This window comes from Oncorhynchus gorbuscha, linkage group LG06, assembly GCF_021184085.1.
Source record: "Oncorhynchus gorbuscha isolate QuinsamMale2020 ecotype Even-year linkage group LG06, OgorEven_v1.0, whole genome shotgun sequence".
NCBI lineage: Eukaryota > Metazoa > Chordata > Actinopteri > Salmoniformes > Salmonidae > Oncorhynchus > Oncorhynchus gorbuscha.
The window spans coordinates 49110124-49228703 of NC_060178.1; the positions used below are offsets into that span (position 1 = coordinate 49110124).

The window sequence follows — 118580 nt, forward strand, 5'->3', positions numbered from 1 at the left end:
AATGATTGATTAGGGAATAGGAACAGCTGGGAGCAGGAACGGAACGATAGAGAGAAGAGAGAGCGAGAGAGTGAGAGAGGGAGGGGGAGAGAGAGGGATAGAAAGAGGGAACGAACCTAATAAGACCAGCAGGGGGAAACGAACAGAAGGGAAAGCATAATGACAAGACAATATATGACAAAACATGACAGTACCCCCCCACTCACAGAGGAGGAACACTGGCGGCAACGGAGGAAATCATAGATCAAACGGTCCAGCACGTCCCGAGAAAGAACCCAACTCCTCTCCTCAGGACCGTAACGAAAAAACGAAAAAAAAGGGAAACTAGGGTACTACTCAAAAAAAAAAAAAGAGACACGGGTAGAGAACTGAAAACTTTAGAGCAAACAGGACCAAACAGGCCAGGAGAGTAACAACTAGGGACAGACTGAGACACAGCAAGGGCAGGAACAAGAACAGGAGAGATGCGATGGCAGGGAACAGACTGAGACCCAGCAAGACCAGGAGCAGAAGCAGAAAAATACGCACAAGGGTGGACCCCATCGTCAGTATCGGAGCGCTGGGACAGAATGGCTCCCACGCCCACCCCCGACGCGTCAACCTCAACAAAAAACTGTTTAGTGACGTCAGGTGCAACAAGGATAGGAGCGGATGCAAAACGCTTCTTAAAGAGATCAGAACAACAATCATACGACCGGTGAGGAGGAAGGAGTTGGTTCTGGACCGACTGAAGACCGTGCGCAGACCATGATATTCCTCCGGCACTCCTGTCAAATCACCAGGTTCCTCCTGAGAAGAGGGGACAGAACAAACAGGAGAAATAGCAGACATTAAACACTTCACATGACAAGAAACGCTCCAGGAAAGGACAGAACCACTAGACCAATCAAAAGAAGGATTATGACACACTAGCCAGGGATGACCCAAAACAACAGGTGTAAAAGGTGAACAAAAATCAAAAAAGAAATGGTCTCACTATGGTTACCAGATACAGTGAGGGTTAAAGGTAGTGTTTCATATAATATACTGGGGAGAGGACTACCATCCAAGGCAAACATGACCGTGGGCTCCCTAACTGTCTGAGAGGAATGTCATGTTCCCGCGCCCAGGCTTCGTCCATAAAACAGCCCTCTGCCCCAGAGTCTATTAATGCACTGCAGGATGCTGCCGATCCGGTCCAGCGTAGATGGACCGGTAAAGTAGTACATGTACTTGACGGAGAGGACCGTCTAGTAGCGCTTATCAGTCGCCCTCCGCTTACTGATGAGCTCTGGCCTTTAACTGGACATGAAATGACAAAATGACCAGCGGAACCGCAATAGAGACAGAGGCGGTTGGTGATTCTCCGTTCCCTCTCCTTAGTCGAGATGCGAATACCCCCAGCTGCATGGGCTCAACACCTGAGTCAGTGGGGAAAGACGGTAGTGTCGGAGAGAGGGGAGACACAGTTAACGCGAGCTCTCTTCTATGAGCTCGGTGACGAAAATCTACCCGTCGTTCAATGCGAATAGCGAGTTCAATCAAAGAATCCACGCTGGATGGAACCTCCCGAGAGAGAATCTCATCCTTAACCTTAGCGTGGAGTCCCTCCAGAAAACGAGCGAGCAACGCCTGCTCGTTCCAGTTACTGGAGGCAGCAAGAGTGCGAAACTCTATTGAGTAATCCGTTATGGATCGATTACCTTGACATAGGGAAGACAGGGACCAGGAAGCTTCTTTCCCAAAAACTGAGCGATCAAAAACCCTTATCATCTCCTCTTTAAAGTTCAGATAATTGTTAGTACACTCAGCGCTTGCCTCCCAGATAGCTGTGCCCCACTGCCGAGCCCGACCAGTAAGGAGTGATATGACGTAGGCAATCCGAGCTCTCTCTCTTGAGTATGTGTTGGGTTGGAGAGAGAACACGATATCACACTGGGTGAGAAAGGAGCGGCACTCAGTGGGCTGCCCAGAATAACAAGGTGGGTTATTAACCCTAGGTTCCGGAGGCTCGGAAGAACCGGAAGTAGCTGGTGACACGAGACGAAGACTCTGATACTGTCTTGAGAGGTCGGAGACCTGAGCGGCCAGGGTCTCAACGGCATGCCGAGCAGCAGACAATTCCTGCTCGTGTCTGCCGAGCATCGCTCCCTGGAACTCGAGAGTAGAGTAGAGAGAATCCATAGTCGCTGGGTCCATTCTTGGTCGGATCCTTCTGTTATGCAGGTGAATGAGGACCCAAAAGCGACTTGGCGAAAACAGAGTCTTTAATCCAGTAAAGTAAAATACAATCAAAAAACACAACTTCCACTCGTAATGACGAGAACCGACTGGAGACTCGATCTTGAACAGCAGGTAGCCTCGGGAAGGCACTTGAACCTAGCAGACTCAGACACCTGCTCACCACGCAGCATCTGAGGGAAACACGACACGACTGGGCGATACACAAACACAGCACGGTGACCAATACATACAAGGATCCGACAGGACAGGAACGGAAAACAAAGGAAGAAATAGGGACTCTAATCAGGGGAAAGGATCGGGAACAGGTGTGGGAAGACTAAATGATTGATTAGGGGAATAGGAACAGCTGGGAGCAGGAACGGAACGATAGAGAGAAGAGAGAGCGAGAGAGTGAGAGAGGGAAGGGGAGAGAGAGGGATAGAAAGAGGGAACGAACCTAATAAGACCAGCAGGGGGAAACGAACAGAAGGGAAAGCATAATGACAAGACAATATATGACAAAACATGACAGATGAGGCTAAATTAAATGTTTGTGATGTTGTCCTATATTAAATGTACTTATTAGACTGTTAAAATGTAGGGGAAAAGGCAGACGTTGTATATACAGTTAACATTGGATTTCTCTGGTCTGAATTGCATAATAATTTTTGTTTTCAGATGTTTTCCGTTGGTAGACCTACTCATGTGTCTCTCCTCACTTTGAAATCCTGCTCATCAATGTCAAATCAAATCAAACTTGATTTGCCACATGAGCCGAATACAACAAGTGTGGACTTTACCGTGAAATACTTACTTACAAGCCCTTAACCAACAGTGCAGTTCAAGAAGAAGATATTTACCAAGTAGGCAACAAAAAAAATTTATATTAAAAAGTAACACAAGAATAACATTAACAAGGCTATATACAGGGGGCACTGGTACTTAGTCAGTGTGCAGGGGTACAGGCTAGTTGAGGTCATCTGTACATGTAGGTGGGGCTGAAGTGACTATGCCTTAGTCACTCAACAAACAAACATTGAGTAGCAGCAGCGTACAAGAGGGGGGGTCAATGTAAATTGTAGGATGCCAATTTTTATGAATTGTTCAGCAGCTTGGGGGTAGAAGCTGTTGATGAGCCTTTTGATCCTAGACTTGACGCTCTGGTACCGCTTGAGAAAACAGTCTATAAGTTGGGTGACAGGAGTCACTGACAATTTTATGGGCTTTCCTCTGACACCTATTATATAGGTCCTGGAATGCAGGAAGCTTGACCCCAGTGATGTACTGGGCCATTCGCACTACCCTCTGTAGAGCCTTGCGGTCAGATGCCGAGCAGTTGCCATACCAGGCGGTGATGCAACCGGTCAGGATGCTCTCGATGGTGCAGCTGTAGAACCTTTTGAGGATCTGGAGACCCATGCCAAATCTTTTCAGTCTTCTGATGGGGAAAATGTTTTGTTGTGCCCTCTTCATGATGGTCTTGGTATGTTTTGACCGTGATAGTTTCTTGGTGATGTGGACACCAAGGAACATGAAAATCTCAACCTGCCCCACTACATCCCCGTCAATGTTAATGGGGGCCTGTTCGGCCCTCCTTTTCCTGTAGTCCACGATTAGCTCCTTTGTCTTGCTCACATTGAGGGAGAGGTTGTTGTCCTGGCACCACACCGCCAGTTCTCTGATCTCCTCCCTATAGGCCGTCTCATTGTTGTCGGTGATCAGGCCTACCACTGTTGTGTCGTCAGCAAACTTATTGATGGTGTTGGAGTCATGTTTGGCCACAAAGTCGTGGGTGAACAGGAAATACAGGAAGGGACTAAGTACACACCCTTGAGGGGCCCCAGTGTTAAGGATGAGTGTGGCAGGCGTGTGGTTGCCTACTCTTACCACCTGGGGGCGGCCCGTCAGGAAGTCCAGGATCCAGTTGCAGAGGAAGGTGTTTAGTCCCAGAGTCCTTAGCTTTGTGATGAGTTTCGTGGGCACTATGTTGTTGAACGCTGAGCTGTAGTCAATGAACAGCATTCTCACATAGGTGTTCCTTTTGTCCAGGTGTGAAAGGGCACTGTGAAAGCTGATAACTGTGACTTGATTGAATTTGAATTATTTGAATAATAATAATGATGATGATGGTGAGAGCCCTAAACCCTTTAATCATAGGCTATTGTTTCTTTTTGTCTCTAAAGTCACATTGTTTTCGTTGCTTTAATCATGTGACAAATAGTCTGTTTTAACTGAAACGTCGAAATTTCGGCCATTTATAGGATGTTTTATTTTTCACATGAAATGTTTATTTTCATAACTGATCAAAATTCGGTATGCTATAGCCTACAGATAATTTTCTGCCAATATGTACAAATACATTTTAGGCCATATAACGAACAGCTATGCATGATTTAATGAAAAGCAGCAAACAGACACAACATTGTTTCACATTATTTAATAAAAGACTCATTAACAGAAACAGGCCATGTGATATATAGCTGTCTTCACAGTTTCCCGTCAAATAGGCTTACAAGGGAACTCTGTATCTCCACGAAGTTGATTGCGTGGCTGTGCTCATCAAAAAGACATGTAAGCTCAAACTGTGTGGGACTGTGTGGACACCAAGGAACTTGAAGCTCTCGACCTGCTCCACTACAGGTCCATCAAGGCAGATGGGGCGTGCTTGCCCCTCCGTTTCCTGTAGTCCATGATCAGGTCCTTGGTTTTGCTAAAGTTGAGTTGAGATCAACTTTAGCAAGTGTCCTGATCTTGGTGATGAGCTTGGAAGGGACTATGGTATTGATTGCTACACTGTAGTCAATGAGCATAGTTATTCCTTTTGTCCATGTGGGTGAGGGCAGTGTGGAATGCAATAGAGATTGCATCATCTGTGGATCTGTTGGGGCGGTATGCAAATTGGAGTGGGTCCAGGGTGTCTGGAATGATGGTGTTGATGTGTTTAATGGCTATAGATGTGAGTGCTATGGGACGATAGTCATTTAAGCAGGTTACCTTGGCGTTCTTGGGCATGGGGACTATGGTGGTCTGCTTGAAGCAAGTTTGTATTACAGACCGGGTCAGGAATAGGTTAGAAATGTCAGTGAAGACACTTGCAAACTGGTCAACGCATGCTCTGAGTACGCGTCCTGGTATTCCGTCTGGCCCTGCGAATGTTAACCTGTTTAAAGGTCTTACTCACATCAGCTACAGAGAGCGAGATCACACAGCTGGTGCTCTCATGCATGATTCAGTGTTGCTTGCATAGATGGCATTTAGCTCCTCTGGTAGGTTTGCATCGCTGGGCAGCTCACGGCTGGGTTTCCCTTTGTAATCCGTGATAGTTTTCAAATCCTGCCACATCTGTCAAGCATCAGAGCCAGCGTAGTAGGATTCGATATTAGTCCTGTATTTAGACTTTGCCTGTTTGATGGCTTGTCGGAGGTATTTGAGGTATTTTTTATAAGCATCCAGATTAGTTTATGCGCTCCGTGAAAGCGGCAGCGTTTACCTCAGTGTGGATGTTGCCTGTAATCCATGGCTTCTGGTTGGGGTATGTATTTACGGTCACTGTGGGGACGATGTCGTCGATGCAAAAAAAGTATTTAGTCAGCCACCAATTGTGCAGGTTCTCCCACTTAAAAAGATGAGAGAGGCCTGTAATTTTCATCATAGGTACACTTCAACTATGACAGACAAAATGAGAAGGAAACAATCCAGAAAATCACATTGTAGGATTTTTAATGAATTTATTTGCAAATTATGGTGGAAAATAAGTATTTGATTGAGTGCGGTTGAAAACTCGTTGAAGTGCGGTTGAAAACTCGTTGAGTGCGGTTGAAAACTCGTTGAGTGCGGTTGAAAACTCGTTGAGTGTGGTTGAAAACTCGTTGAGTGCGGTTGAAAACTCGTTGAGTGCGGTTGAAAACTCATTGAGTACGGTTGAAAACTCGTTGAGTGCGGTCTTAGTGCCAGTGGTTTGTTGTGGTAAATAGACAGCTACGAATAGATGAAGATGTAGATGTAGATGAAAACTCTCTTGGTAAATAGTATGGTCTGCAGCTTATCATGAGGTATTCTAACTCAAGTGAGCAAAAACTCGAGACATCCTTAACATTAGAGATCGGGCACCATTTGTTGTTAACCAAGAGACACAAACCATAGGAAACTTCACTGTTAAAAATGTCTTATGATACACTACCAGCTACTGGTTGCCGTGAAAATATGATAAATATACAATAAATGATGGTGTTTTTTTCTGCTAAATTAAGGTGTTTTTGCTGTATGCTAATTAATTGGGATTTGAACTTATTAACTACTTGAATTTCCTGCTGTGCCAACAGGTCAGTGAGAATCCAATATAAAAATAATATTCAAATACTCTTTGAAGAGGTAATGTTTCAGATGTTTTCAAAAGATGGAAAGGGACTCTGCTGTCATTGCTTCAGGAGGAAGCTGCTAATCTTGCTGCTCCATAGGCATGTACCATTGTCTTGTAGTGGATTCAGTGGATTGTGCGGAGGAACAAGATGACATTAGAGACCTTGGTAAGCTTGAGCCCCAGGAGGACGACAGCATACTGGATAAATTGCAGGGGTTTTATGGCACAAGCGAGGAGCCTAGTCTGCAGCAAGTTGCAGTAGTCCAGACGGGAGAGGACAAGTGCCTGGATTAGGACCTGCGCCACTCGTCAGTGAACTTCAGGTCGGAAGGTCGAAGCTCTAGAAAGATGCCCGACATGGAATTCTGAGTTGGATGACTGATTAAAACGGATTTTTCCCAGTCGGAGCTCGTTTTTCCCCTAAATTCCCAGTTGTCTTGAACGTACTAACATCAGAAGTTCCGAGATCCCAGTTGTTTTGAACGCAAGATTATTTTGAGGAAGACAGGTGACAGGAGTTAAACCAGTATTTCAGTTATATTTTCTACAGTTAACTTATGCAGCAGCATACAAAACATGTTTGGACTCACCTTGCTGTGCTCACTTGAACAGGAAGGTGTCACGACGGTCCTCCGTGGGCCAATTTTGTCATCAAAGTCTGGCATTCTCTGTGCTTTCAAGACGACTGGGAACTGGTAAAAAAAACGAGGTTGAATCATGATGACGTCATTAATCTTCAGGTCTGTAGCTCTAGAAAGAGGCCCGAGTTCCTGACTTCGGAGAATTCGGAGTTGGATGACCGTTCGACACGTATTTCCCAGTCGGAGCTCGTTTTTTTCCAGAATTCCCAGTTGTCTTGAACTTACTGAAGTCAGGTTTTCAGCCGTTCCGAGTTAAGAGTTGTTTTGAGTATGGCACAAATCATGCTTCATTGACATCATGGCCATTGTTTAATGTTTATCATTTTAAACTTGGAAAAGAGACACTTAATCCCAGATTTGGGATTGCTTTACAATGCTTGCAGTCAGCTACTGCCAATGATTGTTTCCAAACCACTCATTGTTGAATTTGCGAATTCCAACTGGTTGTGTAATGTTTATGTCCAATGAGCACCGATACATTTGGTCTATAATTTCTCTTCATATGACATGGATTGAAAAGGATTTGCCAGTAGATTGTCGACTTGATTCATGATGATGACTGCTTGCTAAGATTTTGAAAGTATGATGTTGACATGATCAGTCCAATCAAAGCTACTCTAGATGTAACGTGATTTGACATCATTTTATCTGTGGCCAATGATCTTGAGCCTTCTTGGATGGGCACTACTAATTTAACTCTATGGCAGCACACGCAAGGGGCTTGAATTTTCAAATACTATCGTTAGACTTGACAGTGACATACTCTCCCCATGATTGACAGAACACTGAGCCAATCATGGCGCAACTGCAGCTTTATTAATTGCAAACTCATATGTGACATGTATAAATAACATGCAAAACTGTTTTAGTTTGTTTAGGTTTTTTTTTAGCAAAGAAAGTGGGGCTCAATACAGGTGGGGCTCTGCCCTGAATGAGGGTTCGCCACTGATCGTAATAATGTAGCTAACCAGATCGTATAACAGGCAAAAATGCTAACAAATCTTTGTGGCTATCTGGCTAGCTAACAGTAGTAGCTAGCCAGTTAGCTCTATTTACTTACTATGGGATTGCGACAGGGTAGCCTAGTGGTTAGAGCGTTGGACTAGGAACTGGAAGGTTGCAAGTTCAAACCCCTGAGCTGACAAGGTATCGTTCTACCCCCGAACAGGCAGATAACCCACTGTTCCTAGGCCGTCATTGTAAATAAGAATTTGTTCTTAACTGACTTGCCTAGTTAAATAAAGGTAAAATAAATAAAAAACCTACGCTGACTACAGTGGGTATAGTAGGCAGGTAACCATGTCAAAATGAACACAGCATGCATTTATTAACATATCAAGATACAATACTGTAGTCAGGCAATACATGAGATGTGAATAGTGTAAGACACAGAATTAAGCTACTATTGCAGTATCTTGTAAAATGTCATACTTGTTTGAACCAGACAGCATCAGATAGATGGCCTACACGTGGAGGAGATAGAGGGGTGCTGTTTTAGTCGCTCGGATGCTTTCTCCTTCTGAGATACATTCAGCCTCTTGTGAATTGAAGGACAATTCTGCGACACATTTTTCAGGGAAGCTTCCTTTGACATCCATGAATACATGCCACTGCTTTCACTGCTGCAGTCTTGTTTTGATGTACATATTTAAGAGGTGTTGTATAATATTATTGCATTATTGACTTTAAGTCGCATGAAATGTTTAGGACATACGTAAATGTTTGTGCATTCTTACCAATGTATGGCCACTCTCTCGCCTAAGATGAACATGCCAATAGAAGTTGGTAAGACAGCACAAACAGATCTGGCACAAGGCCCTCTATTCCTCATCCCAAAGAAACAGCATCTCACCAGAAACCTGGTCCCATTTTGCTGCTATAACAGCCTCCTCTCTTCTGGGAACTTTTTCCACTAGATGTTGAAACATTGTTTCGGGGACTTGCTTCCATAGCTGCAGGGACATTCAGCCACAAGAACATTAGTGAGGTTGGGCACTGATGTTGGGCCATTAAGCCTGGTTCCAATTCATTCCAAAGGTTTTCGATGGGCTTGAGGTCAGGGCTCTGTACAGGCCAGTCAAGCTTTTCCACACCAATCTCGACAAACCATTTCTGTATGGACCTTGCTTTGTGCACGGGGGCATTGTCATGCTGAAACAGGAAATGCCTTCCACAAACTTTTTCCACAATGTTGGAAGCACAGAATTGTCTAGAATTTGTTGTATACTGTAGAGTTAAGGTGCTTAGCCATCAAACTTTACAGTTGGCACTATGCATTTGGGCAGACCACGTTCTCCTGGCATCCCAGCTTTGTCCTTTGCACTGCCAGATGGTAAAGCGTGATTCATTCACTCCAGAGAACCCGTTTCCACTGCTCCAGAGTCCAATGGCGGTGAGCTCTACACCACTCCAGCCAACAGTTCTTATGATAGCGTCACGGTCGTTTGTTTTGTTTGTTCAAGGTTTCTCTGTTCATTAAATTCACGATGAGCACATACCACGCTGCATTTTGGTCCACCGATCCTTCCAACTACTCCTCCTCAGACGAGGACGATCGTGACACTCCCGACAAACAGTTGTTGTGCTGATGTTACTTCCAGAGGTAGTTTGGAACTCGGGAGTGAGTTTTGCAACCGAGGACAGACGATTTTCACGCATTAGGCGTTTCAGCACTCACCGGTCCCGTTCTGTTAGCTTGAGGGCCGACCAATTCGCGGCTGAGCCGTTGTTGCTTCTAGACATTTCCACTTCACAATAACAGCACTTACAGTTGATCAGGGCAGCTCTAGCAGGGCAGAAATTTGACGAATTGACTTGGAAAGGTGGAAGGTGGCATCCTATGACGGTGCCATGTTGAAAGCCACTGAGCTCTTCAGTTAGGCCATTCTACTGCTAATGTTTGTTTATGGAGATTGCATGGCTGTGTGATCAATTTTATACACCTGTCAGCTAAGGGTGTGGCTGAAATAGCCAAATGCATTAATTTGAAAGCGTGTCCACATACTTTTGTATATATATTTAAATGACAAATTTAAATATGACTCTACAGTGCTCCCTTGTGAGGAAATGCAATTATTGACAGCAAGAAATAAATGTTAATCGTTAAACGTTAATCCAAAGAACTGTACATTTTCCCAACTACACAATACAAATATCTGAAAACATACGCATACTGTACAGTTTTAACGTATAGTCAAATAAATATGTTCATACAATAACCATTCTCTAAAATGTATTGATAACACACAAAGTATGTTTGCAATTGTTTAAATATAAAATGTATATATTTCTATTTCAAGTATGTCATATTTGATTTGATTAACCTACTCATTTAATTATATAAACCCATTACCTACAGTTACATATATGATACAAAAGTATTTGATTGATCATAATGAAATCATTAAGATGTGTTGTCTAGGTATATACAGAGCCATGAAAAAGTATTTGCCCCTTTCAAACTTTCTCTACTTTTACATATACTGAATGTTATCAGAACTTCAACCAAACCTAATATTAGATAAAGGGAACCTGAGTGGAACAATAACACGACAATGACATATTTATTTCATAAACAAAGTTATCCAACACTCAACGAGTAATTGTGAAAAAGTAGTTGCCCCCTAACACTCAATAGCTGTTTGTGTCACCTTATCTGCACTTCCTGTAGTTGTTGATCTCAAGTTGCCCCCTAACACTCAATAGCTGTTTGTGTCACCTTATCTGCACTTCCTGTAGTTGTTGCTGTGGAGGAATTTTGGCCCACTGTTCCATGCAGAACTGCTGTAACTCGCCGACATTTGTGAGCATGAACTGCTCGTTTCAAGTCCTGCCACAACATCGGGGGATTAGGTCTGGATTTTGACTAGGCCATTCCAAAACTTTAAACGTGTTGCTTTTTAGGCACTTTCATGTTGACTCCGTATAGGAGTTGCAGCGATGAGACAAGACTGTAACTACCAATTGGATACCACAGAAAAGGGGTAAAACTTTTAAAAATGATAACAAGTATACAATTTTCAGTATTAAAACAAAATCAAACATTTAGAAAGGGGGCAAATACTTTTTCATGGCACAGTATTGTATAGATTGCTTAAATATGATATTTTATATCAATAAGTTGAAATGGGTATTTCTAAAATCTGGTTCTGTATCTCTAAATTATAATGCAATGTAACCCAAGAAAACAGGAGTGCACAGTATCAAAAACACAACCCATACTAGACTATATAATTCATTCATTCATGTCGATTTACACATCTATTGTTAATCACAAAAAACAAGAGGGTCTAAAATAAATAATTGTACAGTGTCGTGCTCCAGATGTGCTACTGCACTGTGCAACATGTTGCAATTACAATCCATAAGGTAGAAGTGGCAGTGGCGTAATGTACTTAAGTAAATATACTTGAAAGTACTACTTAAGTAAATATACTTGAAAGTACTACTTAAGTAAATATAGTTGAAAGTACTACTTAAGTAAATATAGTTGAAAGTACTACTTAAGTAAATATACTTGAAAGTACTACTTAAGTAAATATACTTGAAAGTACTACTTAAGTAAATATACTTGAAAGTACTACTTAAGTAAATATAGTTGAAAGTACTACTTAAGTAAATATAGTTGAAAGTACTACTTAAGTAAATATAGTTGAAAGTACTACTTAAGTAAATATACTTGAAAGTACTACTTAAGTAAATATACTTGAAAGTACTACTTAAGTAAATATACTTGAAAGTACTACTTAAGTAAATATACTTGAAAGTACTACTTAATTTGTTTTTTGGGGCATCTGTACTTTACTATTTATATTTTTCACGTCTTTTACTTTTACTTCACTGCATTCCTACAGAAAAGTATGTACTTTTTACTCCATGCATTTTCCCTGACACCCAAAAGTACTCGTTACATCTTTTAATGTTTAGCAGGACAGGAAAATGGTCTAATTCACACACTTATCAAGAGAACATCCCTGGTCATCCCTACTGCCTCTGATCTGGCGGACTCACTAAACAGAGAACATCCCTGGTCATCCCTACTGCCTCTGATCTGGCAGACTCACTAAACAGAGAACATCCCTGGTCATCCCTACTGCCTCTGATCTGGCGGACTCACTAAACAGAGAACATCCCTGGTCATCCCTACTGCATCTGATCTGGAGGACTCACTAAACAGAGAACATCCCTGGTCGTCCCTACTGCCTCTGATCTGGCGGACTCACTAAACAGAGAACATCCCTGGTCATCCCTACTGCCTCTGATCTGGCGGACTCACTAAACAGAGAACATCCCTGGTCATCCCTACTGCATCTGATCTGGAGGACTCACTAAACAGAGAACATCCCTGGTCATCTCTACTGCCTCTGATCTGGGAAGACTCACTAAACAGAGAACATCCCTGCTCATCCCTACTGCATCTGATCTGGAGGACTCACTAAACAGAGAACATCCCTGGTCATCCCTACTGCATCTGATCTGGAGGACTCACTAAACAGAGAACATCCCTGGTCATCTCTACTGCCTCTGATCTGGAGGACTCACTAAACAGAGAACATCCCTGGTCATCTCTACTGCCTCTGATCGGGAAGACTCACTAAACAGAGAACATGCCTGGTCCTCCCTACTGCCTCTGATCGGGAAGACTCACTAAACAGAGAACATCCCTGGTCATCCCTACTGCATCTGATCTGGAGGACTCACTAAACAGAGAACATCCCTGGTCATCTCTACTGCCTCTGATCGGGAAGACTCACTAAACAGAGAACATCCCTGCTCATCCCTACTGCATCTGATCTGGAGGACTCACTAAACAGAGAACATCCCTGGTCATCCCTACTGCATCTGATCTGGAGGACTCACTAAACAGAGAACATCCCTGGTCATCTCTACTGCCTCTGATCTGGAGGACTCACTAAACAGAGAACATCCCTGGTCATCTCTACTGCCTCTGATCGGGAAGACTCACTAAACAGAGAACATGCCTGGTCCTCCCTACTGCCTCTGATCGGGAAGACTCACTAAACAGAGAACATCCCTGGTCATCCCTACTGCATCTGATCTGGAGGACTCACTAAACAGAGAACATCCCTGGTCATCTCTAATGCCTCTGATCGGGAAGACTCACTAAACAGAGAACATCCCTGGTCATCCCTACTGCATCTGATCTGGAGGACTCACTAAACACATGCTTCGTTTGTAAATGATGTCTGAGTGTTGGAGCATGCCCCTGACTATCAGTAAATTAAAATTAAAAAATGATGCTGTCTTGTTTGCTTTATATAAGGAATTTGAAGTCATTTATACTTTTACATTTGATACTTAAGTATATTTAAAACCAAATACTTTTAGACTTTTACTCAAGTATTATTTTACTGGGTGACTTTCACTTTTACTTTAGTAGTTTTCTATTAAGGTATCGTTTACTTTTACTCAAGTATGAAAATTGGGTACTTTTTCCACCACTGATAAGGGTTCTTCTCTGTACACTTCAGGTTGATGAGGGTCAGTTGAACATGGACAATATAGGGAATCATTTGCCATTTCAGATGCAGGCACTGTTTGATTTCTTACTACTCTGGACATAAGCACAGTCCACTAGAGTCTACTGTAGTGACTAGAGCACACAGCCAGCAGAGCCCACGTCTTACTACTCTGGACACAAGCACAGTCCACTAGAGTCTACTGTAGTGACTAGAGCACACAGCCAGCAGAGCCCATGTCTTACTACTCTGGACACAAGCACAGTCCACTAGAGTCTACTGTAGTGACTAGAGCACACAGCCAGCAGAGCCCATGTCTTACTACTCTGGACACAAGCACAGTCCACTAGAGTCTACTGTAGTGACTAGAGCACACAGCCAGCAGAGCCCATGTCGGGCAAAAATACCAGCAAACAACCCAACCACAGCACAGTTCGAAATGCTCTGACACACAAGGCTGTGTATATCATTGTACTATGAAATATACTGTATATTGTAGATACTATAAGGGTTGCTTCAGTTGGGAATCTGGTCAAACTGTGGCAATTGTGATATAGGGACTCAAGGATTTTCCTGTAGAGTTATTCGTCAGTCTATGGAACCTCCCAGCCAAGCCAATCAGTCAACACAACAGATACCACAATCTATAGAACAACATTCAAAGAGAGACCTCTCTAGACAGTTCTATCTGATATTTGGGGATTGCAGGAGAAGGAGAAGGAAAAGAGAGACATTTAATTTTTGTTCACTCAGACAGTGTGTGTGTCAGTGCAGGTGGAATCAGAGTTGTTCGTTAGGGTGTGTGTGTCGTCACAGATTGAGACAGAGCTGTGTGTGTGTGTGTGTGTGTGTGTCGGTGTGTGTGAGTCACTGATGCAGGGCAGTTCCTTGGGGGAGGACTTCTCCAGCACAGAGATCTGTGTGACGGTGGAGCTCTCTGTGAATAGGGTGCGTCTTCTCCTACTGTAGCTCATATAGCCCTGGGTCTGCCACTTCCACAGACGCTTCTTCAACTCCGCCTGCACCTAGACGCACGCACGCACGCACGCACGCACGCACGCACGCACGCACGCACGCACGCACGCACGCACGCACACACACACACACACACACACACACACACACACACACACACACACACACACACACACACACACACACACACACACACACACACACACACACACACACACACACACACACACACACACACACACACACACACACACACACACACACACACACACACACACACACAGTCAGAGAGAGTGATATAGTAGTTGGGAGGAGAGAGAATTGATGGGGGGAGAGAGAGCGAGGGAGAGAGAAAAGCTCTAATTTAAAAGCACATTGAGAGGTCTGTAAATGAGGTACAGTACTTAAGATAATCTGGACATTAGAGACTTGAGAAAGCAGTCTATAAGAATTTTGGATTTTCATCTTCGTCTCCTCAGTAAGAACACTGAGTGTTATTCAATCAAAGTTCTAATTCTGTCATTCTAATTATGTTGGTAACCCCCCTGCTTACTTCTCCATTCAGGAAACAGTAGAGCAGAGCCACAACAAAGCCCTAAGAAGAAGGAATAGAAAGTGAGTTTTATTGTACATCTGGCCATTTTGACTAGCTACGTTATTACAAGATCATATACAGCTGAAGTCGGAAGTTTACATACACCTTAGCCAAATACATTTAAACTCAGATTTTCACAATTCCTGACATTTAATCCAAGTAAAAATTCCCTGTCTTAGGTCAGTTAGGATCACCACTTTATTTTAAGAATGTGAAATGTCAGAATAATAGTAGAGAGACTTTTATTTCTTTCATCACATTCCCAGTGGGTCAGAAGTTTACATACACACAATTAGTATTTGGGTAGCATTGACTTTCAATTGTTTAACTTGGGTCAAACGTTTCAGGTAGCCTTCCACAAGCTTCCCACAATAAGTTGGGTGAATTTTGGCCCATTCCTCCTGACAGAGCTGGTGTAACTGAGTCAGGTTTGTAGGCCTCCTTGCTCACACACGCTTTTTCAGTTCTGCGCACAAATGTTCTATAGGATTGAGATCAGGGCTTTGTGATGGCCACTCCAATACCTTTACTTTGTTGTCCTTAAGCCATTTTGCCACAACTTTGGAAGTATGCTTGGGGTCGTTGTCCATTTGGAAGACCCATTTGCGACCAAGCTTTAACTTCCTGACTGATGTCTTGAGATGTTGCTTTAATATATCCACATAATGTTCCGTCCTCATGATGCCATCTATTTTGTGACGTGCACCAGTCCCTCCTGCAGCAAAGCAGCCCCACAACATGATGCTGCCACCCCCATGCTTCACGGTTGGGATGGTGTTCTTCGGCTTGCAAGCCTTCCCCCTTTTTCCTCCAAACATAACATTTACATTTACATTTAAGTCATTTAGCAGACGCTCTTATCCAGAGCGACTTACAAATTGGTGCATTCACCTTATGACATCCAGTGGAACAGCCAACAATAGTGATGAGAAGGATTACATCCTATCCTAGGTATTCCTTAAAAGGTGGGGTTTCAGGTGTCTCGGAAGGTGGTGATTTTCCGCTGTTTCGTGAGGGAGTTTGTTCCACCATTGGGGAGCCAGAGCGAACAGTTTTGACTGGGCTGAGCATTTCTCAGTGGTAGGGAGGCGAGCAGGCCAGAGGTGGATGAACGCAGTGCCCTTATTTGGGTGTAGGGCCTGATCAGAGCCACTGAGGTGCCGTTCCCCTCACAGCTCCGTAGGCAAGCACCATGGTCTTGTAGCGGATGCGAGCTTCAACTGGAAGCCAGTGGAGAGAGTGGAGGAGCGGGGTGACGTGAGAGAACTTGGGAAGGTTGAACACCAGACGGGCTGCGGCGTTCTGGATAACGATGGTCATTATGGCCAAACAGTTCTATTTTTGTTTCATCAGACCAGAGGACATTTCTCCAAAAAGAACAATCTTTGTCCCCATGTGCCATTGCAAACCGTAGTCTGGCTTTTTTATGGTGGTTTTGGAGCAGTGGCTTCTTCCTTGCTGAGCGGCCTTTCAGGTTATGTCGATAAAGGACTCACTTTACTGTGGATATAGATACTTTTGTACCTGTTTCCTCCAGCATCTTCACAAGGTCCTTTGCTGTTGTTCTGGGATTGATTTGCACTTTTTGCACCAAAGTACATTCATCTCTAAGAGACAGAACACGTCTCCTTCCTGAGCGGTATGATGGCCCCATGGTGTTTATACTTGGGCATTTGCCAAATTGCTCCCATTGATGAAAAACGAGCTTTAATGACTCCAACCTAAGTTTATGTAAACTTCCGACTTCAACTGTATTACGTCAAAATACACTTATTCAGACAGCGTCGTCCCCAACACATGTTGCACGTCACATTCTGTACGTTGCATAAACACACACACACGTGAGCAGGCGATACACACTCACGCACACACACACGTGAGCAGGCACGCGATACGGGCACTCGCGCACACACACATCTACCTGGAAGGATCCCAGGCCCAGCTCTATGAAGATGCGTGCCTCCTCTCCTGTGTTCTCTGGTAGGAAGGCAAACACCATGTAATGCATCCCAAACAGAGGGATCAGGAACAGAGTGGACTTAGCCAGCCTCCTGCGACACACACACACACGCGCACACACAAACAGCAATTAACACTCTAGGCCAATGCGGAGGCATTTGTTGAGGGAGCCATTACAACTGTTCTGGTCTGAGATTTACTCATCACGCAAGCGTGGTCACTGAACCATCGTTGTTGTGTGTGTGTGTGTGTGTGTGTGTGTGTGTGTGTGTGTGTGTGTGTGTGTGTGTGTGTGTGTGTGTGTGTGTGTGTGTGTGTGTGTGTGTGTGTGTGTGTGTGTGTGTGTGTGTGTGTGTGTGTGTGTGTGTGTGTGTGTGTGTGTGTGAGGAGGAGGGGGGGCTCACATGAAGTGGCCTGTGTTGTGTCCCCCGACACCGGGAGATTTTAGCTTCTGGACCAGAATACGGATCACATTAATGAAGATGATGAAGTTGACCTTAAACAGTGGAGAAAGAGGATGAGTTAGGGCGGAATACTTTACAACACAGGGTGGGTTAGGGTTGGAGTTGAGGCTAAGGGTAGGTTTAGGGTGGAGACCACGGTCAGGGTTAGATTTGAGGTTAGGGTTAGGTAAGTTTAGGTGAGTGTTAGGCTATTCACCAGCAGTGATGCAGTGATAGGCCCTTTGATAATCCACCAAATGAAGGCCACATCGGTGTCGTCCCAGCAACTACATTGGGACAGAACAAGATGATATCAGACAGCACCGTATTATAACCAATCTCCAATGGTATTACATTAGGATTCATGTTTGAATTTTTAGGCTACATGACAATATCAATTCAGAGTAAATTCAAAGCAAATGCTAGTTTCCATACTTACCCTCTGTTATCATAGAAGTTTCGTGTCAGAACCCACACCAACAATATTGTGGTTGGGAGACCTAACAGACACAGAGACAAACATCAGGAAGATGTTGTAACAAAGCCATGCCTCTTTGAGTTGTTGAGGAGAGAGGGAGAAGGGAAGAGAGAAGAGAGAAAAAGAGAGAGAATGAGTGTGAAAAGAGAGATAGGTGTGTGTGTGTGAAAGACAGAAAGAGGGAGAGCGATAGAAAGAACGAGGACAGATTGAGAAAGGTCACCTACCCCAGCCGATGAGTGTGTACCACCAGAAGTACTTATTGTGCGAGACGAAGGTGAGGGCAAGGAGGGTCTGGAGGTACATGCCCTCCACCAGCAACCAGAAGTAGTTAGCCAGGATGCTGAACTGGAAGAACGCCACCGCTGATTTACACGCCGTCTGCAGGGGAACACAATACACACACACACACACTGGCTGACCCAGTTGCTGGGTTACAGGCACTGGGTCACTTAGTTGTTGACTTGTTTTCTTTAAAAAGGCAAATGTTGGGTTGTTGATGCTGGGATATTTAGATATGACCCAGTGAGTCAGATCAGAAGACTGGAGGTGTGGCTTAAGTAGGGGCGTGGCTGCCACATAGTTATTTTTGGCCAGCCGTGAGAGTAAATGTCATTCCGGTTCATCTGTTCCGGTTCACTGACACTTTTATAGTTTTAATGAGGCTTACACAAGTGTATGAGTTCCACAAAAACCCATGCATTTGCCCAATTTCTGCACACTGCCACCTCCACCCCTCCCCTTCACCCTCGGGTTCCCCATCCACCATGCCAATGACTCCCTGAGACACAATCACACTTTCACACCTTTCTATAGTTGACTCTATTGCCTCGATCTCCTCTCTGTGCTGTGGATTTACTTTCTAAGTATAGAATTCCCCATCACCTTGTCTGTGCACACAGCCCTTTTCTCTCAACTGGTCGACTCGCTCTGTTTAGAAGCATGTATCAGCATAAAATATACTGAGGAGAAAGTCTCGACTCGCTCTCTCACAGACTCGTTTCAATAACTTAAAATGTGTTCCAGTGAGATTGTGTTCACCATCTCACACTGTTCCCATACAACAAGATGAGTCATACACTCTGAAGGCAATGACATTCAATGGAGGAAAGTGCTAGGATGAAGACTTACAAAGTTTCAGGAACTTAGTATAGATGGATGGGATACTCTATGAACTTACATGAAGTTAATGTAGATACGGTATAGAATATCTAAATTCTGTATATGGTGGTGTAAGAGGTATGAGTCACAGGGAGTTAGAGACAGTTTTGGGACATTAAATCCTGTGTAGTAAGTGTCCTTTGTTGATGACATCATGGCACTCACAGTGGACATGAAGCAGTGGTCGAAGTTCTCATCAGCAAAGAGAACTCCATCCTTGATGAAGACGGCACTGGCTCTCAGGATGAACGAGGAGAAGAGGTTGATGTGGATGTAGTTCCTAGTACAGTGGAACTTCCTGTACGGGTGAGTTAACTTCTTATTAAACTGACCTAATTTCCTGTCAGGCGAGTTTAGAGGGTCCATGTTTGCAAATATATTCCCATACAATATATAATGTACCATTATAAACTATAATACCTATGTGAATGCAGTCCATTCTTACAGTTATCTATTGATCATGTATCTGTGTATCTCTTAGGAACTAATATTGGACTGAGTATGTCCTAGTGTTACCTGAACACAGCGAAGACAAAAATGGCTGATATGAGGGAGATGAGGGAAGTGGCATATCCAGCAGTGTACACCTGACTGATGGTCAAAAAGTACGTTGTCTGGAAATCAACAGGAGAAAAGGTAAAAAAGAAACATGAAGTACTGGTTTTAGTATTTGGGGGGAAGGTTCATTCATTTGCACCAAAGAAAACTAGTGAAAGACAAAACAGTACAGATAGAAAAATGGTGTGAAGTTGGAAACCAAAAAGGGTGGTGTATTCGGAAAGTATTCAGACCCCTTGACTTTATCCACATTTTGTTAAGTTATTCTAAAATGGATTAACATCTTATGGGCAGGACAGTAGCGTCCCACCTGGCCAACATCCGGTGAAATTGCAGAGCGCGAAATTCAAACTACAGAATTATAAATATTTAACTTTCATAAAATCACAAGTGTAATACATCAAAATAAAGCTTAACTTCTTGTTAATCCAGACGCTGTGTCAGATTTCAAAAAGGCTTTACGGCGAAAGCACACCCTGCGATTATCTGAGGACGGCGCCAATCCCTCATCAATCTATACACAATGCGCCATAATGACAAATAAAAAACAGGTTTAAGAAATATCATATTTACATAAGTATTCAGAATCTTTACTCAATACATCATTGAAGCACCTTTTACAGCGATGACAGTCTTGAGTCTTCTTGGGTATGACGCTACAAACTTGGCACACCTGTATTTGGGGAGTTTCTCCCATTCTTCTCTACAGATCCTCTAAAGCTCTGTCAGGTTGGATGGGGAGCGTCGCTGCACAGCCATTTTCAGGTCTCTCCAGAGATGTTAAATCGGGTTCAAGTCCGTGCTCTGGCTGGGCCACTCAAGGACATTTAGAGACTTGTCTCGAAGCTACTCCTGTGTTGTCTTGGCTGTATGCTTAGGGTCGTTGTCCTGTTGGAAGGTGAACCTTAGCCCCAGTCTGAGGTCCTGATCGCTTTGGTGCAGGTTTTCATCAAGTATCTCTCTGTAAATTGCTCCGTTCATCTTTCCCTCGATCCTGACTAGTCTCCCAGTCCATGCCGCTGAAAAACATCCCCACAGCTTCCACCACCATGCTTCACCGTAGGGATGGTGCTAGGTTTCCTCCAGATGTGACACTTTGCATTCAGGCGATTGTGGTTTCATCAGACCAGAAAATCTTTTTTTTTCATTGTCTGAGAGTCCTTTAGGTGCTTTTTGGCAAACTCCAAACGGGTTGTCATGTGCCTTTTACTGAGGAGTGGCTTCCGTCTGGCCACTTTACCATACAGGCCTGATTGGTAGAGTGCTGCAAGGAAGGTTGTCCTTCTGGAAGTTTCCCCCATCTCCACAGAGGAACTCTGGAGCTCTGTCAGAGTGACCATCGGGATCTTGGTCCCCTCCCTGACCAAGGCTCTTCTCCCCCAATTGCTCAGTTTGGCTGGGTGGCCAGCTCTCGGAAGAGTCTGGTTGTTCCAAGCTTCTTCCGTTTAAGAATGATGGCGTCTACTGTGTTCTTGGGGATCATCAAGCCTGCATAAATATTTTGGTACCCATCCCCAGATCTGTGCCTCAACACAATCCTGTCTCGGAGCTCTAGGACAATTTCTTCGACCTCGTGGCTTGGTTTTTGCTCTAACATGCACTGTCAACTGTGGGACCTTATATAGACAGGTGTGTGCCTTTCCAAAACATGTCCAATCAATTGAATTTACCACTGGTGGACTCCAATCAAGATGGAGAAACATCTCAAGGATGATCAATGTAAACAGGGTCCACCTGAACTCAATTTCAAGTCTCATAGCAAAGGGTCTGAATACTTATGTAAATAAGGTTTTTCTGTTTGAAGTTTTTTACAGTTGCAAAAAATGTAAAAACTTCAAATACCATCAATACCTTGTCTGCATATACTCAATCATATATTTATATAATTATCATATACTGACAAGTAGATAAAACAACGTCAGCTTAGCAAACTAACTTATCCAGACAGGAAAGGTATTGTTGGGTTTCTGTCTGGGGAGTAGCCTCAGGAGCACTCTCTATCGTAACACAATGGAGTAGCCGGAAGACAGCTATTTTCCATCTGTGGGTACATTGACTTCAATACAAAACCTAGGAAGATCATGGATCTCACCGCTACCAATTCATTACATCGTAATTATGGAAGTTCGTAATTATGAGAGTTCTTACAGCATGAACTACCATGTCCAGAGAGAGAGAGAGAGAGAGAGAGAGAGAGAGAGAGAGAGAGAGAGAGAGAGAGAGAGAGAGAGAGAGAGAGAGAGAGAGAGAGAGAGAGAGAGAGAGAGAGAGAGAGAGAGATCAAACAGAGAGTAATGCTATTATGGATTGGATTGTGTGTTTACTAACACTTTAGTTCTCGTAGCTAGATCTGAGCTGTGTAGCGGTTAGCAGTTATGGTATGAAGGTTTGGCTTGGAGAGTTTTTTTGCCTGGTCACAGACAGCTGTTGTTTCACAGAAGTCCACAATCGAAAGGAAAACGTTCTAATTTTGTTGTGTTACAGCCTGAATTTAAAATAGATTAAATTGAGATTTTGTGTCACTGATCAAACACCCCATAACGTCAAAGTGGAAATATGTTTTAGAAAACAGTACATTTGTTCAAATTCATGCAAAAATGAAAAGCCTAAATGAGACAATACATATTCAACTCTTTTGTTATGGCCTAAACAAGTTCAGGAGTAAAAATGCTGTGAAAAATATTCGGACCCCTTGAAATGCAAACATTTCTAAAAACCTGTTTTCACTTTGTCATCATGGGGTATTGTGTGTAGGTTGACAAGGGGAAAAAACGAATTAATCTATTTTAGAATAACGTAACAAAATGTGGAAAAAGTAAAGGCGTCTGTATACTTTCCAAATGCACTGTAATAAGTTGCATGGACTCACTCTGAGTGCAATAATAGTGTTTAACAATTTAAATGACTACCCCATCTCTGTACTCCACACATACAACTAACTATCTGTAAGGTCCCTGCGTCGAGCAGTGAATTTCAAGCAAAGATTCAACCACAAAGATGAGGGAACTTTCCTATGGATCGCAAAGAAGGGCACCTATTGGTAGATGGGTAAATAAAGCAGGCATTGTATATCCTTTTGAACATAATGCAGTTATTCATCTTACACTACAAAGATAGAGGAGCCCTTCCTAAATAAGTTGCCGGAGAGGAAGGAAACCACTCAGCGATTTCACCAACAGTTACACAGTTTAATGTTTGTGATAGGGGATAACTGAGGATGGATCAACAACATTGCAGTTACTCCACAATACTAACATAAATGAATGCTGCAAAGTAAACCTTTTGTCCTGAATACAAAGCGTTAGGTTTGCACACAACATTGTTCCAACACAACATTTTCAAGAATGATGGTGGTTGCATCATGGTATGGGTATGCTTGTCATCGGCAAGGGATTTTTTTAGGATAAAAAGAAAAGGAATAGAGCTAATCACAGGGAAAAACTGATTCCTTTCTAGGGAGTTTTTCCTAGCCACCGTGCTTTTACACCTGCATTGTTTGCTGTTTGGGGTTTTAGGCTGGGTTTCTGTACAGCACTTTTGAGATATCAGCTGATGTACGAAGGGCTATATAAATAAAATTTGATTTGATTTGATTTGATTCAGTCATATCAATATATATTTGTTTTATTTTCCATTAATTAAAACAATAAATATAATTGTTTCTCCATTTTTAAAATACAGAGTATTTTGTGTAGATAGATCATTGACAAAAAAATGTATCAATTTTATCCCACTTTATAACAACAACATGTGGAAAAAGTCAAGGGGTGTTAATACTTTCAAAAGGCACTAGCTATACACTGATCTCTGGACCTGGAAAAACTTTGCAGAGAATGAACGATGACTGAGGACAACACACAACACTGATTGCTATAGCTTGCTCAACAAGTATATTATTCTTCTGGCTTTATCTAGCACTTTTTGTAATACTTAACCTTGCCTCACTGGCTTGTTAGCGTCCTAGGTGGGTTGTCCCACGAAAAGCCATCCGTTAAAGTTTTAAGTAGAACTTGTGCACCGATATTTAATTTAAAATCCTGTTATATTAAATTAATTGTGCTTTAATATAGACCACAGAGATTTCAATATTTTTTTTTTATATGAATAAAGGATTGCTTGCTAGGGCTGTTTACTGCCCCTACTGGAGGAATTTGGTGCCCTTATTAAACAGGATAAATTTTTGTCAAAAGTTGCTAATATATGCATATAAAAAAACATTATCGAATAGAAAACACTCTAAAGCTTCTAAAACCGTTTAAATGTTGTCTCTATGTAAAGCAGAACTCTCAGGGCATGCATTCTCCCAAACTATCTCTTGCCATGAGAAAAGTTGGCCCAACTTTGACGTCATCGCACACACCCTTCCCAACCAGTTACAGCTCTGGGAACAGTTCCTACGTGTTCAGCGCGATCCCTGCTTTCAATTGGGCTTCTCATTGTGAGAATCGCACGCTCACGAGAGTTTGAGCGTGCCGAAAGCTCTCGGTCACGTGAAAAAAAAGGTTACTCTTATGCGGGCTCTGGTCGGATGATGTCTTTTCCTCAGGATCGATTAAACGATGACTGTGTTTCTGTTCGTCCTCACGATTTCTGTGCACCTTTATAACATGTTAACGCTTAATTATGAACATAGTTTGACAAGTTTACTCGACATATAATATGTAAGTTCAACGTTTTGGTGCGCATCCACTTGACTTTTGGCTACATTTCGACTGAAATGTGTCGTTTTTGAGAACCGAAAGACGCAGACTTGAAAACTAAACGCTGTTTTGATAAGTATAATCCCTTCCAGGTCTTCTGATGGATGAACAGCCAAGGTAAGGGAATATTTATGTGGTAAATTTGGGTTTCTGTGGACTCCAAGATAGAGGAGCCAGAATGCTACTTTTGGAGCGCCGACTCCTAGTATAGCCTAGTGAACGCAACCTGTAACGTTAAAAATAAATGTAACACAGCGATTGCATTTAGAAGAAGTGTATCTTCCTATTCATATGTAGAACATGCATATTTAGTCAAAATTTATGATGTGTATTCCTTGTTAGCTGACGTTATCTGCCGGAGCTATCGTCATTTCTCCTGACATTTTAGTAGCATTTTTTGAACGATGCGTCATTGTAAACAGAGATTTATGGATATATATTGCAGATTATTGAAAGAAAAATGAATGTACTGTGTAACATGTTATATTACTGTCATCTGATGAAGATTTCAAAAGGTTAGTGAAATGATTTTTCTTTTAATCCTGCGTTTGTTGATTGCATATTTTTTCCTACTTGGCTATGCAAATGAGCTATGTCTGCGGTGGTGGTTTGACATAAATATGTGCTATGTTTTCGCCGTAAAACATTTTAGAAATCTGACTTGCTGGGTAGAAAAACAACTTGTTTATCTTTCATTTGAGCTATTGGACTTGTTAATGTGTGGAGGTTAAATATTTTTAGGAATATCTCTTGCGTTCCATGCGCCACATTCCAGCTGAGGGTGTGTGTGGGGGGGTTCCTAGTTGGGAACGTGTGTCCCCAACAAGTTAAAGTGCCAAAATACATTATTTTATTTTCCTCCGTCCTCCCTGTGTCACTTCGAGGAAGATTTGAACCCACATAATCCCAACATTTATCCACGTTTAACCATCATTGTAAAGGCTAAGTTGTTTTGTTAGTTGACAGTCATTTCTTTGGTTAGTGATTCATGTATGTCTGTCCCTCATTTTAAGGTCAAGAACTGAACTCTCGTTACGGTGAAACGATTCCCATTTTTCATTTTAAAGTCAAGAACTGAACTCTCGTTACGGTGAAACGATTCCCATTTTTCATTTTAATGTCAAGAACTGAACTCTCGTTACGGTGAAACGATTCCCATTTTTCATTTTAAGGTCAAGAACTGAACTCTCGTTACGGTGAAACGATTCCCATTTTTCATTTTAAGGTCAAGAACTGAACTCTCGTTACGGTGAAACGATTCCCATTTTTCAAAGGAAAATAAACATTGTACATCTAAAAGTCAAATCATAGAGTAAAAGCAGGTGAGCTGGTTCTACTATTTTAGGAAATGTTCTGGTGTTTTGTGGTGGAAACCTGAGCAGGTCGAGCATAGCACGTCAACCCCGTTACCCATAGATAGACAGGCTAGAACTGTTTTCATTTAATTTATTTTGTGAATTAGCATTCAGTTTCCACACCCTGTTGCACACAATCTTTCATTCCCCTTGTCACAAGAGGATGTATGGCTCATTTAAGAAAGAAATCATCAACCCTGTTACTTTCTTTTGGCACGTAATAGGCACTTACTAATAGTAATATTTTTTCCCCCTCTTTTTATTTATTTTATTTTACCTTTATTTAACCAGGCAAGTTAGTTAAGAACACATTGTTATTTTCAATGACGCCCTGGGAACAGTGGGTTAACTGCCTGTTCAGGGGCAGAACAACAGATTTGTACCATGTCAGCTCGGGGGTTTGAACTCGCAACCTTCCAGTTACTAGTCCAACGCTCTAACCACTAGGCTACGCTGCCGCCCTATGTTGTTTAACATTTTATTTATTTATATTTCTCACTTCTTTTACTTTTACTTCTTTTTCTTTTCTCTAAAGGCACCGAATCGGTGGAACGACCCAGGTAATCAAGGACATCTGCAATTGTTGTAGACGACATCCATTGGATTACGTGTTTGCTTTACTTGCACGAGCTGCATCTGAAGTCGGACTTGATCGCATTTACTTATATGTAAACAGACCGGTTTCTGATTCTGAACTGCAAGCGTAACTTTTCATGATGCGCCTGGGAAATGGGTCTGTTGGAATGAGAGTACAGTACAGCCCAGATAATTCAAACAAGCACATGACTGAATAGTTCATTAGAGGTTTCCTCGTTCAATTTGTTTCTAATGGCAGAATCAGTCCTTCTGTCCTCAACCAATCACATTCCTTCCCCCACAGAACAAAATTGAAAGTGGAACATTTCAATGAGTGACTGAATAACAGAGTGATTAAAAGAGAATGTACAGTATGTGAGTGATGTGATATCTCTAACCTCTGATCCTGTCTCTGTCTCCTCTGCGAACTCACAGGCCTCCTCATATGTAGGGTACAGCTCTGTCCAGCCATCCTTCGTACAGTTCCTGAAGATGTAACCTGAGAAACAGATCAACCAATCATAGGCCAGTCCTGAGGGTGTGAAGGAGGAGCCACCAGAGCTGGTAGCCTGCAGGTATTGTCTCAACTAGATTTGCTCACCTCCTGCGTCCTCTCTCTCCTCCGTCATCTCTCGCCTCCTTTTGAAAAGGATCAAAGGTAATCGAGGAGAGGGAACGTGGACGGAAATGCACTTGTTTGAAATGAGACGATCCTTCTCCACACGCACTCTGTCAGGCAAATTACATTTACAGGGGTGCAATCCCAAAATAACTGTGTACAGTGATAAAAACAAATTAAGAACATTTTATAGATGAAACCATATGTAGCATATTGCTCTCTGACAATACAACAGCTGATTCAAAGAGGGTGTGGGAGATATCAAAACTCTTCCGCAGTATGATACACTGGTGCTTCCAAGCCAAAAGGAGGCTATCGAGGAGGGGAGGACCGTATTCTGTTTGCCTACTAATGATATGACAGTCCTCGACCACTCAACCACTTATCGGTTTTCCGGGTCATGGAGGAGAGAGGAGATACTTTTACCCAAATTCCTTATCCCAGGCAGAACACAGGAAATTCTCCCCCCATACAGAATAATCAGACAGTCCATTGCAAAATTTTTTCATTTTGAACATAAAAAATGTCCTGTTTTTTATTTTTTGTTTGTTTTTTCTCTGTAATACCACGAGCCACTTAGCAATTTCCTGAAGTTGGCTTAGCTGGCCCAGATTGGTTCGCAATCTCCTAACCTCATAACTAGCTACCAAGGAGCCATTTCAGGCTATCAATCAAGTTAGAGTAGCTAGCTTGTCTAACTATTTTAGCTGACATTCCTGCTGGCCAGGTTGGTAGACTTTAGAAAAGCAAGTAATAACTAAATGTACTGAATAAGACTCACATTCCTTTCAATATGTTTACCCAGATTTGAGCAGAGATGCAGAGAATAATATTTAGTTTCTTTATGTAACAGTATAATTTTAAACCGTCCCCTCGCCCATACCCGGGCGCAAACCAGGGACCTTCTGCACACATCGACAACAGTCACCCTCGAAGCGTCGTTACCCATCGCTCCACAAAAGCCACAGCCCTTGCAGAGCAAGGGGAAACACTACTTCAAGGTCTCAGAGCAAGTGACGTAACTGATTGAAACGCTATTTAGCGCGCACCGCTAACTAAGCTAGCCGTTTCACATCCGTTACATTTAAAAATAACCCCCAGTCAGGAGGATAGACAGCTCAAGAGGTATGCTTCAGATATGCAGAAAAAAAAGTACAAATATTTTTTTACAAAGATTTAAGCATTATAATTATGGCTCTAGAACGCAGGGAAAATCTGTTTCAAGTGTTTGAAATTTGCAAAATTCTCCAACTTACGGCACAAGCACCCTCCAGAACACCCCCCAGCCATCCTCACGTACTTTGTGCCCGTTCATATTTTTGGGTTGCATGATGCCCCTGATACAGTGCGTTGCAATAGTTATTAAAGAACAAAGACACAATGAAAGTTTACAGTAAAACAGTGTTCAATACATTATCATACTAGACAGTGAAATACTGTAGTTCAGAATGCAGCAGGCTAATTCATTGCCAAGGGACCTGTCTTCTCTCTGGTCTGTTTATTTCTTTATGATCATACTCATGTAAATGATTGCATGTGTTGTGTGTGTGCATATGTGCGTGCACATGTGTGTGTGTGTGTGCGTGCGTGTGTGCGTGTGTGCGTGTGTGCGTGTGTGTGTGTGTGTGTGTGTGTGTGTGTGTGTGTGTGTGTGTGTGTGTGTGTGTGTGTGTGTGTGTGTGTGTGTGTGTGTGTGTGTGTGTGTGTGTGTGTGTGTGGTTTTTTGTCATGTTGTTATGGGCTAAGGGATCAGAGGGCTGTGTGTTATTTCTACAGACTGATTAGATAGAGGATTAGATGCACGACAGAGGGCAATGACAGAAGAGGAGAGAGAGAGAGATAAGGGCCATAGTGGCAGGAAATAATGAACACAATGAAACACACACCAAACACATAGAGACTAGGGTTCAACTCCTGGCCAGGGCTACCCACAGAACTCCCAACAATATACTTGCATGGTTGGTTTCATTGACTCTTCCCTTTAAATTGACCCATTTTTTTGACTACAACCTCTTGGAGATGATCAGCTTGAGGTGTAGAATCATTGATCTATCAAGGGACTCCCGAGTGTCACAGTGGTCTAAGGCACTGCATTTCAGTGTGAGAGGTGTCACTAGAGACCCTGGTTCGATTCCAGGCTGTTTTACAGCCAGCTGTAATTGGGAGCCCCATATTGCGGCACACAATTGGCCCAGTGCCGGTAGCTTTCAGCCAGGGAAGGAGGTAAATAAGATTTTTTTCTTAACTGATTTGACTCGTTAAATAAAGGTTAAAAAATAAAAATAAATCTACAAATACGATTCCTTGCCAAATAATAGGTTTTGTGTGATTAAGATTCGCAGAGCTACACCTCCCCTGGCACAGGTGATCCCCCTGGCAAACACACACGCACAACCAAACATTGATTGATTGGAGACAGCTTATGTCAATTACGGAACATTTACCATTGATTTTCTACCTGTAGCTACAGTAGTGGATAATGTTGGAAATACTGGTAAAAGCCCAGTGCCTCCCAGGGCAGACGAGGATGCATACAAAGTCAATTTTTTATTGATATGTTTCGCAGATCACATTTACCAACCTCCTCCCTGACCTCTTCAATGAATATCCCATAGGCCTCTACATTATGGTGAAGGTATGAAAATTCACTACAAAAACCAAGGTACGAATTCTGTCGTGTGCGTGTTTCGTTAATCATCACTTCACACTCCCTACACCTCTGATGAACATAACAGGAAACTTGTTCGATCACCATGCACTGCTAAATCATTGTGGCTGTGGATACGGAGAACATCAACACATTAACGTCGACACGCCAGAGGATTGTGGCTGTGGATACGGAGAACATCAACACATTAACGTCAACACGCCAGAGGAACTGGACTTGGGGCTCTGCAGATTAGGATTAGTTTTATTCTACGTTGCCACTAAAATCACAATAAACTGAGAAATAAAAGATTGTGTTATTGCTATGCATATTATGATCATTAATAATAATAATATCGTATAGTATAGTTTTTTTTTTATTACCCCAAAAAGTAATTCAAAAGGTTCTTTGAGGATCCATTAAAAGAGGTTATTTGAAGAACTTATAGGGGTTCCCCCACCGTTTCCATTTGAAGAACCCCTAAAGGGTTGGAGAACCCACTCCAGGAACCTTTTCTTTATGGAGTGTGGACTTCCTGGGCCCCAGGGACACACACGGAATTGTTCAGCCCCACTGTGACATGTGCAAAAAGGGAGAAAAAGTTCCCAAACTGTCATTCTGATTCCCATGTATCATGGGATGAGCATGAGGGAGGCTGGGCAACAGGTTCAACCAAATCTGAGCCACTATACTGGTGCAGTTATCATCCGGATATTTAGAAATGAGAACCGGTATGTAACTGTAAGGGCTGTAGTCTTACTGGTAAAGTAATATGGACTGTATTTTCAGAACGAGAAGGCTAAATCACTAAAACCATTCAAATGTTTTTACAGAACTGCAATAAAACCAGTGTCTGGTGGAAGAGTGTTTACCCCAGAGTAGGATACCCACATTGTAAATATGGTCATTGTAATTAACTGCATCAGACTCAGAACTGCAGGACCACATAATGGCAGATAACACCATATTCCAAAACGTCAACAGAGTGAGTCTCTGCACTGTCTCGTCTACTGAAACAGAGTGAGTCTCTGCACTGTCTCGTCTACTGAAACAGAGTGAGTCTCTGCACTGTCTCGTCTACTGAAACAGAGTGAGTCTCTGCACTGTCTCGTCTACTGAAACAGAGTGAGTCTCTGCACTGTCTCGTCTACTGAAACAGAGTGAGTCTCTGCACTGTCTCGTCTACTGAAACAGAGTGAGTCTCTGCACTGTCTCGTCTACTGAAACAGAGTGAGTCTCTGCACTGTCTCGTCTACTGAAACAGAGTGAGTCTCTACTGAAACAGAGTGAGTCTCTCTGTCTGCACTGTCTGCACTGTCTACTGAAACAGAGTGAGTCTCTGCACTGTCTCGTCTACTGAAACAGAGTGAGTCTCTGCACTGTCTCGTCTACTGAAACAGAGTGAGTCTCTGCACTGTCTCGTCTACTGAAACAGAGTGAGTCTCTGCACTGTCTCGTCTACTGAAACAGAGTGAGTCTCTGCACTGTCTCGTCTACTGAAACGCAACAGAATTAGGATGAAGCAGCTGTACAGAGTCCATTTCGAAGGAAACTCAGACCGTGTAAAACAACAGAGATATGAATATGTGCAGGTAAGCGATACTATCCTATCATTGGTACTGGTTCTGGAAGTGTATGGTGCTACATCATATTGACTGATCTCTGTCTTTTAGTACTGTGCTACATTGTTTTGTCTTGTCTCTTTCACAGAGTCATGGAGCTAGAAGTGCATCATGAGCTAATATGAGTGGCAAGGCAGGTTTCAATCTTGCAAAAACAAGGGCCCGCGGCAGAAATATCATCGGACACCGTGCCATCATCAACGTCCCGGGACAACGTGGTGGCAACATAACGTGTCCGGCTATTAGTCAAAACAGCGTCCTTCACCATCATGCAATCTTAGGCCCATACAACACTGCACATATTATCACATTTCTGGACACCCTCCACAACAGACTAATCCCTAATGACCAGGGGCCAGAGCATCCCAGGTACGTTATCATCTGAGACAATGTTAGTTTCCACCGGGCTGCTGTGGTCCGCAATTGGTTCACAGGTCACCCACTTTTCATTGCACTCAATCTCCCCCCCCCCACCCCATACTCTCCGTTCTTGAATCCTATTGAATAATTCTTCTCTGCATGGCGTTGGAAGGTGGATGATCGCCAGCCCCACCAACACATACCCTTTCTACAGGCAATGGAGGAGGCTTGTGGAGACATCGGTCAGGGGTCATGCCAGGCCTGGATAAGGCACTCCAGGCGATACTTTCCACGCTGCCTAGCTCAAGACAACATCGCATGTGATGTGGATTGTCTTTTTTTCACAAATGTTTTAGTTTTTTTCTACTGCTTTTTGTTTGTTTGAGAACATTTGAGAATAAAAAACAACAACTTTTCCCTCTTATTTGTTGTAACGATCTGGGTGTAGTGGAGTCAGGCGCAGGAAGCAGAGAGTTCAGGGTAGTGCTATTTAATGCACAAACGGCAAACATAAGCCACCCCACGAAAACACAGGGCGCACACAAAACCAAATGCCCCAAACACAGGGACTAAAAACAGTCCAGCAAAAAACCCACGAACAGGAAAACACGTTAACCTCTAACGTGCACACTAGTCACACAAACAATCCCGCACAAAGAACAGGCGGGCCGACTGGCTAATAAAGCCCAACTAATCACCAAATAAACAACAGGTGTAACCGATAAACAGACAAGGGGGGGGGGGGATCAGTGGCAGCTAGTAGGCTGGCGACGACGACCGCAGAGCGCCACCTGAACAGGAAGGGGAGCCACCTTCAGTAGGAGTCGTGACATTTGTATTGATAGTGTGTTATGTTCGGAAAACACATCCATACTTTACACATTTGGATACCTATGTGTGTTTGTATGACTATACTCTATTGCAAACTGCTATACCCTGCACACAGTTAAGTATTTTTCATTTAAACTATCAGTGAGCAGGTGGTGCTTCGTGTGCTTATTCAAATGGTTTGTGTGTACTGTATTGATGCAAAAAAACATCATTTTTAAAAGAGTTAAGAGTTTTGCAATAATTGTTTGCTTTTGTCAGAGACTGTTTTGCTGGTTTGGTGTAAGGTTTTGTGGTTAGTGTGTAGAGTTGTGCAAAAAATAGCCTATAGTTTCAAAGATAGTGCCGACGCAATCAGAAAAAACTGTTATTCAATTTCTGTGCATTTTGTTATTCTCATGTTTTATGTATTAGTTATATTATGTGTTTATGCTGCAACTCTTATTTGGGTGTGAATACTCGTACATTCAGATGTTAGCTGATATTCTTTGCTTCGTTTTCTACACACAGTAAACACATGGCATGGCTGCCAATATTGCATTCTCCTCTGCCAATGCTGCGGGCTATCCCCTGAGATATACGCAGCCATTCATTTTACATTGCCGCTGCTTCAGCGGCTTCTCTCTCTGGCCCTGCATCCACACTGAAGATCATAGACGAGATACTGGGTTTTCAGCTTCTCTCTCTGGCCCTGCATCCACACTGAAGATCATAGACGAGATACTGGGTTTTCGGCTTCTCTCTCTGTGCCCTGCATCCACACTGAAGATCATAGACGAGATACTGGGTTTTCAGCTTCTCTCTCTGGCCCTGCATCCACACTGAAGATCATAGACGAGATACTGGGTTTTCAGCTTCTCTCTCTGTGCCCTGCATCCACACTGAAGATCATAGACGAGATACTGGGTTTTCGGCTTCTCTCTCTGGCCCTGCATCCACACTGAAGATCATAGATGAGATACTGGGTTTTTCGGCTTCTCTCTCTGTGCCCTGCATCCACACTGAAGATCATAGACGAGATACTGGGTTTTCGGCTTCTCTCTCTGGCCCTGCATCCACACTGAAGATCATAGACGAGATACTGGGTTTTCGGCTTCTCTCTCTGTCCCTGCATCCACACTGAAGATCATAGACGAGATACTGGGTTTTCGGCTTCTCTCTCTGGCCCTGCATCCACACTGAAGATCATAGACGAGATACTGGGTTTTCGGCTTCTCTCTCTGGCCCTGCATCCACACTGAAGATCATAGACGAGATACTGGGTTTTCGGCTTCTCTCTCTGTCCCTGCATCCACACTGAAGATCATAGACGAGATACTGGGTTTTCACCTTCTCTCTCTGGCCCTGCATCCACACTGAAGATCATAGACGAGATACTGGGTTTTCGGCTTCTCTCTCTGGCCCTGCATCCACACTGAAGATCATAGACGAGATACTGGGTTTTCGGCTTCTCTCTCTGGCCCTGCATCCACACTGAAGATCATAGACGAGATACTGGGTTTTCGGCTTCTCTCTCTGGCCCTGCATCCACACTGAAGATCATAGATGAGATACTGGGTTTTCGGCTTCTCTCTCTGGCCCTGCATCCACACTGAAGATCATAGACGAGATACTGGGTTTTCGGCTTCTCTCTCTGGCCCTGCATCCACACTGAAAATCATAGACGAGATACTGGGTTTTCGGCTTCTCTCTCTGTCCCTGCATCCACTCTGAAGATCATAGGGCGTGGTCTTCTTCTTCCTACGAACTCTATATTAGATTAAAAGCCAAGGAGATTTTGGATAGCAAAAGTGTTGAGTTCATTTGCGAGATCCCGTGATTTATATAGTTCACTATGTCGGCGTTCAGCCCACAGTCAATAGCTTCGCTTCGGTTGTCATCGTAATGAAGTTCAGTGCATATCAGTACAGGTGGTCGGCTGGGTGCTTATTACTTAGGTTGCTTATAGTCATCTGTGCAGACCACAGATGAGTAGGCTTCTCATTTGGTTCTGTGATAGCACCCGGTGGTGCTTCTTTAGGGTGGCTGGGTTCACACTGCTACTTAGCAGATAGGCAGTTGTGCCAACATTAAGCTCATCTTGACTCAAGCGAGGACCCAGCTGTACATAAGACAGATAGGCAGTTGTGCCAACATTAAGCTCATCTTGACTCAAGCGAGGACCCAGCTGTACATAAGACAGATAGGCAGTTGTGCCAACATTAAGCTCATCTTGACTTAAGCGAGGACCCAGCTGTACATAAGACAGATAGGCAGTTGTGCCAACATTAAGCTCATCTTGACTCAAGCGAGGACCCAGCTGTACATAAGACAGATAGGCAGTTGTGCCAACATTAAGCTCATCTTGACTCAAGCGAGGACCCAGCTGTACATAAGACTGTGACGTAGAAGTCCGTCACTGGCCGCGGGCAGCATTTGGTTCTTTAACGCACACATATTCTTCACTCCTCCCTGCGCCATTATAAGATAAGTTAACAATGTGGGTCGACACACAAATTAACTTCTGTCTTGGTGCATGCATTTCACACCTGTCAGTGTTCATATTTGAGAGATACAATAATTATTATACTTATCAATGTTGTGGATGAGCGCATTGTTTGTTTGTTCTGTTCCTCTCTCTCCATCTCTGTAGCTTCCGGGTATGCTGGAAAAGGACCCGAGCTAAGGGAATTGGGTTGGCTTTATAGTGCCTGTCCCAAATGGCTCAGTAATGCATATGGGCATATTGAAAGATATTGTCAGTAGTGAGGTAATGTTGTAAATGGTATGTTGTGATATTGTTTAAAACCGTGTTGCAATGTATATCCTTTAGTATGTTTAGTTCATGGAAAATGTAGGTTTGTATGGTTAATTGATTAATTAATTAGAGTTAATTGTTCTGAGGGGAGGGGCTAGCCCTACAAAAGGAGCCTCTCTTTCAGTCATGGGGAGGTTTTTGTTTTGGATTGAGCTGTGGATGGGGCAGCATTGTTTTTAAGCTGTCCCATAAGGTAGACGTTGATGGCAGTACTGTTGTTTTTTTGTTCCGGAATCACTTGTAAATAAACACCTTTGCACAGAAGAACTTTTGCGGTTCCGCCATCTTTTTATTTTGATAGAGGTTAGGTTATCCAGTTTAGCCTTCTGGCCTACTCTACGTGACAAAGACAGATAGGCAGTTGTGCCAACATTAAGCTCATCTTGACTCAAGCGAGGACCCAGCTGTACATAAGACAGATAGGCAGTTGTGCCAACATTAAGCTCATCTTGACTCAAGCGAGGACCCAGCTGTACATAAGACAGATAGGCAGTTGTGCCAACATTAAGCTCATCTTGACTCAAGCGAGGACCCAGCTGTACATAAGACAGATAGGCAGTTGTGCCAACATTAAGCTCATCTTGACTCAAGCGAGGACCCAGCTGTACATAAGACAGATGGGAGTTATACGTCGCTCAGCACAAATGGTTAACATTATTTTGTTTGTTTATTTTTTAAATACTTTTTACCCCTTTTTCTCCACAATTTCATGATATCCAATGGGTATTTACAGTCTTGTCCATCGCTGCAACTTCCATACAGACTTGGGAGAGGCGAAGGTTGAGAGAGCCGCACTTCTTGACACACTGCTCGCTTAACCCGTAAGCCAGCCGCACCATTGTGTTGGAGGAAACACAGTACAACTGGCGACCGGATTCAGCGTGTGTTGGAGGAAACACAGTACAACTGGCGACCGGAGTCAGCGTGTGTTGGAGGAAACACAGTACAACTGGCGAACGGAGTCAGCGTGTGTTGGAGGAAACACAGTACAACTGGCGACCGGAGTCAGCGTGTGTTGGAGGAAACACAGTACAACTGGCGACCGGAGTCAGCGTGTGTTGGAGGAAACACAGTACAACTGGCGAACGGAGTCAGCGTGTGTTGGAGGAAACACAGTACAACTGGCGACCGGAGTCAGCGTGTGTTGGAGGAAACACAGTACAACTGGCGACCGGAGTCAGCGTGTGTTGGAGGGAACACAGTACAACTGGCGACCGGAGTCAGCGTGTGTTGGAGGGAACACAGTACAACTGGCGACCGGAGTCAGCGTGTGTTGGAGGAAACACAGTATAACTGGCGACCGGAGTCAGCGTGTGTTGGAGGAAACACAGTATAACTGGCGACCGGAGTCAGCGTGTGTTGGAGGGAACACAGTACAACTGGCGACCGGAGTCAGCGTGTGTTGGAGGGAACACAGTACAACTGGGCACCGGAGTCAGCGTGTGTTGGAGGAAACACAGTACAACTGGCGACCGGAGTCAGCGTGAATGCCACAGGAGTTGCTAGAGCCGTTTGCTGCTGCTACTACCTAACTACAGTACCGCTCAAACGTTTGGACACATCTACTCATTCAAGGGTTTTTATTTATTTTTACTGTAATTGTTGTCCAAAGTTTTGACTGGTACTGTAATTTCGGGCTTTTTAGTACTTTTGTGTTTCAGTTCATTTTATTAGAAGATGTATTATTTCAATAATTATCCCTTCTAATATATATATATTTTTTAATCTATTTCTAAATACTATGAATAGAAAGTATAATACTAATTATTTTACAACATTCATTTTCTTGAATGGTAAGGTATATGTGCAGATGATTTCTTTATGAATTAATGTATTTTATTATTTTCCTGTTGTGTTTAATTACAATCCCTACCATGGATAGTATTGGGTGTTCAGTTATTAGACACATCGATGGGAACATTGTATTATTTAGAATAGCCATGGAGTGGTCTTGGTGTCTCAGAACCGTTGGTTATTTAGGTGATAATGCCAGAGAAGCTGGAGTTTGGTGGATATATTGGCACGGGTGTTGTTAGGCCAGAGACAATGTCAAGAGGCGGAAAACCATGCCAATGTATCCTGCAAACACCGGTGTCGAGGGCATTGTCACTTTATACGATGGGTTAACAACACATTCAAATAATCATTGACATATTTTCATTTAATTAATTCATTCATTCACACTATTTCATCCTTCCACAATATATAGTCCCGACACAAATCTAGGGTTGCTACCCAAGCCGGCTGCATTTTCTTTCTATCTGTCCGGTTGCACGACCCAGTTGTCCAGTCATTTTGTTCTGTATTTGTTCTGTTCCCAGTTGTTTGTTGTAAATGTTGCATTGCCATACTGGCTGGCAACATTCTTATCCCTTGCTTGCAAGCTAGCCAACTATGGCTAACTTATAGTCACGTCAAACAGTGCAGCCGGAATAACAACAAAGTAGCTGAGTTTCAAGTTCCTTGGTGTCCACATCACCAACGATCTACCAAACACACCAAGACAGTCGTGAAGAGGGCACGACAAAACCTTTTACATTTACATTTACATTTAAGTCATTTAGCAGACGCTCTTATCCAGAGCGACTTACAAATTGGTGCATTCACCTTATGACATCCAGTGGGACTTTTCCCCCTCAGAAGACTGAAAAGATTTGGCATGGGTCCCCAGATCCTCAAAACGTTCTACAGCTGCACCATCGAGAGCATCCTGACCGGTTGCGTCACCGCCTGGTATGGCAACTGCTCGGCATCTAACCGTAAGGCGCTACAGAGGGTAGTGGGAACGGCCCAGTACATTACTGGGGCCAAGCTTCCTGCAATCCAGGACCTATATAATAGGCAGTGTTAGAGGAAAGCCCATAAAACTGTCAGAGACTCCAGTCACCCAAGTCAAAGACTGTTTTCTCTGCTACCGCACAGCAAGCAATATTGGAGTGCCAAGTCTAGGACCAAAAGATTCCTGAACAGCTTCTACCCCCAAGCCATTAGACTGCTGAACAGCTTCTACCCCCAAGCCATTAGACTGCTAAACAGCTTCTACCCCCAAGCCATTAGACTGCTGAACAGCTTCTACCCCCAAGCCATTAGACTGCTGAACAGCTTCTACCCCCAAACCATTAGACTGCTGAACAGCTTCTACCCCCAAACCATTAGACTGCTGAACAGCTTCTGAACAGCTTCCCCCAAACCATTAGACTGCTGAACAGCTTCTACCCCCAAGCCATTAGACTGCTGAACAGCTTCTACCCCCAAACCATTAGACTGCTGAACAGCTTCTACCCCCAAACCATTAGACTGCTGAACAGCTTCTACCCCCAAACCATTAGACTGCTGAACAGCTTCTACCCCCAAACCATTAGACTGCTGAACAGCTTCTACCCCCAAACCATTAGACTGCTGAACAGCTTCTACCCCCAAACCATTAGACTGCTGAACAGCTTCTACCCCCAAACCATTAGACTGCTGAACAGCTTCTACCCCCAAACCATTAGACTGCTGAACAGCTTCTACCCCCAAACCATTAGACTGCTGAACAGCTTCTACCCCCAAACCCCAAACCATTAGACTGCTGAACAGCTTCTACCCCCAAACCATTAGACTGCTGAACAGCTTCTACCCCCAAACCATTAGACTGCTGAACAGCTTCTACCCCCAAACCATTAGACTGCTGAACAGCTTCTACCCCCAAACCATTAGACTGCTGAACAGCTTCTACCCCCAAACCATTAGACTGCTGAATAATTAATCAAATGGCCACAGGACTATTACATTTGTATTGTACACTGCTGCTACTCACTGTTTATTATCTATGCATAGTCACTTCACCCCTAAATACATGTACAAATGACCTCTAACCTGTATTCCTACACACTCGGTACTGGTATCCTCTGTATATAGCGTCGTTATTGTTATGTTATTGTGTTACTATTTATTGTTTTTTTTTTACTTTAGTTTTTTTGGCAAATATTTTCTTAATTCTTCTTGAACTGCACTGTTTGTTTAAGGGCTTGTAAGTCAGCATTTCACGGTAAGGTCTACACTTGTATTCGGTGCATGTGACAAATACAGTTTGATTTGATTAGCATTTGTTTAAGCTGTTTTCTAGTGACATTTATTTGGATGCATCCAGAACAATGAGCTAATGAGGCGTGATTTCACCTGGCATAGAACATGTGCTCTCTCTTTAGGATACTGTTGTTCAGTGGAGCCAATAACAAAGCTAACACAATCACTTCAAACTGAAGCTGGAAAGACTGCAAACTAGCTACACTTCGTTTTGTTTGACCTTTTTTCAATGTACATTTCTTTGAATGTATCCATAAAAATTATGCCAGCTGATTCATGATTTCGACTGGCTGAGAAATGCTGCCTGTCTGTCTGCCTCGTCCCGACTCCTGATACATTCATTACTATGGGACAGCCAGAGATCGACTGGCTGAGAAATGCTGCCTGTCTGTCTGCCTCGTCCCGACTCCTGATACATTCATTACTATGGGACAGCCGGAGATCGAATTTTAATATTGAAACAATGTTGCAAATATCAGAGAGACAGGCAGCGAGGTTTATACAAATCTCCGCTGTTAAAAACTAAATGGGTGTCACGATCGTCGTAAGAAGCGGACCAAAGAGCAGCGTGGTGTGAATGCATCATTTTAATGGATGACGAAAACACGAACTGTAAACAGTAAACAGTAACAGTAAACTGTACAAAACAATAAAATGAACAACGACCGTGAAGCTATATACCAAATGTGCTGACACAAGCATCTAACATAGACAATCACCCACAATCCCCAATGACAAAACAGGCTACATAAATATGGTTCCCAATCAGAGAACCATTTCAGGCCAAACACAGAGACAAACTAGACATACAACATAGAATGCCCACTTAGATCACACCCTGACCAAACAAAACACAGAAACAGACAAACTAGACATGCAACATAGAATGCCCACTTAGATCACACCCTGACCAAACAAAACATAGAAATAGACAAACTAGACATACAACATAGAATGCCCACTTAGATCACACCCTGACCAAACAAAACATAGAAACATACAAAGCAAACTATGGTCAGGGCACGACAATGTTAGTCTAAAAGAAACGTGAGTTAATGTCTCGATGCTTTTTATAGTGGAGATCAAGTTTATAAATTGTCTGGCAGGGCTGATGAAAAAGGTGGATTGCGCAATCAGATGGAACAGAGTAAATAGGCATTTTAACGTTTTAGATTTAGCCGGTGGTAACTTGTAGAATAGACACCGGCTGGAATGTGGTTTTAACCAATCAGCATTCAGGATTATCACCACCCATTGTATAACACTGAACTACGAGAGCTACACGTTGATTTGGGTAGTTTTGTATTCGTTCATATCCCCAGAAATCTGACCAGAGTTGAATGCCTTGGTCCACACTCCCAGTTTTGAGTTGATGTTGCTATTTACCCACGCATGAGATTTGATTATGGCTTTGAGAATAGGTGTTGTGCTTATTTTGTAGACTAAGCATCTTCCACTATGCCATCTCCTTGCCTCCTCTCTCCTTCCTCTGGCGTCCCACTGTAGAAGTAGTAAATTACTATCCACTAATGACAACTTCGTAACAGCTTCATAACAGCTGTGGTCCTTCTGTAGCTCAGTTGGTAGAGCATGGCGCTTGTAACGCCACAGTAGTGGGTTCGATCCCCGGGACCACCCATACGTAGAATGTATGCACACATGACTGTAAGTCGCTTTGGATAAAAGCGTCTGCTAAATGGCATATATTATTATTATTATTATTGTTAGCTCAGTAGCCCTGTGTCAACACAGCAGCTTACTGAGAAAAGGAGGTTAAAGAGGGTTTAACACAATGGGACCGTGAAGCTGTCTATTGGCTGTTATGGATAATAAATTATAACTGCACCCATCCAGTACCTTGCTCCACAGTGAGACGGTGAGCGGTAGGAGAATGAATGTGGGGTATTGAACAGTATAGTGAAGAGTGGGCGGCTTGACTGATAAGATGCCAGTGAGATTTTAGATTCTGTATTAGCATTAGCATACAGTGGCTAGTGGCCATAGCATGGAGGCCTGTAGCCCTGCAGCCATGGTAAGACAGGGTTGGTGGGTGAGTGGATGGCTCAGCAGTACTATCGGTAGCATAGCATAACTGAGGGCTAAGGCTAAAACGCCAGGGACAGTAGAGACTGAACAACTGTGTCTAACAAGCTTCAATAATGCTCATCCTCACACTCCTCCTTACTCTCACAGTTGAACCCTTTGATATTTGATTATTTATTTATTTTTCCCTCTCCGTGGCTCTAAGTGCCTCTGGTGTACTTATCGTTGACTGAGTCTGCGGGGGAGGGATCCAGGGAGTGCTCTGTAGGCTAGCTCCCACTCTTAATTGAGTTATGAGGTCATCGTTCACATTGACAACCCCCGCCCTTTACTCCCACTCACTCTTAAAGTTTAAGTCCAAGCTCAAGTTTCACTGAGATAATGCTTCAAGGGGTTTTTCCCTCTCTCTTGTTCTTTACATGTTTCTTCTGTATATTTATCTCCCTCTCTCACACACACACACACACACACACACACACACTCTCCGTGTTTTGTTTATTTATCTCCCTCTCTCTCTCACACACACACACACACACACACACACACACACACACACACACACACACACACACACACACACACACACACACACACACACACACACACACACACACACACACACACACACACACACACACACACACACACACACACACACACACACACACACACACACTCTCCGTCTTTTATATATTTATCTCCCTCTCACACACACACACACACACACACACACACACACACACACACACACACACACACACACACACACACACACACACACACACACACACACACACACACACACACACACACACACACACACACACACACACACACACACACACACACTCTCGGTCTTTTGCTCTTCCTGTCATTGAGAAGTACAAGCCATATACGCAAACCTCCACACCAAAAACACAGAATATTTCCCTAAACTTACCCATTAATGTTGGTTAACACATATCAAACCAATACAGACTACATTTTCCCCTGCATTCCCACATTAATTTTGGTCAACACACACATACTTCCACAGAGTGTGTTTCTGACTCCATGGAGACGTTCTTAGTGTCGTCGTTTTAAGAACATACAACACACACACAGTGATGAATGTATCATGTTTAAACACCTTATCCAATGTCAACCATTTTACGAGCCATGAGAGGCCATAACAGTGTTTGTTTTCTTTGGTGTACACTCCTAGAATTAGTGGTCACTCAAGGAACCCTGGAGAATCCTCAAGGAACCCTGGAGAATCCTCAAGGAACCCTGGAGAATCCTCAAGGAACCATGGAGAATCCTCAAGGAACCCTGGAGATCCTCAAGGAACCCTGGAGAATCCTCAAGGAACCCTGGAGATCCTCAAGGAACCCTGGAGAATCCTCAAGGAACCCTGGAGAATCCTCAAGGAACCATGGAGAATCCTCAAGGAACCCTGGAGATCCTCAAGGAACCATGGAGAATCCTCAAGGAACCCTGGAGATCCTCAAGGAACCTTGGAGATCCTCAAGGAACCCTGGAGATCCTCAAGGAACCCTGGAGAATCCTGAAGGAACCCTGGAGAATCCTGAAGGAACCCTGGAGATTCCTGAAGGAACCCTGGAGAATCCTGAAGGAACCCTGGAGAATCCTGAAGGAACCCTGGAGAATCCTGAAGGAACCCTGGAGAATCCTGAAGGAACCCTGGAGAATCCTGAAGGAACCCTGGAGAATCCTCAAGGAACCCTGGAGAATCCTGAAGGAACCCTGGAGAATCCTGAAGGAACCCTGGAGAATCCTCAAGGAACCCTGGAGAATCCTGAAGGAACCCTGGAGAATCCTCAAGGAACCCTGGAGATCCTGAAGGAACCCTGGAGAATCCTCAAGGAACCCTGGAGATCCTGAAGGAACCCTGGAGAATCCTCAAGGAACCCCTGCAGTCAATGGATTCATATTGACATCTTTGGTTAGTTGTGGCATTCTTTGAGAAACCTTTAACATTTCGATGTATCAAAAGGTTCTCAGAGGAACCCTGGACTGGAGGCGTGTCTTAGTAAGGGTGTGGTGTTCAGCTAGATCCTTTTACCCGACCTGTGGGAGTAAATGTCATTCCTGGTCATATGTTCGGTTGCATTTTCATCCCACTGTATGATTGAATGCTATCAGTTTTGTCGTTTTGGTGAGGCTTACAGTGGTGTATGAGTTCCTCAAGTCCCTTTATTACTATATATAATCAGCAATTGTAAAATGCTTGAATATTTAAGGTAAATTTACATTTTGCCGTTGACACGGTGAGATTTAATCTAACGGGTGGCCAGAAAAAAAAAGCCTGGCCTCCAATAAGCCACACCTTCAATAATATGATAGGCTTCCACCTCTACAGTATAATATTGAAGGTCCTGAACAGTCATTCTGAAAATATTTTGTTCTCTCATTGCTAACTACCAGATGTTACAGGAAAGCCAAAAAGATCATCACGGACAACAACCACCTGAGCCACTGCCCGTTCACCCCGCTACCATCCAGAAGGCAAGTTCAGTACAGGTGAATCAAAGCTGGGACCGAGAGACTGAAAAACAGCTTCTATCTCAAGGCCATTCAGACTGTTAAACAGCCGCCACTAACACAGAGAGGCTGCTGCCGACATACAGACTTGAAATCATTGGCCACTTTAATAAATGGATCTCTAATCACTTTAATAATGCCATTTTCACAATGCTTACATATCTCGCATTACTCATCTCATATGCACACATATATACTGTATTCTTTTTATATATATAATTGTATTTATTTAAATTTCACCCCGTTTTCTCCACAATTGTTTAGTAGCTACTATCTTGTCTCATCGCTACAACTCCCGTACGGGCTCGGGAGAGACGAAGGTTGAAAGCCATGCTTCCTCCGATACACAACCCAACCAAGCCGCACTGCTTCTTAACACAGCGCGCATCCAACCGCACCAATGTGTCGGAGGAAACACAGAGTCTCTGGTGCACCTGGCAAACTTGGTTAGCGCGCACTGCGCCCGGCCCGGGATTTGTGTGTATTAGGTAGTTGTTGTGGAATTGTTAGATTACTTGTTAGATATTGCTGCACTGTCAGAACTAGAAGCACAAGCATTTTGCAACACCCACAATAACATCTGCTAACCTAATGTGTGTGTAAACAATCAAATGTGATTTGATTTGAAAATTTTCCATTGAATTTAACAGCAAAAGTTTTTTTTTAATGTGCAATGTGTTATCGCACACAGTCTTTCAACCGCAAGAAGTGAGCTTGATGGAAACACCTCTGCTGGTAAAATGCGCATTTTGTTTTATACAGATTTTTGAATATTGAAATAAAAATATGTCACAAATTGGATGTATACCTAGCTACAAGTATCAACGATTTATTTTTAAACAGCTCCCATTTGGCATGTCTTTTGTGACGCAGTTCACAGCAGCACTGACAGATGTGTTGATTTGACAGCTGCGTTGGTGTTTTTAACGACATTTCCCCTCCTTTGGGTCCATACAGCCTGAAGACCGAGCCCCCCAGGACCCTAACTAGCTAATATAAGACACAGATGAAAGGGGAAATATACAAGTATCTTTGCCATAGATTAATAGGGTAAACTTTTAATTGTATTTGCTGACACCCTACAGTCAAATTTTGGCACCAGTAGAGTAGCTATCCAGCTATTTAAACCACGCCCGTGCAAACACGCCTTCTCCAAGGCGGTACTTATTTTAAATTAGGTAATAGAATATCATGTTACCATTGGTGTATTAAAATTAGAGTTAAGGTGATGTCACCTTGTCCCCTTCAAGGGGAATTTCACCCTGGGGAAATCTAGGTTTGTTTTCATAATGTCCGAGGCATTTCTAGGTCAGTGAGATGTGTTTCACACATAATTGACCAGGAGGAAGGCAGGTCTAGGGGAGGTACGAGATCTAAAAAACAATGTTGCCCTGCTTTGTGGCATTTCACAAAGGCTCTGTGTTATACTGATGGCACTATTTGTTTTGTGCGTGTAGATATGGTTGGACTTGTTCAATATATTAATTGGACATCTTTCAGTGATGTTCCTATAGGCGGATGCATTGCTTAATATACAAGCTGAACCTTTTTTTTGTTGCAGTCTCTGAAAGACGACAACTCGTGTGGGGCGGGTGCTTTGTGTTCTGGCCCCTCCCACAAGGCGGGCTATTTTGAAAGGGAGGCCTTACACTAACAACACAATCCTTTGGGCAAAACCGAAAGAACTGACCAGACCGCATTGGCTTCAAGTGATTCCTCTCATCAACACGAAATTGACAATGGAGCATTTTTGTATGTTCAGGCGGTTAACCTATACGAGTTTGGGTATGCGCCCGTCGAACTGAAGCCTTTATTCGCCAACTGATTCATGTCTTTAGTGTTTGCATGCGCTATTAATGACCCAACTAATAGCAACAGTAGAAGCTCTGATCTTTCAGTGGATGTATACACTGACATCCTTCCTTACACCTCTTCAGAAGCTACATTGGTTCTGCTTATATAAACTTCTCCCCACTGTGATGTGTGGGTTAAGGCCAGGTTTAAAGGTCAATCAATCCATCTATGAAAAGTATTGATGAAGTTATTTTTTACATCAGCAGTTGTCATGCATATGCCATTACCCAGCCTATAGACTCTAAAGCATGCAATGCATATGCCATTACCCAGCCTATAGACCCTAAAGGGTAAGCAGAAGCAGAGGCATATTGTCTCGGAAAAACTGCTCAGGGACAAATCGCTCAAAGGTCAAAGGATAGTGCCAAAGTTAAAGGTGAAAGGAGGTTGGACATCATTACCTTTGTTGGCGAAGAGCTGGGAGATGTCTGAGCAAGACACATTGACAATCTGGCCCACATCAGCCCGGTACCAGCACCTGACCTCATCCCACTCCGTACGACACCCTGAGAGACGCACACAGAGGCATGCACACACACACACACCCACACAGAAAGAATGGATGTTAGCACCTCACTTCATCCCACTCAATACGACACCCTGAGAGACACACACAGAGGCATGCACACACACACGCACCCACACAGAAAGAATGGATGTCAGCGCCTCACTTCATCCCACTCAATACGACACCCTGAGAGACACACACAGAGGCATGCACACACACACGCACCCACACAGAAAGAATGGATGTCAGCGCCTCACTTCATCCCACTCAATACGACACCCTGAGAGACACACACAGAGGCATGCACACACACACACACACAGAAAGAATGGATGTCAGCGCCTCACTTCATCCCACTCAATACGACACCCTGAGAAACACACACAGAGGCATGCACACACACACGCACCCACACAGAAAGAATGGATGTCAGCACCTGACCTCATCCCACTCAATACGACACCCTGAGAGACGCACACAGAGGCATGCACACACACACGCACCCACACAGAAAGAATGGATGTCAGCACCTCACTTCATCCCACTCAATACGACACCCTGAGAGACACACATACACACATGCACGCACGCATAACACACACACAGGAGGAAGGAGGAAAGAAATGACTTAAATGTAATGTAAATGATATGAACACAGTTTGTCACTTCCTGTCAGCAAGCTGTAGACGGACAGCGGATTTGTGCCACGTTTGATGGGTCCACTGTAAACTCTAACAATCAACTCAAATCAAACGTTTTATCACATACGCCGAATACAACAGGTGTAGTAGACCTTACAGTGAAATGCTGAATACTACAGGTGTAGTAGACCTTACAGTGAAATGCTGAATACAACAGGTGTAGTAGACCTCACAGTGAAATGCTGAATACAACAGGTGTAGTAGACCTTACAGTGAAATGCTGAATAGAACAGGTGTTGTAGACCTTACAGTGAAATGCTGAATACAACAGGTGTAGTAGACCTTACAGTGAAATGCTGAATACAACAGGTGTAGTAGACCTTACAGTGAAATGCTGAATACAACAGGTGTAGTAGACCTTACAGTGAAATGCTGAATACAACAGGTGTTGTAGACCTTACAGTGAAATGCTGAATACAACAGGTGTTGTAGACCTTACAGTGAAATGCTGAATACAACAGGTGTTGTAGACCTTACAGTGAAATGCTGAATACAACAGGTGTAGTAGACCTTACAGTGAAATGCTGAATACAACAGGTGTAGTAGACCTTACAGTGAAATGCTGAATACAACAGGTGTAGTAGACCTTACAGTGAAATGCTGAATACAACAGGTGTAGTAGACCTTACAGTGAAATGCTGAATACAACAGGTGTTGTAGACCTTACAGTGAAATGCTGAATACAACAGGTGTAGTAGACCTTACAGTGAAATGCTGAATACAACAGGTGTTGTAGACCTTACAGTGAAATGCTGAATACAACAGGTGTAGTAGACCTTACAGTGAAATGCTTCCTTACAAGCCCTTAACCAACAATGCTTTATGAAGTTAAGAAGAAAAATGTGTTAAGTAAAAAATAAGCAAAAAAACATTTAAAATAACAAAGCAGTAAAATAACAATAGCAATAGGGAGGCTATATACAGGGGGTACCAGTACAGAGTCAATGTGGAGGCTATATACAGGGGGTACCAGTACAGAGTCAATATGGAGGCTATATACAGGGGGTACCAGTACAGAGTCAATGTGGAGGCTATATACAGGGGGTACCAGTACAGAGTCAATATGGAGGCTATATACAGGGGGTACCAGTACAGAGTCAATGTGGAGGCTATATACAGGGGGTACCAGTACAGAGTCAATATGGAGGCTATATACAGGGGGTACCAGTACAGAGTCAATGTGGAGGCTATATACAGGGGTATCGGTACAGAGTCAATGTGGAGGCTATATACAGGGGGTACCAGTACAGAGTCAATATGGAGGCTATATACAGGGGGTACCAGTACAGAGTCAATGTGGAGGCTATATACAGGGGGTACCAGTACAGAGTCAATATGGAGGCTATATACAGGGGGTACCAGTACAGAGTCAATGTGGAGGCTATATACAGGGGGTACCAGTACAGAGTCAATATGCGGGGGCACCGGTTAGTCGAGGTAATTCAGATAATAAGCACATGCAGGCAGAGTTAAAGTGACCATGGATAGGTAATAAACAGAGAGTAGCAGCAGTGTAAAAGAGGGGTCTGGGTAGCCCTTTGATTAGCTGTTCAGGAGTCTTATGGCTTGGGAGTAGAAGCTGTTAATAAGAAGCCTTTTGGACCTAGACTTGGTGCTCTGGTACCACTTGCCGTAGCATAGAGTGGTTGGAATTGGACAATTTATTGTCATGTTTTGTCTTAGATTGTCTTGTCATTTTGCTTTTCCTCTGTTCATTTTCCCCCTGCTGGTCTTTTTAGGTTCGTTCCCCTTTTTCTCTCTCCCTTCCTCTCTCTCTTCTCTCTATTGTTCCGTTCCTGCTCCCAGCTGTTCCTATTCCCCTAATCAATCATTTAGTCTTCCCACACCTGTTCCTTATCTTTTCCCCTGATTAGAGTCCCTATTTCTTCCCTTGTTTTCCGTTCCTGTCCTGTCGGATCCTTGTCTATTGTTCACCGTGCTGTGTCTGTGTATCGCCCTGTCGTGTCGTGTTTCCCTCAGATGCTGCGTGGAGAGCAGGTGTCTGAGTCTGCTAGGTTCAAGTGCCTTCCCGAGGCAACCTGCAGTTCTTGATCGAGTCTCCAGTCTGTTCTCGTCATTACGAGTGGAATTATGTCTTATGTTTGTAGAATTACTTTTCTGGATTAAAGACTCTGTTTTCGCCAAGTCGCTTTTGGGTCCTCATTCACCTGCATGACAGAAGGATCCGACCAAAGAATGGACCCAGCGACTACAGATGTTCGTAATACTGCCGTCGAGATCCAAGGAGCCATGCTCGGCAGACACGAGCAGGAATTGTCTGCTGCTCGCCATGCCGTGGAGAACCTGTCCGCTCAGGTTTCCGACCTCTCTGGACAGTTCCAGAGTCTTCGTCTCGTGCCACCTGTTACTTCCTGGCCTGCCGAGCCTCCGGAACCTAGGGTTAATAACCCACCTTGCTACTCCGGGCAGCCCACGGAGTGCCGCTCCTTTCTCACCCAGTGTGATATTGTGTTCTCTCTCCAACCCAACACATACTCTAGCGAGAGAGCTCGGGTTGCTTACGTCATTTCACTCCTTACTGGCCGGGCTCGAGAGTGGGGCACAGCTATCTGGGAGGCAAGGGCTGATTGTTCAAACAATTACCAGAACTTTAAGGAGGAGATGATTCGGGTTTTTGACCGTTCAGTTTTTGGTAGGGAGGCTTCTAGGGCCCTGGCTTCCCTATGCCAAGGTGATCGATCCATAACGGATTACTCTATAGAGTTTCGCACTCTTGCTGCCTCTAGTGACTGGAACGAGCCGGCGCTGCTCGCTCGTTTTCTGGAGGGACTCCACGCAGTGGTCAAAGATGAGATTCTCTCTCGGGAGGTTCCCGCCAGTGTGGACTCTTTGATTGCTCTCGCCATCCGCATAGAACGATGGGTAGATCTTCGTCACCAAGCTTGTGGAAGAGAGCTCGCGTCAACGGTGTTTCCCTGCTCCGCATCGCAACCATCTCCCTCCTCTGGCTCAGAGACTGAGCCCATGCAGCTGGGAGGTATTCGCATCTCGACTAAGGAGAGGGAACGGAGGATCACCAACCGCCTGTGCCTCTATTGCGGATTTGATGGACATTTTGTCAATTCATGTCCAGTAAAAGGCCAGAGCTCATCAGTAAGCGGAGGGCTACTGGTGAGCGCTACTACTCAGGTCTCTTCATCTAGATCCTGTACTACTATGTCGGTCCATCTACGCTGGACCGGTTCGGGTGCTACATGCAGTGCCTTGATTGACTCGGGGCTGAGGGTTGTTTCATGGACGAAGCATGGGCTCGGAAACATGACATTCCTTTCAGACAGTTAGACAAGCCTACGCCCATGTTTGCCTTAGATGGTAGTCATCTTCCCAGTATCAGATTTGAGACACTACCTTTAACTCTCACAGTATCTGGTAACCACAGTGAGACTATTTCTTTTTTGATTTTTCGTTCACCTTTTACACCTGTTGTTTTGGGTCATCCCTGGCTAGTATGTCATAATCCTTCTATTAATTGGTCTAGTAATTCTATCCTATCCTGGAACGTTTCTTGTCATGTGAAGTGTTTCTTCTGTCCCCACTTCTCAGGAGGAACCTGGCGATTTGACAGGAGTGCCGGAGGAATATCATGATCTGCGCACGGTCTTCAGTCGGTCCCGAGCCAACTCCCTTCCTCCTCACCGGTCGTATGATTGTAGTATTGATCTCCTTCCGGGGACCACTCCCCCTCGGGGTAGACTATACTCTCTGTCGGCTCCCGAACGTAAGGCTCTCGAGGATTATTTATCTGTGTCTCTTGACGCCGGTACCATAGTGCCTTCTTCCTCTCCGGCCGGGGCGGGGTTCTTTTTTGTTAAGAAAAAGGACGGTACTCTGCGCCCCTGCGTGGATTATCGAGGGCTGAATGACATAACGGTTAAGAATCGTTATCCGCTTCCCCTTATGTCATCAGCCTTCGAGATTCTGCAGGGAGCCAGGTGCTTTACTAAGTTGGACCTTCGTAACGCTTACCATCTCGTGCGCATCAGAGAGGGGGACGAGTGGAAAACGGCGTTTAACACTCCGTTAGGGCATTTTGAGTACCGGGTTCTGCCGTTTGGTCTCGCCAATGCGCCAGCTGTTTTTCAGGCATTAGTTAATGATGTTCTGAGAGACATGCTGAACATCTTTGTTTTTGTCTATCTTGACGATATCCTGATTTTTTCACCGTCACTCGAGATTCATGTTCAGCACGTTCGACGTGTTCTACAGCGCCTTTTAGAGAATTGTCTCTACGTGAAGGCTGAGAAGTGCTCTTTTCATGTCTCCTCCGTTACTTTTCTCGGTTCCGTTATTTCCGCTGAAGGCATTCAGATGGATTCCGCTAAGGTCCAAGCTGTCAGTGATTGGCCCGTTCCAAGGTCACGTGTCGAATTGCAGCGCTTTTTAGGTTTCGCTAATTTCTATCGGCGTTTCATTCGTAATTTCGGTCAAGTTGCTGCCCCTCTCACAGCTCTTACTTCTGTCAAGACGTGTTTTAAGTGGTCCGGTTCCGCCCAGGGAGCTTTTGATCTTCTAAAAGAACGTTTTACGTCCGCTCCTATCCTCGTTACTCCTGACGTCACTAGACAATTCATTGTCGAGGTTGACGCTTCAGAGGTAGGCGTGGGAGCCATTCTATCCCAGCGCTTCCAGTCTGACGATAAGGTTCATCCTTGCGCTTATTTTTCTCATCGCCTGTCGCCATCTGAACGCAACTATGATGTGGGTAACCGCGAACTGCTCGCCATCCGCTTAGCCCTAGGCGAATGGCGACAGTGGTTGGAGGGGGCGACCGTTCCTTTTGTCGTTTGGACAGACCATAAGAACCTTGAGTACATCCGTTCTGCCAAACGACTTAATGCCCGTCAAGCTCGTTGGGCGTTGTTTTTCGCTCGTTTCGAGTTTGTGATTTCTTACCGTCCGGGTAGCAAAAACACCAAGCCTGATGCCTTATCCCGTCTGTTTAGTTCTTCTGTGGCTTCTACTGATCCCGAGGGGATTCTTCCTTATGGGCGTGTTGTCGGGTTGACAGTCTGGGGAATTGAAAGACAGGTTAAGCAAGCACTCACGCACACTGCGTCGCCGCGCGCTTGTCCTAGTAACCTCCTTTTCGTTCCTGTTTCCACTCGTCTGGCTGTTCTTCAGTGGGCTCACTCTGCCAAGTTAGCTGGTCATCCCGGTGTTCGAGGCACTCTTGCGTCTATTCGCCAGCGCTTTTGGTGGCCGACTCAGGAGCGTGACACGCGCCGTTTCGTGGCTGCTTGTTCGGACTGCGCGCAGACTAAGTCGGGTAACTCTCCTCCTGCCGGTCGTCTCAGACCGCTCCCCATTCCTTCTCGACCATGGTCTCACATCGCCCTAGACTTCATTACCGGTCTGCCTTTGTCTGCGGGGAAGACTGTGATTCTTACGGTTGTCGATAGGTTCTCTAAGGCGGCACATTTCATTCCCCTCGCTAAACTTCCTTCCGCTAAGGAGACGGCACAAATCATCATCGAGAATGTGTTCAGAATTCATGGCCTCCCGTTAGACGCCGTTTCAGACAGAGGCCCGCAATTCACGTCACAGTTTTGGAGGGAGTTCTGTCGTTTGATTGGTGCGTCCGTCAGTCTCTCTTCCGGGTTTCATCCCCAGTCTAACGGTCAAGCAGAGAGGGCCAATCAGACGATTGGTCGCATACTACGCAGCCTTTCTTTCAGAAACCCTGCGTCTTGGGCAGAACAGCTCCCCTGGGCAGAATACGCTCACAACTCGCTTCCTTCGTCTGCTACCGGGTTATCTCCGTTTCAGAGTAGTCTGGGTTACCAGCCTCCTCTGTTCTCATCCCAGCTTGCCGAGTCCAGCGTTCCCTCCGCTCAAGCGTTTGTCCAACGTTGTGAGCGCACCTGGAGGAGGGTGAGGTCTGCACTTTGCCGTTACAGGGCACAGACTGTGAGAGCCGCCAATAAACGCAGGATTAAGAGTCCTAGGTATTGTTGCGGCCAGAGAGTGTGGCTTTCCACTCGCAACCTTCCTCTTACGACAGCTTCTCGTAAGTTGACTCCGCGGTTCATTGGTCCGTTCCGTGTCTCCCAGGTCGTCAATCCTGTCGCTGTGCGACTGCTTCTTCCGCGACATCTTCGTCGCGTCCATCCTGTCTTCCATGTCTCCTGTGTCAAGCCCTTTCTTCGCACCCCCGTTCGTCTTCCCTCCCCCCTCCCGTCCTTGTCGAGAGCGCACCTATTTACAAGGTACGTAGGATCATGGACATGCGTTCTCGGGGACGGGGTCACCAATACTTAGTGGATTGGGAGGGTTACGGTCCTGAGGAGAGGAGTTGGGTTCCGTCTCGGGACGTGCTGGACCGTTCACTCATTGATGATTTCCTCCGTTGCCGCCAGGATTCCTCCTCGAGTGCGCCAGGAGGCGCTCGGTGAGTGGGGGGGTACTGTCATGTTTTGTCTTAGATTGTCTTGTCATTTTGCTTTTCCTCTGTTCATTTTCCCCCTGCTGGTCTTTTTAGGTTCGTTCCCCTTTTTCTCTCTCCCTTCCTCTCTCTCTTCTCTCTATCGTTCCGTTCCTGCTCCCAGCTGTTCCTATTCCCCTAATCAATCATTTAGTCTTCCCACACCTGTTCCTTATCTTTTCCCCTGATTAGAGTCCCTATTTCTTCCCTTGTTTTCCGTTCCTGTCCTGTCGGATCCTTGTCTATTGTTCACCGTGCTGTGTCTGTGTATCGCCCTGTCGTGTCGTGTTTCCCTCAGATGCTGCGTGGAGAGCAGGTGTCTGAGTCTGCTAGGTTCAAGTGCCTTCCCGAGGCAACCTGCAGTTCTTGATCGAGTCTCCAGTCTGTTCTCGTCATTACGAGTGGAATTATGTCTTATGTTTGTAGAATTACTTTTCTGGATTAAAGACTCTGTTTTCGCCAAGTCGCTTTTGGGTCCTCATTCACCTGCATGACATTTATAGGGCCTTCCTCTGACACCGCCTGGTATAGAGGTCCTGGATGGCAGGAAGCTTGTCCCCAGAAACTTACTGGGCCATATGCACTACGCTCTATAGTGCCTTGCGGTCTGAGGCCGAGCAGTTTCCATACCAGGTGGTGATGCAACCAGTCAGGATGCTCTCGGTGGTGCAGCTGTAAAACCTTTTTAGTCAGGATGTAGATCAGAATGTAGATCACAGTGGGAGGAACAGGGAAAGTAAGGACTGTGTGTAATCATAACTAACTCCTGACCATGAGACACAAAGTCCCTTTTAATAACAGAACACTAATATCATATGTGCATATGGGTCTTTCTATACATAAATGGGGCCAATGTGTGACATTGGGATAAACATTTCAAAATGTTTTGAAACAAAATTAAATATATATATATATTTTTTAATGCAGTTCTTCATGTGTACTTAAAGAAATAAAAGTGAATATATGCAAATTAGCCCATAGCTCCACCTGTACAACAACATAGACCTAGGATTATACATCCTTTAAGCAGGGTTCATACAGACATTGGCAAGTCAAGTTCAAGGACTTTCAGGGACTTTTCAAGCACTTAATTGTAATTTTCAAGGACCTCAATGTAATACAATTGTATAATTTATATAATTGTACATATAGGGCCTAATATACCGTAGAGCCCACCTCCCCAAAAAGCATGCATGAAGTGTACCACTTCACCACTTTAAGAATAATGAATTTTTTAAGCCTTGATGTTGAAATTATTTTTACATTCAAAAATATGTGCAAATAATGTGGATATTGCCTGACTAAATACATAGATTGGATGCATGCATGGAGATATTTCTGTAATCTACAGTATTTGGCCAACACAGGCACACATAATAAAGACATGAATAGCTGTATCATTAATCTCACCATCTAGTTGTGGATTGTGAGGGAATGAGCATGCCATTAAACTGACCCATTAAACTGGCCCAATAAACTGGCCCATAAAACTGACCCATTAAACTGACCCATTAAACTGGCCCAATAAACTGGCCCAATAAACTGGCCCATTAAACTGACCCATTAAACTGACCCATTAAACTGACCCATTAAACTGGCCTTGGGTGAGTGTCTAGAGACAACCCTTATTCTACAACCAACACCACCACCCAACCCAGGGGGAAGTTGCTCCTAAAAGTTGATCTGGGGTTAGTGTAGCATTTTCCCCACTAAGGGACAGGGGGAGCTGATCCTTGATCTGTACCTTGGGGAAACTTCACCTCTGAGAACATCTTAATAATAATAATAATATGCCATTTAGCAGATCTTCACCCGAGAGCACACTTTGGACCCCAGGAAGAGTAGCTGCTGCTTTTGCAACAGCCAATGGGGATCATAATAAAATATTAAGTTATTTTGGGTTGGGTTAGGTTGGGTTGGGTTATTTAAGGTTAGTTAAGGTTGGTATTTACAAGGAGTACCAGTACTGAGTCAATGTGGAGGCTATTTACAAGGAGTACCAGTACTGGGTCAATGTGGAGGCTGTTTACAAGGAGTACCAGTACTGAGTCAAAGTGGAGGCTATTTACAAGGAGTACCAGTACTGAGTCAATGTGGAGGCTATTTACAAGGAGTACCAGTACTGGGTCAATGTGGAGGCTGTTTACAAGGAGTACCAGTACTGAGTCAAAGTGGAGGCTATTTACAAGGAGTACCAGTACTGAGTCAATGTGGAGGCTATTTACAAGGAGTACCAGTACTGGGTCAATGTGGAGGCTGTTTACAAGGAGTACCAGTACTGAGTCAATGTGGAGGCTATTTACAAGGAGTACCAGTACTGGGTCAATGTGGAGGCTATTTACAAGGAGTACCAGTACTGAGTCAATGTGCAGGGGTACAAGGTACAGTACAGTAGTTGAGGTAATGAAGGTAATACATTTCGCATATGTGGGTAGGCTGTGTGAGGCGTCAATATGCGATGCGAATGCGTGCCCATGGAACATTTGCCTCGGAACTTGATGAAGGCCCCAGGAACTGACACAACTCAAATCTGAACCACCTACAGGGTCACAGTGACTCTATAGGTTTGAGTAATGAGTACAAAATCACTTTAAGTAACTGTACTTTAAGTAACTGTACTATATATTAAGTGAACATCTGGCCAATAGGGAAGAAAGAAATTAAGAGGGGACAAGATACTGTATATACAGTGCCTTGCGAAAGTATTCGGCCCCCTTGAACATTGCGTCCTTTTGCCATATTTCAGGCTTCAAACATAAAGATATAAAACTGTATTTTTTTGTGAAGAATCAACAACAAGTGGGACACAATCATGAAGTGGAACGATGTATGGCCCTGAACATTGTGCTTTCCATTTATTAACAGTACTGACTGCTCAATAGATTTTGACTGGTTGCAGGTTCATATCAACAAAGAACAACAATTACAGTATCACAGAGACAAAGGACAAGTTTGTGAGATGCAGGGTACAGTACTGTAAAAATAGGGGTACAAGGAGGAGGAAGTACAAAAAACTAAATTGCAAAGAGCAAAGCAGAGTAGTCATTTCTGATCAATTTTGAGCTACTATGATAGAACATGTTTTCGTTCATCAAAAGACAATGACGGAAAAATATGAATATTTTTTTAGATTAAAAATGTACTTGTCCCTGAGAATTGTATGTTTTGAACAATGTGTTTTCTATTTTTTGTTTACTGACTGCTTGAGAGTGTATATCATTTTGATCACTTTGTTTGTGATTTGAGAGCCGTGTTTGATTTTGAACACAGGTAAAACTGTTTTGAGGCGAATGTTTCATTTTGCAAGAGGAGTCAGAGGTTATGTAAATAGTGCTTGAAGATGAGGTTTGTGTTTAATGTTTTCAGGAAATGGAGCAAGGTTTCAGAAATTGTGTTTTAGCAATTGAGAAAAACGGTAAATTATCTGGAAACAGCTCTGGTGGACATTCCTACAGTCAGCATGCTAATTGAACACTCCCTCAACTTGAGACATCTGTGGCATTGTGTAACAAAACTGCATATTTTAGTGGCCTTTTATTGTTCCCAGCACAAGGTGCACCTGTGTAATATTTATGCTGTTTAATCAGCTTCTTGATATGACACACCTGTCAGGTGAATGGATTATCTTGTCAAAGAAGAAATGCTCACTAAACAGATTTAAACATTTTACCATTAAGAAAGTTTACGCTGACGCCAACAATAGGTAAAAGCTTGCTACGTAGATAATTCCAATTTGTGCCACCATTTTTGGAAATATTATTTGTCTGAACATCATCGTTTAGGAGGTCAGATGTAATCAAGGTCAAACTTGAAAGACGTATTTGTAAATCTATCACCACAAGGCCTGTTCACCTAAAACCTCTGGTAAATTTAATCTGAATCAAAAATAGTCTCACAAAATCAAGACTGAATATGCATGTTAAGGGAACCCACAAAGTGTTCACATCGATTATGTTTACAGAACTTAATACAATAAATGAATAGTACTGTTTGGGTTTACAGTACCTGTCCTGGCAGAACGGTTGCGACCCTCCTGTCTGCGTGTGTGGATACAGCTCTGCTGGGCCTTCATGTGTTGGGACACCAAGGCACAGTCTGGATGGATGGCCTCCACCTGGAGGGGGGAGGGAGGGAAGGAGTATGAGAGAGAGGGAGGGAAGGAAGGGGAGATTTTTTTTATCTATGAAAAAGCACAGAACTTGTGTAATGTGAAAACACATTCCTGCATCTTTACCGAGACGACAAGTGACACCATACAACATTGTCCCTTTACGCACACTGTATCATTAAATTATTCAACACATACTGTAGAGAGTTACACACTCATTATCACCCTGTCTTCCAACCATCTCTCCCCTCCTGTCCCATCTGTAGGGCAGTGAAAAAAAGTCCCACCAAAACGACTTGTTTACTTCATTATAGAGACCATCTGCTACTGATGCTGTTTGGGTTAGGGCTCTGTTTATATACACACACCCACGGGAGAGGGTGACAGTTCTCCACAGACAGTGACAGTATCTATAACTACAGTAGAAAGGGAAGTTTCGGTAGAAACTTTGTGTGCTTGCTCAACTGGATGAAAGTATTATTAATGACAGTGGAAGAAGTGTACATAGTGAGAGAGGTCTATAACTTTGAGATATATTACAGTAAAGCCAACGTCTTTAAAGGGAAATTCCACCACTTTTCAACCTCATATTCGTCAACTCCAGCAAAAAAAGACAGTGAATAGTGAATGGAGGAAGCTCTTCCTGTGGATATGTTTTAATTTGCCAGATAGGCAACACTGGTTGTCTAGATTCATGTGCTTCATTTTAAGAGTTGAGCAACACATGTCGCAGTCCAAGAAAGCTGGGATCCTCTTTTTTCAATAGTGGCCAGTCAAAACTCTGTTTTCACACGTGATTGCGCGATGACTTTATGAGAACACGTGAACAGGCTAGAGGTGGAGGCTGCACTGTAAAACCCAATGTGCTGTCATTACTCAAAACTTTTAAGGAAACTGGAACATATGAGTACAGTTACATAAAGTGATTTTGTTGTCTTTCCTCAAACTGATAGAGTCACTGCGACCCTGTAGGGATACAAATTTGAGTGGTATATCATCTTGAACATTGCCCCCACCAAGCCACGCCTCCAATATCATTTCCCAGATCGCCTTGCCTTTTCAAGTGAATTGCAGAGCTATTACCCATGACTGTATTTGTTAGTGACAGAGACAATGTTGCTGAATTCGTTCATTTTTAGTCCTGTTGCTTTCACCAAGTGAATTTCTACATAAATGTTATACATGTGGGAGACAGGAAACATCAGGATCTACCAGCAACAAACGGTGGAATGAACGACTGAGGAGGAGGGTGGCAAGATGGAAGTTCAAAATCTTCACTGCCCCCCAAGCTGCCTAGACCAAGACAAAGCTCAGACCTGGCTTTTATCCTTCAGCCTGGCTGCCGCGTCACTTTGCTACCTACCTCCCACTACCACACTCACGGAACCAACCCGGAACCCTCCACCACCAAAAGAGGATGGAGGGGAAACCAAACATCACACCTTGACCCAGAGCAAGCGGACCCCAGGGGAGGGCCATCCCTGACCATTGGGTCTAGGGCTCCCTTGTGTGTCTGCTCCCACTACCACACTCACGGAACCAACCCGGAACCCACACCTTGACTCGGAGCAAGCGGACCCCAGGGGAGGGCCATCCCCGACCCCTGGGTCTAGGGCTCCCTTGTGTGTCTGCTTGCTCTTCAAGTTGTCTTTCCTCCTGGTTCCCGGTTCCTGTTGCTTCCAGGCCCACAGTCGCAGCACCAACCCCTGGTTTTCCAGCCCTGGTAGCAGCAGATATATGGCTGCTCATGGTTGCCTCCACATAGACAGCACAAGGTACGTACAGAGATCTGCCCCCATGGAGTCACTCACAATGAACACACATACTGTTGGTGAGTGCACCAAAGCCAGGCGGGTCTGAGTCCTGTTTGTTCACTCTATCCTCCAGCACCAGCCCGATAGACATACCCTCCACTACTCCCACCCCCCTTCTCCCTCTCCATCGCTCTTCCCCCTCCCCCCACTACACCTATCACTCTCACAGAACTAGACCAGAAACCATTCATCACCACATCAGAAGAGGTGTGACGGAAGGACCAAAGATTTAGACCTGCGCTCGGAACGAGTAGACCACATGAGAGTACCATCACTGACTTCCGGGTTGTTTCTGGCTCAAAATGTCCAGAAACAAAGCACTTTCTTCTGAAACTCGTCAGTCTATTCTTGTTCTGAGGAATTAAGGCTATTCAATGAGAGAAATTGCCAAGAATCTGAAGATCTCATACAACGCTTTATACTACTCCCTTCACAAGACAGCGCAAACTGTATCTAACCAGAATAGAAAGAAGAGTGGGAGGCCTCAGTGCACAACTAAGCAAGAGGACAAGTACATTAAAGTGTCTAGTTTGAGAAACAGACACCTCACAAGTCCTCATCTGGCAGCTTCATTAAATAGTACCAGCAAAACACCAGTCTCAATATCAACAGTGAAGATGCTGGGATGTTGGCCTTCTAATTGCAAAATGGTTTTCTAATGATCAATTAGCCTTTTAAACGATAAACTTAGATTAGCTAACACAATGTGCCACTGGAATACAGGAATGATGATTGCCGATAATGGGCCTCTGTGTCAAGGCTGTGGGCAACTGGTGAAAGGACTCAGGCGCAGGAGAGCTGAGATGCGTGGACAAGGTATGTAATAAAAGATACACCAATATAAACACAATACTACGGTGCGGGAAAATACCGGTACCACGAAATAAACGGGCGTAATAACAAAACCCGGCAACAAAATACCAGCCGTCAGAAACAGCCTGAACAATAAACAAACACACACACAAACATGGAGGAAACCAGAGGGTTAAATAATGAACATGTATGTAAAGGGGGAATTGAAACCAGGTGTGTAGAAAACAAACATGGAGGAAACCAGAGGGTTAAATAATGAACATGTATGTAAAGGGGGAATTGAAACCAGGTGTGTAGAGAACAAACATAGAGGAAACCAGAGGGTTAAATAATGAACATGTATGTAAAGGGGGAATTGAAACCAGGTGTGTAGAAAACAAACATGGAGGAAACCAGAGGGTTAAATAATGAACATGTATGTAAAGGGGGAATTGAAACCAGGTGTGTAGAAAACAAAGACAAAACAAATGGAAAATGAAAAGTGGATCGGCGATGGCTAGAAGGCCGGTGACGTCGACCGCCGAACGCCACTCGAACAAGGAGAGGGACCGACTCCGGCGGAAGTCGTGACACTCTGTACGCCTACGTAGATATTCCATTAAAAAGCAGCCGTTTCCAGCAAAAATAATCATTTACAAAATTAACAATGTCTACACTTTATTTCTGATCAATTTTACGTCATTTTAATGGTCAAAAAATGACTTTCTTCTAAAAACAAGAACATTTCTACGTGACCCCAAACTTTTGAACAGTAGTGAATATTTTCACATATTGTTCCCCTATAGGAAAAAACTCACAACCCAGGCATTGCAAGTGCCATGCTCTACCAACTGAGCCACACTGGACCAGTTGAAGGATTTCCTGAACCAACCACAAATTCTGTAAAACCCGGGAAATTTACCAGGATTTTGCAACCCCACCTGCAAGTTATCCAGCGAGAGTTAGAATATCCAACTGTTGACATTTTGTCTTCACCTGCATCCTGCATTCATAATGACTGTCAGAGTTGGAAACAGTCTGAGGATACTACCTCAGCCACTTAGACTGGAACAAGCCTTTCAGTAACAGGTGCAAAAATCGAACTAAATGATTGGATTCGTTTAGAAAATGTATGTTATTTATTTTTGTGTAGTATAAGATCAATCGTTCTATCAATCGTTCTTGCTATGACTGTGGTATATTCTTGTACTTGCTATGACTGTGGTATATTCTTGTACTTGCTATGACTGTGGTATATTCTTGTACTTGCTATGACTGTGGTATATTCTTGTACTTGCTATGACTGTGGTATATTCTTGTACTTGCTATGACTGTGGTATATTCTTGTACTTGCTATGACTGTGGTATATTCTTGTACTTGCTATGACTGTGGTATATTCTTGTACTTGCTATGATGACTGTGGTATATTCTTGTACTTGCTATGACTGTGGTATATTCTTGTACTTGCTATGACTGTGGTATATTCTTGTACTTGCTATGACTGTGGTATATTCGTGTACTTGCTATGACTGTGGTATATTCTTGTACTTGCTATGACTGTGGTATATTCTTGTACTTGCTATGACTGTGGTATATTCTTGTACTTGCTATGACTGTGGTATATTCTTGTACTTGCTATGACTGTGGTATATTCTTGTACTTGCTATGACTGTGGTATATTATTGTACTTGCTATGACTGTGGTATATTCTTGTACTTGCTATGACTGTGGTATATTCTTGTACTTGTTATGACTGTGGTATATTCTTGTACTTGCTATGACTGTGGTATATTCTTGTACTTGCTATGACTGTGGTATATTCTTGATTACCTTAGTTTAATACACTGACGACAATTCACTCTGGATAATAGTGCATGATAAATGAACAAAACGTAAATGCAAAAGCACACTGTATCATTTAATGAACTCCAACGCCAAATGTGATGAAAATACAAATCCTTTTGAGTGCGGAGCTCATTAGAATAATACCCAACAGTGTGCTTTGCAAAATCTTATTTTTAACCTTCTTTTTTTTTTTAAACATAACATTCATTTGTCATAACCAGATGCTCTTGTCCAGATTAACTTAGTCACTGCATTCATCTAAGGTTGATTAAAAAATCTAATCAAATAATTAATAATATATATATTAAGAGTTATAGCAAGGACAATGTTTCTGTAACCGTTACTAGGAATGTTGTTGTAGTTTAGAATACATTGGTCTTCAAACTATAATGTAATTGTAATAGGATATCTTTCTTTCTGTAAGTTACTTTCAAATGCAGCCCAGTGTCACGCTACAATACTGTGAAATGATCCCAATATACTGTAATTAAGTCAATTCTACTGTAATCATGTTAGTATTTCCCTAATTACTTGGGATTAGTTCAAGCAAGTTGGCTGCTAGGTATTTGTATACTGCAGCATCTTTATGAGAATTTGGTGTTTCATATCAGTTGCACTTCTAGAACCCTAAACAAAGGCTTCCAAACTGGCTTTGATTACAAGGCAGAGCAGAACAAAAAGACACAGCTTAACCTCTATTCAACCACTACAGATTTAAGACACTGTCACTCTGACCTGTCTCCTGAATATATCAAGTTGTTAAGACACTACTACCACATATCACTTCAATTGGTACAGCACTCACTAACGGGTGCAACAAAGTTCGCCTCTTACATGGGGCACGTCTAAAAATACGTTCTCTCTAATTTACAGAATGCTGCGGTAAATATACGGCAAGATAGTGTTCAATTGTATTGTAAAATAATTACAACAATTGCTAACAGTTCATCCAACTTTTAGGTGCATACACTGCCACCTACTGTACTGGAGTGTGAGGCCAGTCAAGGCCTACCTACATAACATTCCGGTAATACAAAATTGAGAAAAAGGAAAATTACCCTGCCAACTATTAGCCCTCACAACAAAACAAAAAGCACCACCCCATTCCACTATTTAACCCCATCTAATCCTCCTCAACACCCCCTGCAACTCTTCTGCAGTAAAACCTCTCATTCCCAAGTACATCTTTGCAAATGCCACCACAACCTTTATTTTCTGTGATTGGCTATGAATGCTACCATGGCTATGAATACTACCATGGCTATGAATGCTACCATGGCTATGAATGCTACCATGGCTATGAATGCTACCATGGCTATGAATGCTACTAAACCCACCTTACTGAAGCACATATTATTCCCAACACTCTATTGCTCTCTGCCTACTCACAGGAATCTTCTCAGGATCCCTCATCCTTTACCATCTTCTACCACTCTTCACAGCTTCATCATTCAACACTTTCTGTACTACTCTGACCCTGGCAACCTCAACCTGCCTTTCTCATGCCAGACACCTTCGATCTCCAGCCCTGCGGGGGCACACACACACACACACACACACACACACACACACACACACACACACACACACACACACACACACACACACACACACACACACACACACACACACACACACACACACACACACACACACACACACACACACACACACACACACACACACACACACACACACACACACACACACACACACACCTTCGTCTCATGCCCTCCTGGACACTTCTCAGTGTTAGGGAACTACTACCACATGCCACTTAAATTGGTACAGCAATCTCACTAACGGGTGCAACAAGTATAGGAAGCCCTCAAATGTATGAACCTTTTCATACGTGAGTTCCAAATATCTCTAACGGTCGCCCCCAGTGAGAGTTGATTTATGCATGTGATGTCAGAATGCACTCACTTTTCCAAAATGTGATTATTACGCAACAGGACATATAATACGCGCTGCAGCTAATTATCTATAGGCTATGTTGCGGACAATTTATGTTTGAGGCTTTACTGAGCCGGAGAAACGTATCTCTTCATGGGGTTCTCTCTTCAAGGAGAGCCTATACACTTCACCAATGTTTGTGCAGATCAAGTATGCAGACATTTGTGCAGTCTTGGAAAATGTTTTGGCTGGCGCTCGCATTGCAGTCCCTGTCGTTTTCCTTACAAATAATAACTTTAGACATGGGTGCATTCCTATAAAAGTAAGTTCCTTATTTTATGTAGATTGTATTGTTGTTTCTACTGTAGGTGCATACAGTATATACAGTGCCTTGCGAAAGTATTTAGTAAAAAATAAATTCAGTCTCTTCGATGTGCAAAACTGATAGAAACATACCCCAAGCGACTTACAGCTGTAATCGCAGCAAAAGGTGGCGCTACAAAGTATTAACTTAAGGGGGCTGAATAATTTTGCATGCCCAATTTTTCAGCTTTTGATTTGTTAAAAAAGTTTGAAATATCCAATAAATGTCGTCCCACTTCATGATTGTGTCCCACTTGTTGTTGATTCTTCACAAAAAAAATACAGTTTTATATCTTTATGTTTGAAGCCTGAAATGTGGCAAAAGGTCGCAAAGTTCAAGGGGGCTGAATACTTTCGCAAGGCACTGTATGTATGGAGCATAATGTATTTACTGTTTTATTCACATGTTTTCAAGTACTGGTGTCAAATAATGCATTCCGATTATTGCATAGATTGTAATGGACACCTATGATGTGTGTAAAACCATTTTTTGAAGGTTGTACTGATTATAATGAGCTAATGCTAAGCTATTTGCCAGCTATGTGTGGCACCATGTTTGTTGACACTATACAATGCATTCTGGGTGTCACGTAAAACATCTGTCAGACCAAAGATGTTATAATGAGGTAAAGAAATGGGTCACTCATCTTTCGGGTAAACTTCCGGGAGGGAATGAAGGGAAGTGAATGACCGTAGATGACACACCCCCTTCAACATGCACACTGCAAACAGACCAAACTCATCTAGTCTCCTCTTATTATCTTTGGTTGATGAAACAAACAAAAAACAGACAGCTCGCAAAAACTACCCATCATTGGATTCCTTTTGATTTCTAGAAACTGTTTTACTCAATTATTTCGATCAATGGTGAGTTCACCCATGATGTGATTAATTATATATAGTAATTGCTATTAGATCATTCATTTTGTAGTTTCTGTCAGCTGAGAGTTATAAAAATATGATCGCTAGTGTTACCTCAATATTTCCTCAGTTAGCTCTTGGACAAATGTAGCCTACATTTTCCGGTTTGGATGATGGTGTTATGCTGTGCTACTTCTGTGAATGTCTTAACATTGCATCCCAAAATAAACTGGTCACATTCTGGACATAACTTTGTAAAGGACTGTGTTTATGCAAAATGTTTGTAAAAAAAACAGTGTCCAGCTCAAATGCTGATTGTTGTGTCAATCGAAACTGGACGTTCTAAATAAGTGTTCTAATCACACCGGTTTGAGCGTACACTGCAGGGACCACTGTAGAAGGTGTGAAAAGGTTAATGAGCCACAACACCATGCACTCACAAAAACTTTTTGCAACTCAAAAATTACAGTATAGTACTGATATACTGCAAATTTCTAGCAGCACAGCAGATTTACAGAAAAAGGTTTTTAGAGTCCCCAAAAAATGGTATGGTACTGTATTCTGTGGGATATAGCGTTCTCACTAATGGGTGCAACAAATCTAGCCTCTTACAAGGCATGCATCAAAATATGTTAATGAGCCGGAGATTATTTAGCAACCAAGAGCATTTTCCCACAATGCACCATAATTCACAGTATGCTGCTGTAAATATATAGCAAAACAGGTCATACATTACTTTACTGTACAATTGTGTTGTAATTTTCGAAGCGTAGCTAAATTTACAGCAATTTGTTAGTTATTTTGCAGTACTGTAATATGGAATTACAGTAGCTAACTGTTAGTGTTGCTGTAAATTTACAGCAATTTGTTAGTTATATTAACATTTTCCCAATCATCTAAAAGTAACTTCTTTGATGTACACAATCCATGTGGAGACACTTCAAGAGGATTTGGACAGGAAGGGTGAAAGGGTCCTCTTAGTGAGAATGTCCAATGTCAAAATGCTCCCGATATTTGATTAATTTAATGAAAATAAGATACATAGACTTTAGCTTTTAAGAGTCAATTACTCAAATTCAAAATAAAAAGGTATATAATTGATTTGAACACAATCCTAAAGGGGCAAGTTTTTATTTTTTATTGAAAAAACAACAACCAAAATTCTGCCCAATTATTTCCCTTCAAAATGTGTTCTGGGGATCGCCAATATGCACATATTTAAATTTGACCAAATATTTCCCTTAAGGGGGGCGTTTCCCCCCAAGTTACCCTAGTTGTGGGTCTTTCCCCTATTGAAAGATAACATTAATATGTTTACACTTTCTTTTTGCTTGACTTTGAACACTACAGGGAGATGCCAAGGACATGTGTCCTAATAGAGACACGGGAGACACTCAAGTCTCTTTCACAGTCAGCACCGGAGAACGGGACTCTTGCTGCTCATTTACGCCTTCAGAAAAATGATACTGTACGAGGACCGCACGGAGTACTGTTAGACACAGTCGCTGTGTCCCGGTCTCCGTGGTTGGCACCGGAGCACACCAGACTCAGCACGATCCTTTCTCAAAGGAAATTAACTTAACAATAACCAGCCGGATCCTGGGACTATGATGACAATTGGAAGGACAATGATCTGTAAGACTGGATGAAAGATTCAGTATTGCAGCCTAATAATCAGGGAAATTAAGTCCCAAACTTTTTAGAATTCTTTCTCATTTATCCTATAGAAATAATGTATAGTTTGGATAGTGTGTTATAGAGCATTGTATAAAATATGCTATATTGATGATTAAATTGATTCGCAATTAAAAGAGGTCGAAATAATGTTTTGAATGTTATAAAAGCATATACTTACCTTTCCCCATACAATCTGATGCAGCCAAATAGCAGATAACGTGCGTATCCATTTCAACGACGAAGTTTTAGTGAGTAACATTGTCCTTTATAATTAATTGCCCCTTTTCTTAGTATAACAGATGGTTCAAAGAATAGTACAATGCATTGAAATCACTCTAAATAAGTATCTTAATTATTTAATGAAACACTGGTTAGTTGTTTCTCTACCTCATGAACGAAAACTAGTATTGTTTGATTCTCTTTCAGTCTATTATCCACAGATTTGGCATTTGCCTGTATGTAGCCCTTCTTGTCGCCGTTATTCAGAAGTTATGCGGGGTTTCTCCAGCGCAGTTATGCTGGGCTTAGTTCCTCGCAAGACTTCGTCATACTCGCACAAGAGACAGGACTCGACTGAGTGAATGAGGTACGCGCCTCCTACTCAAAAGCCAGCTACAGTACAGTACAGTACAGCGCAGCGCACACGCACACTCAGAGTAGTAGACGTGCTTGTCCTCCTTGGAGATAAAGAACGACCGTAGTTTGTCCACTGTCTTCTTATGTTATAAAAGTGTTTTATATCCACTGTTAATGTTAAATACTAAAACATTAGGGAAACCATGGTAAGCATAATTGCAGTAGACCTAAGCATACATGCATTTTATTGTCCCGTGAGGCTTGTGCATTCTGCTGGTACAGTGCTGGAGACCGGAAAGATACTTCTGTAGGTGTCAGAAAATGACCTTGAGGTCTATTTAACAGACAACCCCCCACCTCAAACAGGCTTACAGGTCAAATACATTTAAAAAAAATATTTTAAAAATATGTGCGTATACACTACATACTTCATCAAGTATATAGGCTACAAACGATATGAGGCCCCCATAGCTCCAATTTGGCAACTCAACATGATCTGTATCTTCAACATATGATTGTTAGTTACTGATTTTCCATTCGCGTTAATTCATTGTTTTTCCATAGAGTCCAAACACAGGCAGTCCTGAACCATAGACATTTAATGAACTGGATTACCTTTAGGCTTAGTCGCCATGCCAGGACATTAGCATGGGGAGTATATAGGGACCTACACTATAAAAATAACAACTCTTTGGATCAACTTAAAAATAAAAAATAATTCAAGTGATTACACATAAGAGTTAGGTTTTCTCAATGGAAAAATACTATACTTGTTGAAACCAAATATATGATTCAATGCCAACTGTGTTATTTGATTATATAAAAAAAAACTATATTTCAAGTTGGAGGTTAAAATCAAATAAATAACGTAAATGCAAACTAGTATTTCATGTAAGTACACCCACTTTTTAAAATTCTAGTAGATTTTTAACTTTTACTCAAGAAATCACTCTGGTTCAATAACGTGAAATAGTGACTCCAAACTGATCTTTACATAAAATGTTCTAATTTATTGGCCACGATATTGTAACCAAAATGTGACTTCTTAAAAGGTCCCGAACAGTCCTTCTGATTCTAATCAAAAGATTACCCATGATATTATTTCCAGATAAAACTGCTCAAAATGTTTCTCTCATGTCAAACTACCAGGAAGTCTAAAAAAAAACAGACTGAGTGGACAGGGAGCTAGTTGGCTGAGTGGGCCCGGACCAAAGGAATGCTTATGTGAGGATGCTGTGACAACCCTCCCACTCTGTCTGACAAATTCTTTCTTTTTGCTCTTGTTTGACTTATTACGACGTCGGTGGGTAGAAAGTTGTCAGCAAAATGGTACACCTGGGTTCGGGTGTGTCCTAGGGATAAATACACCTTCACCCCCCCATTCATTGAAGAGACTCTCCATGCAGACACACTGTTGGAGTTTGGTTGTGGCAGCTTGCTTTGGCACTCTTCACAACCCTTCATTATCACATATGTGCACGCAACCTCTTACACTACTGTTACTTTAGTTAATAAATATATTTTGTGTTATTTCTTGATCTCCGCATTGTCTCCCTTCTTGTTACGGGCTACGAGCCGGTGCGTGACAAGTGGGAGCTCATCTGGGAATATAAGGTTGGTTCCTAGACATTTTGGCGTATAGTATTATGATGGGTTGATGCTATTTTGGGATGTGCTTTGGTTTGTATTCACTGCATAGTCTTGTGTGTTCAGTATAGAGCCTTAGAGATGTATCAGTGTTTTTGGTTGTCCGGTGATGTCATCAAATTACGCGTTGCATGGAATTAGAAGGGCCAGTAGGCCTAACTGTCATGTTTTGTCTTATATTGTCTTGTCATTTTGCTTTTCCTTCTGTTCGTTTTCCCCCTGCTGGTCTTTTTAGGTTCGTTCCCCTTTTTCTCTCTCCCTCCCTCTCTCTCTTCTCTCTGTCGTTCCGTTCCTGCTCCCAGCTGTTCCTATTCCCCTAATCAATCATTTAGTCTTCCCACACCTGTTCCCTATCTTTTCCCCTGATTAGAGTCCCTATTTCTCCCCTTGTTTTCCGTTTCTGCCCTGTCGGATCCTTGTATATTGTTCACCGTGCTGTGTCTTTGTATCGCCCTGTCGTGTCGTGTTTCCCTCAGATGCTGCGTGGTGAGCAGGTGTCTGAGTCTGCTACGGTCAAGTGCCTTCCCGAGGCAACCTGCAGTTTATTATCGAGTCTCCAGTCAGTTCTCGTGATTACGAGTGAAATTGTTTTTATGCTTTATTTACCGCTCCGATTTGTCTAGGAGTATTGCTATTTCCTTAAACTGGATTAAAGACTCTGTTTTCGCCAAGTCGCTTTTGGGTCCTCATTCACCTGCATAACACTAACAGTAGTAATGTTGTTGAGCTAACTGGTATGAGTCTTGGAATTAGAAGGTCCAGTAGGCCTAACAGTAGTGTTGTTGAGCTAACTGGTAGCCTAGTGGTTAGAGCGTTGGACTAGTAACCACCTGGAGCCGAAAGGTTGCAAGTACGAATCCCCGAGCTGACAAGGTACAAATCTGTCATTCTGCCCCTGAACAGGCAGTTAACCCACTGTTCCTAGGCCGTCATTGAAAATAAGAATTTGTTCTTAACCTACTTGCCTAGTACAATAAAGGTAAAACAAAAAAAAAAAATTAGTCATGGAATTAGAAGGGCCAGTAGGCCTAACAGTAGTGTTGTTGAGCTAACTGGTATGAGTCATTGAATTAGAAGGACCAGTAGGCCTAACAGTAGTGTTGTTGAGCTAACTGGTATGAGTCATTGAATTAGAAGGGCCAGTAGGCCTAACAGTAGTGTTGTTGAGCTAACTGGTATGAGTCTTGGAATTAGAAGGGCCAGTAGGCCTAACAGTAGTGTTGTTGAGCTAACTGGTGTGAGTCATTGAATTAGAAGGGCCAGTAGGCCTAACAGTAGTGTTGTTGAGCTAACTGGTATGAGTCATTGAATTAAAGGGCCAGTAGGCCTAACAGTAGTGTTGTTGAGCTAACTGGTATGAGTCATGGAATTAGAAGGGCCAGTAGGCCTAACAGTAGTGTTGTTGAGCTAACTGGTATGAGTCATTGAATTAGAAGGGCCAGTAGGCCTAACAGTAGTGTTGTTGAGCTAACTGGTATGAGTCATTTGTTTGGGAGAAAACATGGAGTTAGTGTTTGAAAACTCTGTCGGTGCTTGTTTGCATCTTCTGTGCTGTTTGGTAGGCCAGTGTTGGGTGCCTTTGTTGGTTTGTTTTTTGGTAGACGTAGGCAGCACAGGAGCGTCATGGCAAAAACTGGAAGACTGGCCAATAGTTTCTACTCTAAGACCATCAGGCTGCTGAATAGCCACTACTAGTCAACTAACCGCTTCCCCATGGACAAAGTAATGAAACACAGTACAATACTGTAAAAGTGACAAAGTATAGCAAAGTTTCTACAGTATTTTACTGTAATTAAAAGTGATTTGAGTAAGCAGGTGATTTGAGTAAGCAGGTAAGCATTTCTATATTATTGCATATTAATTAATGACTACTATGTGTTTTAAATAATTTGCACTTCTAGATGTCTAGAAGGCTTCCAAAAGGCTTCCAAACGGGCTGTAATAACAGGGCGAAACAGATCAAATGGACATGGTTAAATATTAAATCATTTTTAAAGTTAATTATTTTTTATTTTGTTTTCCAAAATTCTTTACAGGTAAACCTTTTTGTGGGTGTAGTTGGCCAGGAAGGGGGTGCTGGTGGAGGCACCAGCACGAGTGAGGATAGTTCCTGGGGTATCTTTGGTGGGGGACGTTTCTGGGACATCTTGGGTGGTGGCATGTCTTCCGGATTCATGGATTTCCGGTGGACATGGTCTCTGATCACGGTCCTCAGTTCTGTTCCCGGTACTGGAATGCGTTCTGCACCCTCATTGGGTTGTCGGCCAGCCCGTCCTCCAGTTTTCACCCCCAGTCTAACAGCTCGTCGGAGAGAGCCAATCAGGACATGGAGATGGCTCTTTGTTTGCCTCGTCGCCTCCAACCCCACCATCTGAAGCCAGCAACTCGTGTCAGTGGAATACGCTCGCAACACCCTTCCCTGCTCGGCCACTGGTCTCCCGCCCTTCGAGTGTTCCTTGGGATATCAGCCCCCGCTCTTCCCTGAGCAAGAAGAGATCAGCATACCCTCGACCCAGATGTTCGTCTGCCACTGTCGCCGTACCTGAAAGAAATCCCTGTCCTCTCTTCTCAAGAATACCTCCATGTATTGGCCACCGGACTCCTGCTCCCCGCTACCGTCTCGGGCAGAGGTTATGGCTGTCCCATAAACTTTCCCCTTGTTTTAATCGGCCCATTCCACATTGCTAAGAATCTTAGCCCCTCTGCTGTTCGTCTTCTGTTGCCCCCACCCTCCGTATACGTCACACTTGTCCAGGATAAACCTCTGTCTCACAGCCCTTTGTCTCCTTACCAGCGTGTTTTCCAGTATCTCCAGTTTCTGTTTTCTAGTCTTCCCGGTTCTGACCATTCTGCCTGCACTGAGCCTGCCTTCCATTCGGTCCCTGCTTGACTCTGCCTCGGATTACTGACTTCTGCCTGCCCTTGACCTGCCTTTTTGCAATAAACATCTGAAATCCGAACTTATCCTGAGTCGTGTCAGTTGGATCAATATCGCCATTCTAATCATTGGCCAGTACGGAGAATTAAGTAAAGCCACAAGTCCAAAACCCTATCTCCTTCCGTGGCTAATTTAGGAAATATAAGCATCTGAAAGCAAAAGTAGTCTCATGATAATCAAGCATGGTTTAAAGGCCGTCAATCATTACGTAGGCTATACCTGTACCTGGATTATCGAGCACGCAGATTGACAAAGCAATGAGCAGACAAGTCAGAACCATGGAGAAATAATTAAGCTACACCTTATTCTTTAGAATAGTCGGACAAAATAAACAAAGAAAGAAAGAAACAAAATAATAATCATGCAAGATCTGGAAGACCGCAGTCTATAACATACACTGTACATTGTCAAAATATGATTCATTTAAGATTGACTTTTGACTTTTGAGTGTCCCATGTGTAGAATTTCCACGACAATATAATTGCCATGCCCACTGAGAATGATGAATTACATTTCACCCCATGACAAAACACATGTGTTTGGTGAGTAGGCTTACTGTAGTGTTCTTTCCTGTAACTTGTTTGTAAATGGCATCTGAAAGCAAAAGTAGTCTATTCTATATAAGATTATCGTTTGAACTATAACCAAACAGGCACATGGGATTCAGTTGCTTGTTGTGCCCGACTACAGAAAGCAATATGGAAATGAAGTGGATGTGTTTTCTGTTTACAGTGTATGTTATAGACTGCGGTCTTCCAGATCTTGCATGATTATTATTTTGTTTACTGTCCGACTATTCTAAAGAATAAGGTGTAGCCATGGCTCAATTATTTCACCATGGTTCTGACTTGTCTGCTCATTGCTTTGTCAATCTGCGTGCTCGATAATCCAGGTACAGGTATAGCCTATGTAATGATTGACGGCCTTTAAACATGCATGGATTTTTTTATACTAGGTTGACGCTCATATTTTCCATTGACTGCAATGTATTGACATGAGCATCATGTTGTGACCCGAGGCTGATAATGGGCTGTTTTCTACATACTTTATCCCTGGTTTTAGTTGTTAAAAAAATATATATATTTCACCTTTATTTAACCAGGTAAGCTCGTTGAGAACAATTTCTCATTCACAACTGCGACCTGGCCAAGAATAAGCAAAGCAGTGCGACACAAACAACAACACAGAGTTACACATGGAATAAACAAGCATACAGTCAATAACTCAATAGAAAAAAAAGAAAGTCTTTATATAGCGTTTGCAAATGGCGTGAGGAGGCAAAGCAATAAATAGGCCATAGTAGCGAAGTAATTACAGTTTAGCAAATTAACACTGCAGTGATAGATGAGCAGGTGACGATGTGGAAGTAGAAATACTGGTGTGCAAAAGAGCAGAGAAGTAAATAAAAACAACATGGAGATGAAGTAGTAAGGGTGGGATATTTACAGATGGGCTATGAACAGGTGCAGCGATTGGTTAGCTGCTCAGATATCTGATGTTTAAAGTTAGTGAGGGAAATATAAGTCTCCAGCTTCAGCAATTTTTGCAATTCGTTCCAGTCATTGGCAGCAGAGAACTGGAAGCAAAGGCGGCCAAAGGAGGTGTTGGCTTTGGGGATGACCAGTGAGATATACCTGCTGGAGCGCATGCTACGGGTGGGTGTTGTTATTGTGACCAGTGAGCTGAGATAAGGCGGAGCCTGGAGCCAGTGGGTCTGGCGAGGAATATGTAGCGAGGGCCAGCCGACTAGAGCATACAGGTCGCGGTGGTGGGTGGTATATGGGGCTTTGGTGACAAAATGGATGGCACTGTGATAGACTGCATCCAGTTTGCTGAGTAGAGTATTGGAAGCTATTTTGTATCGGCTGTTGGAGGTCACAGAAGGAGTTGTTATATGGCATTGAAGCTCTTTGGAGGTTAGTTAACAAAGTGTCCAAAGAAGGGCCAGATGTATACAGAATGGTGTCGTCTGCGTAGAGGTGGATCAGGGAATCACCCGCAGCAAGAGCTACATCGCTGATATATACAGAGAAAAGAGTCGGCCCGAGAATTTAACCCTGTGGTACGCCCATAGAGACTGCCAGACGTCCGGACAACAGGCCCTCCGATTTGACACATTGAACTCTATCTGGGAAGCAGTTGGTGAACCAGGCGAGGCAGTCATTTGAGAAACCAAGGCTGTTGAGTCTACCGATAAGAATGTGGTGATTGACAGAGTCAAAAGCCTTGGCCAGGTCGATGAAGACGGCTGCACAGTACTGTCTTTTATCAATGGCGGTTATGATATTGTTTAGTACCTTGAGCGTGGCTGAGGTGCACCTGTGACCAGCTCGGAAACCGGATTGCATAGTGGTGAAGGTATGGTGGGATACTAAATGGTCAGGGATCTGTTTATTAACTTGGCTTTCATAGACTTTAGAAAGGCAGGGCAGGATGGATATAGGTCTGTAACAGTTTGGGTCTAGAGTGTCACCTCCTTTGAAGAGGGGGATGACTGCGGCAGCTTTCCAATCTTTAGGGATCTCAGACGATACCAAAGAGATTTTGAACAGACTGGTAATAGGGGTTGCAACAATGGTCAAAACCAGGACACTGGGAGCAAGGGGAAACCACTGGTAGATTTGACAAACAAAACAAACTGGCAACAGAACACAGGTATAAATACACAGGTGATAATGAGGGAAGATGGGAGACACCTGGTGGGGGGTGGAGACAAGTACAAAGACCGGTGAAAGAGATAATTTATTTGCAATATCTACTAATAGAGATATACACAATTTTAGTACAGAAACAAACTGCAACCAAGTTTCTATGTTCATAAGGCTAATAAGAAAATATGTCAAATGACTTAAATATCAGAAGGGTGTACCAATCTAAAGGTTGCTGTAAACATGGTGGAAAATCATCAGATAATTGTGTGTGTAGAAAAAAAGATCTGCATTGTTTTCAGTTGCGATTATTGCCACAGTCCCTTCAAGTGTAACTTGCAGAGTTGGGGGGGGGGGGGGGGAATAGATAAAACGGATGTGTTCCTGAGTGTTTTAGCTTTCAGGAAATGTGTCGTAATAGCAAATATACCCAACCGTTTAAAAGGTAAATAAAAAGGTGGAGGAAGCAAACAGAAAATCAAGCTGCAAGTTGGTTCAGACAGGAAACCTGAGTGTTGCATCACCTGATAGCATAAGCTGATGTTGCACCAATTAGATCATCACTCTATGGCGGTCGACTTAGTCCAGCAGGTTCTGGAAACACTTCTCTGATGGCTGCTGGGTGCCAAGCTACAGTATGTGTCGGTGACTTTGGTGACATGCTATTGCTGTAATGTCGTTACTCGCGTGCATATGTGTTTCCTTCCTGCAGGGGGGTTGGTGTAGCATACCTTCCTCTGCCTGTAATTATTATTATCTTAACATCATGCTCTGGCAGTGATCCCCCCGAAGGGGCAGAGCATAACGTATTGAACGAGTTTCCTGTCTGTCCGCTCCATTTACCTGAGCTGGTCACAACCTCTAAACACGCGCATATCAGAGAAGGGCCTAGAGAGGAAGAGGAAGCTAACATAATATAACAGATAACAGATAAATTATGTATTATTAAAGGAAAGTATGCCAGCTTCACGAGGCCCCTGATGATGTGAGGCCCCGGGAAATTCCCTTAGTTCCTTATTGCCATGTCAGCCACTGGTTGACAACCTCAACACAACAAGCATTGCAACAATTACACCAGCCAGCGTCAGAGTTTACATAGTAGATAAGTGTCCTAGGCTTACCTCTATTCATCATGCATCAAGTCGTATTTCTGAGAAAAAAGGGGCATTGTGGTCCGTTGATTTGTTCTCTCACCTTGTGTACGCTGATAATGTCTCTCCTCAGTAACACAAGAATTTGGCACTTGGATCCAGCTGTGTTGTAGCGGTCGCTTTCACACTCGTTATGACAGACAGACATAAACTCACAGACAGACATGTCTCTCTCTCTCTCCTCTAATCTCTCTCTCCTCTCTCTCCCACCCTCCTCTCTCCCTGTCTTTAACTGCCTCTGTCTCTTGTCTCTACCTCCTCTTTATGCCCCCAATTCTCTTCCCTCTCACTCCTCCTTCTTTCACCCCACCACCCTCTCCCTCCCTCCTTCTCTCTCGCACTCTCTTTCTCATCTGTCTCTCTCCCTCCCTCCACACTATCCCTTCTCTCCCCCTCCATTCTCTCTCCCTTCTTTCCCTCACTCCCACCTCTCAAATCTGTCTCCCTTCTCTCTCCCTCCTTTGTCTGTCTGTTGACTTGCTCTTGCTTCCCTCCTCTCTCTCCCCTCTCCCACCTTCACCCTCTCCCCTTTATCCCCCTCCCTCACTCTCCCCCTACTCGCACTCCCTCCTCCCTCCATTATCTCTCCTTCCTTCTCCACCTCCTCTCATCTCTCTCTCTCTCTCCCTCCCCCTCCTCTCTCTGCAAGACTGTTGTGTCCAATGGAGGTCAAAAATGCTTTTTGGACTAATGATTACAAATGTCATATTCTGGGTCATGTCTGTCACAAATATGTATAATTATACAAATATTCCAAAACATGGATCCTGTTTACAATAAGGCACTAAAGCATTATGTCCTGAATACAAAGTGTTATGGTGGGGGCAACTTCAACACACTACTGAGTACCTCTCTTAGTATTTTCAAGCATGGTGGTTGCTGCATCATGTTATGGGTACACTCTTAGCACCTTTTCGTCTAAGTAGAACCATACAGGGGGAGCCCTTTTTGGTGCTGGGTTCAATGTAAGGTACTTCAAATAACTCCCTGTATATGGTTCTACCTAGAACGATCTATGAAGGGTTCTACCAGCATTAAAAATGTAATTATTTACGACTGTACATTGTATATATCACCAGGCCTTTTTTTGAGGTCCTAATTATAGCCTAACACAGTGATGTTAGGAAGCTCCTAGGTTATAGGCCAGATGCAAAGAGATTTGTATTTCCTATTGGTATGCAGCCAAAGTTAGGATTTCCAACAACTGACATTGTTAATCACTTGCCTCTTTCCTACTGCCAGGAAAGGGAATATTGATTATGGAGACTACCTCAATAATCTAAACTGGAACAACCATCTCAGTAATGGTTGCAATAAATCCAGTTACTAACAGATTGGTTAGTTTAGACGATAGTATGTTACTTATCTTTGAGTAGCATAGAATATATCAACCAAGCAATGTACAGATATTACAGTAAAACAAACCATTCTTAAAAAAATATCCCTGCAATAGAGCATGCTGGGAAATATAGTTCAATGTAGAACCCTTCTTGCCTTCCAAAGAACCCTTTCTTTAAAAAGCGGTTCTTAGGATGTTAAATGTTCTATGTAGAACCCTTACCCTTAAAAATAACCCTTGTCTTCCAAAAAGGGTTCTTCTGATCAAAACAGTTATTGGTAGAAGTAGAACCCTATCCCTCCGCAAATCACTTTTGTGGAACGTGTATGCTTGTCATCGTTAAGGATCAGGGAATTTTTGGGGATAAAAAGACATGGAATAGAGCAAAGCACAGGCAACATCCTAGAGGAGAACCTGGTTCAGTCTGCTTTCCAACAGATATCACCAGCAACAATGTCACCTATGGGCACACACCCACCGTCGCTGGACCAGACAGGACTGGCAAAAAGTGCTCTTCACTGACGAGTTGCGGTTTTGTCTCACCAGGGATGATAGTCGGATTCGCCGTTTTCGTCAAAGGAATGAGCGTTACACTGAGGCCTGTACTCTGGAGCGGGATCGATTTGGAAGTGGAGGGTCCGTCATGGTCTGGGGCGATGTGTCACAGCATCATCGGACTGAGCTTGTTGTCATTGCAGGCAACCTCAATCCCGTGCATTACAGGGAAGACATCCCCCTCCCTCATGTGGTACCCTTCCTGCAGTCTCATCCTGACATGACCCTCCAGCATGACAATGCCACCAGCCATACTGCTCATTCTGTGCGTGATTTCCTACAAGACAGGAATGTCAGTGTTCTGCCATGGCCAGCGAAGAGCCGGATCTCAATCCCATTGAGCACGCCTGGGACCTGTTGGATCGGAGAGTGAGGGCTAGAAATATCCGGTAACTTGCAGGTGCCTTGGTGGAAGAGTGGGGTAACATCTCACAGCAAGAACTGGCAGATCTGGTGCAGTCCATGAAGTGGAGATGCACTGCAGTACTTAATGCAGCTGGTGGCCACACCAGATACTGACTGTTACTTTTGATTTTGACCCCCTCTTGTTCAGGGACACATTATTCCATTTATGGTAGTCACATGTCTGTGGAACTTGTTCAGTTTATGTCTCAGTTGTTGAATCTTGTTATGTTAATACAAATATTTACACATGTTAATTTTGCTGAAAATAAACACAGTTGACAGTGAGAGGACATTTCTTTTTTTGCTGAGTTTATCTGGTTTAGTTGGCATGCACCAATCTGGAAATTCTGGACCTGTATCTATACCTACTCTTCCGTCCAAAAGTTTGGTGTCACATAGAAATGTCCTTGTTTTTGAAAGAAAAGAAAAGTTTTTGTCCATTAAAATAACATAACATTTATCGGAAATACAGTGTAGACATTGTTAATGTTGTAAATGAGTATTGTAGCTGGAAACGGCTGATATCTACATAGATGTACAGAGGCCAATTATCAGCAACCATCACTCCTGTGTTCCATTGGCACGTTGTCTGGATAAGAGCATCTGCTAAATGACTTAAATGTAAATGTAAATGTTGTGTTAGCTAATCCAAGTTCATAATTTTAAAAGGCTAATCGATCATTAGAAAAGCCTTTTGCAATTATGTTAGCACAACTAAAAAGTGTTGTGCTGATTAAATAAGCAATAAAACTGGCCTTCTTTAGACTAGTTGAATATCTGGAAAATCAGCATTTGTGGGTTCGATTACAGGCTCAAAATGGCCAGAAACAAAGACATTTCTTCTGAAACTCATCAGTCTATTCTTGTTCTGAGAAATGAAGGCTGTTCCATGCGAGAAATTGCCAAGAACTGAAGATTTCGTACAACGCTGTGTACTATTCCCTTCTCAGAACAGTGCAAACTGGCTCTGACCAGAATAGAAAGCGGAGTGGGAGGCCCCGGTGCACAACTGAGCAAGAGGATAAGTACATTAGAGTGTCTAGTTTGAGAAACAAACGCCTCACAAGTCCTCAACTGGCATCTTCATTAAATAGTACCCACAAAACACCAGTCTCAACATCAACAGTGGAGAGGCAACTCTGGGATGCTGGCCTTCGATAGAAAAGGGTCTGAATACTTACGTAAATAAGGTATTTCTGTTTATTTTTAATACATTTGCAAAAATGTCTAAAAACCTGTTTTTGCTTTGTCATTTTGGGGTATTGTGGGTAGTCTAAGTCACTGCAGTGCTAGCTGTGCCACTAGAGATGCTGTGTCGAGTCCAGGCTCTGTCACAGCTGGCCGCGACCGGAAGACCCATGGGGCGGCGCACAACTGTCCCAGTGCTGTCCGAGTTAGGGGAGGGTTTGGCCGGCAGGGCAGGTATATCCTTGTCCCATCGCGCACTAGCGCCTCCTGTGGTCGGCCGGGTGCAGTGCACAGTGACACGGTCGCCAGGTGTACAGTGTTTCCGTACTCAATCAAAAGATTGAGGATTTTTGTATTTATTTAATCCATTTGAGAATGAGACTGTAACGTAACAGTGTGGCAAAAGTCAAGGGGTCTGAATACTTTCAGAATTAGGTATGCCTGATATCGGAATCGGACGATATTAGCTAAAAATGCCAACATGGGCATCGGCCTGATGTCTAGTTTTACGGCGATGTGCAAATCCGATGTCAAAGCTGACATGCCTATGTAACGTAGGTAGATGACGTAATGACTCATTGAAAAATATAGCACTACACGTGCAACACAGTATTCCTAACCTAGCCCACAATGTCTGCTGTGTGGATCGAGCAGACAACAAGTTGAGCAGGCATTTGATAGAGTAAAACAATTTCAGTGAGACCACTCAAAGGCGAAATCCATTAAGGCAGAGACAATGTAATTCTTAGCCCTTTGACAAGCAACCGTTCTCTGTCGTGGATGATGTTGGCTTTTGCCGACTGGCCAAGCACAGATACACACTACCAAGTATTGTGCTATTTTTCAGATGTTGCCCTACCGGAGTTTCACAGTATTGTTGAAACTCACATCGGTTAAAGACGTACTCTTCTAGACGCTGTGAACAAGTGATTCGGTGGCATTCTCTCGGAGCCTCTACTGTGTCGCCACCATGCTCGATGCTAGGTACAAGGACTGTTACTTCGATGCAGACAAGAAAAAGGGTTTAGGTGAAATGTTACAGACACAGCTGGACAAGATGGAAATGGACACAGTGACAGTGCGCACCGAGGAAGAGAGGCCACGGACAGACAGAGATGAAACTTCACTGCTTGACATGTACGATGCAATCCTGGTTGAGACTGAACAAATGAACAATGAAACAGCACAGCAAGTAAGTGAAAGAAATAGGATTTGATGATGTTTTACTGGTAATGGGGACATACGTAAATGACAACAAAATAACTGTTTGGTCAGTGTGTGTGTGTGTTTCAACTATTTAACTGTCCTAGAATGCTTAAAAGGCCGCAAGTATTTATTATATCGGTTATCGGTATCGTTTTTTGGGGGATCCCTACACTGCATACATAACAAAAGTATGTGGACACCCCTTTCAAATGAGTGGATTTGGATATTTCAGCCACACCTGTTGCTGACAGGTGTATCAAATGAAGCACACAGCCATGCAATCTCCATAGACAAACATTGGCAGTAGAATGACCTAACTGAAGAGCTCAATGACTTTCACCGTACCACCGTCATAAGATGCCAACTTCCAACAAATCAGTTTATCACATTTTTTGCCCTGCTAGAGCTGCCTGTCAACTGAAAGTGCAGTGAAGCGGAAATGTCTAGGAGCAACAACGGCTCAGCCACGAAGTGGTAGGCCACACAAGAACAGCTCAGCTACGAAGTGGTAGGCCACAAAAGCTTACAAAACAGGACTGCCATCAGCACAAGAACTGTTCGTCAGGAGCTTCATGAAATGGGTTTCCATGGCAGAGATGCCACACACAAGCCTGAGATCACCATACGCAATGCCAAGCATTGGCTAGAGGTGTAAAGCTCACCGCCATCGGATTGTTGAGCAGTGGAAATGCATTCTCTGGAATGATTAATCACGCTTCTCCATCTGGCAGTCCAAAGGATGAATCTGGGTTTGGTGGATGCCAAGAGAACGCTACCTGCACCAATGCATTGTACCAACTGTAAAGTTTGGTGGAGGAGGAATAATGGTCTGGAGCTGTTTTTCATGGTTTGGAATAGGCCCCTTAGTTCCAGTGAAGGGAAATCTTAATGCTACAGCATACAATGATATTGTAGGCAATTCTGTGCTTCCAACTTTATGGCAACAGTTAGGGGAAGACCCTTTTCTGTTTCAGAATGACAATGCCCCTGTGCACAAAGCGAGGTCCATACAGGAATGGTTTGTCGAGATCGGTGTGGAAGAACTTGAGCAGCCTGCACAGAGCCCTGACCTCAACCTTATCGAACACATTTGGGATGAATTGGAATGCCGACTCCGAGCCAGGCCTAATCACCCAACATCAGTGCCCAACCTCACTAATGCTCTTGTGGCCGAAGGGGAGTCCCCACAGCAATGTTCTAGCATCTAGTGGAAAGCCTTCCCAGAACAGTGGAGGCTGTTATAGCAGCAAAGGGGGGACCAACTCAATATTAATGCCCATTATTTTGGAATTTGATTTTTTTGTGTGACGAGCAAATATGTATTGGAAGTGGCATATATTCTCTAGAATATCAAAAATGTGTCCTGTGAAGACATCTCCTAAAATGGACCCTTTTTGCCACGTGTACAGTAGAGAGTCGAATGAGCTCGGCTATCTGACCAAAGCTCTCTACTAATCTATGGGGCTTTAGCAATCTGCTGTCCTCCCATACGGAATAAAAATACATTTCAATATATTTAACGTCATGTAAAAAGTATTTCAGACAATGCAAATTGTCTGGGTACCGATTTGATTAGGATTCTTATGGTTTGGGGGTAGAAGCTCTTTAGAAGCCTCTTGGACCTAGACTTAGTGCTCCGGTACCGCTTACCAGTCTCTGACTAGGGTGGCTGGAGTCGTTGACCATTTTTAGGGCCTTCCTCTGACACCGCCTGTTATAGAGGCCCTGGATGGCAGGAAGTTTTGCCCGAGTGTTGCCCCGGGCCATTCGCTCTACCCTCTGTAGTGCCTTGCAGTCGGAGGCTGAGCAATTTCCATACCAGGCAGTGATGCAACCAGTCAGGATGCTCTCGATGGTGCAGCTGTAGAACCTTTTGAAGATCTGAGGACCCATGCCAAATCTTTTCAGTCTTCTAAGGGGGAATAGGTTTTGTTGTGCCCTCTTCCCGACTGTCTTGGTGTGCTTGGACCATGTTAGTTTGTTGGTGATGTGGACACCAAGGAACTTGAAGCTCTCAACCTTCTCCACTGCAGCCCCATCGATGAGAATGGGGGTGTGCTCGGTCCTCTTTTTCCTGTCGTCCACAATCAGCTCCTTTGTCTTGATCACGTTGAGGGAGAGATTGTTGTCCTGGCACCACATGGCCAGGTCTCTGACCTCCTCCCTATACGCTGTCTCGTCGTTGTCGGTGATCCGGCCTACCACTGGTTTGTCCTCTGCAAACTTAATAATCAGTCGTGGGTGAGCAGGGAGTACAGGAGGGGACTGAGCACGCACGGCTGAGGGGCCTCAGTGTTGAGGAGCAGCACGGTGGATGTGTTGTTACCTACCCTTACCACCTGGGGGGCGGCCCGTCAGGAAGTCCAGGATCCAGTTGCAGAGGGAGGTGTTTAGTCCCAGTGTTCTTAGCTTAGTGATGAGCTTTGAGGGCACTATAGTGTTGAACGCAGAGCTGTAGTCAATGAACAGCATTCTCACATAGGTGTTCCTTTTGTCCAGGTGGGAAAGGGCAGTGTGGAGTGCAATAGAGATTGCATCATCTGTGGATCTGTTGGGGCAGTATTCAAATTGAAGTGGGAGTCAGTACTGGAGTCAGAGCAGATCCCTACCAGCTGCAACTCGTTCCATAATCAAGATCCTGTTACTCTGCTGTGCCTGTTTCCCTGCCTGACACTGTTTATCCTCTCATTACAGTTACCACTCTGTCTTTGGCTCCTGTCTCCTGTTCCACATCTCACCACCCAACTACCTTGCTCTGGATTTTTACTCACCACCACTACATTGGATTCCCACAGGACCTGTTTTACCCTGTTTTACTCAGCTAACTCCAACCTCAGTTTCCACATCTGGTTTTTCTGCAACTCATCCGAGCTTCCCCCGGATCTCCATATCTCCCTGCGTAACAATACATATTTTAGTGCATTCATCCCTTTTTCCTCATCTGAGTCTGCTCGTGGGTTTCCCTGTGTCGCTCCGCTTAACACTGTGGCCTTGTGAATGTTGACCTGTTTAAAGGTCTTACACACACCGGCTGCGGAGAGAGTGATCACAGACTTCCGGAACAGCTGGTGCTCTCATGCATATTTCAGTGTTATTTGCCTCGAAGCGAGCGTATAAGTAGTTTGGCTTATCTGGTAGGCTCGTGTCACTGGGAAGCTCTCGGTTGTGCTTCCCTTTGTAGTCTGTAATGCTTTGCAAGCTCTGCCACATCCGACAAGCGTCAGATCCGGGGTAGTATGATTCCAACTTAGTCCTATACTGATGCTTTGCCTGTTTGATGGTTCGTCGGAAGGGATAGCGGGATTTCTTATAATTTTCCGGGTTAGAGTCCCGCTCCTTGAAAGCGGCAGCTCTAGCCTTTAGCTCAGTATGGATGTTTCCTGTATTCCATGGCTTCTGTTTGGGGAATGTGGTCACTGTGTGGACAATGTCATTGATGCACTTATTGATGAAGCCAATAACTGATGTGGTGTACTCCTCAATGCCATCGGAGGAATCCCGGAACATATTCCAGTCTGTGCTAGCAAAACAGACCTGTAGCTTATCATCTGCTTCATCTGACCACTTTTTTTGATCTTGTCACTTGTGCTTCCTGCTTTCATTTTTGCTTGTAAGTAGGAATCAGGAGGATATATTTATGGTCAGATTTGACAAATGGAGGGTGAGGGAAAGCTTTGTATGCATCTCTGTGTGTAGAGTAAAGGTGGTCCAGAGTTATTTTTCCTCTGGTTGCACATTTAACATGCTGATAGAAATTTCGTCAAACAGATTTCATTTTCCCTGCATTAAAGTCCCCGGCTACTAGGAGCGCGGCTTCTGGGTGAGCGTTTTCTTCTTTGCTTATGGCGGAATACAGCTCATTCAATACTGTCTTAGTGCCAGCCTCTGTGGTGGTATGTAAACAGCTATGAAAAATACAGATGAAAGCTCTCTAGGTAGATAGTGTGGTCTACAGCTTATCATGAAATACTCTACCTCAGGTGAGCAATAGCTCCTTATATATCGTTCCCCATCTGTTATTTACAAATCTGCATAGTCCTCCGCTCCTTGTCTTACCAGACGACGCTGTTCTATCCTGCCTGTACAGCGTATAACCAGCCAGCTGTATGTTGATAGTGTCGTCGTTCAGCCACGAGTCGGTGAAAATCTTCCACTTAGGTCATCTATTTAATTGCCCAAAGATTGCACGTTTGCTAGCAGAATGTAAGGCAGTGGGGGTTTATTTGATCGCCTACGAATTCTCAGAAGGCAGCACGCCTTCCGGACCCTTTTTCTCCACCTCCTCTTCACCAAATTAGAAAGAAGTATATCGTTCTCGTCGGCCTCGCCAAACTCGTTAAAGGAAAAAAAGGATTCTGCCAATCCGTGGTGATTAATCGCAGTCCGGATATCCAGAAGTTTTTTTCGGTCATAAGAGACAGTAGTGGCAAATGTATGTACAAAATAGGTTAAAAAAAAACATTTGCCCATTATTCTTTTAAAAATTCTTTAAGCTATGTCGTTCCACTGGATGTCATAAGGTGAATGCACCAATTTGTAAGTCGCTCTGGATAAGAGCGTCTGCTAAATGACTTAAATGTACATGTAATGTCAAATTTGTTGTTTGTCATTGCTAGACAACTATTTCCAGGTCTCGCCATAGATTTTCAAATAGATTTATGTCAAAACTGTAACTCAGCCACTCAGGAACATTCACTCTCTTCTTGGTAAGCAACTCCATTGTACATTTGGACATGTGTTTTAGCTTATTGTCCTGATGACAGGTGTCTGGTTGAAAGCAAACTAAACCAGGTTTTATTTTAGGATTTTGCCTGTACTTATTTTTATCCTGAAAAACTCCCCAGTCCTTCATGACTACAAGCATACCCATAACATGATGGCACTACTATGCTTGAACATATGGAGAGTGGTACTCAGTAATGTGTTGCGTTGGATTTGCCCCTGACATAACACTTTGTATTCAAAACAAAAGTTTTTAAAAATAGCATTTTTACTTTAGCACAACAAGCAAACAGGATGTTTTGGAATATTTTTTATTCTTTACAAGCTTCCTTCTTTTCACTCTGTCAAATAGATCAGTATTGTGGAGTAGCTACAATGTTGTTGATCCATCCTCAGTTTTCTTCTATCACAGTCATTAGACTCTGTTTAAAAGTCTGTTTTAAAGTCACCATTGGCCTCATGGTGAAAGTCGTGACCGGTTTCCTTCCTCTCCGGCAACTGAGTTAGGAAGGACATCCTGTAACTTTGTAATGACTGGGTGTATTGATACACCATCCAAAGTGTAATTAATAACTTCCCCATGCTCAAAGGGATATTCAAGGTCTGCTTGCTTTATTTTTACCCATCTGCCAACAGGTGCCCTTCTTTGCAAGGCATTGGAAAACCTTCCTGTTCTTTGCGGTTGAATCTGTGTTTGAAATGCACTGCTCAACTGAGGGACCTATGTAATGGATGCGTGTCGGTGGCGAACTTGGTATAAACGGAGCTGTTTAATAAGTGCTCATACAACTCCAAAAAAACAAAACTAAAATGAAAAATGGATCAATAGTCTCCATAATCTGTTTCTTTCAATTTAAACCCTTCTCCTCTTTCCAGTAAAAAAAAACATTCTCAATCTCTAGTCCTAATACCCACGGATTGCTCTCAAACAATGTTCTGCTTTCCCCCCTATTGCGAGGTTTAAAACAAAACAAACATGTTAACTTTATTTTTTTGGAAGGAATTGTTATCATTTTAGTATCCCTTCAAAAAGTTACTCTATATATTAATACCAATCTCTGTTGGATATATTCTTTGCTTCAATAATTCAATGTAAATATTTATTCAATGTCTTAATTTAACATTCAAATGGAATGCTTTGGAGGAATCAATATGTATTAACTGGCTTGGCACGGTCTCAGACCTCAATAGATGTCATGGTCTGTCCATAATAAGTCTCTACCGAACACTTTAAATGATTGAGAAGGTGAATACAGAAAATCATTGGTTCTATTTAACCTCTCTGGTACCAGTGGGACGCTAGCATCCTACCTCGACAACAGTCAGTGAAATTGCAGGGCGCCAAATTCAAAACAACAGAAATCCCATAATTACAATTCCTCAAACATAGAGGTATTTTACACAATTTTACAGATAAACTTGTTGTTAATCCCACCACAGTGTCCGATTTCAAAAAGGCTTTATGATAAAAGCACACCAAACAATTATGTCACAAAAAACACAGCCATTTTTTCCAGCGAAAGAGAAGAGTCACAAAAAGCAGAAATAAAATCGAAATCTAAAATCGAAATTAATCACTAACCTTTGATGATCTTCATCAGATGACACTCATAGGACTTCATGTTACACAATACATGTATGTTTTGTTCAATAAAGTTAATATTTATATCCAAAAATCTCAGTTTACCTTGGCGCATTTTGGTCAGAAATGCATTGTCTCAAACAAACATCTGGTGAAAGTGCAGAGAGCCACATCAAATGACAGAAATATTCATCATAAACATTGATAAACTATACAAGTGTTAATGCAACTGCTGTGTCAGATTTAAAAAATGTTTTATGGTGAATGCACACTTTGCGATTATGTTAGGTCTGCACCTAGCCACAGAAACGCATAGAGACATTTTCCAGCCAAGGAGAGTGTCACAAAAGTCAGAAATAGCATTATAAATATTCAAATGAATCACTTACCTTTGATGATCTTCATCTGGTGGCACTCCCAGGTCTCCATGTTAGACAATAAATGTTTGTTTTGTTTGATAATGTCCCTCTTTATGAGTAAAAACCTCCTTTTGTTTGTGCGTTTTGTTCAGTAATCCAAATGCAGAAGGCACATGCACTAATCTTTGTATGGTGGATAAGCTTTCAATGGAAAAACAGCCTTTCAAAATAATAGTACTTCCTGGTTGGATTTTCCTCTGATTTTCAACCTGCCATATCAGTTCTGTTATACTCGCGGACATTATTTTAACAGTTTTCGAAACTTTAGAGTGTTTTCTATCCAAATCTACTGATTATATGTATATCCTATCTTCTGGGACTGAGTAGCAGGCAGTTTATTTTTGGCATGCTTTTCATCCACAATTCCGAATGCTGCCCCCTACCCTAGTGAAGTTAATTAACCTCATCTTCATCAAATTATCCATAAAGGGATAATGAATAATAATAAAGGGATAATGAACATTTTTCAGTCAGCCACCTGCATGAACACTGAAAATGGTTTATAGAAGAGCACATAAATAGAACACAGAAATTAGTTATAAGAAAAGCACAACATTTCAATTCCATTACACAGCCATAGTAAATATTCATGATAGTGAATATGAATTCTGGGTGTAAAGAAAACTCATATGGTTGTGTTCCCTATGCCTCAAGAAACTATGTGTAAAATGTTAATTTACGATAAATCCAACCAGATCTGATAGCTGAAGTGAATGATATTATATATCAAGGTGGGATGAAGGCTAACTACAGCTGCGAATCTTAGAGATGTAATTTATCAAGCTCTTTTTTCCTAAGTGTAAACATGGAGCAAAAACATTACGCAAATGCTAAATGCTACCACAAACTCTGTGATGAAAATTATACGCTGTAGCCTGAGATTAGAGCCACCAGCACCGGAGCGGGTGGAGGCAGTTTAGGTGGTTGCAGCAGTGAGGTAGGGAGCAGAGGAAGAAGGAACAGCCTGGTTGGAGACGCCTTGGGTCTTGGAATTTTTCCCTTCGCTGGGGAATCCAATTTCTGGAGCCTTTTCTTCCCTCTGGGGAAAAACAACCTCTTCTCCCAAGAAAGGGGTGCCGTTGTCTGGGAGTTGCAGAGATGAGCCGAAAAATGTTGTAGTCATGGAGGAATCACCTGCAATCACCTGGGAGTGGGTGTAGATCGATCTCTGTAACACGTATTCTCTCCCTCAAGGGAGATTTCGGCATCTGACATGACTTAAGCAACTTGGAAAGCAGAGACCGTAGATGAAAAACTGTTTGCTGAAAAACAAAAATACATCCAAAGATTTACGTGGATTGGTTGAGAGAAAAGTGATAATTGCAAAAGTGAGCCCATAGGTTAAACAGCAAGTGTGAGGAATGTACATCATTGTGCTGTGCTTATAGGTTATAAGGTAAATGAGGTGAAGGACATCCCACACATGGCTAATAGGAAGAGGAGAAGAAACAAGATGCTAAGCTGATGATACATTTGTATTCATTCCCACTATGTCCATAGAATAGGAAACAAAGGTGAATTATGTCATACTTAAATGAGCATTCAGACCAGCCTTCCTGATTGGGACCAGGGTGTGTAATATATATCATATTACTAGACTTTATAATACATGTTTATTATAATCTCTTCTCCAGGTCAGCTGGGGATAAGGACCAGGGTGTGATTGTGGTCCAGGAAGATCTGATAATAGTAACTCACCTGGTCCTTATCCCCAGATGACCTGGAGAAGAGATTATAATAAACATGTATTATAAAGTCTAGTAATATGATATGTATTACACACCCTGGTCCTTATCCCCAGCTGACCTGGAGAAGAGATTATAATAAACATGTATTATAAAGTCTAGTAATATGATATGTATTACATTGAAAACATTAAGAATAAAGTAAACGTACAATTTGAGGAGAAGCTCCAGACAGAGAATATAGGATCTGATGAGGGTGAGAAACTCCTCTGGATCTGAATCTGAAAGAGAATACAATCATATTCACACTCAGTCCTATCAAAGATATTACATTACTTCATTAGAGTTACAGCTGTGAAATGTTAGTAAAGGCTAATTACAAGAGTAATTACAAAGCAGACATTTACCTTTCTCCAATGTAGTGAATGTGTTGCTGTAGCCAAGCTCCTGCAGCTGCCTTCCACAAAGTCCTTCTAACCCACCCCCCTTACTATGTTAATTATCTACACTACTGGTCAAAAGTTTTAGAATACCTACTCATTCTAGGGTTTTTCTTTATTTTAATTATTGTCTACATTGTAGAATAATAGTGAAGATATCAAAACTATGAAATAACACATTTGGAATCATGTGGTAACCAAAAAAGTGTTAAACTCTCTTGGGTAGGGGGCAGTATTTTCACGTCCTGATGAAAAGCGTGCCCAATGTAAACTGCCTGTTACTCAGGCCCAGAATTTAGGATATGCATATAATTGGATAGAAAACACTCAAAAATGTCTAAAACTGTTAAAATAATGTATGTGAGTATAACAGAACTGATATGGCAGGAGAAACCCCGAGGACAAACCATCACCCCCCCCAAACAAAATTTAGCCTACCACTGATTTCAATGGCTATCAAGGCAAAATCCTCCCAGATTGCAGTTCCTATGGCTTCCACCTGATCAGTCTTTATAAAGAGTTTCAGGCTGGTTTCTGGAAAAATGAGCCAGAAATTGTAGTTTTTCTAGGTGGCTCCCATTTTGGCTGTAGTGTTTCCAAGCACGTGGAAGAGAGTGCGTTCTTTGGTATTTTTCTCCGGTAAAGACAATAACGATTCTCCGTCTTAAATTGTATTGTTTATTTACGTATTAGGGTACCTAAGGTTTGATTATAAACGTAGTTTGACTTGTGTGGAAAAGTTTATTAGTAATGTTTGAGATTAATGTTGTATGCATTTTGATGGAGGGAAACTGGGTGGATTATTGACTGAAGCGCGCCAGCTAAAGTGAGTCTTTATGGATATAAAGAAGGACATTATCGAACAAAAGGACAATTACTGATGTATCTGGGACCTTTTGGAGTGCCAACAGAAGAAGATCATCAAAGGTAAGGCATTTATTATCTGGGACCTTTTTTATATGGCTATTTCTGACTTTCATGGCGCCCCTGCCTGGTTGAAATATGTTTTTCACAATCGCATGGTTTGCTTTCGCCGTAAAGCCTTTTTGAAATCTGACATAGCGGCTGGATTAACAAGGAGTTAAGCTTTATTTTGATGTATTACACTTGTGATTTTATGAAAGTTAAATATTTATAATTCTGTAGTTTGAATTCGCACTCTGCAACTTCACCAGATGTTGGCCAGGTGGGACGCTACCATCCCACCTGCCCATAAGAAGTTAAACAAATCAAAATATATTTTATATTTGAGATTCTTCAAATAGCCACCCTTTGCCTTGATGACAGCTTTGCACACTTTGGCATTCTCTCAACCAGCTTCACCTGGAATGCTTTTCCAACAGTCTTGAAGGAGGTCCCACATATGCAGAGCACTTGTTGGCTGCTTTTCCTTCACTTTGTGGTCCGACTCATCCCAAACCATCTCAATTTGGTTGAGGTCAGGGGATTGTGGAGGCCAGGTCATCTGATGCAGCACCATCACTCTCCTTCCTGGTAAAATAGCCCATTCATAACCTGGAGGTGTATTGGGTCATTGTCCTATTGAAAAACAAATGATAGTCCCACTAAACCCAAACCAGTTGGGATAGATGGGATATCGCTGCAAAATGTTGTGGTAGCCATGCTGCTTAAGTGTGCCTTGAATTCTAAATACATCACAGACAGTGTTACCAGTAAAGCATCCCCACACCATAACACCTCCTCCTCCATGCTTCACGGTGGGAACCACATATGTGGAGATCATCCGTTCACCCACACCGCGCCTCTCAAAGACACGGTGGTTAGAACCAAAAATCTCACATTTTGACTTCAGACCAAAGGACATATTTCCACCAGTCTAATGTCCATTGCTCATGTTTCGTGGCCCAAACAAGGCTCTTCTTCCTATTGGTGTCCTTTATTAGTGGTTTCTTTGCAGCAATTCGACCATGAAGGCCTGATTCACACAGTCTCCTCTGAACAGTTGATGTTGAGATGTGTCTGTTACTTCAACTCTGTGAAGCATTTATTTGTGCTGCAATTTCTGAGGCTGGTAACTCTTATGAACTTATCCTCTGCAGAAGAGGTAACTCTGGGTCTTCCATTCCTGTGGCGGTCTTCATGAGAGCCAGTTTCATCATAGCACTTGATGGTTTTTGTGACTACACTTGAAGAAATTGTCAAAGTTCTTACATTTTTCCAGATTGATGTCTTAAAGTAATGATGTACTGTTGTTTCTCTTTGCTTATTTGAGCTGTTCTTGCCATAATGTGGACTTGGTCTTTTATCAAATAGGGATATCTTCTGTATACCACCCCTACCTTTTCACAACACAACTGATTGGCTCAAACACATTAATTAAAGAAATTCCACAAATTAACTTTTAAGAAGGCACACCTGTTAATTGAAATTCCAGGTGAATACCTCCTGAAGCTGGTTGAGAGAATCCCAAGAGTGTGCAAAGCTGTCATCAAGGCAAAGGGTGTCTGTTTGAAGAATCTCAAATTTAAAATATACTTTGATTTGTGTAACACTTTTTTGGTTACTACATGATTATATATGTGTTATTTCATAATTTTAACGTCTTCAGTATTATTCTACAGTGTAGAAAATAGTACAAATAAAGAAAACCCCTTGAATGAGTAGGTGTTCTAAAACTTTTGACCGGTAGTGTATATCACTTGCTTTGGCCATGGAACATGTGTTTCCCATGCCAGTAAAGCCCTTCAATTGAAATTGAGAGAGAGAGAGAGAGAGAGAGAGAGAGAGAGAGAGAGAGAGAGAGAGAGAGAGAGAGAGAGAGAGAGAGAGAAAGAGAGAGAGAGAGAGAGAGAGAGAGAGAGAGAGAGAGAGAGAGAGAGAGAGAGAGAGAGAGAGAGAGAGAGAGAGATTGATCACAAGAAAGTCACAGTGCCGTAGTATTTTATGCAAGCTTTGTCAGTACGTGTTTCTCTTAATTTCCTCTTTATAGGCATCATCATCACCACCGTCATCACCAACACCATATCACTGACCTGAAGAGGGCGGAGTTCATGTAGCCGGAGTTAGTGTTTAAGCATTCAGTAAAAACTAACAGTGATTCTTGAAGCACTATCTCTGAAACCATTAACACTTGAAGCCAATGCATTTACCAAGTGTGCCAAACTGAATGCACAACTCACTGCTTTACACTCAGTTTGCAATTTAATAACACACTTCTAGCAAAAATGTAAACATTGGTCTCTACATTGCTACACTGTTTCGCCAATTGCCAAGGAGCACAATAACTGATGAAATCAGAGCGACTGTGGTTGACCATATTGTCAACCATGGGATGAGCATGAGGGAGGCTGGGCAACAGGTTCAACCAAATCTGAGCCACTATACTGGTGCAGGTATCATCCGGATATTTAGAAATGAGAACCGGTAAGTAACTGTAAGGGCTGTAGTCTTACTGGTACAGTAATATGGACTGTACTTTCAGAATGAGAAGGCTAAATCACTAAAACCATTCAAATGTTTTTACAGAACTGCAAGAAACTCAGTATCTGGTGGAAGAGGTCGACTCAGAGCAGGAGACCCACATTGTAAATATGGTCATTGTAATTAACTGCATCAGACTCAGAACTGCAGGACCACATAATGGCAGATAACACCATATTCCAAAACGTCAACAGAGTGAGTCTCTGCACTGTCTCGTCTACTGAAACAGAGTGAGTCTCTGCACTGTCTCGTCTACTGAAACAGAGTGAGTCTCTGCACTGTCTCGTCTACTGAAACAGAGTGAGTCTCTGCACTGTCTCGTCTACTGAAACAGAGTGAGTCTCTGCACTGTCTCGTCTACTGAAACAGAGTGAGTCTCTGCACTGTCTCGTCTACTGAAACAGAGTGAGTCTCTGCACTGTCTCGTCTACTGAAACAGAGTGAGTCTCTGCACTGTCTCGTCTACTGAAACAGAGTGAGTCTCTGCACTGTCTCGTCTACTGAAACAGAGTGAGTCTCTGCACTGTCTCGTCTACTGAAACAGAGTGAGTCTCTGCACTGTCTCGTCTACTGAAACAGAGTGAGTCTCTGCACTGTCTCGTCTACTGAAACAGAGTGAGTCTCTGCACTGTCTCGTCTACTGAAACAGAGTGAGTCTCTGCACTGTCTCGTCTACTGAAACGCAACAGAATTAGGATGAAGCAGCTGTACAGAGTCCATTTCGAAGGAAACTCAGACCGTGTAAAACAACAGAGATATGAATATGTGCAGGTAAGCTATACTATCCTATCATTGGTACTGGTTCTGGAAGTGTATGGTGCTACATCATATTGACTGATCTCTGTCTTTTCGTAATGTGCTACATTGTTTTGTCTTGTCTCTTTCACAGAGTCATGGAGCTAGAAGTGCATCATGAGCTAATATGAGTGGCAAGGCAGGTTTCAACCTTGCAGAAACAAGGGCCCGCAGCAGAAATATCACTGGACACCGTGCCATCATCAACGTCCCGGGACAACGTGGTGGCAACAGAACAATGTGCGCGGCTATTAGTCAAAATGGCGTCCTTCACCATCATGCAATCTTAGGCCCATACAACACTGCACACATTATCACATTTCTGGACACCCTCCACAACAGACTAATCCCTAATGACCAGGGGCCAGAGCATCCCAGATACGTTATAATCTGGGACAATGTTAGTTTCCACCGGGCTGCTGTGGTCCGCAATTGGTTCACAAGTCACCCACTTTTCATTGCACTCAACCCCCCCCACCCCATACTCTCCGTTCTTGAATCCTATTGAAGAATTATTCTCTGCATGGCATTGGAAGGTGGATGATCTCCAGCCCCACCAACACATACTCTTTCTACAGGCAATGGAGGAGGCTTGTGCAGACATCGGTCAGGGGTCATGCCAGGCCTGGATACGGCACTCCAGGCGATACTTTCCAGGCTGCCTAGCTCAAGACAACATCGCATGTGATGTGGATAAAGTCTTATGGCCAAACCCACAAAGAAGGCGAGATGCAGCCTCATTCTATTCTGTTATTTTCTTTCCTGCACAAAGGTTTTTGTTTTCTTCTACTGTGCTTTTGTTGTTTGAGGAACATTTTGGAAAAAAATAAACTTTTCCCCCTTATTTGCATCGTGTGTTACGACTACACATTTGGATACATGTGTGTTTACTACATGTATGACAAAACTTTATTGCAAACTGCTATGCCCTGCACACAGAAAAAGAAAAAGACACAAGTGTTTTTAATTTATACTATCAGTGCGTAGTTGGTGCTTCGTGTGCTTATTCAAATGATGGTTTGTGTGTACCGTATTGACACAAAAACACAATTTTTTAAAAGGAGATTGAAGCGTTTTTTAAGAATCGTTTGCTTTTGCAAGAGATGTATAATGTTTTGCTGGTTTGGTGTAAGGTTTTGAGGTGAGTGTGTAGAGTTACCTATAATATGGCCCTGGATGCTCTTCGAAACACAGACAAAAAAAAGCATGATTTGGGGGAGTTTCACTAAATGTAAACCATAGAATATTCCTTTGGAGGAACAACGGTTGACATATATTTGAGAATTGCATCTGAAAGCATAATTGAGCAATAATTTAGTTTGCATATTTAAAACACTTTGGCTTTACCCAGGCCTCCTTTAATACTAGAGTGTTTAATCTGTAGGTGCTACAAAGCAAACATTGGTATCAAGCGGAGATTTACTGCTTGCTCTCTAATAGTAGTATTAAAAAATATAAACATGAATATTGGAAATGTGTCAAATGTTTGTATATACTGTTGAACATAAAATAATGGGATATCTGCTACTTTTCGAGTTATGATCCAATTTGTAAGCATTACCAACAGAATGGATTCAAAATGGTCGCCCTCTGCTGGTGATTTTCAGGATGTGCAATGATACAATTAAAAGCAGTGTTGTGATTGGTTACATTGCCTACTATGCCAATTTCTCTAACACCCTACTCTGGAACTTTTAAATGCCCTTAGGGTACATGTAAAAAATAAAATCTAATCAAACCAAATGTAAAAAATTGTATTTTCTATATTCAAGAAGGGGGCCACTGAAATGTTTTGCCACGAGGTAGGGGGCCCCCTAAGCAAATCTTGCTTAGGGCCCCCAATAGGCTCCTCGATAACGATGAAGTATATGTGCTTGTTATGCTTTGGTCTTTGGTAGGTGATGTCTGAAACCTGAAAGAGACAGGGGGAGAACTCTGTGACATATTTCTTCATAATTTATATCCATTCTGTATGTACATTGGCCTATATAATGTTCAAGTAGTTAACTACTTAAGACATTGATTGGATTCTTGGTTGTGCCTTTAGATTTAGAGAAAATTAACAACTAAGGAATCATTTATCACTTCTCTCATTGGGCACGTTCGAGGGGATCACTTCTCTCATTGGGCACGTTCGAGGGGATCACTTCTCTCATTGGGCACGTTCGAGGCGATCACTTCTCTCATTGGGCAGGTTCGAGGGGATCACTTCTCTCATTGGGCACGTTCGAGGGGATCACTTCTCTCATTGGGCACGTTCGAGGGGATCACTTCTCTCATTGGGCACGTACGAGGGGATCACTTCTCTCATTGGGCACGTTCGAGGGGATCACTTCTCTCATTGGGCACGTTCGAGGGGATCACTACTCTCATTGGGCACGTTCGAGGGGATCACTTCTCTCATTGGGCACGTTCGAGGGGATCACTTCTCTCATTGGGCACGTTCGAGGGGATCACTTCTCTCATTGGGCACGTTCGAGGGGATCACTTCTCTCATTGGGCATGTTGGAGGGGATCACTTCTCTCATTGGGCACGTTGGAGGGGATCACTTCTCTTATTGGGCACGTTGGAGGGGATCACTTCTCTCATTGGGCACGTTGGAGGGGATCACTTCTCTCATTGGGCACGTTCGAGGGTATCACTTCTCTCATTGGGCACGTTGGAGGGGATCACTTCTCTCATTGAGCACGTTGGAGGGGATCACTTCTCTCATTGAGCACGTTGGAGGGGATCACTTCTCTCATTGGGCACTTTCGAGGGGATCACTTCTCTCATTTGGCACGTTCGAGGGGATCACTTCTCTCATTGGGCACGTTCGAGGGGATCACTTCTCTCATTGGGCACGTTCGAAGGGATCACTTCTCTCATTGGGCACGTTCGAGGGGATCACTTCTCTCATTGAGCACGTTGGAGGGGATCACTTCTCTCATTGAGCACGTTGGAGGGGATCACTTCTCTCATTGGGCACTTTCGAGGGGATCACTTCTCTCATTTGGCACGTTCGAGGGGATCACTTCTCTCATTGGGCACGTTCGAGGGGATCACTTCTCTCATTGGGCACGTTCGAAGGGATCACTTCTCTCATTGGGCACGTTCGAGGGGGATCACTTCTCTCATTGGGCACGGTGGAGGGGATCACTTCTCTCATTGGGCACGTTCGAGGGGTTCACTTCTCTTAAGTCGTGATCAACCATTTCAAAGTGTGTTCACATTATGGGGATAAAAATTGACAAAAATCATGTGATCATAGGTTATGAAGTTGGTTCAACGTAATTTTTACAAAAATGACATGGAAACAACTTTGATTCAACCAGTGTGTGCCCAGGGGGCATTGTGAACCACGGGTGTTTTTGTTTGGCGCATGGGAACGTGACCAAAGACATGACAAATAGGAACCAACTTTGCTGCAATTCATGAATACAGTGGATATGTGCTAATTAATGTGATATTTGAGGCTCTCTCTCACCAATTCATTGTTCACATATATTTTTCAGTGTGTGATATAGGAGTTGGAGACATGTTTATTTCGACGTTCTAAAGAATGCTTTTTATAAACAATGGCAAAGCCAAAGGTCTCTCCTCATGAAGTGTTGTGTTGTCTCTCTTGTCCTGATGTGTGTTTTGTCCTATATTTCTATATTTTTTTATATTTTTAATTTTTAATCCCAGCCCCCGTCCCCGCAGGAGGCCTTTTGCCTTTTGGTAGGCCGTCATTAGAAATAAGAATTTGTTCTTAACTGACTTGCCTAGTTAAATAAAGGTTAAATAAAATAAATAAATAAAATGTTGGAAAACCACATCAGTGTCTGACTTTTGGCTGTTGGTTGCTCTTTTCTTACCACTCAAATGTGCCTTGTGTCCGTGGTGCCACAGCGAGAGGGATAACTGGGTCTTTTTCAGCAGGTTGCAATTTTTTTTCGCTCACCAAGTGAGGAGTTTTTATATGAGTGTCCAATTTGGTTAACAAAACATGTAATTACTTATTTGCTACATGTGACTTATTTATCAAACTGAAGTTTCGTAATGCTAATTAGGTTGTTATGAGTGTGCTGATTAGTAGATGTGACATCCCGGCAATTTAGAGAAAAAACACTTTATATCAGTGCCTGTAAATATAATAAATGCATCCTCAGGATATGTTGTTTCCAGTTTGCATAAAGTCCAGTGAAGTTCCTTGAGGGCCACCGTAGTATCAGCTTGAGGGAGGATATACACGGCTGTGACAATACCCGAAGAGAATTCTCCTGGGAGATAATACGGTTAGCATTTGATTGTGAGGTATTCTAGGTTGGGTGAACAAAAGGATTTGAGTTCCTATATGTTATTACAATTACACCATGAGTTGTTAATCATGAAACATACACCACCGCCCTTCTTCTTCCCGGAGAGATGTTTATTCCTGTCGGTGCGATAGATCGAGAATCCAGATGGCTGGACTGACTCCGACAGTATATGTTACAATCCCTGATGTCTCTCGGGCAAGAAACCCCTGCCCTGATCTCGTTAACCTTGTTATCCAGGGACAGAACATTAGTGAGTCATATACTCTGAAGTGGTGGGTGGTGTGCGCACCTCATAAGTTTGACTAGAAGACCGCTCCGACTTCCTCTTCTCTTAATATGTCATATTCTTGACCTTCAACAGAAGAACGTCCTTTGGCAGGAAAAAACTAATTTGGGAGAGTTAAAATCTCCCATTCAATGGTGTTCTGTCATGTTGTGGGCAGAAAGATGTATGAATGCCACCAGGGCAAAGACCGACAAACAAATGACAAAGAGAAATATGCTGCTGAAATGAACATGAAGTAAGTTCAAAGAAAGATCTCTGTCATTTATACTATATACTTTTATATTTAACATTTATTTCATTTTAATAATGTTGAAGTACCAACTAACAATGGAATGTTCCTCAATAAAATTGAAGAAGATGGGACTTCAAATGGGTGTCCTAACTCTGTGGTCACTAAAGATCCCATGACACTTATTGCAAGTGTATGTAATGATGAGTATCATTTTCTGTGTAATGTGTATATCAAACTGTATTCTCATCATGTAATACTGTGTATAAAAGTACCCTGTATGTAAAGTGTATGAATAATGTATATATAACAAAAATATCTGTAAAAAAAAAGAAAAGTGAAACAAGTTTACTTTGGGCCAATAAAAGTAGAGTATGTAAGTTGGGTTAGCGTGGTGAGTTTCCGCTTACACTGTTTGGGTGCTTTGGGTGTCTAGAAAAGTGTCATGTAAGTCCAATCAATGATTTATTATGAAATGTTTTGCCATCTTCCATAGCTTGAAGACCATGCCTTTGTACAGCGGCAAACGGGTTCAAAATACCGGAAAGATGGACTGCACGGCTATGTTAAGTTAAATAAACAAATGATTATAGTAAGGGACTAGGTGCTTGGCAGTCTGTGTAGTAGGTGCTTGGCAGTGTGTGTAGTAGGTAAGGGCCTAAGATATGTCCATTTGTTTGTCTACATGCCATTTTAAATACAATGCAGCTATTGGAGGTAAGGTAATGATTCACAGGGTAATGCTTATGGATCATTCTGAAAGAGACCTCTTTGACCTTGTTAACAAGCAAGTTTTTGTGTGGTAATAACCAGACTTTTTCCCCAACAGATATTAGTGACCAATCTATTCCAGTAATTTATGACATAATGGCATTGCAAGCCGTCTGGCATTGCAAGCTGGTCGATATACGCGTCATCACACTCCCTCATCTGATTGGTCGAGTAGGTGGGATTTCTGACTTTGTGGCTGTGGTAACGACCAAACTCCTCAATACGTAATCTATAATTGCGACGCTGGATGATGACGTTTGAGTTTAGGACATAAACAACATGGATGAGAGAGAAGCGCTGAAAAGGCAAATCGATCTGTTGCAAAGTAATGTGGTGTTTTACAGTACAGTTAACACAGTTAACATTACTGATACATTATATTTAATAACTAATACTTACCAGTTACAATTGAAAGCTGTCACGCTGGCTGTTATAACCACCACGTTCTCTGTTGATGCCTAGCTGACGCTATCTAATTTAGCTGGTGCAAATTGACGTTGCTAGCTAGATACACGCTTTTCAATTTTAATTAACCACTGTTGCCAGCTACTTCTTAACCTCTTTCTGTCATCTCACAGATCTCATCAATAACCATAGAAGTATCCATGGGGATGCCCCTTCTTGTTCTGGCCAGCAGTGGCACCCAGCGAGACCACCAGCCCGAGGCAGGAGTCCCAGCTCATTTTTCAGCCCCACATTCCCCTCGCGTGGTGGGCCTCAACCCACAGGACACTGGAGGAAGAGCTACACTCTCAGTAGCAAGACCAGCTCATCTCGGCACAGTAGACCTACTACACAGACTGCCACGCCCTCTCTAGAGCAGCAGGGTAGACCAATACAGATTACCAAGCCCTCTTTAGATTCTGCAGCACCCAACTCCTCTACTGGGTTCCTGTCCCTTCATGCTACAGATACCTTACAGTCCAGCCACAGCAGTAAGGACCCAGCTAGAGGAGAGAAGGATGGAACAAAATGGGCTACGTCTAGGGATCTAACAGGGCCAAGGGGCCAGCAGTACGCACTCACAGGGGGAGTGAGACGATCTATGACGGGGACAGGCAGTGGATCCACAGCTATAGAGACAGAGACTGAACCCGGCAGAGGAAGGACAGGACCTGGGGGCAAGGCTGGGCTGGGAGTTTCGGCGAAGAGCATAGGACTGGGACTGCCTCTGATAATGACCGCCCCTGGACAAATGGACTTGTCAGGTGTCCCTGCCAAAATGACCACCATTGCCACCAGGGTTCAGAGCACTGCTCAGCTACATATTAAACATTGCGTGACTGGGAAAACCAATACAGCAGCTAAGCAGGTTGTCCCCGAGGCAACCTCCGACAGCAACCCCACCCCTAGCGATGCCAATTCACTTCCTCTACCCCTTCCACCTCCTCTCTCTGCTCCCCCTAGTGCCTCTCTCCGTCCCAGGTCCAAGCTCACTTCAGCCCAGCCAGCCTCCTCTCCCCAGAACCACTCCAAGTTTACCTGGGTGAAGAGCCATCAGCCAGGAGGAGTCAGGCCCAGCCAGGCCAGAATAGAGTCCCGGCCTCCAGAAAATCTAATCACATCTGTCACCACCACAGTCTCCCATTCTGGGGTCCCTAGCAGTTTCTCATCCAGCCCCAGTTCCAGTAGGAAAGCCTTTGCCCCCAGAAAAAAGGTTGCCCGTAGGCTCAGTTTATCCACTGCAGTCCCTAAGACCTCCAAGTACACCTGGGTGTCCTCCGCTGCAGGGGTCCAGGCTAGGCTGTCCCGGAAGCCTCTCTCACCCAAAGACCTGGCCCTGGCTCTGGCTCTGCCCCAGAGAGCTGCAGAGGGGTTGGTTGCCAAGAAACCAAAATCCCCAAATCCTTTAGCCAAGCAGCGTAAGGGAGCAGCGGCCTCCTGCTCTACTACCCTCAGTAGTCGCTACTGCTGGAAGGCAGGTTCTGGGGGAGGGGGGCAGACTGGCTCTTGGACAGGGTCCAGAGGTGGGTCTCTGTTCCACTGGACCTCTGAGAAAGAGAATGGGGCCAAGGGGGGGTCCAGTGTCCCTCCATCTGTAACTCAACGCACCGCCTCCTCTTCCCCTGGAGGGTTCAAACTCAGGAGCAGGATGAAGATCATCAGGAGGTCAGTTAGCAGGTGAGAAAGAAGAGGATGAGGGCAGCCAGTGATTTATTTTCTCATCCATTCTCTTACTATAGAGAGCAATAGTAATGGCGTCTTTTTGTAAGCACTAATTCCGCCATGGCTCGTTGGGTCAAAGCCTATGGGGAGCTGAATTGGGGTGTAGATAAAAGTGAAAATAAGGTCTGTGGCAAACACAAGCTTAGGAGATCTTATACATTTCCTTTGAGATAATTTTCTTCTAATTACTTTTTGTGATTTTTTAAGCATTTATGTTAAAGAAAATAGAAATGAAAGAAAATAGAAATTAAAGGTCATGTTAACTCAGGGGTTACCAAACATTTTCGCTCAGGCCCCTCTTCCAGCATTAGGATCCTGCGCCCCCCTTTCAAGCGCTCACGCCATGTCTGTTACCATTGGCAAAAGCACTATTCATGACAACTGTTCACACCCCTCTTGGCAGAGGAATTTATATTATTTACACAGACAGACAGACAGACAGACACTCTCCTATGTATTACAGTCCTATGTATTACAGTGGGTCTGGGGCACAACGGAGATCCAGCCCAGCAGCCATGACCCTGATCAGCCGCTACTCTCTGCGCCTTAGGACACATACTCCGGTCCGGACACAAACTGCAGTGAGGACACGCACCCTTGTCCAGAGCCCGGTGGGTGTGAAGAGGACCCCGTCCCTTGAACTGGTCTCATTTGGCAGACACAAGCTACGACGTCTCTCCCCCAACCCCTCCAGGACAGGTAGGAAAAGAGAGCTTGGAAAAAGGGGGCAAACACACATGATGTACAGTCTTATTGGGGCCAGTAGGTTTTTCTGACCTTGGCTAGTGACCTGAACAAAAAAACATCTTTCATGTAACTCCAAAATCAATGGAGGAATTAATGGAGTTCATGTAACTCCAAAATCAATGGAGGAATTAATGGAGTTCATGTAACTCCAAAATCAATGGAGGAATTAATGGAGTTCATGTAACTCCAAAATCAATGGAGGAATTAATGGAGTTCTTTTACATTCTAACATTTCAATTTAAAAAAAATATCTGTTTTTATAAGTTTTGCTAGCAGGGTTCGGGTGAATTCCACAAATTAAATTCCAACTCAATTCCCTCTCCCTATAAATTCCATCAATTCAACATTCCAGCAGGGTTGGGGTCAATTCCTCAAATTCAATTCCAATGTAATTCCCTCTCCATTTAAATGCCATCAATTCATTACAAAATTCCATAGCAGTTCTTCAATTCAGAGTAAATTCAACTTGAATTCCAATTTTGAGTCAATAAAAAATACAATTTCATTATTCTGCCACAACAATTCACTCAATTCAATTAATCTCAAATACAAATTATAAATAAATTCAAAACTACAATTCTTAATTCAATATTCTGCCACAATTCAAATAGTTACATTTCCTCACTCGACCAATTCCCTGAATTTAAATTCCTTCTTTCAACTCAAGCCAAACACAACCCAACTACCTCAACTCATGGCAGATTTCAAAGACAAACTTAACCTCTTGACAAATTAAGAGGGAATATTCCTGGTAAACATCAATGTCCCCAGAATTCTGAAAACATTCAGGAATTTGGGGAATTAGCTTAACATATAAAATAATACAATATGATGCTTTTTCAAATTGAAACATACCACCATAAAGATGTTAAACGTTATCCTAAATATAACCCATCCAATTTGTGAATATCATAGATAAGTTAAAGCTGTTTAATACGAACAGCATCACATAGTGCAGATAATGCTGAATTCTCAATTCCACTCGATAGCGGCTGCTGTTTTATTCATTATTGTGTTATACAGTTTTTGAACATTGTAGGGAACAAAGCTCCATGCTCTAAAAACAATTGCCAAACCTTTTTTCATGCGTTTGGGAAAACACCTAAAACACATTTACTTCATTTTTTAAATATTCAAACGAAACCCTTTATATAACATACCCATTATGTAACATTTACACATCAGTTGCCTAAATGTATAGTTCGAAACAAGAATCATGAAATGTGTGCTTCCGCACCGGGACCAGTGTTCAATTCCCGTTTCCACATGCATTTGGTCTGTCTAAATAAAGCACACATTCTACAGGTAGAGTGGAATTCCACTCCAAATAATGTATGATAGGTTTATTAATTCAGTAGTTACATTTACACTCAGTGTTGTAAAATAAACCGTTGGTGTTAATAACTTGAGTTGAGTGTGATTGTCATTTTTACTCTGTGTAGAAAAAAAAAACACTCTCATTCAGAACCATAGCCATCATTATCATATCTCCCAGCATGCTTTATTGCGGGTTGATTTTTAGAATTGTTTATTACAAGTTCTGTGTTTTTGCATGCACATCAATTGATTGATTGATCTGATGCTGTACAAAGATAAATAACAAACGATTTTCTCATCTAATTCAATCCGTTAGTGGTTGGATGTATTGTCCCCGTTAATGAGATCGTTGTTCAAGTTGAAATGGTTTAGGTAGTTTCCTTTGTCCAACTCTCCATACCTTGGCAGTCGTTATAAATGCAGGTTGTGGGTGATTAAAAGTTCCAATTGTTGGATATCCATATCCATATGACTTTGCAAGCCAGCATAATGTGACTTGCTTGATGTGTCCTGAAAAACCATGAGTTTCAGACCACTGTGTTGGGGTAAAACTAAGCTGTTGCAGTAATAGGTTTATGATATGTGATGTCAGAGAGGGTTACATTTTAAGGATAAGATATTCACTTAGGCCACTCAGGAACATTCAATGTCGTCTTCGTAAGCAACTCCAGTGCATATTTGGCCTTGTCTCCCAGTGTCTGGTGGAAAGCAGTCTGAACCAGGTTATTGTCCTGCTGAAAGGTGAATTCATCTCCCAGTGTCTGGTGGAAAGCAGACTGAACCAGGTTACTGTCCTGCTGAAAGGTGAATTCATCTCCCAGTGACTGGTGGAAAGCAGACTGAACCAGGTTATTGTCCTGTTGAAAGGTGAATTCATCTCCCAGTGTCTGGTGGAAAGCAGACTGAACCAGGTTACTGTCCTGCTGAAAGGTGAATTCATCTCCCAGTGTCTGGTGGAAAGCAGACTGAACCAGGTTACTGTCCTGCTGAAAGGTGAATTCATCTCCCAGTGTCTGGTGGAAAGCAGACTGAACCAGGTTATTGTCCTGTTGAAAGGTGAATTCATCTCCCAGTGTCTGGTGGAAAGCAGACTGAACCAGGTTACTGTCCTGCTGAAAGGTGAATTCATCTCCCAGTGTCTGGTGGAAAGCAGACTGAACCAGGTTACTGTCCTGCTGAAAGGTGAATTAATCTCCCAGTGTCTGGTGGAAAGCAGACTGAACCAGGTTATTGTCCTGCTGAAAGGTGAATTCGTCTCCCAGTGTCTGGTGGAAAGCAGACTGAACCAGGTTATTGTCCTGCTGAATGGTGAATTCATCTCCCAGTGTCTGGTGGAAAGCAGACTGAACCAGGTTACTGTCCTGCTGAAAGGTGAATTCATCTCCCAGTGTCTGGTGGAAAGCAGACTGAACCAGGTTACTGTCCTGCTGAAAGGTGAATTAATCTCCCAGTGTCTGGTGGAAAGCAGACTGAACCAGGTTATTGTCCTGCTGAAAGGTGAATTCGTCTCCCAGTGTCTGGTGGAAAGCAGACTGAACCAGGTTATTGTCCTGCTGAATGGTGAATTCATCTCCCAGTGTCTGGTGGAAAGCAGACTGAACCAGGTTACTGTCCTGCTGAAAGGTGAATTCATCTCCCAGTGTCTGGTGGAAAGCAGACTGAACCAGGTTTTCCTCTAGGATTTTGCCTGTGCTTATCTCTATTCCGTTTTATCCTAAATAACTCCCTTGCCGTTGACTAACATACCCATAACATGATGTAGTTGGATTTGCCCCAAAATTACCCAAGCGCTGGTTAATAGTTCCAGAACTTTACAGGTTGCTATGGCAAACAAAAATGGTTGCTATGGAGGCTTTTCCCCGCCTTGCTAGCTTGCCAACTACACAGCTAACACAATCACGTCAGACTGAAGCTGGAAAGACAGCAACGTATCTGCTTTTCGTTTAATTTGACCTGTTTTTCTATTGATATTTCTTTGTATATATCCATAGAAATGATGTTGATTCGTAATTTCGACTGTCTGATAAAAAAAATTGCCTGTCTGTCACATCCGGTCACGTTCATTATTATGGGACACAGTGGAAATCGAATTTCAATATTGTAACAATGTTGCAAAAAGTTTGAGATAATTTGTAATGCTTTTTACAGTGTTGATCAAGTTTATAAATTGTGTAGCTGGGCAGATGAGACAGTGGATCTGTAAAAGTAGTAGTAGTAATAATAGTAGTATAGTTCTGAATTTGCATTATTATAAATATCATATTGTATGTTATTTAAAAAATGTTTTTGATTAATAATAGTTTTAAATTTGCATTATGAGTAGTGCGTGACCCTAGGGTGGCAACACATATATTCTAAATGATTTCAATCTCCATTCTGAGTGTGAACTTTTGGAATCATGGAAATATAATGTTTATTATAATTCTATAGTTAGAATATAAATAATAGTGAGCACTTTGAATACAGTGTTGTTTGACATGACATCAAATGAAAGTGCCATGGACGAGTTATTGTGACAGGGTAGGAACCAAAGTGATGTTCGGTGTTTCCTATGGGACCCTATAATCTTCGGCTACATTAAATCTTTATTCATGTAGCCAACATATTCATGCTTTGCCAATTCCTCTTTGATTTAGAAGATACTGTTGCGCAAACAACATGCTGATTTAAGCCTCCACCAGTACTGGTATCAGGCTGTATTAGCTAGCCAGCTAACTAGCGATTAGCATTAGTGTCTAGCACGATTTAGCTTAATTAACTTGCTAAGAAAATACAAACTAGCTGTTTGCAGATGTAAGAAACACAAACTAATATTGTAATCATAGGACGCTTGTGGATTTATATTCAGATCAAAGTGGAAACAACATCGTTGTCCAATTTGTAAGTCGCTCTGGATAAGAGCGTCTGCTAAATGACTTAAATGTAAATGTAAATGTTGTCATCAACATGTGCTGCATTGACCATTGCAGACTGAACGAAAGTGTCTCGAGGTCAAGCAACAACAAATGCCCTCCTTGAGTGATGGGGTGGGACTAGGTCTTATTGAGATAGCTGTGAATGGTGTCTTAGTCTGTGTTAGCCACTGTGTGACTAATTTACTTAAAGATGGAATCCTTAATGTTGAAACTGACACTTATGTTTGGGATATTACAACACAAAGAAGCTACTGCCAACAATCACTGTTTGTTGCCATCTTTAATGCATATACCCCTCTGTGTAGAACTACATGACATGGACTGGAGTAGCGTGGAGATAATCTGTCTAACAGCTCTATGGTTTAGTCATTGTAGGACACTGGGATCATTTTGCGCTTTGCAGTGCTCGAATCGGCCAATCTGCAGATGGTATCCCACACCGTCTCCAGTCTCCTGCAGGGGGCAACATACCCATCTCTATGTGAGGCCTATGGAGCAATGCAATGTGGTCTTTGTGTGAGGTCGGCAGTTAAGAAGAGAGGAGTGAGGGGGGGGGGTGTAATTGATAGCCTGATTGAGCTGTGATGGTGAACATGTGGTTTCAGTGGGTAATGTTCGGGGCTGGAAGAGAAGAGGCTCTACTATCAAACCCTAACATCAACTACACCACTCACCTCCCCATCTCCCCCAGCCAGCCCTCTAGGTAAAAAAGCAGCTTATGCATAATTATCATTTTGCAAATTGGATTGTTTTAACAAACGAGAGAATCTAGGCCTAACCTGATAGAAAGCAATCAGTGTTTTTAAAACCCTCTACCCCTCTCTTTCTTCCATCCCCCGGTCATTCTGCTATAGCAGCCCCTGTCATGCCCGTCTGTGTCGACTCCCCCCAGTCAATGGAGTCGAGCAGACATTAGAACATACATCACTATTAACAATGGGCTTTATTTATCCTGATGGCTGGCTGTCTGGCCCTCTCCATCGCTCACTCTCTCTGTTTCTCTCCTTTCTCTCTCATCATTCACCCTCCTCTCACATCAACTCTCTGTCCTCCATTGTTTTCCTGCTGTTCTTCTCTTCTTGTTCTGTCTCTCACCCCTCTCTCCATCCAGTAATTCTTTCTCCTAGTTCTGTGCCTTATCTTCTTTTGTAAGTGTTGAGATGAAGCTGGCCTGAAGCAGGACATGTTGTTTTTCTCTCAGTGATGGAGGGAAGGAAGGAGAAACTGAGAAAAGAAGGGATAGAGAGGAAGATGGAACGAGGGAGGGAGAGAGGAAGATGGAACGAGAGAGGGAGAGGAAGATGGAAAGAGAGGGAGAGAGGAAGATGGAACGAGAGAGGGAGAGGAAGATGGAAAGAGAGAGGGAAAGTAGCCATCTATGCTGCAGATAAGAGCTGCTAATAAAGAGCAAATTGAATTACTAATGATAAGGAGCAGTTTTACAGCTCTGATGACCACACACACACAATGTTGTTTTCTCTTCGATGATCTCTCTTTCCCTCAGTGCAGCAGTAGTGCAGACGTTAATTTGGCTGCCCGGATATCTACGGTTTAATTTATAGAGAGCATTCAAGGCCGTTATGAATCGTGTGTGTGTGTTTGTGCGCGCGTACGTGTGTACTTATCTGTGAGTCCAGATAACCTAATAAAGCAGATAAATCACAGGAATGGACAGAACGCGGAGTGGAGGAGTGCTGAGCCATGTGGGTTCAGGCCCCATGTGACGGCTCGCTGGGATTGTAGGGTCTCTCCCTCTCTCTCCCCCTCTCCATCTCGCTTTCGGCCTCTAAATCAAATGAATTGTAATTGTCACATACGTCGAATACAACAAGTGTAAACTTTACAGTGAAATGTGTACTTACGAGCCCTTTCCCAACAATGCAGACTTAAAAAGGAATAGAAAATGTAAATAGTAGCACAATAAACAAAGCTATATACAGTGCCTTGCAAAAGTATTCACCCCCCTTGGCATTTTTCCCATTCTGTTGCATTACAACCTGTAATTTGTATTTCATGTAATGGACATACACAAACTAGTCCAAATTGGTGAAGTGAAATTAAAAAAATAAGTTGTTTAAAAAAACTGAAAAGTGGTGTGTGCATATGTCACCCCCTTTGCTGTGAAGCCACTAAAAAATATCTGTTGTGACCAATTACCTTCAGAAGTCACATTATTAGTTAAATACATTACATTTTACATTTAAGTCATTTAGCAGACGCTCTTATCCAGAGCGACTAAAGTCCACCTGTGTGCAATTGAAGTGTCACATGATCTGTCACATGATCTCAGTATATTTACACATTTTGAAAGGCCCCAGATTCTGCAACACCACTAAGCAAGGGGCACCACCAAGCAAGTGGCACCATGAAGACCAAGAAGCTCTCCTAACAGGTCAGGGACAAAGTTGTGGAGAAGTACAGATCAGGGTTGGGTTATAATTTTTTTATCAGAAACTTTGAATATCTTAGGGAGCACCATTAAATCCATTTTTTTTTAAATGTAAAGAATATGTCACCACAACAAACCTGCCAAGAGAGGGCCACCCATCAAAACTTGCGGACCAGGCAAGGAGGGCATTAATCAGAGAGGCAACAAAGAGACCAAAGATAATCCCGAAGGAGCTGCAAAGTGAAGATTGGAGTATCTGTCCATAGGACCACTTTAAGCCATACACTCCACAGAGCTGGGCTTTACGGAAGAGTGGCCAGAAAAAAAGCCATTACATAAAGAAAAGAATAAGCAAACACGTTTGGTGTTCGCCAAAAGGCATGTGGGAAACGCACCAAACACGTTTGGTGTTCGCCAAAAGGCATGTGGGAAACGCCCCAAACACGTTTGGTGTTCGCCAAAAGGCATGTGGGAAACGCCCCAAACATATGGAAGAAGGTACTTTGGTCAGATGAGACTAAAATTGAGCTTTTTTGCCATCAAGGAAAACGCTATGTCTGGTGCAAACACCTCTCATCACCCCGAGAACACCATCCCCAGAGTGAGCATGGTGGTGGCAGAATTATGCTGTTGGGATGTTTTTCATCGGCAGGGACCGGGAAACTGGTCAGAATTGAAGGAATGATGAATGGGGCTAAATACTGGGAAATTCTTGAGGCAAACCTGTTTCAGTCTTCCAGAGATTTGAGACTGGGACGGAGTTTCACCATCCAGCAGGACATTGACCCGAAGCCTACTGCTAAAGCAACACTTGAGTGGTTTAAGGGGAAACATTTAAATGTCTTAGAATGGCCGAGTCAAAGCCCAGAACTCAATCCAATTGAGAATCTCAAATCAAATTTGATTGGTCACATGGTTAGCAGATGTTAATTCAAGTGTAGTGAAATGCTTTTGCTTCTAGTTCTGACCGTGCAGTAATATCTAACAAGTAATCAAACAATTTCATGCATAGTTTCCTAAGAACGCGAAGCGAGGTGTCCATCTCTGTTGGCGCCAACCCATCTGCGGTATGACTTGAAGATTGCTGTACACCAGTGGAACCTATCCAACTTGAAGGAGCTGGAGCAGTTGTGCCTTGAAGAATTCTCAAGAATCGCAGTGACTAGATGTGTCAAGCTTATAGAGACACGTCCCAAGTGACATGTAGCTATAATTACTGCAAAAGGTGGATCTACAAAGTATTAGCTTTGGGGTGTGAATAGTTATGCACGCTCAAGTTTTATTTCTTGTTTGTTTCACAATAAAACATATTTTGCATCTTCAAAGTGGAAGGCATGTTGTGTAAATCAAATGATACAAACCCTCCAAAAATCCATTTGAATTCAAGGTTGTAGGGCAACAAAATAGGAAAAATGCCAAGGGGGGTGAATACTTTCATATGTCGCTGTATATATTTAAGTGTGCAGGGATACGAGGTAGTTGAAATACTAGGTAGGGGTAAAAGTGACGAGGCAATTAACAGAGTAACAGCAGCGTATGTGGAGATTGTGAATGTGTGTGTCAATATGCGTGAGTGTGTGTGTGTGTGGGTGGAGTCCTCTAGCTGTCTCTGTCTCTTTGTGTCTGTATTTGTCTATATGTCTCTGTGGAATGTGGTGTTGCTCTATATAATACACACAGTTAGAACAGAGCTGAGTCTTTGCATAACAGATCCAATCCCGTCAAAAGATCATGTTAGTTTCAGACTTCACTTCACTGAGAGGGTGTCTTGGGGGGTTGGAGGTGTAAGTTGAGAGGGCAACTGTGGGAGCTTTAGAGTTAGTTTCAGACTTCACTTCACTGAGAGGGTGTCTTGGGGGGGTTGGAGGTGTAAGTTGAGAGGGAAACTGTGGGAGCTTTAGAGTTAGTTTCAGACTTCACTTCACTGAGAGGGTGTCTTGGGGGGTTGGAGGTGTAAGTTGAGAGGGAAACTGTGGGAGCTTTAGAGTTAGTTTCAGACTTCACTTCACTGAGAGGGTGTCTTGGGGGGTTGGAGGTGTAAGTTGAGAGGGAAACTGTGGGAGCTTTAGAGTTAGTTTCAGACTTCACTTCACTAAGAGGGTGTCTTGGGGGGTTGGAGGTGTAAGTTGAGAGGGAAACTGTGGGAGCTTTAGAGTTAGTTTCAGACTTCACTTCACTGAGAGGGTGTCTTGGGGGGTTGGAGGTGAAAGTTGAGAGGGAAACGGCGCTTTAGAGTTAGTTTCAGACTTCACTTCACTTCACTAAGAGGGTGTCTTGGGGGGTTGGAGGTGAAAGTTGAGAGGGCAACTGTTGGCGCTTTAGAGTTAGTTTCAGACTTCACTTCACTGAGAGGGTGTCTTGGGGGGTTGGAGGTGAAAGTTGAGAGGGCAACGGCGCTTTAGAGTTGGTGTAGTTCACATACTGGCCCTGCTATGGCAGCCATGTCCTCCTCTTTCTCAGCATCAAGTTACTGGTATCCCCCCCTTTCCACCACACACATACACACACTTCCCAGCCGGTTACCCCGCCAACACATCCGTTTTGTGGGGATCCCGCTACCGTGCCGATGATCGGCCCATTTGGTCCATAAATGCTCATAGTGCGACATGTGCATCTATCCACAAATATATTTAGGCTTCACTTAGTGACAGTATGCTCTTATATCATGCCCCTGTGCTCTGCTATTAGGTCTTTGTATGACTTAGCAATATAGTGATTCTATGATATACTCTGCAATAACATCTAAATCTAGCTGCACTATTTGTTTGAATATGCAACACAAAATGTAGGCGTGCGTGTGTGGACTATCTGTTAGTGCAGGTTGTAAACTCAGCAAAAAAAGAAACGTCCCTTTTTCAGGACCCTGTCTTTCAAAGATAATTTCAAAGATAATTAGTAAAAATCCAAATAACTTCACAGATCTTCATTGTAAAGCGTTTAAACACTATTTCCCATGCTTGTTCAATGAACCATAAACAATTCATGAACATGCACCTGTGGAACAGTCGTTAAGACACTAACAGCTGGTAGGCAATTAAGGTCACAGTTCTGAAAACTTAGGACACTAAAGAGGCCTTTCTACTGACACTGAAAAACACCAAAAGAAAGATGCCCAGGGTCCCTGCTCATCTGTGTGAACGTGCCTTAGGCATGCTGCAAGGAGGCATGAGGACTGTAGATGTGGCCAGGGCAATAAATTGCAATGTCTGTACTGTGAGACACCTAAGACAGCGCTACAGGGAGACAGGACAGACAGCTGATCATCCTCGCAGTGGCAGACCACGTGTAACAACACCTGCACAGGACCGGTACATCTGAACATCACACCTTCGGGACAGGTACAGGATGGCAACAACAACTGTCCGAGTAACACCAGGAACGCACAATCCCTCCATCAGTGCTCAGACTTTCCGCAATGGGCTGAGAGAGGCTGGACTGAGGGCTTGTAGACCTGTTGTAAGGCAGGTCTTTACCAGACATCACCGGAAACAACATTGCCTATGGGCACAAACCCACCGTCACTGGACCAGACAGGACCGGCAAAAAGTGCTCTTCACTGACGAGTCGCGGTTTTGTCTCACCAGGGGTGAGTGTTACACAGAGGCCTGTACTCTGGAGCGGGATCGATTTGGAGGTGGAGGGTCCCTCATGGTCTGGGGCGGTGTGTCATAGCATCATCGGACTGAGCTTGTTGTCATTGCAGGCAATCTCAACGCTGTGCGTTACAGGGAAGACATCCTCCTCCCTCATGTGGTACCCTTCCTGCAGGCTCATCCTGACAAGACCCTCCAGCATGACAATGCCACCAGCCATACTGCTCGTTCTGTGCGTGATTTCCTGCAAGACAGGAATGTCAGTGTTCTGCCATGGCCAGCGAAGAGCCCAGATCTCAATCCCATTGAGCATGTCTAGGATCTGTTGGATCGGAGGGTGAGGGCTATGGCCATTGCCCCCCAGAAATGTCTGGGACCTTGCAGGTGCCTTGGTGGAAGAGTGGGGTAATATCTCACAGCAAGAACTGGCAAATCTGGTGCAGTCCATGAGGAGGAGATGCACTGCAGTACTTTAGGCAGCTGGTGGCCACACCAGATACTGACTGTTGCTTTTGAATTTGATCTCCCCTTTGTCCAGGGACACATTATTCAATTTATTTTAGTCACGTCTGTGGAACTTGTTCAGTTTATGTCTCAGTTGTTGAATCTTGTTATGTTCATTCAAATATTTACACATATTAAGTTTGCTGAAAATTAACACAGTTGACAGTGAGAGGATGTTTATTTTTTTGCTGAGTTTCTATCAGCCTTGTCTCTCATTAATCAGCATGACTGTAAGTTAAGTTGGATAAAAGTGTCCGCTAAATGGCTAATATTATTATTATTATTAAAAATCACACCCGCTTGCTGGATTATACTTATATTTTCTATTCATATGTTGTACAGTAGATTAGGCTAAAGATACTCTATGCATTTCATATGGAATCAGTGCTAGTATCAGGTATAGTCCAGGCTTCAAATATGGCAACAACGCAACACACACACTGATCGGTGAGAATGACACCGTCTCCCCTAACACACACTGATGTCATGCGTCACATTTAAAAGCCCGTCCTTATTTGGCTGTGGTTTGGCTTAGTGTGTTTTTGTTTGTTTATTTGCATCATTCACTAGTTGACACTTTCTCTAGTTTCTCCCACTATAGTTCCCTCCCGTCTCTGTGGTAAACATTCCGTTACACACAGCTTTATTTGGCTTTGGGCTTGAAATCACTCTTGTATTTGGTTGTATTCAGAATGCACAGTTGCTGTGTCCATATCTGTATATGCATGTACGAATACGTGTAAAATAATCTTTCTGCATGCCAATAATCGTCTCTTACTATTGTAATAGTTATTGAGTGAGGAGGGTGAGTCGTGTGTGTGTGTGTGTGTGTGTGTGTATTTCTTTCATCAGCTGCGTGTCAACATATCCCACTCTAAATGCCATTCCCTAACACATTGTCAGTCAGGCACCATAGCTTTGTCAATCAGGCACCACGCATGCTCTGCGTCTTATGGCAGGCAGCAATGCCAACCCACAGCTCTCTTCGTCCTCCCCCAACAGGACAGGTAGCCTATTCTCATCAGTGAGGTCTTTGAAACCTTGAATAAGGGTTTCAAATTTGGGGAAATGACACTCAATTGGTTTTAATGTTTTAGACATTTTGTCAGGAAAGCTCTGTCTCAGGTTCTGCTTTATTGCAGTGTAGCACAGACTTTCCTCTACGCTTCCTGTGTCTACCTTTCTCTATAACAAGTCTCTCTCTCTCTCTTCTCTCTCTGTCTCTCTCTCTCTAACTCTCTCTCTAACTCTCTCTCTCTCTCTCTCTTCTCTCTCTTCTCTCTCTCTTCTCTCTCTTCTCTCTCTCTTCTCTCTTCTCTCCTCTCTCTTCTCTCTCTTTTCTCTCTCTCTCTCTCTCTCTCTCTCTCTCTAACTCTCTCTCTCCCTCTCTCTCTCTCTCTTCTCTCTCTCTTCTCTCTCTTCTCTCTCTCTTCTCTCTCTCTTCTCTCTCTCTTCTCTCTTCTCTCTTCTCTCTCTCTCTCCTCTCTCTCTCTCTTCTCTCTCTCGCTCTCTCAATATGTATCTCTCTTTCATTTCAATTTAAGGGGCTTTATTGGTATGGGAAACACATGTTTACATTGCTAAAGCAAGTGAAATAGATAATAAACAATGAAAAAAAAGAACAATAAACATTACACCCACAAGTTCCAAAATAGTGGCAAAGCGTTTCTCTCTCTCTCTGTCACTTTTTCAGGCCCCCTCTCCTCTCCTCCTCCTCCTCCTCTCCTCTCCTCTCCTCTCCTCTCCTCTCCTCTCCTCTCCTCTCCTCTCCTCTCCTCTCCTCTCCTCTCCTCTCCTCTCCTCTCCTCTCCTCTCCTCTCCTCTCCTCTCCTCTCCTCTCCTCTCCTCTCCTCTCCTCTCCTCCTCCTCTCCTCTCCTCTCCTCTCCTCTCCTCTCCTCTCCTCTCCTCTCCTCTCCTCTCCTCTCCTCTCTCTATCACTCACACACATACACACACACACACATGCGTCTTCATGCATCCACAGAATCACACACACAGATGCTGCTTTGCGTTGCCAATGCAGTAAAGATTTAACCAGCTATTGTTTTGAAGGACCACCCACATCCCTCGTTATTAACTACTTTATGGGCATATTGATGGGGAAATTCAGTAGTGCTGACAGTAGTGCTGACAATTTCAGAGTTTAATTTCAGAGTTTAATTCAAAAAGAGAAAAGCAGCGAAATGGAGGGTTTAAAATAAAGAGAAGTGGGGCCAGAACATGTATGTTTGGGAAAGACTTGGTAAAACTGGATGATAGCAGTTAGGTGTGAAGATTGTGAGGTCACTATACACATTTGACAATCACAGTACGGGACTTCAAAAAGGCCTATGGCATGTCAAGGGAACTGTAGCCTACTGTTCAGATGGGTTAAATGGAAACTGAAATCTGGACACGGACTGTAGTAGATCTATAATCTCTCGCATATCCTTAATATTAACTCCTGCAGAATGAAGCATATCTTGCAGTGAAATGATAAACCAATTTAGCTTGTTAACAGCAGCAGGTTAACAGCAGATCAAGAGGCTTGGATCAAGAGGCTTGCTGTCTAATATTTGTTTTGTGCGTGCAGCAAACTGAGAGTAGAATTTGAGTTACTTGTATAACTTTATGAGCTGGGGCGTACGTCCTGCAAATACTTTAGGTCAGAGACTATATAATGTTCTCAATGTGCTCGTTAGCAGATAGTTAGCATTCTCTATGGGAATCTACATTTACTTGTTAGCATTGCTAACCGATCAGATTACAAATAGCTCCCCTTGTGTTCACTGCTGTTATTGATGAATATACTGGTATGGCATAAGGTCGGTATAGCTATCTGGATACCGCCCAAGCCGAATTGCCTGTTTCTGTTGGAGTCTTTAAGGCTGTCATAAAGAACAACAAATGCCACGACGATCTGGACGAGACTGCCGAATCGAGGCAAAGGTAAGAATCTCTGATTTAACTATCTGTTAGCTACATTTTGTAATTGATACATTGGCTACATTTCTTTCAAAGGACAATTCTGTGAACTGACTTGTGCAAGCTTTAAATTGACCTGTTAGCAAAGGTGTCATCTAGAGATGCCGCGCAGGAGCTTGCAGAGATTTGTAGCCTTGCATGATGTCTACTTTAATGCTAATGAGCATTTTTTTTCGAATCTGAGGGTAAATAGAGCCGAATATATTGATGTTCACCTTGTCCAAGAGAGATTTACGTGGTTATCAAAACGCCATGCCAGGGTAAGCCTACATGAAACCACAGCCCTTATTTTAAGGGATTCTAAAATCCCCTTTGGGAAAAATGTATGTTGGAAAAACGATTGGAACCATTTCCATGTTTGAAGTCTAGGTTTTATGGGTATTATGACACCTCCGCTGTGGGGCTCTATCCCTCACCTCTCCCTCCCCATTACAGTAACCCAACACCAACTCCCTCCCCTCCATGTGTCTTTACAGAGTGAAGTGTAACCATAATATTCATGGGGGTTTGGCATTTGCGTGTCCTTGGATCGCCTGGCATGTTAATTATGAGACCCCCCCCCCCCCTCCCTGTCTCTCTACCTTCCTGATTGCACGCAGGGACACTTCTGGTCCCATCGGGGCAGGGGTAGTGGGTGACGGGGTAGGGGGGTTAGGGACTTTAGAGTTTGGGAGTTGAGGTCCAAGCAGGGGGCTTGAAGTGTGTCCCTTGGTTGGGTGGGGAGGGGGCCGGGAGCAGCCCACCTCTGCTCTAGCCTTTACCACCCTCTTGTAAGACAATCCTCCCTCTTGTCCAGTGGGTTTAGGATGGGGAACCTTAGAGGAGAGGAGACTGGCTTTACACTGGGTTACCCTCAGAGCTAGATAGGACATGTAGTTACCTCACTACCAAATGGCCTTTTGGGCCTCATTAGGGAATATCTTTTACACCCTGTCTGACATATACTCACTCACTCACTCACTCACTCACTCACTCACTCACTCACTCACTCACTCACTCACTCACTCACTCACTCACTCACTCACTCACTTTCCTAGTTTACCAAACTCCTCACTGACATACTCACTCAATAGGTTACTTATTTACCCACAGTCAGTGTCTGTCAGTATTTACCCACAGTCAGTGTCTGTCAGTATTTACCCACAGTCAGTGTCTGTCAGTATTTACCCACAGTCAGTGTCTGTCAGTATTTACCCACAGTCAGTGTCTGTCAGTATTTACCCACAGTCAGTGTCTGTCAGTATTTACCCACAGTCAGTGTCTGTCAGTATTTACCCACAGTCAGTGTCTGTCAGTATTTACCCACAGTCAGTGTCTGTCAGTATTTACCCACAGTCAGTGTCTGTCAGTATTTACCCACAGTCAGTGTCTGTCAGTATTTACCCACAGTCAGTGTCTGTCAGTATTTACCCACAGTCAGTGTCTGTCAGTATTTACCCACAGTCAGTGTCTGTCAGTATTTACCCACAGTCAGTGTCTGTCAGTATTTACCCACAGTCAGTGTCTGTCAGTATTTACCCACAGTCAGTGTCTGTCAGTATTTACCCACAGTCAGTGTCTGTCAGTATTTACCCACAGTCAGTGTCTGTCAGTATTTACCCACAGTCAGTGTCTGTCAGTATTTACCCACAGTCAGTGTCTGTCAGTATTTACCCACAGTCAGTGTCTGTCAGTATTTACCCACAGTCAGTGTCTGTCAGTATTTACCCACAGTCAGTGTCTGTCAGTATTTACCCACAGTCAGTGTCTGTCAGTATTTACCCACAGTCAGTGTCTGTCAGTATTTACCCACAGTCAGTGTCTGTCAGTATTTACCCACAGTCAGTGTCTGTCAGTATTTACCCACAGTCAGTGTCTGTCAGTATTTACCCACAGTCAGTGTCTGTCAGTATTTACCCACAGTCAGTGTCTGTCAGTATTTACCCACAGTCAGTGTCTGTCAGTATTTACCCACAGTCAGTGTCTGTCAGTATTTACCCACAGTCAGTGTCTGTCAGTATTTACCCACAGTCAGTGTCTGTCAGTATTTACCCACAGTCAGTGTCTGTCAGTATTTACCCACAGTCAGTGTCTGTCAGTATTTACCCACAGTCAGTGTCTGTCAGTATTTACCCACAGTCAGTGTCTGTCAGTATTTACCCACAGTCAGTGTCTGTCAGTATTTACCCACAGTCAGTGTCTGTCAGTATTTACCCACAGTCAGTGTCTGTCAGTATTTACCCAGTCAGTGTCTGTCAGTATTTACTCACAGTCAGTGTCTGTCAGTATTTACCCACAGTCAGTGTCTGTCAGTATTTACCCACAGTCAGTGTCTGTCAGTATTTACCCACAGTCAGTGTCTGTCAGTATTTACCCACAGTCAGTGTCTGTCAGTATTTACCCACAGTCAGTGTCTGTCAGTATTTACCCACAGTCAGTGTCTGTCAGTATTTACCCACAGTCAGTGTCTGTCAGTCAGTAGCACCAGTATCTCTCTTACTCACACTAATAGCACCTACTAGTCGATCAGTGGAGATGGAGAGATCAGTGGAGATGGGTAGGGGCATGGGCCTGTACCAGCCACTCTGACTGACCACAGACCACAGGTTCAGGAACTATTCTGAGCTATTCTCCCCCCACCTCCTTGCTCACTCCCTATCTCCTCAATCCCTCTTCCTCTCTTTCCCTTCTCCGTCCCTCCCTCCTCGCTCCCTCTCTCTCTGTCCAGAGAGAGTAATGATATTTTCCTAATTAACTGGTTGGCTGATGCTCTCCCAGGCCCAGCTGGGCAAGGCTAGAGGCCAGGTCTCACCTTGCCTCCACCAT

General features: G+C 43.2%; 2 protein-coding genes across 7 annotated transcripts in view; one reads left to right on the forward strand and one right to left on the reverse strand.

The window, feature by feature from the left end:
* Positions 1–13586: 13586 nt before the first annotated feature.
* Positions 13587–59528, reverse strand: LOC124038696 (pituitary adenylate cyclase-activating polypeptide type I receptor-like). Its single transcript, XM_046354781.1, has 14 exons — positions 59450–59528; positions 59159–59343; positions 57521–57629; positions 46266–46370; positions 26881–26981; positions 19810–19907; positions 19459–19591; positions 18360–18513; positions 18094–18154; positions 17872–17941; positions 17616–17707; positions 17174–17303; positions 15211–15252; positions 13587–14707 (listed from the first exon to the last, which is right to left on the reverse strand). Exons 1-14 carry the CDS (start codon positions 59526–59528, stop codon positions 14432–14434), a joined length of 1635 nt encoding a protein of 544 aa, XP_046210737.1. The 3' UTR covers positions 13587–14431.
* A 39853-nt stretch (positions 59529–99381) lies between these two features.
* The window catches only part of LOC124038053 (zinc finger CCCH domain-containing protein 3-like), a 144666-nt gene continuing 125467 nt past the window's right edge, over positions 99382–118580 (forward strand). Inside the window, exons 1-3 of one of the 6 annotated variants that reach the window (XM_046353449.1) lie at positions 99382–99504; positions 99758–101300; positions 101809–102044. In XM_046353449.1, coding sequence (XP_046209405.1) covers positions 99459–99504; positions 99758–101300; positions 101809–102044 — 1825 coding nt within the window. In that variant the 5' untranslated portion in view covers positions 99382–99458. The remainder of the gene's footprint in view (positions 99505–99757; positions 101301–101808; positions 102045–118580) is intronic. The other 5 variants (XM_046353451.1, XM_046353453.1, XM_046353450.1 and 2 more) reach the window with 5 other exon arrangements.

Excerpts from the sequence above, each read along its gene's own strand:
- LOC124038696 (XM_046354781.1), bottom strand. The coding sequence starts at position 59,528 with ATGTCTATCGGGCTGGTGCTGGAGGATAGAGTGAACAAACAGGACTCA. Across the intron at positions 19,592-19,809 it reads TTTGTCTTCGCTGTGTTCAG|GAAGTTCCACTGTACTAGGA; the intron begins GTAACACTAGGA and ends TCACCCGTACAG. Across the intron at positions 18,514-19,458 it reads ACCACTGCTTCATGTCCACT|ACGGCGTGTAAATCAGCGGT; the intron begins GTGAGTGCCATG and ends GTTCCCCTGCAG.